Source organism: Synchiropus splendidus, chromosome 18 (genome assembly GCF_027744825.2).
Source record: "Synchiropus splendidus isolate RoL2022-P1 chromosome 18, RoL_Sspl_1.0, whole genome shotgun sequence".
Classification (NCBI taxonomy): Eukaryota; Metazoa; Chordata; class Actinopteri; order Syngnathiformes; family Callionymidae; genus Synchiropus; species Synchiropus splendidus.
In genome coordinates this window covers 9,918,158-10,062,336 of record NC_071351.1, presented here as the reverse complement: position 1 = coordinate 10,062,336, position 144,179 = coordinate 9,918,158, and the positions used below count along the sequence as shown (strand labels likewise).

The 144,179-nt window shown below is 44.9% G+C and overlaps 3 protein-coding genes across 8 annotated transcripts; 2 read left to right on the top strand and 1 right to left on the bottom strand.

Moving 5' to 3' along the window:
* The first annotated feature begins 5,126 nt into the window (after positions 1 to 5,126).
* edn3b (endothelin 3b) lies at positions 5,127 to 12,499 on the top strand. The gene is made up of 4 exons (XM_053849957.1): positions 5,127 to 5,417; positions 5,484 to 5,667; positions 8,925 to 9,086; positions 10,351 to 12,499. Exons 1-4 carry the CDS (start codon positions 5,348 to 5,350, stop codon positions 10,403 to 10,405), a joined length of 471 nt encoding a protein of 156 aa, XP_053705932.1. The 5' UTR covers positions 5,127 to 5,347; the 3' UTR covers positions 10,406 to 12,499.
* A 12,430-nt stretch (positions 12,500 to 24,929) lies between these two features.
* Positions 24,930 to 59,619, top strand: si:dkey-178k16.1 (band 4.1-like protein 1). 4 transcript variants are annotated; one of them, XM_053850634.1, is made up of 25 exons: positions 24,930 to 24,994; positions 25,411 to 25,660; positions 37,998 to 38,086; positions 38,203 to 38,352; positions 44,498 to 44,602; positions 45,128 to 45,170; positions 45,289 to 45,364; positions 45,466 to 45,684; positions 45,757 to 45,844; positions 45,904 to 46,056; positions 47,310 to 47,407; positions 48,855 to 49,030; positions 50,029 to 50,246; positions 50,485 to 50,523; positions 51,461 to 51,490; positions 51,596 to 51,748; positions 52,380 to 53,165; positions 54,267 to 54,317; positions 55,042 to 55,452; positions 56,007 to 56,201; positions 56,264 to 56,323; positions 56,398 to 56,478; positions 56,546 to 56,626; positions 58,125 to 58,241; positions 58,325 to 59,619. In XM_053850634.1, the coding sequence occupies exons 3-25, from the start codon at positions 38,015 to 38,017 to the stop codon at positions 58,328 to 58,330; spliced, it is 3,408 nt and encodes a 1,135-aa protein (XP_053706609.1). In that variant the 5' UTR covers positions 24,930 to 24,994; positions 25,411 to 25,660; positions 37,998 to 38,014; the 3' UTR covers positions 58,331 to 59,619. The 4 variants fall into 4 exon arrangements, with proteins under 4 accessions (XP_053706609.1, XP_053706608.1, XP_053706611.1 ...); XM_053850633.1 differs by having other exon boundaries at positions 38,200 to 38,352; XM_053850636.1 differs by lacking the exons at positions 51,461 to 51,490; positions 52,380 to 53,165 and having other exon boundaries at positions 38,200 to 38,352; positions 58,325 to 59,618.
* Positions 57,509 to 139,105, bottom strand: cntn3a.1 (contactin 3a, tandem duplicate 1). Of its 3 annotated transcripts, XR_008413036.1 has the most exons (27): positions 139,046 to 139,105; positions 127,314 to 127,762; positions 117,911 to 118,051; positions 104,206 to 104,338; positions 101,428 to 101,603; positions 96,311 to 96,406; positions 89,926 to 90,129; positions 89,572 to 89,674; positions 88,209 to 88,393; positions 85,396 to 85,535; positions 77,406 to 77,538; positions 76,851 to 77,001; positions 72,627 to 72,754; positions 69,727 to 69,902; positions 68,343 to 68,460; positions 68,092 to 68,250; positions 67,838 to 67,987; positions 65,284 to 65,354; positions 64,967 to 65,201; positions 64,621 to 64,736; positions 64,352 to 64,538; positions 62,844 to 62,956; positions 62,212 to 62,380; positions 61,572 to 61,724; positions 59,806 to 59,872; positions 59,429 to 59,581; positions 57,509 to 59,353 (listed from the first exon to the last, which is right to left on the bottom strand). XR_008413036.1 is itself a non-coding variant. In XM_053850638.1 (24 exons), exons 3-24 carry the CDS (start codon positions 118,047 to 118,049, stop codon positions 61,618 to 61,620), a joined length of 3,186 nt encoding a protein of 1,061 aa, XP_053706613.1. In that variant the 5' UTR covers positions 118,050 to 118,051; positions 127,314 to 127,762; positions 139,046 to 139,105; the 3' UTR covers positions 59,887 to 61,617. The 3 variants fall into 3 exon arrangements, 2 of the variants coding, with proteins under 2 accessions (XP_053706613.1, XP_053706612.1); XM_053850638.1 differs by lacking the exons at positions 57,509 to 59,353; positions 59,429 to 59,581; positions 59,806 to 59,872 and having other exon boundaries at positions 59,887 to 61,724; positions 77,406 to 77,535; XM_053850637.1 differs by lacking the exons at positions 57,509 to 59,353; positions 59,429 to 59,581; positions 59,806 to 59,872 and having other exon boundaries at positions 59,887 to 61,724; positions 139,046 to 139,104.
* Positions 139,106 to 144,179: the final 5,074 nt, after the last annotated feature.

Sequence of the window (144,179 nt, the reverse complement as noted above, 5' to 3'; positions counted from 1 at the left end):
AGCTACTGATACACCAGCACACAGGTCGTCTGGAGTAGTTAAAAGCACCCAGACCTGTGCCACGTGGCTCACTTCCATCCAGCGTTTATTCACAACTACATACCTTCTTTGACGTTTCTTCAAATTTAAGAGCAGGTGGTAGCACTAAAACACAAAGGCGGTGAAGATGACAGTTGTTGCCCCCCCTGCAGCAGCTTTCACAATGGATAGCGACAGAACACTCCATAAAGTGACACATCTAGTTATCATCTCGCCCTGAAAATTTCATCGCAATCCGTTCATCCTTTATTGAATTATTATTTTTACACGACGGACAAATTATCAATCTCATAACCTTCTTTGCCTCGGTAACTATGCTAGATTTATTTTTTCCTTAGTCGCACCATTTCCCCAAAAATTACATTTTATTTTTGAATTGTTTGTTTTCTTCACATGAATCTGCCGTTTATTAACTTTGTTTCGATTATAGAGATAGGGATGACTGTCCTTTTTTACTTGAATAAAACGGATATTTAAGGGTTCCTTCACCTGGTGATGCCACTCTAGATGCTGCCACAGGAAGGAGGGCGACGCCCGTAGATGGTGTTAGGTGCAGGTCTGTGGCAGGAGACAGCTCCCACATCTGCTCCACCAATGTGCTGAGGAGGGGTCCCCTAGTATTACTACGCGACAGGCATGTTAATATTGCGAAGGAAGGGGCGTCGTACTGCCCTGATTTGACCCCCAAATGTTTCGACAGGAGAATAGCTTGATCTTAAGGTCACCGGCCGCCAACTGAAGTCTCATGCACTGGACGTATTTGCTGCCTTATGTCGTTCAAACTGTGTTATCCTGTTCTATAAATCACACGCTCAAATATTTTGGAGAGATAAAGTTGTGTTTACAAGGGAAACACATTACTGCCGAGGAGAAATCAAATATTTTAGGAGCCATAAGCTACAGCGGGATTCCAGTTAGGCTGGTGGACGGGTCAAACAAACACCAGAAGGGCGAGCGTGAAATCAAATAAATACATTTGTCATCAATTTGATCGGAGGACGTGATACAGATGTCGTTTAGACTGTTGGGAATGTTGGCACTCTAGTCCTGACTCCCTAAAGAACATAAATGATCCTGCGCCACCGATCATTTGATCACATTAGAGGCTAAATCACACGTGACCAGTGATAGCCATCAGTCTCCAGCACTGTGGTCGGGACCAAGAAAATATGTTCTTCATTTCTCCGGAATTCTCTCTCTCTTTTCCCAGTGTGGGGAATATGCTAGAGCACTGGGAATTGCACTATGCCACGAGGAATTTGGGTCGGAACCAGACGGTGGTTACGGGTCAGATTGATTCAGATTTGCTGGATGAATTGGCGAAAAGAAATAGTTTGTGTTTGTGTTGTAAATGTTTTAGTTGTATAGCAGAGGAGGACTTCAGATGAACCATCCCTGAAAGTGTGGCGTACACAGAAGTTGCTCCATTTGAGGAAAAACTTACCAAAAACTTAAAATCGAGAAGAATTTATGCCCTGACGGAGGCGTCTAATACATACACACAGCTACGCCTGAGTTGGCCTTAGCTCCAGTGAGTGACAAACACTATCTTCTGGCCCTGACCCTTTTGTTACACATTTCAGCTCATCTTGGGGTGTAGTCTCCACTGACTGGTCCTGGTCTCTTGGGGTCCTGGTTGCCATGGTGCCACATTTTTTGGGTGAGAAGCTGTGAGCAGATGTTCTGGTCCACTCCTCTGATTGGCTTGCTTCTGCTGGTGGACTGGCTCGCCCCATCTCTGCCTGGCTCCATCATTCATCCTCCTGACCCATCGCTGTCCCAGAGGTTCCTTATCTTCCACATTCCTTCACTTGGGGGAAGGTAGATGTTTGTCCCCACAAAACCCAGGCTCAACTCAGGCTGTTTGGACCGGTTCTGGGTTGGATGTCTCCTGGGTTCCTCCTTGGTCCTGGTACCAGGTGGTGCCTGCCTTTCATAACTCACTCTTCCATCCACACATCTTTCCCACACTATCCTTATCATACATACCTCTCATACTGGATCAAACTGAGGTTACCTTACCCATCATCACTGCGTCTGTTGGATTCAATCTTTCATTAGACAAAGCATTATAAAACAATTTATTCAATTGCAGATACTTGATGAACATGATCATAACTAAAATATCATGATTCCCACACTGGGAAACTAAAGGCAGGGCTTCAATGTAAACTTGGCTTTATTCCTGAGGGTCTAAGCCCATATTTTACTTGCAGCTCTGTCCTATCACACCGACTAAAAACAACTATCAGTTGGCAGACAAGTTGAGTAATAAAAGACAAATAGGGAAAAATGTAAATATTATATGTTATATGTAAAATAATTCCGATTAATTCTTTGTGTGCTTACTCATGTTGTTTCATGTTCATTTGAAGTTTTATTGCTATGAATCTACACTGTACTACTGTAAAAAAAAAAAAAAAAATAAAAATATATATATATATATATATATACATATATATATATATATACATATATATATATATATATATATATATATATATATATATATAATTTTTTTTTTTCATCCACGGCAACTTTATAGTGGCCACCAGATGGCGCTGTCTGCTGAAAAATGTTTGGACTTGAACAACTAATTCAATCAAACCTCACATAATTTGTAAACCAAGAGCGCCATCTATTGGCGATTGCAATCTAGGATATAGTATTGTTGTTTCATCACCCTGCAATACTGTTTCATGACACTTTATCTATCCATCCCTACTGAACGTATTTAAAGCTGGGCGCCTGCCTTCCTTGTGCTCTTTTCCCAACATCATCTTGTATTTTTCTCTGTATCTGTTGGCGGGTCACGGGGGCAGCAGCTTCAACAGGGAGCCCCAAACGTCCTTCTCTCGAGCAGCATGTGCCAGCTCTTACTGGGGGGCTCCTGAGACGCTCACTGGCCAGTGAAGAGGTACTCTCCACCTGGTCAACAGGGGTCGACACTGGGGTTGGGTTTCAGTTCTATACTATACCTGTGTGTTCCCCCAGTTACAGCCAAGCCTGGTGGAGAAAACATTAAGGGGCTGAGCATTTTTACACTTCATCCTCCATCCAATCTCTGTGAACACGTGACACCTAACCAAACACACCTGGGTGCAATTACATTCTGCAGGTCCTCGCCCGTATTATCAGTCGCCCCATTCAGACCCTGGACCCCCCTTCTCCTCCGTCACCTGTACGTACCCCCAATAAACACCCCGTAATTAACTCATTAAGTGTCTCAAGATGAGAAACTGCTGGAAACTGGAGATTCATTTTGGAATTTCATTCCTCGCGGACACTGAATTTATGAACAAGACCATCCAAATAAGGAAATACAAACTAAAATAAAAGTCCCATGAACTCATTTTATTTGCTCAGTTATGTGAAGTGTTTTCCTGTGTTTCCATAAAGAATTTAAACCACAAAAAAAGGCATTTGGGCGACTGAAAAAAGCAAACAAGGTAAGACGCACATTTTTTTTGGTCACTTCAGATGATCCTGAAGACATTCATACATCAAAATTCCAAACTTTGCTCAGTACTGTTGGAAAGCAAAACTTGAGCTGCCCCTCTGTAAAACCTTCCATCACTGTAATGTCGCTGCAACTTATCAGGTCCTTGAGGAAGAACGTGTTGAGCAGGAGCGAGGGTTTCTTCAGGAATGTCGCGCCCATCGCCAGAGGCTCTGCTAAATGTGCCCTGTCTTACCTCAAAGAGAGCATTTCTCTTGCTTTGCTTTCCTCTCTTTGTTCTTGCTTTGTCAGTTAAAAGGCTGAGCGACTTCAGGAATGGTAAGAATTATGAGGCGGACTCGCTCTTACCATTTCTTTTTAACGATTCTCAGACCTAGATCAGTCATGCTGAGCAGATCTCTGACAGGTGTGTGTTCTTCAGCGATCCAAACTGATCTGCATTTGAGTGGAGATGTTTTATCTTAACCTGAAGATTCAAACTTGATCTGATGTTACCATGCTGGTCTTTAGCAAAGTATGGATTTGTGTGACCTGGGGAACTGGAAAGTCCAACATCAGGTGGGGTCACATTCTGTTGGACTGAAACTAAAAATGACTTTTTCCTGGATGATTTTTCTGAAAAGATGTCAGAGCTTGTCATCTGGACCAGGAGCCAGATATCGATACCCGATATCCCATGGTCATGTTCACTGACCTTCGGTTGGTTTGTGTCTCAGAGTTCGTATGACATTTGTTTCCACGCACCTCCGCTGTTTGTTCATGGTTTGTGTGTCTGCTGGAAGGCCACGTCAGCACTGGAGCAGCTCACTCTGTTTGACAGCTGCTTCGTCACGCGTCCTGCTTGTCGTCCCCAGGTGACGCTCGAACTTGGTCTGAGGTTCAACTTGACACACCCAGCATGAATATAATGATCTGAATTTGGCGTGCCATTTGAAGGGTAAGGTCTTTGTCACTTACGCAATCATTTATGTAAGTGATGGATTGTGAAACAGGAAGTCGAGAAGCAGGAGAAAAAAAATGTGAGTTCAACAAAAGGAGGAAGTGGACAGGAGCAGGTGAGTGTCGTGGGCGACTGTGAATGATGAGCCTCTGAACACGACCGTGGTCCTCTCCTCGGATGTCTCCAGGTTTGCCTCCTGGTTTCGTGCCACACAGCCTTTTGAAACCATTGAAGAAGAGAAACAACAGCCTGGGAATTCTTGTGAGTTATTCCTGGATTGAGCAGTCTTCATTGACCATCTTCCTCAATCGCCTGATTCCAGCTGCAACTTTGGCCGGAACACTGGTTCCAAAAAAACAAAAAAGTTTTCGGGAGCCAAAGCAGCCAGAGAAACTGTGAGCACACTCATATTTAAGAACAGCATATCTGCAGGAATTACCCCCTGGACTTCCTGATCTCACCAGACTGTTGTCAACCTCATTTATTTTCTCAACATCCATTTGTGTCCACGAAAAAAAAAGGTCCTGAATTTGAGTAAACAGAAGCCGAACGTGAGGTCACAGAGGGGTGTCGACAGGGGAGTGAACCTCCTCCTTTGTTTTTATGATTTCAATTTTGGGGAGGAGGGACCTGACAAAGCAGAACACCTTCCTTCACTCCTGAGAGCACTTGGCTGCGCGACTGCACCCTAGAGAGTCACAGAAAACCTCCCGCTCATGGAGCCATGATCAGGAAACAACCCATGCGGCACACTTCTCCTCAACCTTCTTTGGAAGCCTGGATCTTTTGAAATGAGCTTCAACTGGACACACGGCTTGGTGTCAACGGATGGATTAGCTCTGAAAGTTGCTGGTGGATTAATATGACTAGAGCCTTCTCATCTGTCTCTGGTGTTGGGAATATCTGACATGGCGAGGATTTTAACCATCCATGTGAGAATCATGCTGTTCCTCATCCTGGCTTTAGTTCTTCTGCAAGGTAAGCCTCGGCAGCCTCCTGAAGTGTCATGGTTGTATTTCTAACGGCTCTCTTGTGCCACTCAAGGGGTCTTGACATGTGATGCGTCAGTCATACCGTCAGTCAAACCTGGTGGGGGACACAGCCCTGCAAGAGCGGCGGGTTCTGACGCGACCAAGACCCGATCTAAGCGCTGCACCTGCTACTCCTACACGGACAAAGAGTGTGTGTATTACTGCCATTTGGATATCATCTGGATCAACACTCCTGAGTAAGAGCTTCTCCTCACACCACTTGTATTCTGACTCCCCTCAGACTCTGTCAGTCAGTGTGGCGACTCAAGCACTGTCTTAACTGTTTGAGGGGCTCAACTACCACCGTGCCCCGGGGCAGTGTTTTTTCTAGCATGTTGGTGCAAGACCAGAGGTCTTCTGAGCCGTGTCCTTTACACCTCTCACGTTGGAATTGACCCCGGCGGTGGTTTGAGCCGCGACGTTTTTCAAAATGAGTTGCAGCTCCACGCCACACATTGTCATTGTGCAAGCTGAAGGGCTGCCGCCGTGCAGGTCTGTCTGGTTGGTGATATATTCAGAGAAACTAGTCGATTGATGAATTATTATTAGCGTTAGGGCAGAAAAAAAGCCCAAGTCTATTCTGCTTCAAAACCCAAATATTAAAACTGCGTTCTGCACGTAGATACATCAGCAGAACATCATATTTTTTATGAGCAAAATGTTGAAATCAACAGTATTTTAACTGAACATTAACCGGAAGTCTGTGAAAACCTGGACTCCAGCTCCATCCACTTTTGACCTCCTAAATCTGTCAGTACTAGTCGTCTAGGTGCGTGTAAAGTCTCTAGACGTGGGCCGCAGCAGAGCCACACGCAAAATGGTGGTCACAAAATGAAGTTCATATGGGCTGCGAGAGTTTGACACGCAAAACAATCCCAAATGTTGTACACATTTAGCCGACAGTTGTGCTGCAACAAATAGAAGCAAATGAAGTGGCAATAATTGAAATGGGCGGTGATATATTAATGGATAAAAAACAAATAAAATATCTTCAGTTACAATGAAGTAACACATTTTATAACTGTTGTAACTTTATAAGCGTTCAAATTATTATTATTATTATTTTTTGGAGTGAGACCCAGAGGTGATGCAGTAGATGCAGTAGATGTATATAATAAAAACAAAAAAAAACAAACACACTCTCTTTAAGTGGAAACATGCATGAAATATATAGTTAGTAAAGAATGGCATGCAGGTGATATTAAAAATAATATTAAATATAAAAATGTCAAATACATTCTCACGCTCATAAATAAGCCATCGTAACCTCTATGGATTCAAAACAAAGTGGCTTGCACGCGTCAAACAACTTGTTGCTAAGTGGTTATGAGGACGTCCAAATGGACAGTGTTCATAAATATTCTTGAGAGGAAATAAATCTTGTCCCGAACTGTGATTTCCAACACCTTTCCTCTGTCAAGTGGTGCAACGCCTCGTCGTTCTCTTGCTAACTGCACGTTCAAGTCTCTGGCTGCAGTGTTGGAAAGCATTCTTTCTCACTCTGTCTTCTCGTGCCAACACCGCCGCCGGCCCTTTCAGGTAAACAGCACACCTTGTTATTGCCCAGCAAGTCGGGACAAATTGACATATTTTGAACGCTGTCAGCTCCAATACATCGTCGCCAGCCGCTCTGCACATACTGCACGTTGTATCTGAAAATATAGTTTACGAGCGCTGTCTGGTTCTGATCTGTATCGTCCAGCACACTGGAGAACCAGGTGCTGCCAGAGAACCAGAAGTTTATTTATCCGGGGAACACTGTAATTACAGCCGGATTAAATACAAATTGAGCCCCATAAAAGATGAACATGTGAGCTTCATGAAACTTCAAATGTAAAGTGAGATTGGCAGAACTCGAATTTGTTTGTTCAAGTGGAGTCGGGAGTGATCTGCACACCCTTGTCTGCTGCTTTCTAAGTTAGGCATCAAATTCCCGGGTGTGCCCCAGGGCTCCCTCCTCAAGCTCCTTATCCCATCACTTAGGTTTACAACAAAGTTGGCTGAAGTATTGCGGTTGTCCTGTGAAGTAACTACCTTGGTGAATGATTGTTAGTTAAGGCGTCAAAATCAAGTAACCTGCGGGTCTTGAACTCGAACCCTGTGAGATCATAAATGCCTTCAAGGATGTCTGTCATTATAACCGGTTACGATCAGTCCTTTCCAAAGTCCCATACTGCACTGCAGCAGTCAAAGCTCTAAAAAAAAAAAAAAGTTAAAATGAGTTGCAGAAATATAATCGTGAAGTAAGAGGGAAACACCTGGGCACACACATACGGAGGCAGACGGCCATTAAGCGCCATCAATTAACCTCTTGGAGTGTGGGAGGAAACCAGAGTGCCTGGAGGGAACACACACCAGCACAAAGAGAAAATGGGGAGAAAATCATGTCAGCACTGTAAAAATAAAGATCCCGGTGAAAGGGTCACCCTGCCTATAAAAACCAAGTTTTATGGCGTCTTAAAGTACACCCACCTATTTTCCCACCACACCCACTTTGGAGATGAACTCTGTGTACCCCCAAGCGGCATCTGGACACTTCAATTTGACGTGAAGGTTTGTGTGAGGGAAAAAACACGTGATAAAATCAGCCTCATGAGGCTGCTACGACCAAAGACGGACAGAGGCGAATCCAGGAGAGCTGTTTGATGCTGTGGTATGCTGAGAAGGAGCCATCAAAATCTTCAGTTCCTATGAGAGCCGATCTTTGTACTTTCATCCCACGCCATGTCCACAACTCCAGGCGTTACGTTGGCTCCTGGATCCATTCCCAGACGGGCACGGGCGGAACACGATGATGGGAAGAGCAGCACTTCACACCATCAAATAGAGACTCGGCTCCTCACTCTTTTCAAGCAAATGAGCAAGTCATGCTTTTGAGAACCACATTAGAACCCATAACCTGTTGAAGTCATCTCTCACAGAGGCCTTTTCTGTGCTCTACAGGAGCAAGGTGGGGAGTGGAATTAAACTACCACCGCTTCGACATAACCATCCCTGATTTAAAACTTGAGGTGCAGCAGTATGGTGTCTCTGCTGCACACACCTGGAAACTGAAAATCTGTTCCACAAATCTCATCTTAACACTTCTAAAATACAAGACTGGAGCCAAACCCACCGCTGAAAAAAGGAGTTGTCAAACCCACCAAATCAGAGGCAACTCTGTACAGAGCTCCATAAGCTGTTGCTTTTTATGGCCAAAAATCCTAAATCAGAAGCCAATGCCTGAGAAAAAGGCTTTAAATTTCTGTCTTTAAAGTGAAGTTACGCTGTAATTTACGATGTTACGCCTCTGAAATAAATTAAACATCCGAGCACACGTGTGGTGAAGCGACTTAGCGAGAAAAATAAGCATGATGGACTGAAACCCATGCTGGTGTTTAAATTCTCCCCAAAGAATGTGATGCGTTTGCACTTTTGGTATTTGTTGAATGACGGGCTCTTTGTTTTGACGCAGGCGCACCGTGCCATATGGAATGTCGAGCTACCAGGGACCTCAGCGGGTTCGGCGGGCTGCAGGAACCAGCGTGAGGAGTGAGCGCGCCAAAGAGAAAATTCCTCGCTGCGTTTGCGCCAACCAGGGCACCGACGCGGGGTGCAGCGAGTTTTGTCTGTCGAGGTGAGCATCAACCGCATCATGTACAAGCACTGACATTGCTACATAGTATTTGTTTTAAAGTTGGTAATTCAGAAAGAACAGTTGAGACAAAATCCAAATATCTCGATCTTTGGTGCGTGAAAACATTTGAGTAGTAAAAACAAGGCCAGATTTAGGTTCCTTATTTAAGCAGTTATGGGGTCTCATGTTGAAAACACTAGTGGATGCAGCTCCTGTTCTATGAGTCCCTTTGTTAACCCTGATGGTTCATCCCTCAAGGCACCGTCCTCGGCACCTGAGAAGTAGTATCATTCCCTCTCCCCTGAACTGGAGGCAAGTCCCCGCCCCCTACAAGACCATTATTCTGCTGCTTTATATCATCAATAAATATGTTGTAGCAGGAATTGGCTGGTGCCGTCAAACCATGGTCGTTTCAGACTTGCTTATTATGAGGAAGTCCAGGTTACATGTTGAGACGTAACAGCTTCTGCATTGTCTTCATGCTCTCCAAAGACAAATGCACTTACAGCCCCTGTGTTGGAGGAGCTTATTTTTGAGCACCATAGATTTTACCCAGCTGGGCTACCGTCTTCTGCCTTTAACTTTTTACGTGACCATATCCAGCCCAGCAAGTACATCCAGAAACTCCCCCCAAAAGCTGATGCAGAAAGAGAGGGAATTTGATGGCGTTGTGGTGGAAAGCCAGCGTCTCCGGAGTGAGGTGGTGAACCACAGACATGCTGTTTGCAGTTATATTCTATTCAGTACATAAACATTTTGTTCCCCCTGTGTTACGGTTGCTCTAGTTCGTAGACAGGGTTACATAAGAAAAGACTCTGGAGCTGTGGGTGGGGCTGGTCTCACCGGTTGGCCGACATATGAAAGTGGGCACAATGCTTGTCTCCAGTGAAGGACAAATGAAGGACAAAGGAGTCGCACCGAAGAGATTGCGGTCTGGGTGGAGTTTTCAATTTGAGCCAGGGCAGCTGCCTGAGCTGTTTGGGGGTGAGGGGGGGGTCTTACTTGTGCCTAAATTACAGTCTTTTAAAGAAACGTGAATCAGTGTTCAGCCCTTGTTCTTCGACATCTGTGTTTGAAGGCGCAAACGTGGTTTTTATTTTGTTGTTTTTACCGCAGGGGTGGTCATAATAGCATTGTGAAGCAGGAACGATGAATACCGTTTCCACAGGAAAATGACAAGACTGCTTTACTTGGATTCCAGAAGTGATTTAGCTCAACTCTGACAGTTTCTTTTTTTAACTGATCTTTTTTTAACTCTCCTCAGCCCTCAGCGCATCGTCCCCGCCAAGAGTCTCCACAGAGTCCCGGGTCCCGGATGACAGCCTGGCAGTGCCCCTTCATCTGCTCTCCTTCCGCAGGGAATTGGACTTTTCCCTCCTTTCCAGCCCTTCCACTCTCCTTTTGGCAACACTTGCTTTCACAGGTACTCTCATGTTTAAGGAAGGAACTTTGCCCACATTCCTTAGCATCATAACTCTCGGAGAAAAATTCCATATTGCCGAAAGCTTTCAAGAAGTCTTCAGCAAATTTGATACGGATCCCTGGAGGCCATTCCCCTTTCTTCTCCCATTCCAGAGAGCAGCACCAGGATGGCTTTCACTATCATCTCATCATACCCCCAGGTCTTTGTTCTGTCAGGGTCGATATCGTTTTATACTCTTGAGTTTGGACTGTTGTGGACAGCTCTTGAAACCAGGGACTTTGAAGATGGTGCAAGAGGGAGCTCTTCCGTTTGTGAAATGGGAACAGGCATGTTATTGTGTATGGCTTTAATATATTGAAAACCTCAGATGCTGATGCTGAAGATAACTCGTCCTTTAGAGCGCAGACAACCTGCTACTGTGTTGTGCAAATGGTTTATGTCCCTGTACTAACAGTAGTCAGTGCTGAATGGAACTGGGCAAACGGGATAAGCAAAATGCATCAGATAAACTCACTATTGGTGGAGTTTAAAGGGGTTGTTTTGCACCTTTTGGATGTGACTACCTTTCCAACACGCTCAACATAAACACACATGAGGCTTGTCTGTTTCAAATGCTGTTACAGGTGGACCATAATATTTGTTTTTGTCTGATCCGTTGCCCTCCAAAATGTGTAATAATCCTGGTTGCCATGTGACATGTTTTCAGCCCACTGTACTCTGCCTTGCAAAAGGTCGGAGTGATGTCCATGCTTCTGTCTCATAACTGGCCGACTGAAAAAAACTCTACTACAATTTATTAAAATCCTCATGTGTGTACCCCGATTTAGACAGTTCCTGACCCCAGGCAGAACACCCTATATGAGATGGATTACAGCGACAGAACATCAGTGACTTTCCTGTTACATTTCACTGCCGGAGGTAGCAAAACAACCCCCAAATCCGGACCAACGTTGGCAGCATATGCCGCGATGGACAAATCATAGCGGCTTGGCGTGATGTGGCGCCAGAAGCATAGCTAGCACACCAGCGACCCACCCCAGTGAGACGTCTTGTCATTTTGCACATGTCCCTTCTGTCATGTCAATGTGTTGGAAGCAGCAACTCAGAATATCATAGAGATACACACTGGAGGAACAGCTGACCATTTGTGGTTACCATTATATACATAATTCCAGATTTTTTTTGTTTTATTATCATGTATATAAACTGAATGCAGAATTCAATGTGTGTATGTTCTAAAAATAAAGTCTGATATTGTCCCCAAGATTATTGAGGATCAACTACAGACACCGAGGCAAGTTGGCTTCTCCTTTGTGTATAATTTAAACTATTTTAATTGACTTGGAGGTTACTGGATTAAATGTAATTGAAATAACTTGTGACCATGAACCATTGGCAGCCACTGACATTTTTTCTTTTTGGGTCGCGGGTGCTGGCTCTCAAGCCAGAAGTGAAGGCCATGAAAATCAGTCAAAATACATTTGGGCAGATTGTAGTGAAAGAGAAGGAAGGGGAAAAACATTTTCACACGACAAAGAACAATCTAGAGTCACTTCTTAAATTCAAAACAAAAGTTAAAACTTGTGACGATAATAGTCAGTGGCTCTGAAACCTTTTTCCTGCCTCTTCTTGATCTTGTTTTCACAACCTTCAAATGTGACCCTCTTTGAAAAACGACCCCAAGTTTGCATAGCTAAGCTAAACTGTTGGTTGGTCAAGCTGACGTCAGTCACTTGGGTCTCCAGAAGGATGGCTGGTGCAGAAGCCGGCCAGCAGAGGTGCCAGAAGAGGAGAGAAAAAAAAACAGAATAGTGCTGTGAAAACAAATCGCCCTGGCAGAGAGAGCAAGACTAACACCGGTCTAATCCTATAAGCTGTTATAAACACAACGTGGGTTTGCTGAAGTGTTCAGCAGTGCGAAATGAAACTCCTCCAAAGTCACTTCTGCAACACTTATCCAGTCAATCTCAGACGGCGAGGGAAGAGAAGGTGACTGGCTCGCCTGAGGCGCGGCAGATTAGCCGGATTCAGAGGCATGGCCACGACGCTCATGTTGACTTGTTGATCCAGGAAAACATTTGCACCTTTGAAATTGAGGAAGCCGTTTCTCCTATAAAGTGAGATTTGTGTTTAAAGGAATCACTTTCGAGAGGTGTTTGCTGCCTTGCGGTTCGCCTGACTGCTTCCAGATTCAGTGTGAGGTTAGGAAGCGTTTCAAGGCAACACACCCAGAATGTGTCGGGCTATAACCTTCCCTGTTGGCCCCGAAGCTGAATCACAATTTTTGTATTTATCAACGTGCGTTGCCAAGAATGCATCATTGCTTGATTAAAAGCATTCACTTGCTTAAACGGTTTCATAAAAGAACAGCGAGGAGCATTCAAGCTCATTTTGACACATTTCTCTGCTTGCTGGGGCTTGAAAATTGGTCATCAACAATTTTGGTGTTTACCGTGGATCTGTTCTCATTCTGCTTATTAAGTTATCAAGACTATTATGGAAGAATAACCTGGATTATGGCTACACAAAAGGTCACATTGCACACACGGTGTGTAACAGTTGAATTGTTCTATGCGCTGTTCCTGTTGAAAAGATGGATTATATAACGTAAAATAAATATTAATATAAGCATGACCGTGTGTGTCACCTCAATTATTTGACATATTTTGCAGAGCAACAAAGGTACGTACAAGGCAAGTACAGTATAGCGGTTAAAGCACCTCCTCATAATATCAAACTAAATAACAAGCCCATTTATTGCCTCACACTGACTACATATCACCATATCATCAGCAAACATCATCGTCCCCCAGAGACTCCTCCCACACCTCACTATCCTCATTCACATCCAGCATACTATTAGAATGTAATTTCACAAAGATAAACTGTTAAAGTGGATTGACGAACTTTTCCGTCCTGGACGGGATTAGCCAAATATAAGAATTGGTCACCAAGACAGCATAAAAAAAAACCCAAAATCTATTCTGTGATGTCATCTGTAGTTGCGACATTTAAGGGGTCTTCTATAATGAAGACGACTTAAGGGTTTTCGGGGGTCAAAACATTCCATAGATAGAATAATGGGAACTAAAACCTGGGTTGCTCAGGACAGACCATTACGTCAAACAACTTTTAGATGCCCCCCACTTTGATGGTGCTCTCAACTCAGTTTGACACTGTCTCCTTCCCAATGAATTGTCCTGATTGTCTGCTGCCCTGGGGTTCCTCAGCCAGACAAAGGTAGAAGCCCTCATACTTTCAGGATTACCATTCTTTGATGAGAGCATTTTAATCTTCTAATGCAGCGACCTGAGTAGCCTGGGGTTCTACTGTCTGTCGGGTGTGTCCAGTGCTTTGACTACGTGACTCTGTCCTTTGTTTGACAACTGGAAGAAACCAAGAATCCAACAATCTAATGGAGCTGAAGTTGTCACGTTTTCAGCTTGTTTAAAGCACTTTTATAGGATGTTTATGGCTTACTTTTTGTCCAGTACAAGCCACCGTCGATCACATATAAGCACATATAAGCGCTGATCTCGTACACGTGCAGATGGTGCGTTCATGACTATTGGAATTTTCTACACTGCTGAAAATAACCGGGGTTACAGTACAATGTCGAAGAAGAAAAAAGTAGCCACCTAAGCTGACGCCTATGTTTAAGCAATAAAATTGACCAGAAACAACAAAGCATCAAAAAATGAAAGATGGAAAAGAAAGGGATAGAAAGAGGAAGTAACAGTTGTTCAGCAAAAATCAATTTTAAAAGTACATAGAAAATATTGAACTAAGGAAACAAATTAAATTTGTATGTAAGGTAAGCTGTAATCCAATTAAATTGAAATGCATTGCATTTTGTTTTCAATAAACCACAATCGTAACAGATTTATTCAACTTCACTGTATATTGTTTTAAATAAACCACAGTCATAACAGATTATTAAACAATGTTTTTGTTTATAATCCTTCCACCATGGAAGTGCAATTTATGTTATCTAACAAAGACAACAAGCAGTCATAACAGAGTAATGATTGTATAATCTCTCTCTGAGTGGAAGGAACCCCACTGTTATTGTAGCGCCCCTCAGTTTTCCCAAGATAAGGGGTTATTAGACGTCAAACATATACACGCAGGAGCATTTTTGCTGATCTGACTTGTGTATTAAAGGCTATTCTGTTACGTTGTGGGAGATCAGATTGTAAAATGGGCTACCTACTGCACATAAACACGGTTCCCCTCCTGCGAGGGGAACGTGAGACCAGGCCGCCTCCTTCAAGGCCTAAGTCCATGTATCATCCTGGAATGTCACGCTAAGTCCACCTTAATCAAAGCAGCTCTGCAGAATGAACCTCAGCACAGAGGACCAATAATATTGTTCAGGGACTCCAGCCCTGTTCCCACAGTGAACAACTGGGGCGCAGACGTGCGACAGGCAGTTCACGGATTAGGGCTTGTTGATCCTGAGGTCCTGCTCCTGACAGGCAATTGATAATTGACCGTTGAAGAGAAAGTATGTTGTTGAATCCATGACCTCCAAAGAAAATTTCAACTTGTATCGCTCACCTTTCCAACAATAAGTAACGCCATGCAGCTTCGTTGCAAAGACTTGTGAAACAACAAGGCCTAAGGTTTCCTGAGTGAGCAGTGGAAGATGAACCAGTCTGACAAGAAGAAGAAGAATGAGAGCAGAGCGGCTTGCTGACAGGGTGTCTAGGTATATGGAAGTATGCTCAAGGTGCAAAATATTCTCATATTACTGTGGACACGCCGCAGGGGAAGCGTTGGTGGAGGAGGGAGATTTCCAGGAAGCAGCCGCCGCACGGTAAAAAAAAGCCGTATGTGTCGCCAGGCACGTGTGTGGTAGCTCAGTGACACTTGCCAGGTCTGGATGGGGAAAAAGTTTTCTTCTGTGGTCCAAACTGAAACAGAGCGGGTATAGTACAACACAGGTACAGACTGAAAACGTGCAAATACCAGCAGCACTCGGAGGCTCCAGATCTTCAGCAAAGTTAAACCAAGCTAAAACTGAAGTTGAAATAAATCGTCAAACTGTCGTGGGAGTTACTGATCCATACATCCAATAATCCATAAAAAAAATAATAAAATAATAACAAAAAAATCAACAATAATTGCTTCCAGAGCTGACGTCATGACTTCAGCCACGCACATTACACGCAGAGAGCTGCGCTACAATAATATTTACCTTTTACAATGGAAAATGTGGGATGACATCTGAAAACAAACCAGCTGATCTGTGACTGGACTTGAATGTGTGTTTGCTGCGATGCCATATTCCTGGTGAGTTTGAGGAATAGCTGTGGTGTAACTGTCTGCAGCGTGGCCTGTACTTCTGAAGGTCCAGGGTTGAAACACAGTGGGGAACTTTCTGTGGGATTTATCACCGATAAAAATGTGACGCTGGCAGCGTCAGAGAGGAAATTGAGTGCTTTTGAGTGAGTGAAAGTGGAAGAGCTTGGAGATCTGGACTCTCCTGCTGTCTTGGAAATACATCCTCACCTCTGAATTCCTGTGAGGGACAAGATCACCAGAGGAAAGCGTGCCAAGCCTGGACATGCTAGTGCACCGCTTCAGGTGCTGTCTGTAGGTTAACTGGTGTCCGGGAATCATTTCTGCTCAAACCTCAAATTTCTGCTGAACCAAACTTCCGCAACCGAACTTCACGCAATGAGCAGGACGTCCCGCCACTCTCTGCACACTGGTATCTTCTGTCTCAAGGTTCTGCGCTCCAGCAGTTGAACCATAAATCAGAGCTTCTGCCAGCATTCCTTCGTGACAGCTCATCCCAGAATTATTGACTGTAGATCAGTAAGTTGCTGAGAAATTATACATGTCCACAGATTCAAATTCTTCGTGGAATTTCATACACATTTGACCCCAGCTGGAAGGATTGACAAACAGGCACACACCGGTTCACTCCTGTGCGGAATGCGAATGTTCCCATCGGACCTCGTAATTAAGCTTGCGAGCACTGAAGCCTTGGATAACTTCCTTGGTACTGTTGCAGTAACTCTGCAAGACATGCACAGATCAGGCTCAGAGCACAGGGGTTGAATCGCTTGAACAAATTGAAAAAAAAAAAATGTTCTAGAGATCAGTCTGTGCAGATAGAAAGCAGGTAACACTTGGACCTTGGAATCGCGATGTACTGCGTTGAGTTAGTTTCTCAAGATCATTGTGAATTCTTTTCATCATAAACCTGTGAAATGTAAATGAAAGTCTTTTGTGATTTATGTCAGAGTGTAGGCGAAATGCGGTGTTTTTTGGAGTTATTTCTGGGTTGGAGTGATGCTGCCTCGCAGTTCCTAAATCATTTTGAAAAATGTTTGAAAAGTGAATATGACGACGGCGCTCACATGTCAGGCAAGCATGTGACCTGTGGCTGCTCTCTCATTGGTTCCCTTCAACAAGGATTTTGTTTCAACTAAACTATTGAACTGCAGCTGCTTTAACTCTCTGTTCGACCTCCTACCGTCAGGCCGAGGGTAAAAACCAGGACAAATAGACTCAGAGATAGCTTCTTCCCGAAAGCTATCTCAGTAGTGAACAAAAAACAACAAAACCAGATAAAACAGTCTACAAAATTCATTATTAGTGACCATACTGATCATCATGCAATAAGAAATAACTATGTACAATAACAAATCATTCAAGTTTACATCCAGATAAGTGCCACTTTGTGTTATTACGCTCTTTTTACTGCTGCTACTTGTGTATATATTATTTATTAGTTCCGACTTGTTGTTTTCTGCATGCTTGATTGTTTAGATATATTCTTTTTACATTGTTTGCCCCAAGGGGGTAGGGCTCAAATCTCGTTGTACACTGTACAAGGACAATAAAGGCTATTCTATTCTATTTTTTTTGTCACGATGAGGTCTCATCCATTATGTGCCTTTCACAATGCCACACAGGTACTTTTCAAGATGAGCTATTGGACTTGCAGGTGTCTGTTTTGGGAGATTTTATTTGGTTATTTTTAAAATTTCTTTCTCAATCTGCTGCCAAGCAGAGTAAGAGAAGATGAAACGATCCCCAATTTGGTTGAATGTTGAGTTCAGCAGCAGCTCCAGGGTGATGGGAGGGGCGGAGCTTGAGATCAGTATCTTCAGCAGAGGTCCGGGAAGCTCCTGTCGCACGTTTGCATCACGCTAAATCTCATTTATGCTGAAAAGCAAGGGGAAACTAAGTTGATCTCCTCTGGTAAAAACTTGTGAAACCTGTAAAAACAGAGCTGTTTTTCTCTCCTGATGAAGTTATGTTTCTGAATAGACTTGTCTCTCAAAGCAGCGTTTTATTAAAGGCCCGCGGGTGCCGGTGTGTTGCAGCGGTGCGTGTTGTGGCATCGCCACTGCAGCTATTAAGTGAGCACCTGAAGAAGAATTTGGTTGGAGTTTGGATTCCCATTTTGTTTCTCCTGCAGGCTTGAGTAATGCCTGGCTGTATCAGGTCAATCCCAGCAACATGACATTTCACGCTGTCGGCTTCACACTTACCAATACATGTCTGGAGCAGCGGCACCAGGCCAATGCACCAGTGGTGAGATACTGCCAGGTAAAATATTGGTGGTTACAGGTTATTTTGACTATATCAATGCCTAGTCTTCAAGAGTGCCTTGCTCATATGAGCAACTCACTGGTCTCTCTTCCAGCTTGTCTGCCCTGTATCCATCCATCCTGCATCCATCCTGTGTCCATCCATCCTGTTGGCGTCAGAGATATGCGACGGCTGTATTTCTGTTGGCTCCTGTCATTTGTCTTTCAAGCACCTGTTTGATTGATTGTCAGTGTAATTGTGCACGTCACAGTAAATCAACCTCTCGACATTGCGGTGAGCTAACTCAGTTTGTTCAGAGTAACAAAAATAAATGCGGCCATAAATTTCTCTCCATACAACACTTTCCCCTGTCAGTACACGCAGCTGCCTGTCACAAGGGGGAAACCGCGAAAACAAACAAATAAATAGATTAAAACTTGCGAAATACAAATTATATGGTGGGGCTTTAGATGGATGAGGCTTGACGTGGCTTTTCCGACTGAACCTTGTTGATATATAGGAATGAAGGAGGACTCAAGCGACACTGACTCTTCTGTCCGGACTGTTTTCCAGGTTTGCCAACTGAAATAAGTAAATGTTTGGCAGACATGTATGAAAAACAGATGCTGGAAATGAAGTGTTTGGTAGGGTTTGCTGTATTTTCTGATCGATTGTTCCAGAGTCAGGAGCCCTGCGAGAAAATAATGTGTCTCCGCCTGCGGATCTGAGGTTACTGGCTTATAAGGGGTACGTAGTCGGGGGCCAGGCTTCTCAGTTAGGACTCCGTATTGAGTCTAATTTTCAAGACTCAGTCACTGTTAAATCAAACAGTTGTATCGCTGTCCTTGGTGCTAATGCTGAGACAGTTCATCACGCATTAGGAGGCACTATTTTGTCAGCTGTAAGAGCAACACACAGATCCATGATCACATCCGTCGCACACCTGGATCTATTCTCCACTGGTTGTGAGCCGTTTTTGTCTACAGAATCCACTGTTAGAAGAAGAATCTGCCCAGAGGGGAGATGACGAGGAAACTATTGACTCCTCACTTTCACTCAGAATGTTTTGATTTCAACATCTGTTTCTGTCCGTCAGTCATTGTGAAGAACTTCATGGGTTGTTTAACATCTTTTTCTCGCCAGACACTGAACCAGGATTTCAAATTTGGCTTCTGAGAATTCTTCTGCAGGGAGAACTGCAGTGGAGCTCCATGACCTGCTCTGATTCATCACTATGAATGCCAGAGGCTGAGAGGCTCTGGTGCTGATGATGAGAAAATATATGTTATTTTCAAACTGCAATAGGATTTCAGTCATGCCTGTCTTCAGTTTAAACAATTTCCACATGGGCTGCTCAATCTTGAAATACTGGGGAAAACCATGTTGCTTATTGAAGTGGCGCCGTCCGAAATTTAACAACACAATATGGACGGATAAAAGACAAAAAAAAGGAAAAGAAGGAGTGTCATTTTTTTCCAGTTTGTTTTTTGGAGCATGGCATCAAAGCTCAATTACATTACAGATTCATATTCACAAATATTCATGATTTAAAATGCACATCACAGAAACAGAATATGTGCAGAATAGAAGAATGTGATGATGAAAATCATTTTAAATGACTTTGTTTTTGACATGTAATGACTCGTTCAGTTTTTTAATTTTAATATTTTGTGTTTCTCTTCTTCACAAGCTCTTACTCTTTTCATAATTCACTTTTTAGTCAATTTATTTTTGTTTCACAAGTACCAGTCCCATTGTTTCGATGTCTGTATATTAACTTAACTTTATTTATTATTATTATTTGGCAGATGATAATAACTGACAAGCAATTTACCCATGGCAGTAAAAGGAGAATCCTCTCATGAGAAACTGGTGAAACAGATTCTCTGGAAATATTTCAGACCAGCAGCTCCTGGGAGCAAACCACAGCAGGACAAGTTTCAAAACAAGTTTTATGAAACATTGTTGATGTTTTGTATGCATTTTGTCAGGTAATCCCCAGAATAAATAGTGACAGGGCTGTGGGGATGATTTTCCAAAACAGAGTGGCCTGGGAAATGTGTTGCGCACCCTGATGTCTCCAGCAAACTCCTGTCTCATTTTGTTTATAAACCATGGCATAGAACCTTCATTCCGTCATTCAGTCAAACCCCTCCCATTACCAGCCCCCACTTGTCTCTTCTCTATTTTCAAACAAATGTTGCATTTTTCTCGCCACACGTTAATTGAGTCATATCGCTCTTCATGCAGTGACTCACCTCTGTGAGTGTTTCATTGAAATGTTTATCAATACAGCTACAATTAGCCGCATGCCAGCCGTTCCCGTTGGTCTCCCGCGAGTGGAAATGTCTGCAGGGCTGCCAGATTCCATCATGAACGAGTGCAAGAGAAAACAAAGCTCTTCCTACAAATCACGCCGCTGATCACCGAGCTGACTGACAAACGTCACAGAGAAAAGCAAGACAAAAACAGACAACAAAACCTAAAGATTCTGATTCAATATTCAGAAAAAAAAGCAACTGGTTGAGGTCAGTTCTGAATGTAAATCTGTAACTCATGTATGGATTTGAATGCCTCATGAGAAATGTCAAAACAATAGTTTAGTCTGACATCTCTGTTCCCTGAGTCGGGATCAGTACTTGTGGTGTCCAGCCAGGTGGATGCAGCAAGAGCAACAAGAGTTCTGGAGAAAATGGCCTTTACGCCCACATGAGGTAAAAAAAAACCCCCTGCTCTAGTCTGAGTCTCTCAAAGACGATGACAGGCTTGTTGCCTGCCACTTTAAAAACGATGCTCCATTTGTCATTTTAGAAAAAAAAATGCTCGTTTCAAAAAGAAGAGCCAAAGAGTTTGTGTTCAATTCATAGGTCGTGTACTTCTAGACTGCTTCTCTGACGTGGAAGGACGAGCACAACTCTGTTGTTGTTGTGCGGAGACTGTTGTGGCTGAAGACTGGAGGTGGAGGGTCAGTCAGAAAACCAGCATTTTCACATGTATCTACTCCGCGACTGGGCATCGAAACGTTGCGCCTCCAGTGATCAAAGATTTTGATAGACTCTTCACTTGATGTACGCCACCTGATGCTTCCCAGAATGAGCTTCAAAAGATCATGTTTCAGAGGTAGCTTCAGGCCTCTGCTCTGGTGTCATGAACTTCAGGTGTAAATGGTGTATGTTACTGTCTCCCTAAACGTCTGTAGCTATGATGTCGAGCAAGTTCAACTTGTTGCACCAACATGGTGTCGCACATACAGCTTGTACCTCCACAGGAATGAGCTCAAAGGTGTGACTTTCAAAGTCTGCTGTAGGGAAGTGTGGAGGGTTGTTAAGTTTCATGATCCCGGCGTTCCACACCAGATATCCTGTCTGCAGGCTCCAGCTTGCTACACTGGTTCACAACAGTTCATTTTCCTATCCCGGCTTCTCACTCAGAGGTCAAGGGCAATGCTTACCCTCGTAACATTCAGTCACGTGTGCCGCCTGCGACGCGCAGTGCCACATGTGTTTGTGTTTAGTGCGAATGGTAGCAGAGATTCTTTGGCTCGGCCGTGCAGAGGTCCTGCTGAGTGGCGGCGTGTGATGCGAGTTCAAGTGATTCCAGAGGGAAAGTATGTTTCCAACTTGGTCCATTTGTCCGTTCTGATGAAAGGAATGCGAGCGCTGTGATCTCCGGACTGTATGTGTTATCAAACAGTGTCTGAGAGGCAGAGCATCACGCAGCTGAGAGGGAGCGGCCACATGGAAGCTGGTGGTGGATCACAAATCCTCACCAGACAGCTCTAATTTGCCGCCTCAGCGGGAGGTCCTGGCCTGACAAATGTCAGCCGCCGTGTCCCTGTCCCGACTCTGCAGGATTTGGAGACTCAGAGAGCGGGGACTCATTTGGCCTTCATTATCTGCCTCACCAGTGACTCTTTCTGGGAGACGGAGGGCCACATAAAACAAGAGGGAGTTAGAGATTTGCGCTGCATCCTTCAGTTACACATGAAGAATTCCTTCGCCACCAAGCTCTACAGATGTCCTCAATTGAAATCAGAATCCTGGTCTCCTGAACCACCACCACCTGTGAAAGTTGGGTGTCATTTCTGACTCCACGAATGATAACAATTATGAAATGTATCTGCCGTAACATTGAGCTTTCCAGCTGCTCAGCCTTTATCGTCCTATATTCTGGTGAGCTGGACTCGTAAATACTCGACCAGCTCTTGAACTTCCATCCGCCCACTGACCCACTTTCAGTCAACAGCTGTTCTTCTGCACTTCAGCCCTCTACCACTGAGGACGTGGCTGAAGAAGACAAACCATCCATTGAAGACCAAGACAGGCAATTACCTGCTCACTGTCTGATGTTAACCGACTAAGGATGGGTGTTCTGTTTCTGTGCACTCTTCTTATCCTTATTCTTTGAGCCTCGCAACCTTCACAACCTATTCCACCATCTCGATGTCTCCGAGAACCGGACAGGACTGAGTGAACAACCTCCTCTCGAGTTCCATCCCAACCTTCAGGACCAATGGATCCTGAAATCCAAGCTAAGATGATTATGGTCAGTCATGACAGGCTCCAACGGCAGAGCCAGAGCTCACTCACATTCATAAATCATCACTTCTTGTCTCCAGGCTATTGTTCGACTTTCATTCTTATATTTGTTTGCCAGCTGGAAATGATTTGCTTCTTGTCATTTTGGAAAACCATATCAAGACACAGAGCACATTCATCCAGCACTTCCTCTTGGAAATGCGAAGGACTGTAGTCGACGTGGGTCACTATGTTTTAGTGTTGGAATATAGCTGACTGTTTCCTCTCACCTGCTGAAAACACTCTAACTGTAGAGTGTTAATTTCCTCCTCATGAGCGGACATGACTTGGAGCGTGTTTGCATGGTTGACAGGTGATCTCCCGGGGGTCATGACCCCTTTGAAATGTTTAGGTCAGGACTTAGAAAATGAGTGAAAGATAGAAAAAAATCACATCTGATCATGATCATTCAGATGCTGTGTTATATGTGGCAGGTTCAAGCTGCACCTTTATACAAATAAAAAAGTAAATGGAGCCACAAACAATGAACAAAAGAAAAATGTCTTGATTTGAGTCACCGCTGGGGTAAAACACATGTGACACAATCCTTGGACTCAGCAAAATGTATATTTATTGACTCAGAAAAAGGAGGATCTGAACGTCTACAGATTCATAACTGACATTTCTAATGTCTGGCAGAGCTTAAACACTCTCCGGCTCAGAATATGAACATGAACTGGAGGGGACTGGTACTTTCAACAGCTTAACTGGTTGGTCCCATTTGACACAGGACAAAATATTAAAAGCAGACTGACAGTGATAGTGTCTTGTGTGTGTGTGATGTGAAAACAAATTTAATGAAAAAAAAAAAAACATTCATAATTCATCAGTAATGTGACATAACATAGGATCAGTGATATAGCTGTGACTCCGCATATGAGCTGAGAGAGAGTGTCGGTATCATCAGGTCGGAGACAGAGAGACAGAGGTGCTGAAAAACAGAAGGCGCTCCACTTCAAGCTGCTACTGGTATATCACTGCCCCCGTGTGGTGGAACCAGCAGCTGACGCTACATCTTCTGACACTCTCAGCATCAAAAGACGCCACTCACATCATGAACTCAGCCATGAATCAGCACCTTGAAGTGGCGCCCTGTGTGGTTTAAGATGCAGCATGCATCCTGGTCAGAGCAGCTGAAGCAGAGCCAGAGGAGCGTGACAGGCATGGATTTTCTCACACGCAGATTTGCATTAGAACACTTAAGAGGGCGTTCAACGCTCAGGCGGTGAGTCACCATCCACAGAGAATAACTCTACTGCACCAGGAAATGCATTTATTTATTCATAATGCATTTCTAAATTCACGAGATATCATTTAGATTTTTGCAAATATATATATTTTTGCACATCGGGAGGAACCAGCTGAGGTGGCTCGGGCATCTGATCCGGATTCCCCCTGGACGCCTCCCTGGGGAGATGTTCCGGGCATGTCCTACCGGGAGGAGACCCCGGGGAAGACCCAGGATTCGCTGGAGAGATGTCTCCATCCTGGCCTGGGAACGCCTCGGGATCCCCCGGGAAGAGCTGGAGGAGGTTTGTGCAGATCGGAAAGTTTGGGCTTCCTTGCTCCGAATGCTGCCTCCGCGACCCAACTCCTGATAAGTGGCAGAAGAAGGTGAAGGTATATATATTTAAATATTTGTTTATATCATACACATATTAACCAAACGGTAGAGGTGGCTCACGCAGTTTGGGTTCTGAGCTCCATATTGAGTTCAAAGGTCAGAAAATCTTTTTTTCATTCTACATTCATGACATATAGTTTTTGGTTAGTTAGACACATCCTTCGTTGTTTTCGGGTTGGCGTGCGGATTTGTTTTTTTGACGTGCTTGCGTGGGTTTCCTTGAGATCCTCAGCTTTCCTCCCACAAACTGACTGATGAGCTGCCAGTCAGGCAATAAGCAGCAGAAACATGAATGAATGTGCCATCATTTTTCTCTTTATTGTGCTGCACATGTTCTGGAGTGGATTTGTGTGGGGACAGACAAAAGACATTTTTTTTCCCCTTTGAACATACCACTCTCTTTTCAGGGGAAAATTCCGTTCCACCTGCTGAACCTGTTTCAGAAAATTTTTTTTTTCCGAAACAGGTTAATGCTTAACACGTAAAATAAACAAAAAGTAGAAGTGAGATAGAAATTAAAAAAATGAACTAATCCAATTGAACTCGCAGCCCAGTGCTCGATTTTTATTCTCCACTATATACTACTGTATTTTCAACGTTGAATCAATAATAGAGTTGCATGAGTGGGACAGCAGGTGGCAGTCGCGGTCAGGAACTTGCACGTACGACGTCGAAGAAACCGAGGAAGAACGTCACAGAGTGACCGAAGCTTGAACCACCTGCTCCTCGTCAGGTAATTAACATTTCTTCATTTTATTTCATTAATTCTTGTCGTTGTTTTAATAAATAAAGACAAACGATGATTTTGAGTGGAAAAATGAAACAGTTTATGAATGAACAAAGGTAAATAAGGGAAAAAACAAAGAAGAAATGGAGAGCAAAATGGCATCAATGACATTGAAAATTCAAAATAATACCCTTCATAATAGCGTTCTGAAGTAAAACGACATAAAACTACAGGCGGTTCTGAGGAAAAACAGTCCAAACACGACGCTCCCAAATGTGTCCTGCACCTTTAAGACAGCCGAAACACAAGGTGGCTCCAGAGTCATGTAGGAGTTTAAAAACCATCTTTTCTTTGAGGTTTAGAACGTCACACCGCTCGTTCGAATAAACCTGTGCTTTTCTTTCGTAAAACTTGCTTTTCAGACGTTTGACAGCCAGTGACCTGGAGGCGGGGTGAAGTAGGCGGTGAGGATGCTGCGTGTCACTCGCCTCGCGCCTCACGCACGACGCACGGAGTTTCCTCCAGCGTGAACGCCCCTCCACGCGCGTCCGTCCTCGCCGGCTCGCGCCTCTCCTCTCCCCGCCTGCAGGGCGACATCTCGGGCTGCGGAGGGACGGAGCTCCGCTCGCTCCTGGATGATCGGAGTCTGACGCTTGACACTCGGTTCTGCAGGTACGTGAAACCCGCGTCGCTGCTGGAGAGGGCACTGCATTGTCTTGGAGCCACTCCGACTGAGTGACAGGAATACAGCTGGTGCGAACACCGGCTCAGATTCGGGTTCGGGCCTCGCGGAGGCAGGTGCTTCAACGTTCCCTTCGTGGAGCTCAGATGAGGCGCCTCGTTTGTGGACCGTGGCAGTGGTGAGAAGGTCGGTTCTCAGCGTGGACCTGCAGGCCAGCAGCTGATGCTCCATCGGCAGCTAATTGGAGTGTGGTGTCGTGGGTGTGGCAGAGGGCAGGAATAAAGGCTTTCTGCGTGGTTTGGTTTGGATTCCGCTCTTTTACCAGCAACTTCCCTCACGGTGTTTTGTTGTCAAATTACATGTGCTTTCTGTTCACCCAAGTAAACACGAGATTGCTCACTATATCGACGGGGAAACTAGCTTTTGTCATGCCTTAAAAATACGCATGTGAGAGCTGTAACTCAAATCATAATCTTCATGGATTTTAATTTTAATCTATCGAGAGATGAATCACCTTCAGATGTTAATCTGCAGTAGAAGGCTCAGTTTTTCCGCCTCGAATTTACTGCGATCATTGATCATGTGTTGTTGAAATTGTGTCAAAGATGTTTGCTGCTGTCAGACTGTCTTGCATGATTTAAACATTATTATCAACACAATGGTGTGGACATTGCCCCTAAATATTTAGGGTCAACTGAATCAATGACTGTGAATCTACTGTTTCTATAATCCATCAATGCCTCACAATCCAAAACATGTTTAAACCGAAGACATTTCCATTTTGATCAGTTATTTTGGTCAATATTTCTAAACATAAACAAGCCACAAATGACTCAACTCAAGACCAAATTGAATCTAAACACATTTTATGTTAGACTGCCTATATTCCTCACACAGTGGGGACATTTTTCTTATTTCAACATAATAGCAACGTTAATCTAGGTCACACTTAAGGTTAAGGAACATGTATTACCATAAACTGACTACTTATTCATATATATTTTCAGCATAAAAGCTTGTAAAGTAGTGATATATTAGACCTGGTATATTGTACCTGAGTCACTCTAAACTATACCATAGTTACTGCTTAACAGGAAACAGTTAGCATGTGTTCCCCAATTGAAAGTGCTGCTGTTTACTAGTATGCTGAATGCCTTATCTGCACGTGTAATAACTGGGTAATTCATGAGTCTGCATGAGCAGTTTGAGTCGTGCACAATGAAGTAAATCCCGGGCGGAGAGCTGGCCAAGTCAGCTGGACCGCTACCAACTCGGGAATCGAATCCTCCCGCAGCATTACTGTCCAACTGATTTATTCATTTAGCGTCATTATTGACAGCGCCCCCTGTCCATTGTAGTCGCGTCAAGAAATAAGAGGCAGCTAACTATGATGACCTTGGAGTGACAGGACCCTGAGCTTTTCCTCACTCGGATTCAGATCCAAGGGGCTGGCAGAGATTCTGGGTCTCCACGGACCGAACTCATGTTTGCCTTGACCGACATGTTTGAGGTCTGAAGAAGGAGGCTTCCGCCCTCTTTTGTGTTTGAACAGGAAGAACTATTGAGCTAGCTGTCGTCCGTCACAGAGTGAGGTGGTCGTGGTTTAAAGCCGACGCATCAACAAGCTCCAACGTTGTTCATAATACAATTTGATTGAAGCTCTTATTCTCTTCAGACGGGGAATAAAAAAAGATTACAATTGAAGCATGACGCAGCAGGGAGGCTGACTGTCTCAAAAGTGTATGGTTTGTGAGGTGTTTCCGTTTAAGTAATGTGTTACGTCAGGGCAATGGCCCTAGTTATAAGCGCTGTCTGTCTTCCCGACTGCTTCAACTCACTCCAGTGTGGATGATGAAACCCTAACACAGCAGTGGTAAGTTTCAATGTCTCTCACTGTTCCTTGAAAAAACGTAGAATTAATTTCTGTGGTGAAAAAGATGCAGGGGAAATTGTGCACTTCATCTGAAATGTAGCACTGTTTTAGATTTCTGCAGATGTTATATTGAACACAACATTGACATGAATAATCACAGTTAACTGCTGATGTGCGTCCATTAATTCTTCAGACAGAAGTGCTGGTGTGTGGTTTGTGTTTCACTCTTAAAAGTGTGATAAACAAATACTCTGTGCTCTGTTCCTCTCACCTCCACCAGGTGCCTTGTTTCTCCCGCCAACTACCACAGACCAAGAGAACCTTGAGGAGAGACGCATCCCGCTTTTCTCTCATAAATATTGTTGTACTTTTCAGTGCAGTTTTTACTTATCAAAGGATGTATTTTCAGTGATTCATCATGTGGTTTTTACTGGTCTTCCCCAGAAGATCCTTCTGTTTCTTGAAAGACTCTTTTGGGATCATCTCCCATGATGCAACGCTTTAAACTCTTTAAACAGTAGGTTTAGTAAAATCAAGAAAGTTTGGACTCATTCTAAGCCCACACTTCTATAGACTTGTCTGGCAAGGTCAGATGCTTCAAATACTTGTCTGTAAAGATACATAGCATTTTCAAACATCAAGTGTCAGACCCTGGCTTGAGGTTTTCATATATGGCTCCTTGGTGTGTTGTGGATGTCCAGATCCCACAGTTCACCCCGGAGGCGATGTATCGAGTGCAGATTGAATTTTGCAGCCACGCCGCGGGCCACATTAACACCCTGACTCCGACTGTGTTGGGGAAGAGCAAAAATGGGGGCGCGCAAGATATTCCTCCATCTGTCAGTGCGAGCTGTCAAGCTTCCTCCACTCCTATTTTATCACTTCTTCCGCATGTGCCACTTGAAGCCGCCTCGGCATCGTGGCAGCACGTGAGGTCAGCGCTCCTTTGTCTGACTGCAAATTGGATCGGTGTTTGATATGGAGGAATAAACGCTGCAGGGAAAACGATCGAACATCTGCAAGGTTCTCGAGGTGCTGCTAATGTAATTACATGCTAGAGTCGGCCATTAAAGACGGGTTTTTGTCGCCTCAGTTTTGAGCTGCAGGTTCGATCAGAAGGTCGGTGTGGACGGTAACAGTGAGTTAAACAACAACACGTATGTTAGCATCTTCAGGCATAAATTCACAGTGCATCATTGTGTAATGTTCAAGACACAATTTCCCTCCGGTCCAATTCCGTGTCGTACTCGTATCGATTCGTCAGAGCTCAACGGAGCGAGGCGGCTGCCGAAGCCGTGCCTGAAAAACCTGTCTTTTAGGAAGTGACAGGAACTTCTCAAGCATTTTAAACGCCACACATTTTTGTAATATTACAGCCATTTGTTACTCAGCATGACATTTAATCTTCTGCTGTGCTCTGCTCTGACATCATAGGAGGGAGAGATGTGTGTTTGGGGAGACGTTGAAAGCAGGGAAAGTTTTAGTCATTATTAAAAGTGGGATTTAGAATCACATTGTGACCTGTGGTGGCACACACTTGAAAATCTAATTTAGCCGAGAGTCACAGTGTCTGATTCATTTGAATATAATAGCAGTTCTCGGATTGGAATTGGAACGTTACCTTTAAATTCTGTCATCCAGAGTCAGAAATTATTATGCGTTATCATCCAAATAAAAGCGTTGTTGATCAGGTTTGTGCAAAATTTTGAATTCAAGTCAGAATTTCGTGAGTCCTATAGATGTATTTGAGGATTCATTTTTTTTCCCCATCTTCTCTGAAGCTTTTATGATTCGCTGTTGTCGGCTCCTCTGTGACAGTTGCAGCAGAATACCACACAGTGATGGAGGAGGGGTTGGTTTACAGTAAATTGACGGTCCAGGAACGTGTTTGAACATTTATATTCATGATCCACTTTGGAAAGTCTGATGATACTTTCGATGATCGTGTTTTTCATTTCCACGATCAAACTTTTCTTCTACGCACTGACCCCCTGACAGCACAGAGCACTTGGTCGAACCAGCCTTTCCCTCCACATGAGCTGTCACACATCAGCGGCGTGTGGCGCTTCACCTCACCTCGCAGGTGTCCTGACCCCACACAGACAAAGGCCACCGGCTACTTCATCTTTTCTTTTTCCTCCTTAGTCTCCCTGAGAGCGGTTGTTTCTCTGTTGAAACTGCATGGTTTAGAAGCTGATGTTTGTCTAATTTTCATTTGACACTCCGTCTAAACAGAACAATGCCGGCAGGCGCCCCTTGCTTCTTGTCAATTTCCTGAAAAGGTTTTCACATTGCAATTACTTTAGACTGTTTTTCACAGCAAAGAAATGTCTCCTAAACTCTGAGTGCTACACTTGACGTGTGAAGGAGTGCTGTTTATCTTCCTGGGTCCATTACAGAAATGAGGCTGAGTATAAATATCTCATTTAATAGAGTTGACGGGGGCACTAGTGAGCCGTATACTGGATATACTTTATGTGTCCAGCTTGTTGCTGTTCAAGCACAAATTGACAATGAGAAAGAAATATCATCCTGAAGCTGAGATTAAAAAGGTGCTTCAGTCTCACCACAGCGCAGTATTGAAAGCTGCCAACCAGCAGCTTTTGGTGTTACTTCTCATCTGGAGTGCCGAGATGACCAGATGGGGCTATTTTGGAAAACAGAGCTGTCATGTTGTGGCTGGTCCCTCCAGATGTCAGAACTCAGTGGATCAGAGCGCAAAGGTCTGTGTTGGCAGGTGACCACGCTGACCCATTTCACTGCTTCAACTTTTGGAGCTGCTGCAGTGAATCCTCGAACACATTTGTTTGATAGAATTCCTGACCAATATTTGTAGCAATATATCTGAGACTCTTTTCAGGACAGAAGTACGAAGTCTTTAGCCTTCACTAACAACTGAAGTAGGTTAGAAAAGTGAGAAAAAATGATGTAAAACTGTAAGTGGCGCTATATCTCAGTCAACAATGCAGAAGAAGGGACATTGATTGTTGAGCTTAGTTGCTGTAGAGCACTTTTGAGAACACGCGCTCTGAAATTCACTTGTGTCCCTGTTGTATCGAACAGTTGCAAGGATGAATCAAGGTCCCCAGTGGCCCCTATGTGAGAATTGTTATGCTTTTTGACACCTAATCTGAGGTTCTCCTCCATCAAGGGATGTTTTCTATTTTATTTGGAGTCAAATTGGAGGTGTGACATGTAGGTTTGGTAAGCTTTGCTGACATAGCATTTTCAGCTCTGACTTCTTTGATGGTCCTGCGGCACTTGCCGAGTTTGACAAGTACCCTTGAATCAAGGGTGTGTTTTAGTTTTGTGTTTTTTTTGGGGGGAGGATGCGCACATAGAGTAGTGGAGCTTGACAAACCGTTGTTGTCAAGTAGAAGGCCTAACCTTTAGTGCTGTGGGAAGTTCTGCTCTGATGGTGGAGATCTTGATCTGCAGGTGTGAAGAACTTTAGCTCACGATAGTTGTTTAGCCGTTTGCTTTGGCAGAAGTTTCTTTCAGTGTTGTGTTTGACACTTGATGGTCAGGCGTTTATGGATCAGGTCTGTCTCTTCATGCTTTTCATTTTACGCCTTGCTGCAGCTTGGCTGCAGGAATAAAGCCATGGGCGAGAGCAGTGTCTGGCTGGAGATGTGCATTCGAAGCTAGAGAGAGAAGGCAGGATTCTTTAATTAAAAGGAGAGCCAAACAAAGTGCCTCGCTGGCTCCTGCTACGAGAAGCCATTTGATTTCTTCCTCTGAAATCTCTTCATTACTCCCCAACCAACAATCACATGAATCGCGTGTAAACTATGCTGTTTGCGTCCTGCCACTCTCCTCAGTCAGAGGCAGTTAGTGCCGACTGATAATTGTATATAAGATATTCATCTCTGGATTCAGACTGGCTGTTCAAGAGAGCTCATTATTGTGGATCTCTCCGCCTGCTGCGCTTTAATGAGAGCGGATTAACTTCTCGGTGACCCCCTTCTCTTCGCTTCCTATGCCGGTTTGGCTCGGCCATTTTGCAGAGCTGGGGTGTTGCCACACCTCTGCACCGTCGGGTGCACAGCTCTTCAGGAGCGGGAACTCGCGGCCTCATTGGTTTAAGAGCTGGATTGTTTGTCTCTGTTGGGATGTGACATGATTTGCAGCAGAATGAAGAAACCTGCTTCCGCCAGCGCTGAGTGGCCAAGTGTGTGACACTCCCTCTCGTTGCCCGACCCCCACATACCTGCCCGGCATGGTCAGGATTGATGGGCTTCCGAGCCATTAGCAAGCAGCCGCTGATTGTAAAACGGAGATGTGGAGGAGCCTCGGCATCAGGGGTCAATGAGAAATGTGCATTTGTTAATAAACTGGGCGGCTTCTCCTCTGAAGCACGGCCTTTGTAATACGTTTAACATGAGGAGTGGAGGACATTCTGACCTTCATTTCTGAGGCTATGGAAATCTCTGAATAAATGAATAGAAACGCCTGCATGCGTTTATGATCGGCGTCTGTTCCAGAGTAGATTCACAACTGTTTACAGTAGCCATGTGGCTCGCACGCACGCAAACACAGATAACTGCGGAAGATTTCAGTGACTCACTGACAAGGAGGCTGGATATTTGAGAATGATTAGGGAGCAGCTGGCTGTATTTTGTTGTGTTAATATTGCAAAACTGAATTAATGCTAAACTCTAGCATGACTTCACGTTGCTGCACTGAGACAGTGTGGAATTCAGTTGTCATTTTTTGGAGACATTTCAAAACGTCCTTTGGAGATAAACCGGTTGCTTCAGGTTTTTTAAAAGTTGACACGGATTGTCTATGTTTAATTCACATTTGATGCCGTCTACATCCGTAATATTTGAATGTATTCATATATTTTAAAAACGTTGACGTAGATGCACAAACTGTTTCTTTCTTTCATTTACATGCCATATTATATTATCGTTTTCTATGAATACATTTATTTCCTTATTCTTCCCTTTTCCTGCATATATTCTCTACATTTACTTTTTTTTGCACATTTAAATTCATAATAAAGAAGAAACACATTTGTATTCATTAACATATTATCATTTTATATCATTTACTAACAGTTTTCCAAAATAATCGCAAACCAAAATTGGATGAAGTAGGTCAAGACTTCTCAAGGATGTCAGATAAATTCTGCACCATATTTTCATAAAATGCAATCTCTATTTAATAAGCTCTTTACGTAGTTTACACTCCTTACACTCCTTGTTTTTTGTCAGCGTGTCAACACGTCAAACATTTCCGTACCATCCAACCAGGCCACGACCTGCCTGACTTCCGAATTAATCTTTGTATATTCATCAGTCTTCACTTTGAGGACAGTTTTTTTCCCGCCCCGTCTCATAATAACTACCTGTCTGGGCTGTGATGGCTCTTGTTTTGGCCGTCACCTCTGAGTGGGACGGCGCTCCACAAAAGCCCCTTGGAGTGATAAAAAGTGAAACTCCTTCAGCCCAAATCCGACTCATTCCTCATTCAAAGTCAGAATGTTCTTTGACTCTTCCTTCCAATTAACAGATGGCTCTGTTGGCGCTTGCTGTGCATCTCTGATATTCTTCAGACGAGTGAGTGGTCCCAATTTCCAGAGGAGTCGTTTGGACTCTGATTTATTCCGTGTCTTTGGAGAAACATCTCACCAAAGACCGAAGCAAGCAGATTGTAGCTGGCTGGCAAGGTTTCCTGTTGAAATGCTCTTGTGATGTTTTTGAGGCTAAAAAACTTTTTTTTTCACTGAATATTATGGATTCAAATTCATAAATGGTCTGTATTTGACTGGATTGTCAAAGACAGTGACACTTGGGGGCTTGTTTGAATGTGGGGCACAATTTTAGGCCCAGCACTTTTGAACATTGATGTGCTTGTGCTTGGCAGTGATGTCAGGAGACGCCCAAGGAGCTGTGCCCTTTTAAGGATGGGACTTTGCGGTCTTGTGCTCTACCATCTGGGCCAGGTGTGGGTGTGGTTTTCTATATGTCTAGGTTGTAGGTCTTCTTGGGCTCTACAGAATTTGATTGTTTGTGACAAATTTATATTAAATTTGCATGCTTTAAAATTCACTTCCTGCCCCCTAAAACCGGCAAAAAGAAAGGTCCCTCTGGCAACATTTTCAGGGAACACTAAAGCTTTGATTACAACACACATGATGGGGGAGGTTGAAATCTGGACTCAGTGGCGGCCGTCCGTGTGTGAAAGTGATGCCCCATGCTCTGCAATTTGAGCCGATGAATGCTGTCATCTGGGTCATTCCATCGACTCAGGTGGTGAGCCGATCTCATTCCTGGGCCACATCATGTGTGTAACACTGTGTAAATGGACTGCCGAGGTCAAACCAGACGCACCTTTCTTGTTGCAAAAACAGGTGTTCCGAGGTCAAGGTTCAAAGCTGAGGTGTTTTTAAAAGTCTCATCAGGGCTTGGTCCCACCATTAAATGGTGCTTCCAAAACATCAGTGAAGGGTCGTCCGAGGTCACCTCATGAGATACCTGCCATTCCATACATTATTTGCATGATGAGTTTCTTCAACTGTTTCTGCTGGTGGCTTTTATTTCTTCTTTTTCTCAGACTAAACATGACCTCAGTCATTTTTGTAAAACGAGAAAGCAGAGGTCAGCCATCTTCCAGAGAGTCCGGGTAGAGCCTCCTTTCATCTTATATAATATGTATATTAGAGCTTTGTTCCTCAGTTTCCTCTACATTCTGATATAGTTCCATCTAAAAGTCGTCTAAATTTAGGTGCGTCATAAAGCCTCCCTGTGATCTATTGTGTTGCTGCAAAGTTGCAGGAATAAATTATCATCACGGAGTGCAGAATGATGCACTCCCAGTTGGCTGAGTGGCCTGATTAAGAAGTGTGAAACTGGGTGATTTACCGTGTAAGTGCACGCCGTGAGTCTGTCATCCGTATTTGTAGTCAAAAGTTTTGCAGCGTACCGCACTGATGAAGGATGACCGCAGACTTATAGATCTGCGCACGACTGCTGCTATGAAGACAAATAAGCCGTGACTGGCGACAGCAAGCGATTCATCACAAATAGGAATCTGCCCCGAATGATCAGCCATCACGCCTCGTACCGTCTGGCAATCGTTCCCGGCGGCTCGTGGCAGACAGGGAGTGTTTTGAAGCATCACGCTGTCAACGTTTGACTTCTTTTGTCAGAGCGGAGTCGGTCTGTGGATGAGTTTCCACTTGAGCGGCGTAGAATTTACACGAGGAGATCCTCTCCTGTCGAGACGGTGATGCTTTGTAATGATCGGCGTCTGACGGGCGCCAAAGAGAGGTCATCTCTGTGGAGACTGATCGTCTTCAAACAGTGTCATTTAGAACTCCTGACTTACCTACTCGCATTATTCATTATCCAAATGGGCTCGACTCTGTTTCTGGGACTCCAGTTCTTCCTGAGAAAAGGCTGTAGCCGATGGCTTCCAGCAGAATTGCGTGGTAATAATTGTATAGTGGGTTGAAATCCTTATTCCAGCATGTCATCTGGTTTGAAGAGGACCTTTCTGTTTGAGGTTTAAAGTTCACAAGCCATTGCAACCGATCGTTTTTGATCAGAATAGTCACAAATTATCTCAATTACAAATGAGATGTCACTGAGTCCCAGAGATTCAGAAGTGATGGGGAGACCGTGAGGACATCATGATGAAAAATTGGTTCAGGAAATGGGTTCTAAATTTGCTTTATGACTCCAAACACTCAACACTTAGGAAGAAATATTGAAAGATGAGTGGTCGAGATGATAGATTTCTTGACATTAAAGTGACAGGCTGTGTTCTGTCAGTCTTCTTTTGGGGTAAATTGTGGGGTTTTAATCGGGTAGCAAAACGGATGCCGAAGATATTGTGTTTATATTTTTAATAAGATCATTGTCTGCTGTCCTTGTCATGAACTGTCGAGGCGGGGAGGAGGGGTGAACTCTGGTAGACTGTGGACGGTTTGAGTTTACTCCGCTCGTGTCACAAGCATTCCGGATGACAGAGTAGTTCCTGAGCGTGGCGCTTGGATACATCAGGTGGACCGGGACGGCCATTTCCTGACGGTACTTTATAATAGCCTTCGACTGGACGAGGGTCTGCTGCATATGCAAATGTGAATGAGCTGCAGAACTGAATGCCAGAGCCGATATTTGAAGCTCAACCCTGCTGAGAAATGCCAAAGCTCTGTCAAAGAGTGAATCTCTGCGTAATGAGACCAGCAAACCTCTGAGGTAATCTGAGCCACACAAAAAAAAACTTTCATTTTCATCTTTACAGCTGTGTATTGTCTTAAATCAGATTATCCCGGATCACAGTTGCCACACTTCTCTGCAGAGAATACAGAGACCTTTTGCTCTCATGTGACTCGTAATATGAATTATGATGTGCACGAGACAATTAGATTTTCTCTCCGTGGTGTGAAATTGTTTTGTGCGTGCTAATCCTGATTGTTTTATAACATTGGCAGCTCATTCTGCTGTTAAAAATGTCTGTAAAATAAGTATAAAAGAGTCGACGATGGTGAGGAGCAACTCTTGTCACCATGAAACATATTTGATGTATGTATATATGTAAGACAGACACGTGTATTTCTGTTCATCTGCAGGTATGATTAAGAGCTTTAGTTTGTATTTCTGTGTTCAAATGTAAATTATAGCTTCATGAAGGTGGGTGTTGTCTCATCTCTGCCTGCTGCGTCTTGACATCCTGTCAAAAGGTCCCACATCTGAGCCATGTTTTGATTTGATGCTGTTATTTTGAGACAGCTGGAGATGACACACAATATAGACCGAGGTGTTTCCTTCACAGAGATTTTAATTTGGTGCGTCGGAGTGTCATGGTTGAAACTTTCATGCTGTTTGTTTGATCTTCTGAACTCTGTTCTTGTTTTGTGCTGGAGCTCTGTTTGGTGCAGGTTCACACTGGTTGTGTGAATACAGTGGCTTGGGGGTTTTGCGCCCTCTTGTGTTTGTATTTTTCCGGTGAATGAAAGCTACTTCTGACATTTAATGTGTTCTATTCACTACGTTGATGTGGTCCTGATGTTGGACTCCAGTTTGTCCATCTTTACTTGACTCCTTGGTCGTCTCATCAATGTTTTTTTTTTAAATGTAGCCATTAGCCAGACTGCTATTTAAAATTTACTCCAGAAAGCGAATTGACCTCAACCTTTGAAAATCAGGTTGCTGTCCATTTAACTTTTACCTTTATGAAATGATTTACTTACCAAAAAACAACCTCATTTTGAATGTTTATTTTTGTGTCCGTAATACACACAGTTGCAGCGCCACCTTTCTACCGCATTATTGCAGATTTCCTTGTTAAACCTATGACTGCACCTGAGGGATTCACGGCCTATTGTTTCTCTACTCTCTGATGCTCTTTGAAGCTCATGAAGTGAAGCGCCTCTGACTGAGTTGAGTCGTTTGTGGCAGTCCGTTTGAAGACTTTTAGGTTAATCATCTCTCACATCTTCATCTCCATCATTTGGTGCTCGCAGATGACTAAGCTTGCGGAGGCCGGCGCTGGAGCTGAGCTGCTCTGATTGAATCACAGAGTGACCCAAATGAAAGAATGGATTGGCCCCTGAGATCTGGAGTGTGGATAATGAGAGCCCAGGGTTCCTGACTCTGATCTGTTAGGATTCTACTCAAGTGCTTTTGATTCTCTGATCCATTGTTCTGACAGCTGCCGTCTGACGGCCATACCGAGCTGCGGTACGTTCATGTAGCAACATCTGAATGAGAGCGCAGCCGTACAATAGTAGTACAGCCGATGACCTTGGAACGCCTCAGGCATTGATAGTTGGAGTAGATTCATGGCGAGCCAGACATTTGCAGGAGGAGGACTTAAACTGATAATGAACCTGAGAAGATGAAACACGTTTTAAATGCTCATATTCTTCTTACATAACACAGCACTCCACAAATAGAAGCGTTACAGTTCCATTGATCATCTCAATGTATGACCCAGATACATGAAGGAAAAGCATTTTCCAACCTGATGTTCTTTCTTAACCTGGTATAGCTGTCAATCACTGCTCTACATCAGCCTCCTAACAGCAGTGGGTCGATACCACTCTCTTTTTCTTTGATAACTCCTGCCTTTGGCTCTTATTTGCTTCCTCTGCCGGTACCCTCATCTCTCTCCGCCCTCTCTTTCTGCAAGGCTCTCCAGCTGATGTAATTTATGCGATCTCCTTTTACCAGTGCAAAGGCGCCTGTTCTTTGGGAGGCTGGACTGACCACCCATCCTCTTGCATCAGAGGTGGGGTGTCATGAGGCTGGGGTAGTCGCACAAGTGTCACGGTGATTCAGCCGCAGCCAGGTCTGATATGCTTTGTTCGCAGAGGAAGTGTTTCTCTAACACCCTGACGGAGTCATGCCATCAGCAGTCTGCTGACAGATTGAAGGTTTCACAGCAGTGGGCACTTTTTCTGTTAGAGTTGATGATGACCAAGTGTGTTTATGTGATTACAGGACTGCAATCCATCTCTATGACAACAGAGAAAGCTCCGGCTGGGGAGATGAAGAGCGCCATGGAGGGTGACGGCAGGAGAACCAATCAGGTGCGACGCTTTGACTTCTCAGCCACTGAATATGAATTGAATATTCAAGAATGTTGGACACTCTGATAAGGCGACAAACAAAGCATCTTAGAGATTGCTTGAATTTCTACTAGCAGATCCCAGATGACCAGGGCGACATGGACGACAGCTCAGAGAAGACCCCCAGCAAGGCCTCCAAGTCTCCGCAGAAGAGCAGCAAGAGGCCAAAGACTGTCCCAGTGAAAGTCATGCTGCTGGATGGGTCCGAATATGACACTGCAGTCGAGGTACTCTCATGTCAGCTATGATGATTTGGAGGTGCTTGATGGAATGAGAAGCTTAGTTTAGATGGAGTGGAATTGGACTGGACACTCTGGTTCTTCTTAAGTGAAGTGTGAACAACCAGTTTTGGAGATGATCCAAATAATCCCTGTCTTCATCACATCAGTGAGCTAATACAAAAAAAACAATGGAACCATTCAGATGAGCAGCAGTTGGATTTGTGTCCGTGATTCGCTGACCTCAGCAGGTTGGGAAATGTGTTTTGTCATTTGCAATTGAGACGATGGTTGTGTTTATGTGAATGGAAGGATTTAATGGCCTGTTACTGCTCGTAAAAGTTGCTGATAGCTTCGCCACAATTGCTCCTCTCGTCCACTATCTCCTGCACGAGGAAGACTCTTCTTGGAGCTACTGTAGCTGTACTGTATCTGAGCAGCCTGCCTCACTGTCATCCAGAATAAAAGCATGATTCCACTCTGCAGCACCAACACCTGGGTGGGATCATGCTCTCCTATATAGTGCTGCTGCTACTGAGTCAGGAAACACAGTTGAGCAGCTATTCATGCTGAGTACGGGAGAAACTGGTGGAGGGTGACGGAATGAACCTAGTGGGGGATGGTGGTCTATCTCAGCCTCTCGATGAATCAGGCCTGCAGCCTATTGTGTTTGTCGCTGGACAGGTGGAGTCGATACCCAGCTCAGTTGGTTCATTAAGATGCTGCTGGACCCCAAAGTGTGTGGTGACTTGGAAAATTCATGTGGATTTGTAAGGACTTATGGATCTCAAGAGGCAGCCAGTAGTTCACATTGAATTGAGCAATCAGAATCACTCTGCCTTTCCAAGCCAACTCAAAACCCAAAATAAATCAAATTCTCTCAAATATTTTGGGGCGCAAGTCATGGAGAGCTCATGAGGATGTTGCAAATGAGATCCAGCTGGAGCTCAAGGAAAAACAAAATAAAGTTGTCAGTCTTCTGCGTTGAGTCCGGCGTCCTTTCATCTGCGTGTCCCCTGAGACCGAAGATGCACTTCCTTCCTCCAGTGTTTGACATTTATTAGATTCCTAACCCCCAAGCCGTGAGCTTGTGCCAGAGCTAATGAGCTACAGTTGGAAATTGCCCCCCTGGGAGAAAGGTCAGCCTTCCTGGATGTCCCCGTGGCAAAGGTAGTGGCTGGGAATAACATGTTCAATTCATTTAAAAAACAAGACCTCGCTCTGTCTAGATATAATCCTCCAGGTTTTATTGTTTTTTCTATAGTGTGATGCACATCGATCGACATACCGCGATGGCCTCACTGTGGCACCAAGTGACCTGCTCTTTCCTTGTTATACCGCGCAGCAGACGGCGGTTCAATTCCTTGCTTTCTAGTTTATCACCTCGCATTAAGGAGCGCAGACTTGGTACAGGAAAGTCACCTGATGCTGTATAGAAGCTTGCTTTTCCTTGGAGGTTCTGCCTCTGGCTCCACACTTGGGCTTTGCCCACCAAAGATACTTGTTTTTGACACTTTTTTTTTGCTTAATTTTTGCAGAACATATCACACCAGCGAGTGATAAAAGACAAGTTTGATTAATTATTTGTTGTTTTGTGCAGCCTGGTAACACTAAGCAAATCTCATCTAAATAATAATAAAATGAATTGGCAAAAATAATAATCACCATTATTTTGATTCGTATAATCTCGATTATTCAACATTTTAAGATTTTACTGTCATTGAACTTACAAACTTTATTGAACAATGAAGTACAATAAAACAATGCGTAGAATATAAATAGTTTAATGTTGTTGTCATTGCCTTTTTTGTTTTGTTGTGTCCTCCTTTATTTACTGTTATAACTGTTTCACTGAAAAGAATAAAAATTGCTCATTATAAATAGTTATTTAGCAGTTATATTTAACCTTCCTCATGTAAAGACTTCTCTCTAGACACACCAATCTGTATGGTCTGGCTTCAGAGAACAGTGGAGACAGGAGACAATATTTCCAGCTGTGCAGGCACTTGCCTGGAATGCAAATGTTTTTCTGTGGTTCTGATGTTGTAAGCTGTGATTTCACAGTCTAAGCTTTTTTTTTAGTCATTTTTCATGCCGATTATCACATATTACCATTATCATAATGGTTATCCTAAAAAAAATTCAATTAATTCACCAGACCTTCGGCTCATAGCTATCTTTTCTTCAACTCTTTCAGGCTTTGCCTGTTGCTTTCTTGAGGTTAATACAGACATCGGTTGTTGAGGGGTTGGACCCCCGTGTTTGGTGAGAGTCGTATGTCCCATTGACTGGTTTGTTTTGGTTTTGGAAAAAGTGGGTTTGGAATTGGAAGCTGCAGCAGCAGATGAGTTTATACAGCATTTGTTCAAGGCTGAAACACAAGTGTTTCCATTTGTGGTTGCCGCTCCCCACTGGCAGTGAAGGTCTTACAAGATCCCATTAAAGCCGGCTACAAGTCCCGGCTGGATCCATCCATGATGGAGCGTGACGTGAGGCGGGAATCATCTCGTTGGCCACCCGACCCCACTCATGGCGGCTCCATTACGGCTTACTGCCTGTCACGTGACCTTGCATATGTTAGCTGAGCGCAACACTACATCCTCCTTCACCTCGACCCCTTTTCCCCTGCTGGAACGCGCCACATTGGTTCACTCACCTGCTGGATAGGAAATCTATAGAGTTGACAGATGGAGGCTCTCACGTTTGACTGGAGAGAAAATAGAACAGGAGGAGGAAGAGAAGGCGAAGGCGGGGGAGGAGAGAGATAGGGAGGATGTTGGGGTAACGGAGAGCTTCTCTAAAACCCGATGATGAATGCAGTGAAGTTGTTGTGTAATTGGAGTCATGATGACAAACAAACTGAGCAACAGGACCCTGGTATTGATGTTGGCTCCTCAGTCTAAATGTATCGATTGAAAACGCTGCATTTACATTGTCCACCGCTTAACCTGATGCATTGAAGCCATATCAGACTCGCCAATGGAAGCCTCGCAGGAATCAGGGTTTTTACGCCGCGTGGTGGGGTCCACGTCTCCTGTGTAGGGCAGCAAAAAGAATCAACTGCACTGGCAAGACCCTGCAGCTGAGACTCTCCAACTCTCCAAAAGTCTCAGTAGAAAAAGATGGAATGTCCATGGCAATGGAGGAATGAGACCCTGGCCCCGGGTTAGATGTTCACATAGCTCGAGGTAGGGATGAATGATATGTTGTTATCATATCTATATCATGATGTGAAAAATTAAAAGCAACCACGATATTAACATCACAGATATAATATAAAATATTTAATATAAAATCTTCCCCGGCTCGTCCGGCAATGCAAAGCAGAGGCGTCCGCGAATGGCGCTGCTGCCCCTGCCACTCAATTTGCAGCTACGACCAGCCAAACACAAACCTCCTTTCAAGTTTGCTGTTGGTTAACAGGTAAAACCAGTCAATGACAACCACCTAGGAATGAGCACAGCCAGACAGACACACCCATTCAGAGCGGAGAGTGTGAACATGAGTGCGTTGCGTAGCTTTAAAAAATGTAAAAACAAGGAAGCAGAGCAAGGTGTTGCTCACGCTTCGCAAAAATGGCGGTGAAGCAAAGTGGTGCCACAAACAGTTCTATCACCTGCAACAATTCCACCGCTCGCTCTACGCAGTGTATTGAGAGAAACAGCAGAATCTTCTCAAAAAATCTGGAGCCTCTCCACATAGCAGCCAGATGAGCAGCGGAACTCTCTCGTGAATCCATGCGCACTGAGGGCTTCTTGATTTAGGTTAAATCAAAGCAAGTTTACTTTATTAATTCGCCCCCTGGAGGCGACTCTTTCACACATCAAGGACTTAAAGCTCCGGAGACAAAATGAAGACGCCGCAACTGTTTAAAAGAATCAACAGCCGAGTCTGAATATCACGGCTTCTATGATAATTTCGGGACAGTGGATTACTGGAGGTGCAAATCCAATCAAATCAGCTGACGGAAGATGTTTTTTTATTGAACATGTTAATAGAAAGGCAGTTTTCCTGAAAGACTCATCACGGTGTGTAATGGGCCAAAGACGGAAGCCATTAACTTGGGAGAGGAAGGGAGCTGGTGTTTTACGACTGATTTAGTTTCACCGAGCTGTGGGCGGCCATTTTGTGCCACAGTCGCCCGAAATTGTTTTAGGAATTAAGGATTTATCTGCTCATTATGCCAAAGTTTGGAGGTTTTAGCTTTTAGATTTTTATTTTTATTTTTTTAAATTTTTTAAATGGTCTCTACTGAGATTATTGAAGTGGGGTTGACAGTTTTATTGATGTTTCATCTTCAGTCGTCCTTCATCTTACATGGCATCATGATATAAAAAAGCTCTATCTCTGGATTTGGCCTGCCCTTTTATGAAGGCCTCCTTCCACCAGATGGCGATATCTACGCTTTAAATTGGGCACAGCTGCTGGTTTCACCTGTACCTTCTTCTCTCGCTGCTCTCTCGTGGCACTGAATTTGAATGGAGTCATTTTCTCATCCCCCGTCTCATTATCGTGACACCAGCTATCCATGGATGGATTTTGTGAAACAACACCAAAACCACGGGCGCGCACAGATCCATTTGAAGCCGATCGAAGTGACTCAATATGTCATCAGGCTGCTGCGTCACCGAAGGACGCTCCCTGGTAATTGGTGGTGCGATTCCATTTGAAGTCGCAGTCAACACCGACGGCTCCTTCCGGTCAATATTTGATCATGTAAATCAGCCGTGTCACCTCTTGTGAAGGAGTGTCATTGAACATTGCATCAATTATTAACCCTGCTTTGCTTCTCACGTTCAGATGAGTGGCCTTTGTCGTGAGCAGGGAGGGAGAATCGAGGAGACTTCACACACACACACACACACACACACACACACACACACACACACACACACACACACACACACAGAGGAGGGACCTATTACTTCTGTTTCCATGGAAACAGCTGCTTGGCTGCTTTGTCACAGTTGGAGCTTGGTTTCTGGAGGAGATGAATGTAGTGTGTGTGTGTGTGTGTGTGTGTGTGTTAAAGTAGCATCTGCCAAAGCCGGCGAATCCCACCGAGGGCTCGGTTCCTGCCCTGAAGGGCTGCAGAGAAGATAGGTGCGGCCTGTCGCTTGGCCACTGATGCCAAATCTAATTTCTCCCCTTTTATGGACACACACGGAGATGCTCCGCCCACCCAAGTGGAAAGGAGGACAGAGTCAGACCTGGAAGAGCATCAGACGACACAGATGGAGTAGATTAGTGCCGCGACTGATCGGTGAATAATGGAGTTTACCGTCAGATCTAATGTTTGTTGAGAACAATGGAGCCATCGGAGGGATCAGGAACCGTCTGCTGATGAGAGGAAGTGTGATACACTGATGCCTTCTGGGACACTCTTGGCCCTTCAGTGACCCAGTTCTGGCCCTCTAGAGCTCAATTTAGAAACATATTTCAAAAATCTGCAAATGTTTTTTTCTCTATTAGTTATTTTAATTTTAACTGACACAAGTTTTTTCCTCTGAAAGGAATATTTCCCCTGTATAAACCTCATTAAAAGCAAAAAGAAATAACATATTTCTGTTATTGTTGCTCTTTTATTAATGATTGTTTTCCATATTTATCCCAATATTTGTAACGCATCGCTTGACGTTTCCTCTCTCGGCTGGCTCCAAAAGAATATATTAGCTGTTTTCCTCATGAAATTTTGTTCTTATCGTGACGCTCTCTGCGCTCAAATCAAAAGTTGGCTGTGAGAGACAAACTTTCTGGCAGTTCTCCACTCAAAACAGATATGAGCTCATTAAGATTCCTCTGCGTTTGGAGATGGAACATCATCATCAAATACATAACTCTTACTTCAAAGGAAAAGTGCTCTGCTCTTCGGAGCTGCTTAGTTCACCTAGTTGGAGGGCCGCCTTTGGTTCTTCTTTGGGCTGAGAGGAAGCTCACGTTGAGAAAAAGCAGACACACTTTGTGTACTTTAGTTTAAAGTAATTTCTACAGAGAGAAAGTCACATTCATTTTTTGCATCGCAGAGTTAATGTTGCGGAACTGTGCGAGTGTTTTACATTTTCTCCTCTTCAGTGTGTGACAAACATGTTTCTGGCAGCCCTCCGCAGTGTCACCTCCCTGTGTTGTTGTACACTGATGCGTGTGTGTGTTGCAGAAATTTGCCAAAGGCCAAACGCTGCTGGACATGGTGTGTGGCCATCTGAACCTGCTGGAGAGAGACTACTTTGGCCTGAGCTTCGTGGACACAGACACTTCCAAGGTTGGTGACTGACATGCACACACACACACGCATACATTTATATCTCTATCCTTGTGGCTACTGCTCATTGCCGTAACCCTTTCCCAGCCTCTCGCCCTAAACCTAACCATCCACAACAAATGGCTAACCATAACCAGGACTCTGAACCAAACTGAAACCTAAATAATGTTCATCCTCAAACTGAAAGGCTTAACCTTGTGAGGTCCAGCCAGATGGTCGCAACAAAGGCATACGGGCAGAGACCTGAAGTTACTTAAATTCAGACACAATACATGTCTTAAGACAGAGGACATGCATGTTATTCACACATAAGGCCGGTGAATAACCTGTGATCAAGTTGCCCTTTTAAACATCATGACGGCGCTAATGTAACTCTCATACTGTTAACCTTTTCCAGCATGATGACAATGTGAGATCTTTGAAAAACCATGACGGCAGCAGAGCCACCGGGGTCTGCTCTCAACGATACGAAAGGAAAGGACGAGCTCTGCTTTGTTAAACGTGGCAATGTTTTTGTCGTTTCAGAACTGGTTGGATCCGTCCAAAGAGATCAAGAAGCAAATTCGAGGTGAGTGCTGCAGAGGCTTTGTCAGGACCTTTTTGGAGGGTCACACAATGAGCCTCAGAAAAATCATGCGCCAAAAAACTTTTGTATTCAACCGTCTCAATTTATTGTTCTACAACAGTGGGCTCCTGGACTTTTGGGTTTTCGGTCAAGTTCTACCCACCGGACCCTTCTGTTCTCATAGAGGACATCACCAGGTAGGTGTGGAAAAACATGACCACCTCTCTAGTAGGCAGGAAGTCTGACCTGCTGCAGGTGCTGACTTCTCATATGCGCTTTCCACTGTTCTCGTCTTCAGGTACTACCTGTGCCTACAGTTGAGGGATGACATCCTGTCGGGCCGGCTGCCCTGCTCATTCGTCACCCACGCCCTCCTGGGCTCCTACACGGTCCAGGCTGAATTAGGAGATTACGAGCCAGAGGACCATGGGCCAGATTACGTTAGTGATTTCCAATTTGCTCCCAACCAGACGCGCGAGCTGGAGGAGCGGGTGATGGAGCTGCACCGAAACTACAGGTCAGACGAACCACAATAAACCGAAATGTCACGGCGATCGCGGGTTATTAAAGCCGGGTGTTTGTCCTGCAGGGGCATGAGTCCGGCTGAGGCCGAGGTGAACTTCCTGGAGAATGCCAAGAAGCTGTCCATGTACGGAGTGGACCTGCACCAGGCGAAGGTAGGCAGCTGCCTAGTCAGAATGTTGAGTCCAAACTCCGTCTGAACCCTCTCCCGCAGGACTCGGAGGGAATCGACATCATGCTCGGAGTCAGCGCCAACGGTCTCCTCATCTACCGGGATCGTCTGAGGATCAACCGCTTTGCCTGGCCCAAGATCCTCAAGATCTCCTACAAGAGGAGCAACTTCTACATCAAGATCCGTCCAGGCGAGGTACATGCTGTTACACCGTGGCTTTCCTGGCTTCCACTGTCATTGTCATGATATTCCCTGACTTTTCTGAAGGCAACTCATAGATTGATCAGTGTGGGACAGTAGGATGTGAAATGCATTTAGAAAAGTAAACACAGAAGACCTTTCATAAATATTTGAGTAAACAGGTATTTTTTGAAAATCTTGATCAAATATTTCATCAAATTTAACTTCATCAGCAGCAGAAAGTGAAAGAATGCATTCATAATATATAACAAGAGAAATGAGCAAAGTCATATGAAAATCAATCAAAAATGATGATAATTCTCGAGCACCACCCCGCTCTAAATATGGAAGGGACAGATCAAAAGATTTTTATTTTTAATTTTTAGTTTGAAGCTTAAATATTACTGTCATAAAAATACAAAGGTCCAATGAAGTGAATTCATCCCAGAAAGATCATTTAAGGTAGCTGTTTCTGGAGGGAGGTTGTGGGGGCAGCAGCTGGGGTAAAGAGGCCCAGTAGCCTCCTTAAGCTATTTTTGGAAACAATAACAAGTTTCAAAGCTGATATTGACTCACAAGGGACTTTAAAGCTAGAAGATATGATGTGAAACCTTCTCTTAAATGTGAGGAGGACGTCCAGTGTTGTTCATCAGCTGACTCCGTCCTCACAGACGGTGTAAGCAGTGACGCCAGTGAACGTGCTGGATAAAACTTGGCAGCGTTCCCGTCGCCCAGGGTGCTACCCCGGAGATTACAGTGATTCTGTAACGTTCCCCCCACGTCCTCTTTAAAAACGCCCAATGAGCCCATCATGAGGATGAAATCTTTCATCAATGTGTTTTTCTTCCTCCGCGCGATGCAATTCCGCCCACTAAAACGATTATAATGTGCCTCTTTCCTCCCGCTTCTCCTTCAGGCTGTGTTTCTTACTGACACTGACGTCTTCATCGCAGAAGCCTGGGTCATTCTAGTCTTTTGTTCTGCTGATTCACTCTGTTTCAACTGGCCTGTCAATTTGTGTTGAAGCTTTGTCCGCCGCAAGTGTCACGGCGAGCATTTGTAGCGAAGCGCGGTCCCTCAGAGGAGCCCGAGACGTGGCTCAGATGCTGAGCATTCTAGAAATAAGGGTTACTGAATCCAACAAAGGACAAAATTAGCTGAGTTTTCTTGGAAAAAAAAGTTCATTGACGCATGCTGTGGGAGTGTATTGAGTGTGTTCCTTCACCTCTCCCTCACTCGCCCCTTCACTTCCCCCCTCACCTCACCAGTACGAACAGTTTGAAAGCACCATTGGCTTCAAGCTGCCCAACCACCGGGCCTCGAAGCGGCTGTGGAAGGTTTGCATTGAGCACCACACCTTCTTCAGGTAGGACCTCCCTCGCTGCACCGTCTTCACTCTTCTCAACTCTTCTCCCCGTTCTTGCATGTCAACTAACCACGACTTGTACTTTCTACTTTCTTACTTCTATACTGTGTTCACTATTGCTGCTCTTGGTACTGCTATGTGGTATTGCTACTACACCACCCCCTCCGTATTTCAACCTCTTGTGGTACTAAAATAAAGCTCCACATACTGTATGAATTATTGATCCAAAATAAATATTTGACCGTATTTTTTAAACTATTTCTGCACTTCTATATTCACTATTGAAGCACCATGAAATTGTGCTAACCAGCACCACCTGCTGACCTTGGCAAGTTAGGACATTGTTTCATGAACTTTCAGCACTAGTTTGACTGAGCAAAAATATTCCTGCTGCAAAACGTATATTAAGAAGTGCTGCTACATCCTTTAGAACAGCGCCCCCTGTGAGCACTGTCTAGGTTGCTTCTCCTGTGTGATGGGTTGATGAGGCTTCATGACACAGTATTGAGGGGGAGATCAAGTTTCATGAAACAGGATTTGGAAGAACTAATTCAATGAAAGCTCACGTGAATTCTAAACCAAGACCGCCATCTAGTGGCGTCTGAGCACTAGGTCTCATGTTGCCACTATACAAGTGCTTTTGTTGCCACTAATACCGCTGCTGTATCTTCTCGAACATCTACTACCTCAATACGACAAACGCCATTGTTGCCCTGACGTTACTTCAAATTCCAAACCAAATATTTAGAAAGGTTGCAACTGACTGCATGTACTGCAGTCAGAGAAGTTTAGCACAACTAAAGGGCACCTAATCCTCCTACTGCAACTACTGCCTCTGCTCCAGTTACTGTAGCCTCTTTTGCCCTGAAAATACTGCCTTTTTTACTGCAATTTGTAGTACTACTGCAAAAATAAATTGGCTAGTGTATTGATCCCACATCTGCTCTTAGCACTTCTTCATCGCCATGATATCAGTTTGTTCCATAAGCATTTATTTTATCAACAAGGCCCTTGTTGCTGGAAACATTTGAAACTAATTTGGCCCAAAAACAAAAGTAGATGATGATGGTGAGGAGCGTCGCTCAGATCAGTGCACCGGGACGAACATGAGTCCCAATTAGCTGCTGCTAACTGTATGATTAATAGAAACATGGACGCATGGATTCATTCATTTCTGCCTGATTTATTTCAATTTAACGCACCGCTGGGGATATTGATGTCATTTGTCAGCAGGAAAAATGACACCAGCTTCATTCATGGTCCGTTTTATTTTGTGACACCAATATGAAGATGTGAACTTCCCACTCCTTGTGTATTTTTGGGGTTAAGATTTCACCAAAGGGTGATGACACAGAGGACGTGATCCTCGAGTCTGTTTCTGCCAAAGGTTAACCAGCTTCTTGGTCCCACTCTGTCTAAAGTGCATTCTGCTCCTCCACTCCGGCAGGTTGGTTTCTCCAGAGCCTCCCCCCAAGGGCTTCCTGGTGATCGGTTCCAAGTTCCGCTACAGTGGGCGGACGCAGGCCCAGACCAGACAGGCCAGTGCTCTGATCGACAGGCCGGCCCCGCTGTTTGATCGCTCCGTCAGCAAGCGCTACCTCTTTCCACGAAGCATCGACGGAGGTGAGGACGCCAGCGAGCGTGACTTTGCCACTTGCAGTTTAGTTACTGCAGCTTATGAACCTCTCCTCTGAGAAATACTTTTCTTGAACACAAGTTGTGAGTGACTGTAACGGGTCAGGGATTATAATGCTACTCCTGTATTCCCAGATCTCACAGTACAACTTTGCCCATCTAGAAAACCAAGTTCAGAATATTCCTGCTGACTAACCTGCACTACTGTTGCTGTAGTTTACAACTGAAACAGTACAACTGCATCTCCTCAAGCTCTAAAACATGTGACTCAACAACCCCAAGTATTAGAACTAGTAATGATACAGCTACTTGTGATTTGAAAGTGATGCCAATGAATGTTTGTACTGCTACTGGAGTACCTCATCTTGTGACAATTTATAACTGCAGTATGTTTCCACTGTCATTTCTACTAATACTCCACAAACTAATCACAGGCTGCACTGATACTTGTGTACTTCAGCTAATGCCTGGTAATTCTTCAACTGGGCCTCTCAAAAACAGAGAGGATATTATTGATATGTTTTGTGCTACCATCTGTACTGTTTTTCCAAATAGTACTGCCAGTACAGCTACGGCTGGTGTACTACTACTAACTTGTACCACTGTTATCTCTGCCATTGCTACCACTCAGGGTTGATGGAGTTTCGTGGAACAGTGTTCTGATTTCAAGAGGCCACAGTCTGCTGTAAAATTGGACAACTAATTCAATGAAACCTCAGATCATTTCTAAACCAAGAGCGACATCTAGTGGCCTCAGAAAACAACTAATAACATAACTGGTCTTGCTTCAAGTGTTACTTCGTAGTAGTACCATATGTACTAATACTTCAAGTGACTTATAGGCCCAAGTCAAGTTGTGCTGCTTGTTAGAGAAAGTAAATGACAAAAAAGTTTCTTGTACGTGAAAGTACTAGTGAAGAAAATGGCTAAACCGCGCCACGACTGGTAAAGTCTGAATCCAACTCTCCCTCCGCTGTTTGAATCAGCGTCCACACTGGGCGACAGCACCGACCAGCTGTCTCAGCGGAGCTCCAGTGAGCGGACACAGTTCATGTCCAGGGAGGACCTGGACCAGGAGGGCAGCCTGGATCTGGATCACAGCCACTGCCAGGACCAGGAACAAGACCAGTTCACTGACCAGGAGCTGGAGATGCCGGAGGACGGCTGCAACATGTCGACGCCAAACAAGACGTTGGAGATCAAGGTAGGGGACGAGGGTGGAGGCGCTGATGGATCTTGGCTTTTGTCAAGGTCTCGTGAAGTCCAATCGACTGGACCGCTAACCTTCATGATATTAACTGAAGCTCATCTCTCCTGTTTTAATTTGCTTTGTAATCTTCCTGCTGCTTCCTCCTCCCTTCCTTCTAACCTCTAACCTGAACCCCTCTGTCGTTTCTTTTGATCTAACTCCTCGCTTGAACCTCCGACGTCTCGCGCTGCAGGGCGAGGAGGCAGACTCGCGTCTAGACTCAAAAGCAGAGGTATTTTAGCCAGCAGCACTCGTCTGTCTGTGGTTTGGTGGCGGGTGGAGGTCTGTGTTTGCACGTCCGTCTCTGCAAGGGAATGCTCCATATTTGGTCGTGATGTCAGCGAAGGTGCATGCTTCATGACAAACTGAAACTCAAAACACGCCCCCGGAAGCACTGGAGCAGCTGTCGATTCCGAGATCACTGCAGTAGACGTCAGACTTGATGATATTTAAATTGACAAAAACCAGTATACCTTTTGAAGAATTCAGATTTTTACCCTGGGAAATTCAAAATGGAGGCAGTTTTTCATGTATGAGTCAAAGTATAGAGCTGGAATAAACAACAATAAAATCAAATTTCAAATCAAATAAAATCTGGATGCCCAAAAGCACTAAACTTGTCGAATTATTGACATATAGATCATGTATTTTCTTAAATGTAATCATTAAAAATGAAGCCAATGACAAATAGAGATGATAATAATTCATAATAATAAAAATAATGGGATGAAGTGGTTGGACTTGGAGCCCATCCACGGCGGGACAGAAGAATCCCAGCCACTTGCCTTCAGTCATGCATGAAAACCTGTTGGTGTAAGGACAAAATGTTCCAAGTCAAAGAGGTAATTTGCTGCCTATTATCCATGTAGCGTTTCCCAAAAGAGCAATTCATGTCTGGACCTGGCGCCCAGGGGTATTAGGATTTTCACATGAACATTGTTAACTCCTGAGCTAAATTATTCCTTGGCTTCAATTGAAAAGCGTTTCCTGAAGCAGAACGCTAAGGGTTTTAAAACTCTAATTCCGCTCGTGTCTGTCTGCCCGCCCGCCTGCTTTCCTCTCTCACCTTCAGCACTTTAATTCCTTTTCTCTTTGACCTTTCTGCCTGGCTGAAAAAAAAATCCCTTCATTCATTGTTGTTTCACCTCGGCCGTCTAAATCTGGACCAGGATCTGACCCCTCCGCGGCCCAAACAAGAGGTACTTTCTGCTCTTGGCATGCGTCTCCTGCCGAGACGGTCGAGAGAAGGTCCAGCCCAGGAGACGTTGACTGTCCCTTTTTTCTGCTCTTTTCACTGTGTTCAGCAATTCCTGGACAAGCCGGACGATGTCCTGCAGAAGCACCAGGCCAGCATCAATGAGCTGAAACGTGCCCTCAAGCAGCCCAACAGCAAAACCCAGAGAGACAAGCGGGTTTCCTCTGCGACTCCTCCGAGCGGAACCCCGGAGCGGAAAGCGGTAAGACTCTGGATTGCAGTTTTTTGTGTATTTGGCTGTGTTCAAGGGTGTTTTACTAGCGGCGACAGCTGGTGTGTTTTCCAAAGCTCTTGTGTGTCGTTGAGTCTCTGAGATGAAGTTAGGGCTGTCAATAGATTAATCTTCTTTAATCGCACAGCTGAGTTAACCCACGATTAATCGCAAATTAATCGCACTCATCTGTTACAAGGGTAACTTGAAGTAAGATTTTAGACTTTTTACAGAGTGAGTGATTTGCGATTAATCGTGAGTTAACTGTGCTTTAGCGTGATTAAACAAGATTAAAAATGTCGTTCTATTGACATCCAGAGCTGAGATGATGATAATGACCTTTCACAGTTTGTCACCCGAGGCCCTGGCGAGCTGGGCCCATCTGCACTGTAGCAGCTAAGCCTAACCTGAAGTGGAGGCCACATGGTGCCACCAGTGTGCCTTGCTGGTTCTCTGTGTTTTTCAAAGTCACTCTTCAGCACTGCAGGCAGACAGATGCCTATGTTCTGCTTCACTAGCGCACCCGTCGGCGGGTGTCTGACATGAGTTTCCCAAAGTTGTTGGCTAGTTGGCGGGTTTGTGTAGCTAGGCTAATGCTACTGTTTACTCTATGTCAACATAGGCCACTGCTGACGCCAAATTGATTGAAGGAGCGCTGGATACATTGTTGCTTGAGGAGCAGAATGCACGCCTCTGTTTGGAAGCTCAAACGTGTCCGACAGCAACCGGAAGAGGAGCAGGAGGTGATGTGGTCGCGACCCGCAAACATCAGGGTTCTGTTTTAGGCCATTCAGTCTATGAGAACGGGTTTGAGTCCCCGAGTGACGCACGGAGAGACTGTGAGAGCCACGGACAGACAGACTGGGTGCATCTGTCCAACGGTAAGGCAGAGAGGACGGCGCCGGACACCCGGACCCCAGAGTCGTGGAAAGCCCGAGACTTGTGTCCTGCGGCGTCAAAAGACACACGCTCAGAAGTCACCAGAATAGTTCCCCTGAAGCCGCAGAGATCCAAGAAATCTTTGAACAAAGAGGGTAAAGACGCCACGATCCCCGAGCGGCAGTCTGATCCCTGCGACTTTGCAGCAGCCGGTTACGAACAGATGAAGAAATCCTGTGAGGCTCGGAGGAGTTTAGATGGGAACGCGGCGCTACAAGCCACGGTGGGCGTGCCCAACAATCTCAGCGAAGCTTCCATCCCGTCCCTCCAGCAACAGCAGGAGCTCAGAGATTCCACAGGACAGCGGGCGCCGGGGCATTTTCCCCACAACTCTCTGCCGAAATGTCCCAAAGCTCCACCTCGATCCCTCCCCCTGACAACGCAGTGGACCCGAGACAAGCAAAGCAAGGTGGACGTCAGTCACATCCACCACAGGATCCCCGAACCAGACGCCAAACGGAAGCAAGCGGTAAAGCACCTGCTCCCTAAATCCTGTTTGTCAGTCATGGGACAGTCCAACATTGCACGACGAGACATCATGCACATCTTGTTTTTAACCATTTAAAAACAAATGTACACTCACACATACTTCAGATCTCATGTGGCTGTGAATGAGAAAGCAAAAGTTCCTGCGCATCGCATCATTGACCAACCTAATTCCATGGCCCAGTGAGCTTTTTGCTTTCCCTCGTTCCCTTCAGCAAAGCTTGACATCTGCTTGGCCATTTTCCGAACCCTCTGGGCCTTTTCGGCAAAGGTCCTTGAAGTTAGCGTCTGGTCTCTCTTTCCTCGAAACAGCCATCGGGGGTGGGCTTCTATCACGCGGGGGCCCGGGAACTTTCCTGCATTTCCACCTGTGTTTTTGGGCTCAAAATGGCAGCGAAGGGTCCTTCAGCCAAATGTGCTGGTTTTGGCATCTCTGCAGTTGCAGACGCTGCGGAGATGCCAAACCCTCTCAGGCATTTCAGCTGTGCGGAGTGTGAGCCCGTCTTGTGTGAGCGGGCTTGAGTTTTGGTTCCGACCATGCACTACACGACTGAAGCTGGGATCAGTGACCATTGAAACATCTGGTCTGTATCCCGAGCAAATACCAGGCACAAATGAAGCCACTTGTAGTGGAACGCAGAAAGAAGAGAGAAGAAATTGGGCATCTCTCGCTGCTCTGTTGGCATTGACAAGATCCAACGTCGTTTCAGTGCCTCCCAACCCGTGAAGTCGTGAAGCGTGTGGAAGGCCTGGGAATGATACTCTTCAGTGCATGCACTTCTCCGTATTTCAATGGCTGACTGTGATTTCTTTCCTCGGGGAGTCTGACCTGGGCGCTAAGTGATGGATGACTGAGGTCTTTTCATTTGGAAAGGATAATGACTGACACCCACAGCGGAGGCGGGCGGCATGAACGCATCGAGCGGGAGCTTAAATGTGAAGAGGAATCATTGTTATCATGCGTGGGTGGTCTGGTGTGTCTGACTTCCCTCAAGGCTGCCGGGTGGACAGATCATAACTGATGTGTGTGATTTGCTGAGACCATGAGGCTGGCATTAACGGTTGTTCTGTGTTTGTGTCACAGGACACGCCCCCCACTCCTGCGATCCACGAGGAGCACCACAGTGAAGCCTCAGTGAGTCTCCAGTCCATTTGTTGTCGTGTTTCCTACTGTTCTGCACACTAGGAATATATACTTTAAATATGTTTCTAAAGTCCTTATGAGGTAAAGATCCTTTACCCCCATTAATGCAGCCCAAATGTGGGCGGAGCAAGACTTAAAAGTACGTATTTTCCATCTTTCATTACAAATTAAATTGTTGATGTAGCTCAATGTAGTTGTTTTTAAAAGCATGAAGATCTAAAGTATCATGTACAGAGGGTATTCCCCCCCCCCCCCCCCCCCCGTTTCATGTGTCAACCTTCTTCTTCTTCCAAAGTTCTTCATGTTAAATGAATTTACGCTCAGTATTTCTTGTCCCTAAAAATACATGAATGAAATAGTGAGAAAATGCCTCAGAATTAACCACGTTATTATCCATACTTTGGTTACAAACGTTTTTACGCTTAAAAAGATCTTCCGGTGTTTAGGATCCATTTTAGCAGCCACATTTAAGTGAATGTGAGACTCTTGTCTTGGGGTCTGACAACTGCTCGCAACAGTCACTGTGTAGAATGGATCATTGCCTACACCTGCTCCAGTGGCCCAAAAGTCAAGCCAGAGCTTGCAGTACCTGGAGGCCTAGAGGGTAAATGTCCTGCTAAAGTGGATGGGTAACATGATCATGGACCTACAGTACTACTGTGATGGAAGCTGATGTGTATCACAACCTTGTAAACAGATGACATGCGTTCTGTTGAAGGAGCCGTGGGAGAAACGTTTAGGCTCCGTCTCTGAAGACGACCAGGACCATGAGATCCTGTACCTGAAGGAGACCCACCTGGGCATCGAGCGTAAATGCTCCAGCATCACAGTGAGCTCCACGTCCAGCCTGGAGGCCGAGGTGGACTTCACCGTCCTCACCGACCTGCACACCGGCATGGAGGAGTTCTCCCGCGGGATGTCAGAGCTGGGCGAGCGAGATCTGTCCCCAGACCGCGGCCTCTGCATGGGAATTGACTTCCTCCAGCAACAGCCAGCGCCTGCCTCTGAAACACCCCCACCTCTGGTAGCGGCCCCTCCATCCCGAGGCGTCACCGGCAACAGCCCTCCGACCAGAAACATTCCACCTGAAGAAGTCCGGCCTGAGGTCAAGCGTCCGGATGCTCAGGTAGGCAATGTTTTCTTCTACGCCGACACCCTGCTGTCTGCTATTTTTAGCAGCAGCAGCAGCTAAAAATAGCCACCCAGACGTGTTTGAAATTGAGGTCAGTCGAACACCAGCCTCCCAAAAGCTTGAAGTTTGCCTGAGGCAATCCAAGATGGCGCTCAAGATGTTGACAAGGCAGGAGTGTACTTTTCCTTTGCTGTATCTGAAGTAGCTGTAAAGAAGTTGTCGCAGAGATGTAAGAACACGAGGTCTACTCATCTTTTTTTATAGGAGAACTGAACCTCCAGATTAACAGTGAAGCCCCAGGAACAGTATAGCAATATATATATATATATATAAAATGTATGTATATATATATATATGTATATGTATATATATATATATATATATATGGCTAATGTGCTGCTGGCACATTTAACAATAAGTCGTCTTAATATGGTCACCTAAAGTAAACAAGAGAAGCAGCAATGTCATGATAGTGGAGGCGGCTGAAAGGTGTCACGGTGGACGTTGGTTGGCTCCATGTCAGGTGAAAGCAGAGTCTGTCCCTGCAGCCCATCGTGCCCAAGAAGCCGAAGCGCTCCGTGCCTGTGTCCTCATCGGTGGACAGAGGAGAGCACAAAGAGGGCAGCCGCATCTCCACTCAGGATGTCATCATCACGCCCGCCGTGAGGAAGACGGACGTCCGGACGGAGACTCAGCCCAACGGGTCGGAGGTCACCACCACCATCGTGGAGTTCACGGATCAGGTCAGCAGCAATGCTGAATGAGTGAAGTTGCACTTTACTGACGCCAACTTGGACTGTTTCAGGATCACGGCATCATGAGTCGGAGCGAAGTGTCTTTCTCTACACGCCAGAGCGTCTCTCCAGTAAGTAGCTGCACGTCCTGACCACCAGGTGCATGATGTGGTGAGGCTGATCCTCCAACTGTGCTTCTCTGCAGGTGCACATGGCCAGGGAGTCCTCTGGGTCTCCCATTCTTGTCACGGAAAACGTTACCTCTGCAACCACACATGTATCCAAGGTGAGCATGGGGCCATGAGTGAACTGGGCTCTGTGAGCTGGACCTCACAACAGGTGTGTGTTTGCAGACTGTGAAAGGGGGCTACTCAGAGACCAGGATTGAGAAGAGGATCATCATCACAGGGGACGACGACGTGGACCAGGAGCAGGTGAGAACAGCCAGCCTTTTCTCGGAGACCTTGAGCAGTGTTTAGTCAGGAGGGTGGAGGGTATGGAGAGCAGGTGTGATGCCTGAAGTGGACGTTTGTCGACCCAGCCCTGATGCTATGGTGTTGTTCGGTCATGACTATACTGGTGCTGTGAAGATGTGCAACTGTTGGACAGGAGTGTAGGACAGTCAGTGCTTCAGCAGAGCTGTGGTGTGGTGGACTGAGCCTGCTGGTGACAGTTACTCAGTCCAGCCTTTTAGTCTTCTGTCACTTGTGCGTTGACTGGAGGAGTGTGAAACAGACATTAGACCCAGTCGTGCTGATATTATGGTCTGAGTGCAGTGTAGAATCAGTTTGTGTCACTCACCAGCCTGCGTCATCCCTGGTCACCTGACCCCTGTTGGGACGATGTAGGTATGTTTGGTGGAGACTTGAATCGTCTTATCCAGAACAATGTTGAGAAGCTAGAGTCTTGTTGTAGTTGAGTGTAGTATGGTCTCTCCGATGTGTGGCGGGAGAGTGTGAGTCAGCAGAGGCTTCAAGGTGTTGATGTGGACTTTGGTAGTGCTGTGTGCCTAAGTTCCTCCAGTGTTGACCCTGACAATAGTGAAAGTAACTGCAGGACACCTGTTGTACTGTAAGCCACTGCTGTGGAGAGTTGAAAGGACGAGGTTCATGGACAACAAGGTTACAGAGTCTTTTATTTGATGGAGTCCTGGCATGTTATGTGGTGCGGAAAGGCAACTAAGGGTTTTGCATCAGGGGTCACCAAAGTGTTCCAGAGAGGGCCACAGTCGGTGCAGGTTTTTGTTCCAACCAACAAGCTCACACAGTTTAACCAACCAGGTCATCTGTCGTCAGCTGCTGCTAGTCTCAGCTGACACCTGATTGGTCAAACTGTGTGAGCTTGTTGGTTGGGACAAAAACCCGCACCGACTGCGGCCCTCTCTGGAACACTTTGGTGACCCCTGGTTTACATTATGGCAACCACTGCAGGTAACTGGTGAACTCCCACACTTCTGATGAGCTGGTTCCATCCTGGAAGAGAAGTTCAACAGTTACCTGCTCTGGTTGCCATATTGCAACCCCTGGTCGTGTGGTGACCTACATGGGGTGACAGTAGAGGAGAGAGGAGCCATGAGAGCGATATGGTGGAGGGTGTGAAACTGTTCCAGAGCTCCATGTGCTTTAGTCTAGAAGTGTTTGGAAGAGGTTCTTCAGTGTGACCTGAGCTGGGGACAGTCTTGCCAGAGCAACTTTGCCTGTGTGCTGCTCCTCACATGGTGAACCTATGAGACAGAAGGTTAGTGGCAGACATCTAGGTAGAGAAAACTCTCTGGGGATACTGTCCCCCGACATGTGTGACTCCACCGCCCTCCACCAAGGTCATGTGACTCCACGCTACTACACTGTAATTACCATCTCAGTCCAGGAACAGATGAAGCAACCTCCAGTGTAATGACACATGCACATCTCCACCCTCTGCCTCTCCCTCCAGGCTCTGGCCATAGCCATTCAGGAAGCCCGGCAGCAGCACCCAGACATGCTGGTGACCAAGGCTGTCGTTGTCAGGGAAACAGAATCATCGTCCGAAGAGCGACGAGGTGCATCCCAGGTACATGGCTCAGAGCTACACCTCTCTCTCAGCAGCCTTCCACTCATGTAGAGGACCTGACCGCATCTGCTCTTCCTCCACAGTCCTGACTCTCCAAAGCAACAGTGACCCCCGCTGGACTGGAGGAAGATTTGGAACGCCACGCAGCAAGAGCTCCCACACCCCTGGACAGAGGGACTGGCTCAGACTCAAGGACTCCTCTCTGATCTGCTTTGTTTGGAACTGCACTTGTGATTTGATTTGTTATGGAAGCGCTCTCCACAAACCAGCTGGAGAAGCGCCTCCAAACACCAACCTCCTGTACAACATCTCAAACACTCGGTTTAACTAACTCCTTAATATGACGACTCAGTAGCACCACCATCTCACAAAAACTGGAAATGACACACAACTAAAGGAAACTGGAACAAAAGCTTTTAGCCTCTAGTCAGAAACACAAGTGACTCCTTGGAAATGAATGTCATATAGAATAAAGATCTGCCTGTGGTGAAGACACAACGACAGTTTGTCATCGCAAAGTCCACAAGAGCACAGCACCAACTGAACCTAAACTCTCATACATTTCAACAGTCGCACACTTGGTTACAGCACCTCATGCAAAGCTGCATACGTGTCCAAAGAATGACACACCTCCATTTACGCTGTAACACAAACGCAACTGTCGACAAGCTTCAGTACCTTCTCAGAGCCGGATGGCCTCACTTCCTGATCAATGTGAGCCAAGAACTGCGACTACCATTCTTTCACTGCTTCTCAAACACAACATTGAAACATGAGAAGCCTGTGCACTGAACAAAAGTTAGTGTGAAGTTAAGCTTTAAGCCTTGAAAGTACAATGTATCTAATGTCTGGTAACCTGAACAACAAACCAGAAGGCCTTCTTTTTACTTGCTTCCCTCACACAGAACTCAAGCCACACTTCCTGGTGTTAGAAAGAGAGGGCCACTGACTCACTGTTCCAACCGAGCTCAGCCAGAACGACGCCACATACCTTCCACTTCCTTGGCTGACCGGAGCGACGCTGGTTGCCTGGGTGCATTTCCAACAAGAATCCCAATAGAGGCTAGACTTTACATGTTTGTGGTGACATGTGCCGTTTCTTATTTCAGTTCCTAATGGGTGACAAGAAAGTCTTGTACTGTTTGGTAGCTAGTGAAATTGTTAGTGAAATGGACTGCAGGGAGCACCTGTGCAAGCGCTTGCGCTGCTCATCCAAGGTCACGTCTGCTCGTGACGCGCGGCCCCGGACCACTCCCTCTTCCTGCGCGGCCTCCAGCTGCTGCCCCCTGTTGCTGTGTCTTTGCTGTACATTGTACTTGCTTTCTTCTGAAGTGAATAAACTGGAAAGAGATGCCTCCTCTGTCAGCCTGTTAGTTCACTTCATCACTAAGCTACGCATCATCTCTCCAGCCACTAGGTGCCCCCCATGCAGACCCCAGTCCATTGCTGAAACACCAGTGTGATGTACCCAAAACAACTCAAAGATACACTGCAAAAAGTCTAAGACGCGATATTTCCCGACTACATGAGCTCAAAACTACAAGGTGATTTTCGATGCACTTACCCAGCGTCACCACGATTCACCTCTGTGTCAGGTCATCGCTGCGGCGGTTCGGGGGTCAAAACGGGACCTAAACAACACCAGGCATGTGGTCACCGTGTTATGAGCCGGACAGAGTCATGATGACTAGATAACAAGAGGAAAAGGTTTCTTTATTCAAAGCAGCTGGATCCATTCAGACGTCCGAAGCAACATCAGGTAGTTTCTCATGCCGAACAGCAGAGGGCGGTCTTCTGCCGTCCAAGAACCATTAGAAAAGTCACTCGAACAGAAGAGGAGGAAAAGGCATGATTGAATTCAGAGGTCAGAATAAGACGAGGAGGACAGAAAATATCACTGATCCATTCTCTAAAAGTATGAGGGAGCCACAGCCATGGAGGAGGAACAAGAAAAGGGGTCTCTACACCACTGGCTGCCACACATCTGGGGCGGCTGCTTCACAATAAAGCTCACTCTTGGAACTTCCTTTTTCAAGCCAAACTGGGTCTGGGCTTTCACAAAGCACAAACTCAAAGGGGGAGAGACGCTCCTCTCTATTCAGATTCAACACAAGTTCGGTAGTCAGTTCCAGCATGGAAGAGAGAGAAAGGAGAGCGTACAACCTGGTCGGCATCACCTTGATGTAGATATACAGACCAGAAGAGTTAAGGCTCATTCAGGACCTGAGGATTCACTCACTCACTCACTTCATTTTGCGACAAGGGGTGAACATGGGAACAAAGTAAGACACTGATGGGTCAACGCAAGTCTGGAGGAGAGTCTGTAGGCTCTGATCTTTCATCAGGGAACCTTCCTTCCTTCCTTCCTTTGGTTCCAGGGAAGAGCAATCGACCAGCCAGACTTGTCTTAGTCAGTGAGAAGCACTTGACACTCACTGAAGGAGGATTTATTTCTGGGCTCTGTTTTACTGAGTTAACCTCAAAATAGCTCCGGTCTGGACCTAGTTGGGGGGAAATTCAAAACACACTGTTGCTCACATGACAGGATCCTGTTGGGTGGGTTCAAGTATCTTTAATGTCTTGCTCAAGAGCGAGGGAAGTGTGGGATCAGTGGCCTGTACCTGTGGCGAAGAGAGCGCCGAGCTAAAAGCCAAAGTTGGTGCACACTGCACGCCGCTTTGTGGAGCTCATCTTCACAGCTCAGTTGGTGTCAAAAAAGGGCAAAGGTTAAAGCCCAAAGTAAATACACTTTTGATCATGCTGGTGCGCCACGTTCTAGGACCTTGCTCCTCTTGGAGACTCTGCCGTGTTCCAAGGCATGATTCAGAGAGAGGAGGGAATTCAGCTGTTAACTCATGGAAAACAGAGCTCAGAGTCAGTCATTCTAGATGAAGCTGCGAGTCACATGGAACATTCCTTCATCTCTGCAGTGAGCACCACTCACTTCCACAAGTTCTTCACCGTCAAACGGACTCCGTGGTTGACGTAAAGCTAATCCAATCCTCCGACAAGTGCTCCTCTGGCACAGAGTTCAAAGATAAGATCCAGCCCAGCTGAGGGCCGCGGGGCCACTCGGACCCCCGTCACGCCTCGCAGGTGAAAACTAGACCACAACTGAGGAAAATGTATTGAAAAGACCAGTGGCTTTGTCCTTGCAGACGCTTCAAAGGATCCGCCTGAAAGAGCTCGCGCTTTCCAATCCCACTCGTTTTCGACTCCGTCGTGAGGAGGCGGAGGGAGAAGAGTATTAGCAGAGAGAAGAGGAGCGACAGTGGGGAAGTGAGAGCAGCAGGCGAGAGAAGCGGCGCCGGGCCTCAGTGTGTCTTTAACCTGCTGTTTCTCCTCTGGGTCGCAGAGTCCCGTTCCCTCACGTTGGTCATAGCACGGCCCTGGATGTGAGGAGGAGGAGGAGGAGGACGGCCGCCCCGCGGAGCACAGGGGGCGAGGAGGATAACCCGGACGCTGCCCCCATCGCCATCGAGCCTGAAACGATGAAACAGTTTTAGACTCTGGCCGATAGATGGCAGTGTTGCTCTGTGCTCCCACTAGCAACCAGCCGCTCCCAAAGTTCCTCATAAAATTGCTATAATTCATCTGGCGCTTTTTGGACAAGGATCTACTGGCAGCTTTTCTGGAATCTCTAATCCAATTAGCCTGCGAGAGAATTCCTCCGTCTGCACCCATGTGCCGACAACTGTCAGGAGGAAGGTCTCGCCGTTTACCTCCATGTTTCTGAGGAACACAGAAGCTGTTGAAGCCTCGTGACAACTCATGAGGACGACAAAGACAGTGGAAAGATGAAAGTTCTTCCTTCTCCACGGTGACAGCACAACTGGGCTCAACAATCCGAGTGTGTCTTCTGGACCAGAATCAAGTATCACTAGTGCTTGTTTATGAACTTGGGTGTCATGACTACAAATGAGTCGTGAGTCACCCTCTGCGACGTTAGACTCCACTGCCGTCCACTCACCGGCGACTCTGGGGATGGTGATCTGCCGGCTGCTGAGTCCCTCCCCGCCCTCGCTGAAGGGTTTGATCTGGATCACATAGTCCTGGTTGACAGGCAGAGACAACTCCAAAGAGGTGGTGTTGGTCTCCACCACGCTGGGCTGGCTGTGCTTGTCCTGGCTGTACATCACCTGTGAGGAGAGCGGGCCGAGCAGTTCTTAACAGGGAACACACAGCACTGCATGGCGACTGGTCCATTACAAATGAGCTGATGTTGACGGTGAATTGTAATGAGCTCTCATCGAAGAGGTGATTTCAATACACTTCTATCTCTAAATACTGTGGTTAAAAAAGGCAAAGTCGTACTGGCCCATGTAGGAGAGATCTACCCCTGGGGTCGGGTTCAACCAACAGGCAGTCTACGGGGGTTAAAAGAGCAGAGCCAAAAGGCAAAGCCTCCAAAACGAGAAGATCAGCGATAAAAAGTCCCAACAAGATGGATGTACTCTCCCTTAGACTTGGAGGGAGGAGCTCAGTCATCTAGGAGAGACTAGTAGAGGAACTTGGGGTGAGGGAAGCCTAGCCTACTTGGCTTCAGGAGCTGCCCCCATGACCCGACTACTTCAGGTCGTCACGGGCGGCTGGATGTTTCACCTTGTATCCCGTGACTTCAGACTCATTCTCCAGGGCGTGCACTTGGTCCCAGCGCAGGATGACTTTGGAGTTGGAGGTGTCCCACATGATTTTGCCCGGGGCCTGGCTGGGTGCTGAGAGAAGAGAGGGACATAAGGAAGGAACAACAGTCACCACACTGTTGGGAACAGCGCCGCACAGAGAACATTCATCAGCTTTCGGTGCCACGTGTTGGACGCCAGCAGGGAATGTTTGAGTAGGAGTGTGGTGTTGCCGTGTGTTTGGCGAGTGGGACAGCTGAGAAGACACGGAGAGAGGTGAGATGATGTCTGAGAATTTCATGTGCTGGCGCCTCGGGAGCAGGCATAAATAAAACAGACAATTCTCCAGAAACTCTCAATACAGTTTCATGACGTTTTGACAGCGAGACATCCGCACTTGACCGCAACTTTCCACAACCGTAGACAAGTCTATCACAGGCACGAGTGAGGAACACACTCATGTCAGGTGAGAAACTTGGGGTTTCAATATTCTACAGCTCCTTCTGGAATGACTGCAGTTTTACACTGATAATCTGACCTTGATATTGGAGCTCGCGCCAGTCGTACAAGAGTGACACGTCTTTTTAGTGAACCACCAGGCTCAGAGGTGAAGGACAGCAACAAAGAAGAACATGACCAGAGATGAAGACAGATGGGAGAGGATGACCTTGATCACAAGTACGATCTGCATTCTCACCGTACGTTCACACCGAACGCGACTTGACAATAGCAGTCACCTGACTCTGGCTTCGACACTGGCTTCCAGCCACCAAAGCAACACCCCCTTGACTCAACTCCCCAGCCAGTGGAGAGTCAGAAGGACATTACAGGGACTTTTTTTTAAATGTACAGTAACTTGAGAGTCAAAGTCGCTTTGGTCGCATCCACTCGGTTGAGTCTTGCGAGAACGGTCGCCAAGTCGCAGGAACCCACAGGCAGCTTTGGGAGTGATCAAACAGACTGTCTGAAGTGACTTAGTTGTAAACCAAATATTTCTCTTCCAAAACTGACTTTAAACAGCCAGGACCAGCAAATTCATCCACAGTAGGCTGCACTCACAGAGGTGGATTACTCTTCTACACTTCATGAAACACCTCTGAACTTTGGTCTAACAGGTGTGGAGCCACTGGTCAGCGGACTCTGCACAACAGAAAGACAGTCCGCATGGTGCCGGAGCCTGTTAGCGGCTGCACCTGCGTCCTCCAGCTCTTCCCCCCACAGTCAGTGAAGGCAGCAATGAGGAGGCTGACCCACACTTGATGGAAAGCCAGCAAAAGTACCTCCACTTTGAGCAGGAAGAGCCGACCAACATGGATTCATGTGATGGGGAGAAATATCAGTTGGACCTTTGGTCCAGATCTAAACTCATTACTCAACAAAACCCATGTTGTGCAGAAGCATGGACAAGCATGGATACAACAGGCCACTCAGAAAACCCTGCAGAGGGAGGAGAGAGCAGCAGTGTGGTGAAAGAGAGCTTGTCCTTACGTGGCTTCTTGGTGGTGACATTGACTGTGTTGCTCTGTGGTCCCACTCCGGCGCTGTTGTAGGCCCGCAGGGTCATGTGGTACGTGCTGCTGCCCTCCAGATCTCTGAGGAGCAGGGAGGATTTGTTCCCCACCGTCCGCACCACGCTGGCCGTCTCCTGGTTCTGCTTGGCGCCCCAGTACAGCAGCTAGAAACACGAATGCAACAGGGTGTTAAAGAAGAGAAAGTCTGGCTCCGGAAACCGCAGAGCAAGCTGTTGTTGGGCTGACCTCGTATCCCAAGACGCGTCTGCGGTTGTTGCTCCAGGCGAGCGGCTTCCAGGTGACCTCCACCTCAGATGCTGACACGCTCCATGCCCTCAGCCTCCCGGGAGCTCTGCTGGGCTCTGGGAGCCAACCAGAGAGGAGAAGACTTCAGTCTGTTACACCCACATGTGCCCGAGCGGCTTCCCATCTGCTCTCAGCTCCCCGTGAGGAGGAGAGAGACCAGCACGGGAACCCGCCGCCAATTTATTTCCAACACAGTGCTAGAGTTTTAGCAAGTTTTCAGTGGAAACTTTGGTATGCTATACAGTGTTTCCACATGAGACTTGACCACCAGATGATGGACACGCACCTTCCTCTGCAGAGTAGATGGTGGTGATGGGGCTGAAGGGTCCTTCTCCCTTGTTGTTGTACACGCCCACCTTGATCTGGTAGGGGGTGTACGGAGGGATGCTGTCGTTCTTGAAGACGTATCTGGACGCCTCCGGGGACGTGACGGCGGCCTGCATCCAGCCCTGAGCCCCTAGCGGGCGGAACGCCACCACGTAGCCGAATCCTGGACCGCTCTGGAGCTCCTCGGGAACCGGCTGAGAAATGACTCACATCAATGACTCAGCGGACTTTAGCGGTAAGACATTTACCGGAGCGAGCGTGACCGACTCAGCTTACCTCCCAAGTGATGACAAGCTCGGACCTCCCCCCTCCTCCACCGTTCACCCTGGAAGTCGTCACCCTGGGAACTGAAAGGACATCATGAAGAAATGGCTGACTGGTCACATTATAGACAAAAACTGAGTTTATTTACCACTCCACTAGAACATTTTTATACCATCAGGACTGACTGCAAGGAGTTCAAATTCACTGCATATTTAGGTGTGTTTTTGTATTGAAAAATACAATTTAATGGATCTAGTTTTCAGGCCTGGTGGATTCCCATATACAGGAAGTGGACCACTGGAGGCCACGACTGAATCAAACTGGTCGGTGCTTGTCCAGTGACTCAGAAGAAGAGTCCTGAACTTTCAACGCGAGCAGACGTCGCGCACCTATTGTCTTCGCAAGATCATTTCAATCTGGCGGTGATGGGAAAAGTAATGAGGTTGAGATGTGTGGGAGAATCATTATTACATTATGACCGGCGACGTATTGAAACGGTGAGTGTTGCAGACCAAAATCAGAATCTCATCTCGGATTCTTTTGCAGCCGCAGAGTAAAGCTTTGTCTCTTTGAGCCTCAAACATCCAGGAAACACCAGGAGAAGGCGAAACGTTCTTTTCCCAGACAGTGGAATGGTGAACCGGAGCACTTCCATTTGAATCATTTCAGGCTCAACATTGTGCTGCGTGGTTGGATAAAAGCAGTGCTGAACGGCAAACTACAAACATGGCTCCGTTTGTTTGATGTGTGGACTGAAGAATGACACGGTGGCTTGTCCTTGACGGCAATGAAGTCCAGACTGACAATGAGCTGCTCTTGTTATTTCATAACCCAAGGTGACGCGATAAACAGGTTTAAATGCGGCGCGTGATTAAAGAATTCACATTCCAGCTGAAGGCTGCGTTATTTTATGTGACATAAACACACTACACTGTCATTTCTGGGGAGTAACCTGTTGTTTTCTGAGGCACCTCATGACTTCATTCGGTTTATATGATGACATCACTTATACTTGGATATTTTTTAAATCGACAGTTTACTACTGTGTTCATGTTTTTCACGTTCATTTTTATTTTTTTAAATTATATTACTAGTATGAATACTTTATTTAGTGTCAGCGTATTTTTAAACAGAAAATTTCTTTTCACACACATTTAACTCGTTCAAAGATCTGTACTTTAACTCCCAAATATTCACACTTGTAATCATACATTGTCTCGATCTTAATGGAATTTTCAGCATTTAGACAAGATTATCAAACAATATTGTTGTTCTTCAACTTTTGAAACATTCTAAAAACCACATTCCCTTCTTTTTAGCACAAAAATCATACAAAGTCTCTCTTTGGAAGGTCATAATTTCAACACTAAAAATGTTCTGAGCCACTTGCAGAGAGCAACAAACTGCTTCCGACCGACTGAGGGATTGAAGCTTTATGTAAGCCGCCCATGAAACACAGACACCTGGGTTTCTTCATTCACCCTCCTGAATTTAAAAGGCGGGAAGACAAACTGACAGCAGGACAGCCAGACACCGGCGTCTGGAAAATAACTGCATAAATGGCAGCGAAGAGGCGGCTATTCTGTTCAGACTCAAATTTTCCAACATCGATGGCTGCATGAATCGAACACTGTGGCACTTCAAAAATTCCAGTCGAACAAAGTGGAATTCAATACAGAAAAACGTCACGTCGCTTCTATTGTACTGCAGAAAAGGAGAGGAAACTGGAGTTTCTGTTTGGTTCAAACTTTAGCAGCCAAAGATTTGATCGTATTTGAAATATCATTGATAGGCATATTCAAATAGGACCTCAGAACCCGCTCACACAACTCGGTCCAAACCAAGACCTTTGCCATCACCAGCCATTCCAGTTGAAGGCCAAAAATAAAGAACATATTTTGCTGATCAAGCAAGCAAAAGGCTCACATCGGGGGCACACGCCTCGGTGAGGAAGACCTGTATTCCGGTGTAGGCTTTCTCATAAAGCTACCGTCTGCAATTCATCATAGACATTCAACCTCTTTTGAGGCTGGATCACAGCCTATTTTTTGGAGTTCCATCTGGTAGAGATTCTTTGAAAGGAATCCCAACAGTCTGGGCCTCTGATCAGTGACTGTCACACACCTGCTTATTAAAGAAGGAACAGGTGAGTCAAGTCTGCCGTGACACGCTTCGGTGGTTGACTCGCATCACTACTGACTGGTCACAGCTGCTTTCCTACATCAGTGAATGGCTGGACCGTCGCTCCCAGTTCCGCCGAAAAAGAAGACTAGCGGGGCAAGGATTAACATTTCCTCTTATTTCCACATTTGGCAGTCATGGTTTATTCTAAGATTTAGAATCTAAATCCCTCTCTAATCCAAAATGGCTGCCCTGCGGTGCCTCAGCCTGGCATGCTCATATTTGTTGTGGATCTGGTTCATTCATGTGCTGCTTGTCTGAGCAAATGAGGGACGAAGAGAAACACAGTCGACTGCTGTCGTGTCGTGATGCGTCCGGCTTTACATTCCATTTTGGAACGCGTGGTGCGAGCGAGCGGGGGGGGGATCGGGGGGGGGGTACGTACGCATGTCTTTGGTGCGGGCTTTCTTGGACGGCTTGCTGGGCTCGCCCGTGCCGACGCTGTTGGCTGCCAGCACTCTGAACTCGTACTCCACCCAGGGACTCAAGCCGATGACAGTGGCTGACAGCTGCTTCCCCCCGAGCAGCTCCGGAACTGAAGCGCATCACAAGAGGAACCGTTTCATCAGCAGCGGAAGGCCAGACAGATTTCCAAAGCCAACACAGCCCCCCACTTATTTCAGGCCAGATCACACCCACCGGTGGTGATGGCCTGCCAGCCCAGGGAGAAGGGGGTCCGGGCTTGGATGGTGAAACCCAGGATGGGGCTGTGGTTGTCAGAGCCAGGCCGCCAGGACACAGAGGCGTTGGTCTCAGTCATCTCGGTCACTTGACAGTCCACCGGGGGATCGGGAGGACCTGCAACATTTAAAGATCAAAGGTCAGGCTCAAATGTGGATCGAGCCTGCCTGCACTCTTCACCTCCTCTTCACCTCAGCCAGGTTCCTCACCTCTGACCACCACGTCGGTGGCGATAGAAACGCTGTCCACTTTGGTCTGCACGGCACAGGTGTATTTCCCAGCATGCCTCAGCTGGATATTCCGGATCATGATGTCCCCGGCGGAACGCTGTCGTGGCAGACAAACAGTGAAATTAGAGAAACTCTGCCGCAACAAAGAAAATACAGAAGAAGCGAGTGCACTCTGAATCACGATTCTTTTTCAGGGATCAGGCTGCAAAAGGCCAAGGACTCGCCCGATGACTGAATGCTGCTTTTCACAAAGCGGACGGCTTTGAAAAAGACTTATTTAATTCACCGCGCTTCAATTTGATCCAAAGACAATGACTGAATGCCGAAGACATGAACTCGAAAGCAAAAGTGATTCTGGATTCAGCAGCACCGATGAGCGTAGACACACCTGTCAGGGGGTTTAATGTATGAATACAGCGAAGACGCCGACATCACTTCTTATCCAGAGGATTTTAAATTGATACAGAGGGGCTCAGACGCTACGTCACTCCTTTATTAGTCCTCACATAAACTCATCTCACCCAAGTTTATCAAACACGGCGTACGACCAATTCAACTTCCATAAATCGGGGCGAAAGCTGCAGTAAGAACTGCTGCATCCCGCCGTCTTCATCACTCCACGGATGCCTTAACACAGTGCTGAATGGACAACAGCTTTTTTAACATTAGGGGTTCCTAAAGTAGCCTGAATAGAAAGCTTGAGGGAAGAAGAAAAAAAAGAAATCAAAACACATGAAATAAAGACAAAAATTGTGCTATGTTAACAACGTGAGCAAAGCTAAAATGAAGCCGGGACTAGTATGAAACATGACTTGTGCCTAGTTTTGTACCCACTTATTTCATCAGCAGGATCGGATTTCATGTTATGCCTCTATAGACTTGGGCCACGTGACTCTAGCAGTCGATTCTTAAAAGGAAAATGGACTCTAAAGTCCATTTTCAAGTTCCAAACCCGGATCCTAGATTCCCTCCACCATCATGAGTCAACGATGAATCCCATCTACAGCCTTCAGTTTGACATTCCACCTTGATATTTCACTTTCATGGAGTATTTTAGACGGTGATTTGACTGTTTTTTAAAGGGGCCCAACTGTGTGTTTACCTGTAGGAACCAAACCTCTTTTGCTCATGGTGCGGCTTTGCATCAATTTCATATTTGCCATGTTTACAAAATGGCCACCTCACTGAAACCATTGTGAACGGACCTCAAAAATGGCCAAAGCCTTGACTCTGATCCAGTTTGAACTGACTGAAAATATCAACCACACTGAATAAAACAGAGGCTGCAAGCTCCTCCTCCTGCTCCGGATCATCGACCCGCACACTCCTGGCTCACGCTAATGATGTGAGGCTGTCAACTCACCCCTCCCACCTTCTCGAAATACGCCCCGATGCTCCCGAACTGGATGACCTGCTCGTTGAAGAACCAGGTGAACTTCAGCTCCAGGGTGGGGTCATGAGAGACCTGACAGGGAAGCACGATGCTCTCCCCAACCGTCACGTCCAGATGACCAGCAGGACTGGTGATAGCTGTCGACTCTGCAAACATCACAAGGAAAGAAAAGAAAAGAAAAACGGCTGTTTGATGTATCGCCCAGACGAGATAAACCACATTGGAAACTCTCCCTCAGCCAATTACGTGCATTTCTTTTGCTGTGATTTCCAGCATCACAACAGCGAAGCAAGTAAAACAAACAAAGGAAAAACGCGGCCATTACCGTCGGCCATCCGTGTCTATAATTTCGGCTGTTGTGCTGACACAAAGCGTTGTCCTATTTCATCCCCAGCATGCAGCACATCAACATAATCTTTGGTCCGTCTCGCCCCGGTGTCTTATTCAACAACAGTGCGGCGCAGAGAACTGCAGCAGGGCGAGGGGGCCACGCTGCAGCCCACTGTGAATAATGCAGGCATGTCATAAACATCTAATGGACAGGCGGGCCGCAGCAGCACGTCGGAGGGAGTAAAGGTCTATATTCGGCCGTGTCATAACAAGCCCTGCTTGTTCTTTTTTTTCAGCGGGAGCACGGCTGTGTAGGTGTGGGATGGGAAAGTGTGGCGCAGAATAATGATAGCAGCGCCGTCGCCAACGTTCCTTGTGCGGCAGGAAGGAAAGTCCCAAAAGGTCCGTTTCAGCTGTTCAATTCCGTGCCGTACGATTTTCCTTTTTGGGATTAATTGCGCCACACAGTTTATCATAAACACACCGGTGCTGTGATTTATTACGGGCATCCACACTGGGTCCCAGGAGGAAGCACAGAGCCGTGTTTGGGTCACAATTGTGAGCTAAAATTAGGAGAAACTAAAACCTTACACCTAAAAAACAAACCAAAAGACGGATGTTAGTGATGAAACAGAGCTGCTTTTATGACTGGAAACTGCTGGTTGCCAAGTGAACTGGGAAACAGGCTCTTCTTCAGGTGCTGAAGTGATCGTCCTTCTCGGCCCGTAACGTTAATTTTCATTCATTTTCAGTCACAGAAAATGAATAAATGCTCTAAAAAAATGGCAAAAATAATGCTCTGGAATTCAACCCTGTCATGAAGTGGAACACGATTAACATCCTGAGACTGTCATTCAAAATACTACATTTTACTACAAGATGCTTGGACCAAGACGACATATTTCGGGACACGACCCGCACCATTCCACGCATTTCACTGAAGCCGGAAGGAATGTTAGCTCACGTGTTCTACTGCAACTACCAACATGTGTAGTAAGAAGGAAAATTTGGAAATTTTGGTGGCTGTATCATGTGGAACTTTTATGTTCTGTTTTAGTTTTCCTTCATTATTATCCCGTCATAAAACACCCCAGACCATTATACGGTCCACAAGCATGTTGCGTCCCATGTTTTCTGATCGATGTGATATTTCTTGGTCATTTTATCTCATGTTTCTGCGTGAGATTGCTGGCATGGAAGTCACATTTTTATTCTCGATGTGTGAGGTCTCTGACAGATTCCTGGTTCAGAGCTGAAACCCAACATTTCACAGTCGGTAGGTCAAAATCTCAAAGGGAAGACGAAACATAAATGAAAGCATTTATTCAAAACGGAAGGAGCCTGGGTTGAAATAACCATTGAAAGTTTTCACCAGCCCTTCTAACCAACTATGGTAACTGGAGACGTGGATGACGACACCTCACTGTGGAGAGATTAAACATCATCGCAAACATTAGAAAGATGAGAAAACTGGGGAGCGGTGCGCCTTTAAGACTGATTATATTCTACAGTTTATCTCCCCCCACTGAACAACAATATAAATATGGATATCCAGCGTACGTATTCATATGAAAGGTAATGGATTCCTGCAGTTGCACAATAATCAAACGCATCCTTTGGGGGTGAGATGGGGTGAGATAGAGGAAGGGACCGTTCCTAAGTGAACTGATTTGCAATTCACAAAAGAAGCGACAACAAAAGGGATTTTAATCGTGAGCAGTTGTTGACTCGGCTTTTTAATAAAGTCCCTGCAAATACGTTCAAAACTGCTGAAATATGTTTACTCAGGCAGCTGACCATCGAAAGATTCCACCGCACACATCGTCGTGAAGAACTCATTGGAAAACCTGGACTTCACTCGACTCTGTTGTTTTGTTATTGTTACCTTGTATGGAGGAAGAAGACAGCAGAGGCCAGGGTGCTTTAAATGACTTTTCTCATTTGGAATTGTTTCACAGCGAGAGTGGAGGCATAGGGGCCCCTGACTTTGACTCTAGAGGTTTTCAGGTGAATGACTCGCAACAGCTGAGCTCCCGCAGCAAAGCAGGACTTTGCCTTTTAAGGTGGACTGTTATGTCGGACTGTGAAAAATGAACAATAGGCTCAGTCGTTGTCACACTACCACTCATCTTCTCCCACCTCCCACTTTCAGAGACACCCACATTGGGAAAATGTGTTGACTGTAGTAGAAAAGTACTGAATTGGCTTGTGCAAAATAAGCTTTAGGTGAAGGAAGAATGTGTTTAGAAACAGGAATGAAGAAGGTACTTGAGTCTTTGGACTCCACATAACATCCTATTGTGTTGTGGAAGGCATGGTTTCCATTGCTGCATGTTGAGTGACCAACCAGCGCTGCTTAGAATAAAACTCTGTTCCGAGACTGAGTCAGCTTTCAAGACCAACATCCTCCTAATTCCAATTCAAGTGTCACCAACTGTCTGCACTGAATGACAAACAAACAAACAAAACAAATCCTCCCACTGTGTGAGACAATCTCGGCCTCAGACTGCAAGAAGTTGAACAAGATTTGGATTTCCTACCTTTTACCAAGAGCGTTCCTGCGCTGCTGGCGACCCCAAACTGGTTCCTGGCCACACAAGTGTAGAGGCCGGCGTCCGTCTTGCTAACGTTGGAGATCCTCAAGCTTCCACTGTCCAGCACCGTCACTCTGGGGATGACAAAAGCGCCAATTCCATTGACATGGAAATGGATCATCAGTCCAAGGTGAGTCATTTCCTTGCATCACTGAGTCATCATCATAAAGGGTTGAATTCTCAAGATGTTCGTCCTGTTTACTCATCTTTGTCGCAGAGAATTAGCAGATTAGCTCACATGCCAAGTCCCGCGCTGCTCTATTCCAGTGGAATTTAAAGTGCGAAAAAAAAAAAAAATCAGTTTTGTTTAACTTCGACTGACGGATGGTGGAGAGCAGTTTCGACCGTCCTTGAGTGGAGAGTGTGCCGAACAAAGCAGAGAGCTGTTTCCAAGTGTTTGTATTTACAAAAGTGAAGGACAAAATTAAAAAAAAAAAAAAAAAAACGGAGACACAAAGGTCGAAGTGAAATCACGAACCTGTGACACATTATTTATTTCAAGAGCAGCTCGGCGTATTAATGCAGATAAGAAAATCCCAGGGACAAATGGAACACCTTTCCCCAATAAAAAAAAGCCTCCATTGAAGTGAAACTAAATGAAATCCCATGACTTTTCACACTTCGCCTTTTTAGTCAGCCACAGGAGATTGAATAAAAGGCGAAGACCGATCCCCCAAGGGCAGATCAGACCTTCCAAAATCTTCAAAAATGACCCTCATCAAGGAAAGAAAAAAGGAGAGAAGAACTCAAATACATTATCTCCATCTATTGAGGCGTTCCCCACGGAGGCGTGGTGGACTCCCGCAACAGAACCCAGGGGTTCCTTTGTAATAGACTATAAGAGAGAGTTATGGATATGAGATGTTGCGAGGATAAGACCTGCCATTAAACGGTGCAGTCGCACTTCCTCCTCTGCTTCAAAGGGACGGCGCGGGATGAAGGTGTCGGAAGAATCGCCCGTCTGAAAAGCGTTTCCTCTCAAAGGTCGCCCCGAAGCAATTAAGGTATTGAGGAAATTTGTGGGGAACATAAAAGCTTGATATACTAAAGAGGCACTTTGTGTTAACCCTGTTGGCTGCTGTAAAAGTGAGCTACTGTCGGAGGACTAAAAGCTTCGTCTATCTCTCTTGCTTAAAAGGAAGTGAATGAAAAACATTATTCTGAAACACTTAGGACGGATCGGCCAATTAACCGGCCTTACAACTGGAAGCTCCCACTTTCCAAAGCTCCAATGCGGCGAGATTTGGACGAGCCGTTTATATTAAAGTGAGGTATCATTTTAGCGTAACAGACTGCCGCAATCTACAGGTAATATCCCTGAGAGCTGCCTCCTGTGTTCCTGCTGCCCGTGGTCAGCGCTGAAATTGAATTAAGCAAAGCACTTCAGTGCTCACCTCAAGGCTCCCGATGAAAGAGTTCTGAGGAAATCTCCTTTGAAAAAAGAAGAGAAAAATGATGCAAAAGTCGTGCCGCGATCTCATTAATTAATCAGATGTTCTTGGATCGCAGCCTTGAAAGCTTTATCCCTGTAAGATTAGCTGGAATTATGGGGGTTTCAGTGGAGCCGGTAGGATGGATTAGAGTTGCACCCCTGCTGGAGGAGGAGGGTAACAAGCCAGGGAGGAGGGAAACTCCACTGGAGAAAGCAACTTGCTTTTCTGAGCACCGTCGTTTAATCCGCCGCAAACTTCACCAACATCTTAAAGGGAATCCATCGATCGGTTGTGAGATTCAAAACATAAATAAATGAAATATTCAGTTCGGTCTTGAAGCTGGACGAGGGGAAGGAAACAAGTGTGGGGCATCAGTATTCACAGAGCGATCCCAGCCGCAGCTCGCCTGCCACGCCTCCTGCATGAGTGCGCTGAGAGACGTGTAAACCTGCCGCCTCCCTGTGGCGGCAGGGTCGTACGCCCCAGTTATGGACGGTGGAGGACCCAGCTGGGCCCAGAGAACAATTAATCCCAGATCAAATGAGAAATCTGGAGCCAGACTCCAGCGCTGCATGGGCCTGCATAGTTTCTGGGCCTCCTGCTGCTGAGCAAATAAATATTATCAGGAAGCACACCAGACTGATTTAGGAAAAAGAAAAAACACTTGATGGACTCAGAAACTCCACGTCATATTGACAGACCTATCAAAATAAAACAGCACCACATTTAGATTCAACTAGCGACAGCTCGACCACCTTCTTTCCATCTTATCCTCAACAGTCAGCTCCATTTCTGCAGTTTCTCCAAAACACTTTGAAGACTTTCTCACTTCAGGCGTCGGAAATTTTCACCTGACATTGACCACAGCCATCTTGAGCCCTTGAGCTCCAGCTGGGGTTCAGTGATGTCATCAGCTGTCTGCGATGTCACTCACAGAAACAGTGTCTTCATACCAGAGAGTGGAGTGGCATAAATCATTATTGTTATATTGGAAGTTGGTTAATATTGTTTCAAAAATATACTGCCAAGAATTGGGTGAAAACTTACTGATGAGATTAATCATAATTTGGTTAAAAATAAGATGAAGAATAAGACCAAGACAAAGGTGAAGACAAAGACAGAGAAGCCCAAAGACTGGCCTTTGTTTTTTCATGTTCAAGGACATCAAGCCCTGACCTTCTTACATCATTGAAAAGTATCAAACTATCACCTTTTGAGAAGCAAAGACGGCCTCACACAGTTCCCACCCTGGATCTGCTCCTCACACCGCATAGATTCACACACCTCCTGGCTCATGTCAAATTAACATCCGCAGCTATTCTGGGGACCAGGGCTTCACCTCCAGCTGACGCACACACCATGTCAAGTGAAAACAACATCCGCCTCGTACACCACAAAACAGTCCTGCACGCCATCGCAACTTTTAACCTGGACCTACAGTGACGTCTCTCTTCAGCTCTCCCCTTGTCCGTGCTGAGATCCCTTCGGATAGAAGCTGGACTCTGCTTTTGTCTCCTTGCTCAAGGCTCACCTGCTCCCTCACACATCCCACCAAGTGGAAATGTTGCCACAGCAACCATAACCTCTGCCTTTAACATGAAGTTGAGTCTTCCACCCAAACAAACTGCAGCTGTCTCCACACAGACTGCGACTGGGTCTATTTAGTTGGACTCCTGGACCCAAAAAAGTAAAAAGGCGCTTCATCTGTACACATTGTTTTCCTGTTACTCTCCCTCAGTCTGGCTCTTGAGCAGTGATTTTCCGACGGGTTTGCCCGTCCTCCTCCACAGATTAGCATCTTTTCTTCCCTCTATATTTCCTCACAGAGCGAGGGGTGGCATCGATCCGCACTTAACCTGATTCCTAATAAAACAAGGTGTCGAGGCGGCTTCCCCGGTGACTGGAATCAGCCGCTGAAGAAGGCCTGCCATTGATCAACTCTTTCGGGGATTGCGCCCATTTCTTCCACGTCTCACTGCGTGTCTTGATCTACGTCTGCCTTGTGTTCTAATGACCCTGTGGGCCGCGTGTGTGCGGCTAATGAGCTGATGGATCAGCAAATGGATCCGAGTACAGCAGCGCAGGAGCAGCCAATTACTTTAAGTAAACAGAGAAGCCGAGGGAAAGTACAAGAGTGGAACTGCAGACAGCAGCAGAAGTACGGCGAAGCTGCTGGGGCGGCGGAGCCGGAATTGATTTGTGTCGCGCAACTTTTGTCATTAATGAGGCTGATGAAGTCGGTGAGTCACAAAAGTTCAAGATAATTCATTCAGAAGAAGAATGTGAAGAATTGACAAAGAAACAAAAAAAAATAAAAATAAAAAAAAAGTGCCTGGATGGCTGACCACGCACTGCTCCTCCAGCATCCCTCTCATCCACACAGTTCTTGCTTCCACTAACTTTCCTGGCTCCAGCATCTCCTCCGAACTCTCACTGCGAATCACCATTTCATCCGCAGACATCACGGCCCCTGGAGTTGCTTTACTGAACACTTTTATTGAGGTCAAATAGATCATGCTTATGACTGCGATTTGGACACTGCTGTCATGAATATAATGTGTCTGGCTCATGTTAAAAGTAATTGTCCTACACTGTTGCTGTTTTTTTTCCCTCGCTTGTTTGAATACATTTGTTTGGCTTGTTGAGAGACAATATATCTCATTCAGATACTTGTATAAAGCAAACAAATGCTACCATGAAGGGACTCTGTTTATGCCATGCGCTGCCCAACACAAACCTGTGACTTTCTCTCAGAGCTTCCTTCCCCTTCCTCCATGAAATGACCCCCCGTGGAGACATCCTGGGCTTGCATTCAATCAGCACATCTCCACTCTGTCGGGCCAGAGTCTGAGGTTTCAGCAGGTTCTGGGAGAAGTCCGGGGCGATCGCTGGAGGAGAGAAGAGAGCAGAAGATATGTGACGTTCCTCAGAAGCAGGTCACTCTTTCAGTATTTCTGATGACTCGGTCACGTGCGCACACAAAGACTGAATTTATTTCGTAGGATAATTTGAAATTGGTTTTCCAAGTCGCTCTAATTTCCCTTGAAGGTGGTTATGAATAAGGCATGAGGCCGGACAGGGTGAGCGAGCACGAGCCGAGCAGATCCAGCGCCTCTGCAGATCAGGACTTAATCACTCGGCCTGTGTTTTGTTAGTGCAGCAGAAAGCTCTGAGTAAACACGAAGGCCTGCCACACCTGAGGAACCAGGTCACAGAAAGAAAGATGACACACACACGCACACATGCAGTTTGGCTCCGAGGGAAGCGGGTTCCATCCACGGGCTGTTCTTACCGACGACTCGGAGCTCGGCGTTGGTGTAGACTCTGCCGTGTTTGTTCTCAGCCACGCACTGGTACATGCCCATGTCAGCCAAATTCAGGCTGCTGATGGTCAACACTCCGTTACTCATCTGAACTCTGTCCTGCTGAGGAGACAACAGCATCAGATGAGTCACCGCAGAATGAATGAAGCAGGTCATCCAGAGTTTAGTCAGAGCACAGAAGTGAAGAAAAGAGAGGGCTGCCCTCCATCACCGCAGCTACCGCAATGGACCTTCAATGAAGCGGCGGAGTATCACGACCTGACGCTAGATGTGAAATAAAAGTTAGCGAAAACGTTCCTTATGTTTTGCGAGGCCCTGTGAAAGTCGCTAACACAGACTACGGAGACCGACTCTGAGGAACTTAATTAGGGCCTCATATGGATATTCAACTACTGCAGTGCCGACCATTTTCATGCTGATAAATGGCCTGAGCTAACTCCAGCTTTAGCCACACGTTTCCCTGCTCCTCCGGGAGCGTGATAATTGAAACCTTGCTAATTATCTGTGTTCTTTATACGCCTGTGGCGACAAGATCTTCCCCACTCCCTCTCCACCTCCGCCTCTACCGTTGCCTTACACATGATCAAATGCAGGTTAACATAATACACCGCAGGGGAGCAATGTAGGATGAAGCTGCAGCAGATGTGCTTTATTTTGCGGCATGGTTGTGAGTCAGGTGGCTCCCATCAATGGGGTAGGTAGTGGGCTACACCTCGGAAAGGTCACCTAGTGCTCGTGAACAGGCAGCACCCACAGACCTAAGGAGAATCATCTGTAAGCTGCGCATGGTCTTCTGACAAGAGGACACCCTTGCTTTCACAGGTGGAGTCAAGGTTTGGAACTGGGCTATACTTGCTGTGAGGTTTGACACGGTCCAAAATGATGCGTGTGATTCAGGTTCTGTGCCTTCTGTGGCCTGTTCAACACAAACAGAGGAGCCCCTGTCGTACACAAGCCAAGCCTGTAGGTGGAGTTGTAAAGCTCAACAACGATGAAGGCATCTGCATAAGGACACTTGAGAGTTGGACATCCAAGAACATCAATGAAGATGGAAATAGAGTCGTCTGTGTGGAGCGATGAGGACAAGCTGTGATTATGACTCGCACTTGACTCCGAATGGACAATGACGTAGCCAAGGACGAGTGGTGCTTGTGTTTTTCTGCGCTTTGTGTGCAGATCTGGAGTGTATTGCCTCATTTATGGCAACACTGGTTGAATAAAATTCAAGAGTTTGATTCTGGTCTGAGAAAATACAAGTTTGGTAAAAATATTGAGATAGTGTTTCTCGTGATTCTCTCCGTTTCGTCTGCAGCACATCCAACAGCATGTTGTCTTTACCGTCCGCTGCTCATGTAGTCAAAGAGCAACTGAATATTTTGTGATATTTCCACCAAATCTCATCCATCTACGACCTGGTTTCAAACAGTTGCAGATTTAAAACGTTACTTTCGTGTACAAATGGCCAAAGCAAGATCAAACAACTCTGTCTTGGTACAAACAAAACAAAGATGAAAATCCTCAACCTGCCAACTGAGTATTTACATGAAATCATGCCGACGTTTCCTCGACGTAACTGTTAATAATGGAGGCTTGACTGAGCAACAGTCTGCGCTAGTCACACGGCCCTTCACACTGAATTGACTGGGGAATACAAGGCTGGCATACAACCCACAATACTGTTCCTGAACATCAAGCCAAGACAGCATGGTGCCATGGCCGTGTGCAAGCCTGGTGTGGCCGGAGTCACACGGCCATGTTGAGCAACGTCATATTGTGGCTGCTGAACTTCACCATCTCCACCCCTCAGACTTCACTGCCTTCCTTCCAGAGCAATGAGTTCTTATGGTGAAAACTGTTACCCATCACATTACCACACCACTTTTGAAGAAATAAAGGAATAGCTAATATCTAAATCAGCCAAACCCCTCAGGTTAAAAAGACGAATCATAACCGACACATCCATATCTTCATGTGAACTGCAGCTCTGCATTATAGCTTTACACATTTCCTGAGACAAGTGGAAGTATTTGAAACACACTGACGGGAGAAGCATAAATTGGCACCTTCGAAAGTGCTATTTTTCAGAGGGAAATTTTTCTGGAGGAGAAAATAAATCCATTTATTACGAATAGAAACTCAGCGGAGAGAAAGCGATACAGTAACCTGAACAAAGTTACACTCTCAACCCTCCTTTGTGACCTTTACTTTGGTCACGCTGCTTTCAGCTCCCTTTTTATAAGAGTGTCAATTTGAGTGTGGCAGCAGCCATTGTTCTTGCCCTTGATCTTTTCCATTGAGTGCAGCCAGACCTTTTAATGTCACTGACAAAGTAGTCCAGAGGGTCCTGCTGCCGTTCTGTCTGTCGTCTGGAATCATACCAGCGCTGCCACTTGAAAAGACAGGAACCGTCCCTTAAAATCAGTCAGTGACGCAGCGGAGAAGCTCAGGCTCGGAAGCTGAGCCGCATTATGGCCTGACCCGGTGCTGCAGCCTCAGCCGGAGGGTGAGGAGGGATGCAGCGCTGCAAATACAAGACACTTATTTCTGTGCCAGAACGGAGTGCTTATGCATTATCAAGTGAAAAAAAACAAGGTCGGGCACCGAGTGAGGACACAAAGATAAAGAGGCTTGAGTAACGCTGAATAGATGATAGCCAGGCCAGTCCTGAGGGACGAGGCGGGTGGCGAGGTGAGCGATGGACGAGAAGAAAGACATCTGTGTAAGTGCGTGTGCGGCTTCCACGAAGCTCTATTCTGCACCGAATACCCCATTAAAAGCCCTCAGAGACTCCGATGGCTTGATCACCATCTCTTTAGCGCTGAAGATAAATGGTGCCATTCGTCGGTTTCATGACCATCGTTCATTATTCTTGACTCTTCTCTGATGCCAGCACTCTTTCCAGTCGGGCAGGGACTCTGTGTCATCACATTCGTGTTCAGATCCATTTGAGAGATTTTCGTGACACTTCCAGCTTGACTTCAGATGAAGGCTAGAATGATTCAAAAATCCACTACAAGGTTCTAATCCTGAAAAAGCTTCAGCTTTAATCGATGTGCATCTTTCACTTTTTCCATTTGGAGAATATTTCATATTTTTGCTGCCATCTTGTTTCCAGGGGAGTTTAATGTATCTCTGTGAGACAGTGTGGGTGCAGGGTCTCAGGTGGCGATGTGGGCTACATCAAGGAAGCCGGCGGGTCAGAGTTGGCCCCCGGGCCATAAGTTGGATATCATGGTGACAGATGATGATGGGCACCTCGAGGGCATGCTGGTTTTCTGTCTACATTTGGCTACATGACTTTCTAGTCAGGTGAATAGTCACCTGAAGACAGACTGAAGTCCCTCCGCGTGCAGACCTTTGTTTCGATGAGAAGAACTGATGGCCACAGTCGATCAACGATAACATGAGATAGCTGCCTGAAAACACTGGTAAACTTTGAGCCGAACACCTTCTATATTGGGGAATAAATCTCAGGGTGTGACCTCACGATTAAAAAATAAAACTGAGCCACAGGCCAGTTCAGTTCTTCAAATGTCTCATGGAAACACTGCAGCCTTGAACCTGCCGAGGTGTTTACCCCCGCAGTTCAGCTCAGGATAAACCTATCAAAGCCCTGGATTTGCTTTCATTTCTCGTTCAGTTAAACAGATAACGTGAGTTTATGGAATCATTATCCAGTCCACAGAAATTTGGGGGGTTCATTGGGGCTCCTCTTCAGGGGACACATTTGTGCAGGGACTTCTGAGAGCTTGCTCCACTGGTTTGACATTTTCCTGTGACAGTCCCTCCTCTGAGCCAATTAATTCCAAGAGAAGGGTCCAAAAACTCGGAGGGAAATGAACTACAGACGGATGGTAAAGTGGCCCCCGCGAAGACGTGACCACAGACGGAGGACTGACCACTCTAATGAGGAATAACAAATGGGCCCTATGGCCTTCCCTCCCCGGCTTCTCCCTCTCTCCGCCGCTGACCTTTGGGTTTGGAAATTGATTTACTGTTGCCGCTGTTGATGGTGGCATTTTGAAAACGGTGCCGCCCCCTCTCATTAATTTGGCCACATGTTCGCTGGCTCTGTTAGCTTGGCTGCCCGCCAGCGACTTTTTACAGTCTTATTTACGAATCAATCGGGGAGATGCACCGGTGAAGACATCGCGGCGTCCTGGTGCTTACTGATGTGCAGGAAACAAAGGGAGTGACCTTTGCCAGCGCTGCAGCACTAACACCGCAGCTGGGAAGTCATAAATGATGGGAGGCAGATCTGCATCACAATGACTCATTTACACTACTGTATTAATGCCAGGCCTTGTTTGAGAAGGTGCAGCAGCAGAAGTTTGCGTGTGTGAGGCACCGACATGAGAGATCAGGGACACCCCATAAAATCAACGAAGAGGCTGATGTAAGACCCTCCAAAGTGTCAAAGACAATTATGATGTTTCTCAAAAGGGCCAAAACAAAATGCCAAATTGGGTTTCAGAGGCAAACCCTGCTGCTGCTTGGCATGTACGAGAGCCAGTTAAATTAGTTTGGGCCCCTCATGAGGACGGCTTCGTGCCTCGGAACAGCATGGAATTTGGTGGCATCATTCCGCAGCGATTCAGAGGCAACTTGTGAGGCATTTCTTACCGAAGTTACTGGAAGTTACTAAACCAAGGATTTCACCGATAAGATGGATCAAGCAGCCGCCGCGTCTTGACTAAATGAAAATTAAGAAAAAACTCGTCGCAACTACATAAACAGATGTTGATGTTTATAGAATTATAGAAAACACATCTTCAGCACTTTGTTCATTAGCTACAACTGAACCCCAAAATAAAAGTCCGTTCTACAAAGCACACCATCCCATTTGGACTTTCTTCTGGTTTTTCAACAACTCTCTGGAGCTTGAAATATTTTAAAGCCTTTTAAAACAAACTATCAAATACAATAAGGTATTTTAGTTTTTCCTCTAAAAATAAGGGTGTTTTGGGGTGTTTCAGGTGGGGTCAGCTGGGAGGAAACCGAGGTGTCACCCCAGGACCAGATGGAGAGTTGATACCTTTTCAGTGGCCTGGGAGCCTCATGAGACATGAGAAAGTCAAAAGAAGCCACATACTATACAGCAGAACTAATAAAACATCAGCAATTCCCTTTACAAGAGGGTGACTTTCACTTTCTGATGCTGCTTTCCTTCCCTTCTCCTGTAGCTGAAGATCCATCATTCATCTACTTCTCAACCTCAACAAACCAGAATTTACAGTTATTAAGATCAAGCAAATTGTCATGGCAAACGGGATAAAACAAAAAACAATGGAAGTCATTTTGTAAATTAGAAAGCTCAGGATGGAACGCATTAAGATATCAGGAGGAGGGAAGTCATCTGACTGAGGCTCAGTGTAGAGACTCAGATGACCAAAGACAGTGTGTCCATGGATCAAAGGATGCAAAAGTACACATATACTCAACTGTAGTTTTTTGGTCTTATCATCCTTCAGAATCAGAGAGTACATATCAGCACAATGTGGATTGGTTGATCGGGTTTCTCTCACTCCGCGAGAGCAACGCATCATCATGATAAAATAGCCAGATAAGAGCTGCTGGTTGAGACTGCAAATGGCATCACATCAGCTCTTCCACACGCTGACAAACACGGCGATTTCAAAGTGGTAACACAGGCCTGGAACAACAGACAACTTCAAAGCCAAACTAATGCAACAGCACTTAGCATCTAATATAATCTGATTACCTTTTATCTTTTGCGTGCTTAACTCTGAAATAACGGTTCCAGGAACACGAAACACTGATAACAACGGTGATATTTGCTTCAAGGCGAGCCTGAACCACCAGGCTTTGAGGAATCGCCAAACACAGTGGGCCTTTCTTCCCCACCTGCTGGCAGGAAAATGAGAGAAAAATCTAACCCTGTGAGGATAAACAGAATAAAACGGACGGATGACAGAGTCACCACGTTCTTCTGACCTTCTGGTCTCAGAGGCATGGAGCTGAATATGTTCTGAAACAGCTGACCAAGGCGTCTAGTTAGAATTCATCTGCAGCAAGCACTCGGCGATGACAACAACAACAACAACAGCAGCCAGCTCTAAATCATCATCTAAGTCAAGAGCCACTGCTCTTCTGGCCGGATAGGAAATACATTCTTCAAGGTTTGAGACTGGTACGACACAAAAACATCGCCATTCTCCAGATGCATGAAGAAAAGAAGTTAAAACGGGTATGTGAGGAATACTTATTCACAAGAACTTGTGAGGTGTGTGATTCACTGCCACATTCACCAGCGGCACGAATGAAGGATTCTTTGAAGTTGTCTTTCTTCCTGCTCCACTGCAGAGCTGCTGAGATTCCCCAGACTTGTATCCATCACACGCAGGAGGATTATCTCCAAAAACAACGGCTTTAATATATTGCAAGATTCTCCCCTCCAGGCCCGAAATACTGCGCGTATAAGAAGGACGTTTCTCAGCCTCAACATTGTGACATACCATACTGTATGTTGGAAGACGGATTTCAGAAGCAGGCGTGGGAAAATCCACGTCCCCTACAGCCAGGCAGTAATCTGCATCTTGATCAGAAATGTAAGTGTGTCTTCACATGGCAGGAATACATGAGCTGGAGATGAATGAAGTGAACAAAAAAAAAAAAAAACTTATGTAAATGAATCATTAGGGAAAAAAAGTGGAATACTGTGTCGAGAATAAGAAAATAAATAAAATAAATTTGTTTTCTAGTATGAATAATAAATTTTTTTAAATAATTGTAACAAATTTTGGTGAACTAATTTTTTTGTTTTATCTATTCAAAAACTAGAATTCTATCGGTGAAAAAATATATTATAATATAGTGGACTTATGGGATGTACATTTGGTGAAAATATCTGTAGTGAAGCAGAAAATAAGAATTTAGAATGAAGAATGGGAATTTATAGTCACTCTGACTATAATTTAAAAATGGGAAAATATATTTTTTATGAAATATTTACATATAAGAAGGTGTCATTTCCAAATAGAGACAAGATTTAAAAAAAATGAAACAATACTGACAAATAATAATAAAAAACGCATTGAAAAACTACCAAAAAATATATTATATGTAAAAAAAAAAAAATCAAACGGCAACAATGACAAATATCTGACATCAAAAATATTATAAAAATACACATTTTCAGACATAAACCCACTTCTTGAGAATCAGATCATTCACAAGAAAAGCAGGCAGCAGTTAAATGATATTCCCAGCAGCTGATTGATGATTTTGGACATATGAATGTGACTCATCTAACCTTCAATGTGGGAGAAGGCGTGAAGGCATCAATGAAGCTTGATGTCTGTCGGCCATGTTTCCCTGAACAATAAAGAGTAGCCAGCAAATCAATCAATGAGGCTGATGGACAAAGGCCGTCGGTAAACGCTGGGTTGGCAGTTTCATTAAACAACCACAGAATGGCATCCAATATTTCATCACTCTGACAGGAATCTGGCAATATTTTGAGGGAAAAAAAACAATAATTTAGAGGACGATCAGCAGCGATCATCTGTTCCGTCCACTGATGCTTCCTGTTCCAGAGCTAGAGTTTCGGTTAATCCTTTATTCTCAAAAGTTTAACCATGTTAAATTCAGGCTTTAAATAGAACCACATTAGATAACTGCGTTTTCTGGTCTTCTTAATTCACTTTCTGGCACTCTATCACCCACACTTCTTCCCCCCCAGCACGTCTTACACTTGAGCTAAAGCACTAATATTAGTGTTTAGAACTGAACGCAGAGTCACTTCGGGGCCAAAGTCCGGGGCCTCACATTATGAGGGCCATCGATCCGCCTGAAGCTGAACCATTGAAGGAAGCTCATAGACCTGCCAGCTATTGATTTTCCAAGTGTTTGACCTTCCGTCCACAATTTCCAATGAACATCCCGGGAAGGTAAACAAGCGGCTCGGCAGGCGAGTGACGGCTGGGCGTCAGCTCCTACCTCCATGGAGTCCAGAGGCTCGCCGTTCTTCAGCCAGCGGAAGGAGGGCTTGGGTTTGGCGCTGGCCTTGCACTCCCACGTCAGCGGGTCGTCGATGGTTTTCTGGACGTCCTGAGGCTTCTCTGTCAGGTGGGGCGCAGCTGTGGGGGTCAGAGGATTGTCAGTTAACAGAGGAGCGGGAGAGAAATGCACCGCCGCTGGAGGAGAAATCGAAGAACCGAGCAAGCAAGCGATTAGTTCATTACGCGAACGTCCAAGTGCACAAATCATAAATCCACTTCCAATTAACACAGAGTTGACCTCAGCCTGAGAAATACATAAACATAAAGGAGGACACACACAGCAGCCGGGATCAATGGTGAATATTAAACACCTGCCGCCGTATTGCTGCTGACGTATGAGCGCAGATCCAGAGTATATTTCAGTGACAATGAAATGGTGTTGGATTTGGTCAGGAGTGAAAATCCTGTCTGAGAGTCACTGCGGAGAAAACGCCTCTTTGTTTACGATGCTGGTCCGGCCGACACATTCCGAGAAGATTTACGGAGCTGGAAGGGCGCGCACGTAAAGGGGAATAAAAAAGTCTTGGTTCCTGCCACGGTCAGTGTTCTGGCCCTGAAATGCAGAGTTACACCATCTACCAGATGAAATAAAGCTCGGAAAATGTTTTCTGAACTGCGCCGCTAAAACCAGCTAAAATAATGTCTACAACGAGATTCTAAGATATTAAAATTAAAAGTGTTGTCTGTTGTACTTGTCCAGGACATGGCTCCAAAACAGTCTCAGACCAAGTGGGGGCCCTCAGAAAGTGTAAATTCAGCCTCAGCAGGATGTTTCTGTTTAGAGGGAAGTTTCTAAAGTTTGTTTTGTTTGGTGCCCAGAGGATGGCTGTTTTCTTCATGGCGACGTCATGAACCAACTGAGGGCCAAAACTGAGTCACCAACTCATGCAGCTCATTTCCATTCACTGTGCAACAGTTCAAGAGGAATCTTTTAGAATCTCCAGAATACAAACATGGAGAGAAAAATCATGTGAATGAACAAGTCAGAAACTTAACACATTGGATTTCACTGCTTGTGTGGTAGAGTCGATTGTTGAAGTACATTATGGAAGTGCAGCATGACTATTAAAACTAAACTGGTGAGGAGCAATCCAGTGAAACCTCTCACAGTCAAAACGGCTGCTTTTAAACGACACAAATGTGTCGCCGTGATTCCAAAGGTTGAGTCTGTCACTGCAGTTATGATCACAGTAAACTTGGTCCTATTAGATGACACACTTCACTGAGTTATGAGGCTTCCACACAAAGTCAACGTGAAGTCCCATTCAGGCGCCGTCGCCCGCTAAAGCACCATCTAATTTCATAAATCTCCAGGAACTACGGAAGGACAATTAAGTGGGGAATTGAAAGAGAGGCTGCCTTATTGTCCTCCCTCCAACAATAGTTAGACGTGGCAAACACCGCATCCCGGTATCGATTCTTCTATTCTCTGTAGAGCTGATGGATGTCCCGGCAGCTCCTGTCTATGGGAGTTTAAAATGAGATTACAGATTTTTATCACTTGGAAGGCACCCAGCGCGCCTGGCTTTCAGAAGAGGCCGGACCTAAATCTCACAAGGAGACCAGGCTTTCCACACGGCGCACTTGGTGAACAATAGAGCAAAGAGAAAGCAACAAGTTGCCGATGGATGTTTGTTTATTTAGAAGACATTTCACTCCCACACCATCCAGCGCAATGCATCATGACTCTCATCCCGTGGCACATCCTGATGCCGGAGGCATGGAGTCACATGACATAAAGATGGAGGTTTGGGTTAGGTCAGCCATGGGATGGTGCTCCTTTCACACTGTATTTAACACTGTGTCAATTGCTATGGCGTCTCTCAATGTCTCTGTCTTTTGACTTTTGTAGTGTCCAGGGCTTTTTAGTGCTGTGTTGACCTTATGTGTTGGGATTGCTATACTTCCTGTTACACAATAAGGCAATAAGCCTCATCTACCCGTCACTATTAACTAGATGGGCAGATCACTGTCCATATTAATATAAAACGCCTTGTAAAACTCCTGCAAATATTTTCGTTCTTATTTCGTAGTATTGCATTTACTCCCTCAAACATTGCTTACTTTATTTGAATAAACTAAAAACTGCTGTGTTTGCAGATATTGTTATTCAATTAAAACAAAATTCAAAAATGGAACGTGTTTATTTTTTTTAACGTTACACCCCTACACACCACTGCACTTATTTTATACTATATACTATTCTTTTTTAATTTTATTTTTTAATTCTGACCACCTTGTTTGTAAAGCTGGACAATGCATGCTTTTCAAAAACATTATCAATCCCGAGAGGCTCTTGCGCTTCATATTACTCTGGTAAATTTAGCTTCCCACCTCACCCCAGCACCTGAAAAATCTTTATTATCATATCAAAGGCATCCTGTTTGTGGAGGAAATAAAAGTCCTGCTTGATGATTTCTCTCCTTGCCTGGTGGGCTGACGCCGTCGTGAATAAACAGCAAATTAATGAGGAGAGAAACCATAAAAATGCTTCATCAAGGAGCATGAAGAGCATTTTCAGGATATGGCCCATAAGCTCCGTGTTGGGGATAAGAACAGGGAATAAATCGAGTGTGATAGTTGGACTGCCGGCATGATTAAGCAGCTGATAACACCCTCTCCTAATAAATCCATTTGTCAACTCCACAAAACGTGTTGCGGACGCAACAATTATTTTGGACTCTAAAAGCTTTTCATCAAACTACGGTTAAAGACGCAGAAATGAGGGGGAAGGAAACCACTTTTACCCACCGTAGAAAGACAGCTTTCCTTTGACGGAGTTTCGTCCTCTGCTGTTCTCCGCCAGACATTCATAGACCCCGGCGTCCTCCTGCTGGAAGTACGGGATTTCTAAGACACCGCTGGCCTTATTCAAGTCCACCTTCCTGGTCGGAGCGACTCCGTCCACTCGTCTCCAGCTGATGGTTGGCACCGGACTACAGGCAGGAGAGCGACGACAAGGGTCACGACCAAAAAACTGAATGTTATTCAGGTACAAAACATTCAATCATTCGGGGTCATCTGGGGTTGTGCTGTGTTGAGCTCCTCTTTATTCATTTAGAAAAGACATTTGAGTCAACACTAACCAGTAACAAACTGGAACAGCTTACTTAACAATGAACATGATACCTGGTAATTCATTAATATTAATATGAAGAACATAATTTATGATTTATAATTCACCAGCATAAAAATATGCAATATGCAAAAAACCTTTTTTGTTGAATATTTCCATTTTAAATTAATTTACAAATATTAACAAATATAATTTTTATATTTCACTTATCAGCAACAGGAAAACTTATTCTTCTTATAATTATTTAACTTATTTTATTATTATTTTTATTGATTAATCTCACCATGCATCTCTTTGGACTGTCTCCATATTGTTTTTAAAGACAGAGATCAATTAAAAATAAAAAATAAGGTCAACTTAAGTTAGGAAAAAAAAGCATTTAAATATCTATTAATTAATGAATTCATAAATTCCATTTAATATATATGTATTTATATATATACATATCTAATTACGCTTCACCCCTGAATATTTCATCTAATTCTTAACTGGGATGAGATCACAATCATTTCTCGGCTCAGTCACAACTTAGATTTTCATAAGCTCAGTGTTCAAGTCCTTTCATATCACATAAACCTCACTGTGTGCTGAAGAATCTCTGAAGCTTGATCAACTGACTTTCAGCTACGAGTCTGTTTAATGATCCCACCACAGAGTCCAAAGCCCTCGTGAACATGAGCAGCAATCTGGAGAAAAGCCTTTCAACTTTTCTAAAAGAGCGACTGCACGTGTCACAGAAATCCTCCAGATGCTTCCTGGTTCCACTCTCATCCCATTTTGGACACTAAAATGGGGCGAACAGATCCAGTCCTCAAGACCGTTGCGGATTATTGCTCCACTTGATTTACCGGCTGGTGTCATCACTCCATCTGTGGGGAGTCTGGCTCCACTATTTTAAAAGGCGCGTAATTAAATCACAGTGCCGCGCTTTAACAGACTGTTCCTGCGAAGGAATGCTTTCGTGAAACCCTCCGCAGTTACCGCAGAGTTGCACCAGGAACGCACGTGGCTGCCCTAATGACAAGCAGAGGGACTCACTTTCCAAGTGCAAAACATTCCAGCGTTACAGTCGAGCTCTTCGCGACCGGAACAATCTCTGGGAACTGCACTTCGATCTTCGGCTCGTATTCGCCCATCACACCTGGAGTCCGAAACAGAAGCAGAATGTCCATGTCACTCTGGTCTGGCTTGGGGTGGGAGAAGGTTAGGACAGAAATAAAAACCAAGTTTGGAGTCTCACGGGGCAAACGCAGAACATAAATCACTCGGTGGCCATAAGGGGGGAAATGACAAGAGCGAAGTTCAGGCTGTTGCTAGTAGAACTCTTTCATGACAAATTCAGGAAGCTTGTTCGGGGCAAATTGAAAAACCTTCATAATACGGTGGACATACCGTCCAGCCGCAGCACCAGCGGTGTCGGGGGTCCCTGGATGCTGCTCTTGGTGACCGTGTTGGTGACGACACAAGTGTAGTTGCCCACGTCGGACGGCTCCACTTTGGCAATGTAGAGGTTCCCCGTCTTCTGGGACACGAAACGCCGCGTGTCCTGGACGACAAACGACGGGTACTGGTTGAAGATCCATGTAAAGGTGAGTTCTGCGAACAGAGAGAGAGGAAGCTGAGAAATCCGACCCTGAATCCAAAACATTTATCATGGTTATTTCATGTCTTTGACAGCTGAGACACAGAGGGGCGCTCCCAGCTTCACCTACTATCCAGTGAGTCAGAGACTGGAGCTCCTTCTTAACAAGCAGGAAACAAACAGTCTCAATGAAAGGGTGGCACTCTGACTCCCTCTGCTCTGTGACATAATCCTGCGGTAACTTTGTGGTCCCAGCGTCCAGCTGAAATGCCCTATGCGTCATGTGTAGCTCATCCATCAATAATTCCTTCCTTTGGAATGGTGCAACCAACAGGACGCAACAAAGTGAAACTGCAAATAAGAGGGTTCTAATTGCTGACTTTTAAAAATTGATGATCAGGAAACAGGAAGCGGAAGGCGGATGGCCAGGGATGGAAAACTGCGATAATGAATGGCGGTGAGTGGCAGATTTTCATTGCAGTTCCATTTAGCCCCAGTATAATGAACAGGCCGCATCAATTCCACCTTAATGACGTGAGAGAAGGAAGGAGAAATGGAACATGACAGGCCAAGGACGTCCAGAATAGAGAGTGGGTTTATGCTCTTACTGTGGGAAACATGCCGTCAAAGTTCCGCGAGCGCGTTCCCTTGGCTGTTAAAATGGTTCGCCACAAGCTTCCCACGAGCTTTGTTTGCCGACAAACATCCATCTTGGGTCAGAACAAGTGATTTCAGCCTTCGGTGGATCTAAATGCCCACATCCATTAGTGAAAAAGGGTCAGATGCATTAGGTCTCAGTTTAGCCATTGAAGGCGAAGGATGACACATTCAAAGGAAATGGAACAAAAAAAAAAAAACAGTTTTCCATGTGTCCCGCCAACATCAAGCTACTTCCTGTGGCTGCGGAGAGAACTTTGACACGTCGTTAAAATGAGATAATGGGCCTTGTGCATCATTCAGGAGGAATCGAAAGCCTTTGAAATGAGGCGGATCCGTGTCGAGGGCTCCAGTGTGCTGATCATGAATGAGATTTGTGCCGACGTGTCTCAGTCTGCGCTGGCGACACGACACTTTCATGAGTTCGTCATGCAAGGATTTACGTTTACGTTGCGAGTCAGGGTTGTAAAAAGTGAAACAGTGAGCAGCAAATAAATATGAGTCCAAGAAGTCGTGAAGACGAGGCGTCCCTAGTTTAGAAGGAGCCGAGTTTATTCGTCTCACAAGCCTTTTGGTCATGAGCGACAAAACAAGATGGAGGACAGCAGGTCAGTGTATTGGCAAGAACCTGGTGATACGATACGCATCCCGATACAGTACAGTATAAATACAGAAATATTTTTTCACAAGAGCCATTACTTTAAGAACTAACAAAAACATTATTTGCATTTAAACTATGGAATGAATCATAGGACACATCAAAGGACATGTACCTCTAAACATGAAGTTCAGAACATTTCACACTACGTGTTTACGGCAATTTACCTACATCTACTATTTATATTCATGTTATTGTATTTTTGTCAACACGCATATATGTGCGTTTGCTGAGGCAACTAATGCATAAAGTAGTCGGTGACTGACTATCAACATAATCATTGGTTGCAGCCCTAGTTTTCTGCACAGCTCTTGAGCAAGTCTTTGTACCCATTGAATGCTAGGGGGGATGGTGCAATTGCTTCAGATTCTACCATGGTACAGGTTAGCTCATGCTGAAGAGCAGTCCACTAAAGGAGCTGGAGGAGGTCGGGAGTCTTCATGCAACTCAAAAACACTGACATATACAGGCGATTCTATTGTTAGTAGGAGCAGATAAAGTACCGCAATATATCAGTGTATTTATCCTTTATTACACCCAGAAGTTCTTGTCTCAGGTGGTCTGGACTCCGAAGACTAAAAGTGCCCTTTGCTTTCATAAAAGCTGAGGTGGCTCACACTGGACATGCCCTCAGGGTGGAAGCCCTAGGTCAGATCCACAGCTCATCATGTCTCAAAAGTTCCTTTCTAAGAATTTGTGCAATTCTGACATGATCGATTTGGAATACTCTACTTGAATGCATGTTGAAAGTCACAGCTAAAAATGGAGCTTAAAGCACCAGTCCCCTCACATTCCCTCCAAGCAAGGCGATGAGGAAACCTAAGCAAACACTTTGACACCGATACTTTTTAGATGATTCATGGTTGAGCCCATCACAGCGTCCTCAGCTTCTCCATCAATGGGAGTGATCTATCACGACAGCTGCCAAAATATATTGGCGTAAAATGGATCATTCCGTCCGCCGCGCGAGGTCTCCGGTTCACAGCAGCGATCCATCAACACAAGTAGGAATGAAAGTCTGTTGGTATGAATAAATGAGGTCGTCGTTTCTGCTCTTGCCTGCTTTTATTGGGTGTGAAAGGAAAACGGCAGGGAGGGGGCATCGACCCACTTCCCATGCAGCTGACCGGCATGAGCAATTTTTCATTCTTGGACGTTGCTGATCGGACGCTGACGTTGACTTTCTGATCTATGAAGCAATAGAATTGTGTCAGAAAATATTACTGCTGATTTTGAGAGTTTTTCTTAGTGCAAGGCCTGAGTTTTATCAAGCACCATTTTGTCCCAGTACGAGCCAAAAACACAAAAACTTGAGAGGCATCTTCTCTTCAGGAATAAAAATGAAGAATTATTCTGACCGCGCTGATCTCCTGAGCTCATTAAAGCTTGACACCAAACAGCATGTAAACAAACGCCACACAGGAGGTCATAAAAACACCCACCTGCTTTCATAGAACTGCGATGTAAACATCGACGCATAGACCTTCGCTCCCTTCAGGAGCCAAAGTCTTTCATCGTGATCTAATACCTTCAAGAATCCAGTGTCCACGCAGGATGTTATTTAATCGGGATCAATATGACACACTGTAATCGCTGTTTAATGGCATCGATCTGAAATGGCCTTTACAACAGCAACGCTCCCTTAAATGTCCAGAAATTAAATTCAGACTTGATTGTGCTTAATCAGAAAGAAAAAAGACACCACGTATGGCTTTTCCTCCTCTGCACAGTCAAATATCGATCCCTATACGAGAGACATCAATATCGCAGACGGATGGGAGATTTAGCGCCGCAGACTTGGGCTAATAGTGTGGCAAAGCGTGGCACGGGGACCACGGGAAAGTCGGCACAGTTTTCCACCGACTCTCTTTATTGAGTGTTAAACACGAAGCGTATTTTTAAACGCTTCTTTTGACGTCAAGTTCCCATCAGAAGAAAGAGACTGTGCCGCATCAATTATTGAGGGAGGATAATATTTGGGAGAAAGACGTCAGACGAGATGAACAGGAATTATTTAAGAGAAAGTGTCCATTAAAAGAAAACATCAAGACCCAGTTATTGTGCCACAAATGATTCCACTTCCCAGATAAATATTTCCTCCCACGCAGCGAGGCGACACATATGCAGGGGCTCGTTTTAAATTTGGCAAAGCGACGAGAAGACTGCTGATGCTGGAGCCATCTGTGCGCGAGAGTGGGCTTTACTACAGGGATTTTTTTATTTTTAACTGGGGGTGCGGCGACACAGCCTTGCAATGAGACGGTTGTAGGTTTGAAACCAGCTACAAGTGACCTGTCCACAAAGTCCCCTGCCTCCTGCCCTCGGGCCACTGTGACCCTAATAGGGAGCAACAGGGGGCTGCATCAAAATGAAGATGTCTTTTTTTGGAAAATACATTTGAGGGCTCAATATTTTCTTTTATATTAATATTTTCTCCATCTCTGACTGCAGTTTAGTTTGAATGGTTTCCAGAAAGGCAGTCGATATCACTCATATTCCCTTCTGAAGCTTGGACATGTTCGCTGGTTGGCCTGACGCGGAAGGATCTCCACACACCTCTCAGAGGTGAGTCAGTCAGCGTCCACTCATTTCCTCTGCAGTCAATGTTTTCTCGCAGCGGAAGCAATCTCAGTCCTCCCGACCGAAAACTTTGGGCCAGCATTAGCAGGAACAAAGAGGAGAGAAGGGTGACGGAAGCCAGACATGATTTAGAACTCGCACATTTCCATTTCCTGAATTCCATCGGCGCAGCTGCAGACTGGTTGAAGTTGAGGCAAATTATTGGATGGTGTTATTTTGGTATATGTGAGCAGAATCTAAAAGCCAAATGATGATACTATCATCACTATCATTATTGTTCTCTAGAAAAAGTTTTTATCAAAGTGATCAATCAACAAACATTAACATTGACTGCAAGTTTCCAGATGTATTTCTCCATGCTGATGTCAGCATGAAAGTTGACAACCAGACAACCAATAAGTTAAACAAGGTTCCACATTACTTTAAAAACTTGAAAAAAATGCAATCTTTATAGCTAAATATCTTTACAGTCATATCAAGATATGACAGTATAAATCTTTATCCTCATATATTATGAGATTTATTTGTACATTTATGGATATTCCTTTATAAAACATGTTTGAGTCCCTTGCTTTCTTTTTCATGTCACGTTTGTGCAACAAAACTCTACAATACATATCAAAATTTGAAAACGCTTCTCAGTCCACAAGACAGGGTTCTTAGTTTAGGTGTCAAACCTAAATAAAACTGCATTTTAGGCAATATGTCTTTTTAATTGTAAAGTAAATCACTTACAAGTAGGCAGTTAACCAGGAGGAAAAGCCAGGCGGCATAGTAGTGACGATTCATGTGTGTCTCAGAATGTGTTAGGAGACAGAATTCAGGCAGCGCAGTGCCTCTCCTGCCCCAGTGTGGGTCGTTATTAGCGGTGAATCTTGATCACGGTGGCAGCGTGCGGCTGCGAGGAAGACAGAGCACCTTCAGATAGAGACTCTAATTACTCATCCTGGCAAGACCTCAGCAACAGATCGTCTCTGCAGTCTGCATGCCAAAGATTCTCCGCTGCCACCAAATTAACTATCGGGATTGAATGTCCCGGAGTGAGAATGACCCAGCAAACAATAACAATGACCCGACGTGAGTCAAAAATCCACAGCACTATGCAACTTGCTTCTATCAGTCCCATTGGGTGGGAAAAGGTTTCCCCAATTTTGAATAAACTGGGAGCAAACAAACACACGCAATCACTTCTGTGGGTGACACTTGGTCACTGGATCCCGACAAGTCCTTCAGTAAGTCGCGTCAAAAAGTAGATCAAACTGCAAGGGGTGGTGGAGAGGCAGAATTGTAGCCCTACATCAACTGAAGAAGCATGTTAAAAACACCGCAAAACACACTTGGACGTCATCTTCTCTGCGTCCATCAGAGACTAGGCTGTCATTTCAGTGAGTCAGATGACGTGAAGCATTTTGAAGCTACGCCCCAAATAACCCCACAGCAGAGAAAACAGTGTTTAGTAAGCTGAAACGTCTGACTGGACAGTTTCACTCCTACAGAGTGAGCACATCAGCTTCACTTAATGACAGTGTCAAGTTCTTCAAAGGAAAAAAACTGACGTATTCACAGTTTCACTGGCGTATTAAATATCACTAACTTTGCATTTCACACATATTATATACCGAACAGGTGACGCCCCTGAGTATATTTTTATCATAAGGCTGTAGAAATATTTTTTTAAAGTCTTTAACCAAGATAAAAAAATATGATATTCAACGTGACACCGACAAACTTTACACCTCAGAAATAACACAATTAAGCAAAGCAAGATGATGAAATTGAACATGACCTGTTTTACATATTTATAATAAGAGTTTTCTGCCTTGGCCTTCCATTATTCAGTTTCCATGCCATTTGAAGAGGAAGTCCAGGCATTTTCAGTGGCAGGTGAGAGCAGCCTGGTGGTCTCCCTTCTCTGCTGCCGCATGGCTCTGAGGGAGACAACACTCCATAACCAGCATTTTAACCAAAATGAAATCATTTTGGCTCCAAATAAACATGCTTCAGTACCGCTCTCTAATTCACCATCCATCATTTTAAAGCTCCTTTTATTAATCACTTGAAATTTTTAATAGGTCAATTGTTCAGAGTGATTGTACTTTAGACGCCCGCCTTGATGTACGATCCAGGGCTCGACCTGTGAATTAAGTGGGCTAATGAGCGTCTCTGTCGAGGAGTGACAAGTTAGTGCTGGCTGCGGCAGGAAGTCATGTTGTCATTACTTTACAAAGGACTTGGCTGACACCCAACAGCAGATTTCTGTGGAGGACCACGGCTCCATCATAACACTGAAGAGGTCTTACCTCCAGAATGTGCGGGCGGTCCGCACAGCAACACCACTCCTTGACCTTCTCGGACCCTCACCGGACTCCTTTGCTGAGTCTTGAAGTTCTCCAAGTCTGTTCACACGACACAAAAAGGACAGGATGAGACAGCGGCCGTGGGCACACGGAGCAACCAAAGCCGAACACGGATGAGCTTATTAAACATGGAGTTAAACGCTTGGCTGCGCGGTAGTTGAATATTTTCATGAAACACGGACAATGTTTGCATAAATGCCAGCTAGAAAGTCCTGAACGCTTGTGACTGGAACAGAAGCAATTCTTCAAGTATAAGTCACACATGAGTGAGTTTAATTGGAAGAGCGTACTGTTATCACTTCCGGTGTTTCATCCACTGCGCACAGGCCCGCCACAATTAAAGGACAAAAAGGGAAATGTCATTTGTATGTGGGCCCATGACTTGTTGACAACCAGCTGAGAGAAAGCAAACAGCGACACTTCCCCTCCCTCCCCGCGCTTCGAGGAGATACGGCTGCCGAATATGCAGTTGCCATATCATAATATTGCGAGGATTGAATTTTTTAAAAAATGGAGGAAGAATGGAAAACTGACACCTCCTGTGTACAAGCGCAGCAGGATGAGTCTGTGCATTATATATACAGTTCATGATCCCTGCAGACACTGATATAATGGATGCAGCGTTACATTATTACCATTGCAAATATGCATTTGTTCCTCGCACCATTGTTATTCCCAATACATGGTACATTCACGATGAATTATAAAGTAAGTGGTTTTAAATGTAGTTTACACAATGCTGGAGGCCATAAACCCGCCGATCATGTTGCATTAATGAAGGTATAATACGGAGAATAGAAATGATGAACGTTGAAAATGGAGAGCTTTTTTCTATTCCTCACTTGTCCCAGCAATGCTGGGACTTTAAAATAATTTGCATCAACTTTATTCTTGTTGAATATGAGGCTCTCCACTGCACGTGACCTATCAAATATCAGGAATATGAATGTAAATCAACAACACAGCGGCCAAAATATAGCATGATCCCTGAGCCATCCCATGGTTTGAGTCATAGTTCACTGTGAAGGGCGATGAATGATACAATTGCGATATGACACGCATCCCGATACCGGATTGGAATACTGTAAGTTCAGCAATACAGTATATTGCAATAAGAGCAATAATCTTGCATGAAAACAGGCTTATTGTTTGACGTCAGTCCAGTAAGGCAAAAATAAAATGTCACAAATGTAGTAGCATATCCAAGTATCTATGTATTAAATATCAATATACACAACTATAGCACCTGGATTATCCATACATGAAAGTTGGCACTTGCTCAGGGACATCGCAGAGAAGGGGGGCGCTAAAGATTGAGAGAGGTTTGTCCTGCCTCTCATTGATTTCCAACAAACAATAATCCAGAAGTTGGACTTTAAATTCAAGAAAACTTTGCCCACTAATTTCATTACTCAGACGCAGCACAAGGAATTCTGATGCAGCTGAACGCACCGATGGCCGTGCTCTTTCTCTTCAGTCATGATGTGGAAGATTTGAAACAAGCTCTTCTCAAAACCAACAGCTCCTAAAAAGCCCTTTCAATATATTCCTATTTTAATCAAAGCATCGGAGCCTGACGCATATTCAGTGCACTTACGGACATTAAAGGAGAGTCGTTGAAACAGATGTGTTGTCTTTCGTTCTTTTCTCTCCAGCGGGTGAGGTGGTATCAGGAGTGCTTCTGAAAGCACAGATTATAAACTAGCATTTTTTTCCTGCAAAGTTTCACCGCTCCCTTCCCCGCTCTGGGTCGTCATGCTCGGGATGCAAATGCTTCTGACAAACTGTGTTCATATCTGGGAAAATATTGGAGTTGCTCAACACACTGTGGGGGTGAAGCGCTCCTTATCAAAACTCCTTTGGAGGACGGCGGCGTGAAAATGAACACGGTAAAAGCCAACAATGCCTGACAGGCCGAGCTGCTCTGCACCCGGGGATCGTCTTATCAAGCCTATCAGGGCTGGGCTCCACCATGTGCGCCGCCACGTCAGGGTTCAGGCTATTTTCGGTACCTTCAGAGCCATGAAATTGGATGTGAATTAGCATTTTTTTGGGGGGCTGCTATTCCAATGTGACCCATTGTAATGAATGAGAGGCGAGCGCTGAGAGGAGAAATTAAGCCCTTCTGCTGGAGGGTGAACTGGAGGACGGCCCACCGGATTTCTTAAAACAAAGTGGAACGTTCTCTGCAACAATTGTTTTGACACGTTCAACCAAGTACTGAACTCCTTCAGTGTCATAATGAGACAGGCTTTTTCAGGGTTGTCAACAAAACAGAGTTTGCTGAGCAGCATAGGTGTGTCCGATAATAGTGATACGCTCAAATACAGCGATACTGTCTTGATATTTGCAGTCGGCAATATCGACATTTAATACACAGACACTCCTCCTAACCTTTTAATTCTGTACACTAGAGTTACTTTGTTGATAAAGGGAGTCATTCATTCCCTTGGTGAAACGCAAGATTTCACTGGAAATCGCAACAATAAACTTGTTTTCATGCACATAATATTAATGTAAAACCCTCAAAACAGGGCTCTTATTCACAAATATAGCAACATATTGCTGAACTCAGAGTATCACAGTACTGCATCATATCACCACTCCTGTATTGGGATACATATAGTATCGCACTTTACCTTGCTGCTGCAAAAAAACTAAAAACTAATTCAGTGAAACCTCACATCATTTTTAAACAGAGAGCACCAGCTCGTAGCCTCTGAAAATGGGGGCACCGTTTCATCCACCCTGGAATACACTTTCACAATGCTACTCATCACTATGGGCCAAAACAGAGCCATGACTTGTAAAACGACTCATTCGACAACTTTGAAGTAGTGTTGTCGTACTCAAGATCAGCCTTGGTCCGAAGACTACTTTTTTAGTGTCTGGGTATCGTCTCAAATGCATTTTTATTATTTTATTTGTTGCCGTCTCAGGATTTCTATTCAAGCCTGCTCAAAACCAACAAAAAAAATAAAGAAAAAAAACTGTCATTATTGGTAAAAGAAAGACTCTGGCTTTTTGTTGAGTTTTGTTATGCTTTTACCTTTGAACTCCCAGACTGATCCACAAAAGGGCCACAGTGGGTGTCAGCTACCGTTGCAACCAACCTGGAGAATACCCAAACACCAGTGACATCAGGTGTCTGAAGACTGTTGTTGACATCTGACTGGTCAACCAATGTGTACCTGCACCTGCTGTGGCTCCTCTGTGGATCAGTTTCAGACTCCTTTTTTGTACTGCTTTAGTCCTGCTCAGTCTGGACCTCCATATATCTTGTTCTCTGTCGCGATACTCTCTCGATACTAACCAGAAGCCTCTTGAATTATTACTTTTTAGGTGCAATATATTGATTTAAAACAGTAATTGAGAGCAAAAAGAAGCCACCAGTCGGCTGATATAATCCCAACTAAGTTGGGCGGTCGGCACCAGGACGAGCGAGTCGCAGGGTGATGGAGAAAAACAGCAGTGTCACAGTATTGCGTCCCTAATCAGGACGGGAGTGAAAACACACCTCATCTCCATTGCTGCGAGTGCAATCTGTTGTGCAACACTAATCAGTGAAAATCCGACTTTGGAAATAAACTAGGGAGATTAGGAAAGCCGATCTGGCTCGATCAACAGAGCAGATAATTCCCCCAACTGATAAACAAAACCTTTTAAAAAATCAAGTCGATATTGTCAACAGGAGGAAGAATCTTTCCACTTGTTGGGATTTAATCCCGGCAGATGGTGAGAAGTGCTGTTGCGTCACTCGTCGTTCAGTGGATTAAAAGTGAGGACCGGTTGAATTATGCAGCACAAATGAGCTGAATACAGACAGCTGTTCAATATGTATTTTTAAATTGACAAATTGAAGCAAAGTATACTTGGTTCACCCCAAATTGATTGCACAAATGTTTTTCAGATCTAAAAAACTAAAATATTCATGACAAAGAGTTTTGTAGAACCACACAATTGCACATCATTTCATGTCATTTCCATCTGAAGAATATATTTCTCTCATGTTTCCTCAATCTGTATGCTGATTAAAACAAATTTCTGAACCAACAACCTCCTCTTTAGTCGCATTGAACAATTCTGTGACGGAAAATCGGTCTATGGATGTTAAATTTTGTTAAAAATTCTGCCAAAATTGAACTTAAAAAAGGGGATGGACGACAGCAGGTCACAGCAACTAGTGGTCAAATCCTGCACCTCCCCTGTCAAACTGCTCGGTGCCTTCATCATGACCCGCTCCTTCACAGCGGACACGTTATTTGTGATGAACAAAAAGCAATAAATAAAGAGCACTATGAAGCCAGCAGCCGCCGACCACAGCTGATCCCAGGTCAGGACATGCTGGCAGGTGCAGCCCATCACAGTGTAAGACGGCTCTGGAAAACTCTCCGTACGTGACGGACAGCCCACGAGACAGTTGTGATTCGTATTAATGCGGAAGATTTAATAGCCCTCTGTAAGATAGAAGCGCCACAGGGAGCCAGGATGCAGTGCGGCGCTTCGGTCCCTGCCAGGGAACGTCGCGAGGCAGCGAAAGAGACATCAGAATTCAATCTTCCAGCGCCATCTGTTCACTGATATCACGGCTGTCATTTGATAGGGGCTGCCCATCACCAGTCCAAGTTCACCTTGCCATCAGAAGGGCCTTAACCCAGTCTCTTAAAACATGATAGATGAAAGTTGGACCGCCTCAGCCAGATGGACTGTCAAACCTCTCGCACAACTTCCGAGTTCTAGGCTGAAATGCCTTTGTTGAGACAAAAATCATTCGCAAATAATCTGTATTTTCCCAGTCCAAATATACCATCTTTCAGGCTTTCTCTCTCATCGCTGTGCCTTTTGTGTTGTGGCTGCCATACAACAACATTCCCAGAGAATCCCTGAGGGTCATTACAATTTCAGCAAAACACAACATCTGCTGCCTCATGAAACTTGGAGTCGCCGACAAATAAAGCCTGAGCGTAACAAAGATTTGGGGCGCTCCACTTGCAGAGGCAATAATTGAACATGGTGGGTGTGTAGCACCGTGTTCGTCGAGTGAGAGACGGAGGACTTACATGCAATGTGAAGACTGGCCTCTCGGCTGAGGATGGTGCCGAGCGAGTTCCATGCCAAGCACTGATAGACGCCAACGTCCTCTGCTTTGTTCAGATGGCTGATGTGCAAGTTTCCTCCCACCAGAGAAAAACGTGAGCCTGGTCTGGTCTGGATGAACGAGTCGTTGAGTTTCCATCTGGAAAAAGAGACATGGCAGCACAGTAGCAAGGCTCAAAACCAGTCAGGTGTCTTTTTTTTGAAATTGTTTGCGAGATAAAACAGCAGTTTTCAGTGATAAACCTGATGTAAAAACAGGGTCAGGTGGAATGTACGGACCATGAAGAGCCTCTTGTCGAGGGAGCCACTTGTTAGTCAATGTAGTTTGCTTATGTACCTTGGAATTTTTGTGTGTTTTCAGTCAGTGACTCTTGGGACAAGGGTGGTCCAACGCTCTAGTGTATACCAGCTGCAGGTACCCAGGACAGTTCACCAGTCAATTGTAGCATTAAGAAACCGCTCAAAAGCACTCAACGGCCCAAAGGTTTAGACACAGCCCAAGTCACAGGCTTGTGAAGTGAGTGCCTAATGTAGCCCCCAGGCTTTGAGTTTGACCCCCAATTCCGATCACAAAACTATTGCACGTTTGTGAGAGCGGGCTGGAATCTAAAGGCGCAGTGTAAGGTGACCTCAAGCTGGATGCAGGCGACTTCTATGAACTCCAATTCCTTAAATATGAAGGACAATCCACCAGCCTTTTGTTGCCTAGTATCTGCAGCAGAGCCGAGAAATAAAGCAGAATAGAAAGTGGCTTCTTATTCACAGCAGCAGTGATTGAGCCAACAGGAGCAGGACAGGGAACGAGGGAACATATGCAGCAGAGCGGTGCTCACTGGCAGTTTGGCTGATTGGATTGATTTAGTGATTTGGTGTTGCGGCTGAAACGGGTCCAGCAGCTCCAGATGAGACAAATCAAGAGGGCCGTGGTGACAACCTGGAACGCTTTCTCTTCGGGCCAGTGGTCATCGGTTCGCTTGAGACAAATTAATTTGTCCTTGGCACCATCCAAACAAAGTACGAGAGGCAGAGGAAGGAGTGACACCGCTGCCGCCGAGACTCTTCAGCATGTGGAACAACTAATATTTATCTTCTTGAATGAGCGACAGGATTAAGATGATTCCATTAAGCTTTTGGATTTGTGTTTTTTTTTACCTCTACCATGGAGGTGACGTTTCCTCAGTGTTTGTGTAATGTGTGGTTGAGTTCCAGACAGCACTGAAGGAGTCATTCACATGTATGAAAACAACAGCGCCCCTCAAGACACACATTTCTGCCCTGTGTCTCCACAGTGAATCACTCACTGAGATGTACCATGAGTCAACTGAAACTTCAAGACCTCACAGATGAGACCCCACCAAAGCAAAGTGAGTGACGTGATGTTTGCGGAGTTGTCAAAGAACATCCCTGCTAACATTGATATTTGCTTGACTTGAAACACCCACCAGGTCACTCAAGGTTCTGAGAAACTCACTTCATACAGTCAAGTGGACTCATATTAAAGCAGAACTGTGGACCACGAAAAAAGCCTGCAGTTGAATCATCGTTCATCGTCGGCCACAGTTGGAGGCGCTGTGAAGAATTAACTTGAAATGAATCAGAATTAGCTCGCCACATTTCAACTTAAACATAGGAGCTCAACCATCCAGGCGACTTAATGAGCTTTCCAGCTGACGATATTAAGAAGATTGCGGCCGCTCCTGTGTAATTTGCCACCATTAGTCCAGAGGCTGGAATATCTGCCAGCCACATATGCTGATTTCATGACAAATCATTTTAATCTTTGACACGTAACAGACCAGCCTTGGCAATTAGTTTGACATCACAAGAGCCGCGTGACTCACTTTGTCACCGTCGCTTTAGAAACAGGACTGGTGGGCTTTTGCCCTGTGAAACTATTGTCACGTCACCCCTGAAATAGGATCCATTACCAGATAATAAATTCATTCTAATAGTTTCCCATTCATGTGTTAACTATGCTTGGATTCATAAGCTTCATTTCATCCTACACAACAGAGAAATTTGATCAATAAATGACAGGAAAGTCAGCATAACTTGAGTTATAGTTCTGACTTGACTCCCGCTTCTCTGAGAACTGATGTTCAAACTCCATACCACCGTCTAAAAAGGTCTTGGGCGACTTGGTGGTGCAATTACCGAGAAGAACCGTTGAGTTGATCAGAGTCTATCAATGGTTTAGCATTCAAAAGGAAAATACGAAATAAGCACCGTGGATGTCACATTGAAACACTCTCCACAGTGTAAACAAAAAAGCTCTTCACCGTCACTCGACCTCTTTCATGACAGATGTCACAGTTTGATGCACGACTCTCTTGAGTCACTTGATCTTTTCCACGCGCCGTCACTATGGTGACAGGAAGCTCTCAAAGTAAATTCTGCAGCCGATCAATGTCATCGTGTCGATGCAGATGTACAGTAGGCAAATAAACGCAGGAAGTTAATTCATCACTGTCACATTTCCTGTGACTCACTTTCCTGCACTTGTACAAGTCCTGGCAGCCGATGCACGGCAGAGAAATCTAAAGAGAAAACTGAACCCTGGTGGGGTTACAGCTTAAAAATAACATCCTTAAAATCATGAGCAGCTGTCGGTTTTTCACTCTGATATTCCTCATAGTTAGTGTGTCCTCTGAACTCAGACGGCACTTACTTTCAGTCAGCACAGTACAGTTCATTTGGAATACATTTTAGAAATGAGCAGAAATGCGGGCAGCGGGATTTACCTGTACTGAGGTGGCGGATGTCCCTGGGCCTCACAGCTGAAGACCACCTCTCTGCGGTTCTCTCCCGGTTGAAGAGGAAACACTACACTGCCAGGCTGTTTGGTGAACACCGGCCTCAACAGGGGTCCACTACCTGGGTGAAGAAACAAGGAGAGGTATCAGCTTTGTTGTCGCACCGAGCCAGACCCATCCCTGTGTGCTGGCAACAAAACAAAGGATTTGTTTTGAGGGCAGGAAAAGATTGGAGCTAAAATACCGAGCGCCATGTGTAGGTCTCTTGTATGATGCGTGTCGGAGGAGATTTCAAACTGAAGTACTCGCTCCATATGAGGCCAGAGACAACGAAACTGAGCATAACAGTTATCTGTTGTGGTGGTTAAAGCCTGAATCGTTTCTAATTAATAATACTTTTCTGCTACTCACTAAATTTTTAATGCACTTTATAATCTTTCAATAGATTCCAATGCAACTTTAACCCCTTTACAGCTACTGTACAAGGTTTATGTTGAGTTTAAGACTCCAGCATTGTTAAAAAATATGCTGAGAAATGCAAGATACTTAATATCTAGTAGTTATTCAACATAACTGCAACAAACAGATGATAAAAAACTTTAATGTCACCCACCTATTTATATCAGTAAACGTTTATTATTCACGTTTATGTTTAATAGAGGGCAGCCTGGTGGTGTCTCTCTCATTGACAGTCACAGCATGGGTTTGAGTGAGGCCTAAGAAGCACTAGAAAACGTCACATGTATTACTAGCGACGACATTGATCGGCTGCAGAATATATTTTTTGATAGTCATACCTCTCAAAAAAGTCTTTAAGAATTGACTGTCATCACACCGACTGTTCAGGAATAAAAAAAAGCGTGGTTTATTCCTTCCAGAATGAACACAAGTGTCAATATTACTGAAAAGGTCTTGAGTATGGTTCAGAATTATGAGTTTCAATGGAGAAATGACAATAATACGAGATGTTAAATTTGCCAGTAACCCCTTACTGGCTGCATTTCAAATGACCGTTGCACCTCCAAGTTTTGTCCAACCCATAAATCATCACTACGGTAGCCCTTTTGTTGCAGGACTGCAGCGACAGAGCACAGTCTCACTTGCCCCGACTTGACCTCAGCTGTGGGGATGCATTGTGCACACAGAAGACACCTGTACATTTGTCGTGTTTCCAACAGTGAAAGTTGGTTTGTATATAAACATAAAGCTTTGGAAATCCCTCTGTGATCCCACAATGGAAGCGACAAGTGGCAGGTGGCGTGCGACGACCTCTCTCTAGTTCATCACAAAGGTACAAGGAGAGCTTGTGAGACTATTGTGCCGCAGCTCCGATAGCACAGGAATTATTTAGATTTGTGTGGATGCATTTACATTTCAGTAGAAAGACCATGTCGGAAGAGAAACTCATTTGTATGAAAAGAAGGTAACATTATCACGTCTCCAGAGCCCAGGAGAACATGTTTATCCTCAAGACTCTAAATAACTCGGAGAGGGTGGAGATGTTTGACAAGAGACCTTGTGCTCCGCGTGTTCATCTCTACAAGGACGAACCACCTTGAAAAGTTACTCTGAATAAAGAGGCGGCGTAATTACCACCTTTGTTAGGTGAAGCTTATCTGCAGGGAGGAAGATGGATTTCTGGACAACTTTTCTCATCCTGCTGAAATGTTTTAGGAACCTGACCAAGCAAAGGTCAGCTTTATGTTCAATTTGCTTCACGAGACAGAAAACCACCTTCAAGCCACTGACTTCAGTGAAAACTCACTTCAATCACTGAAGGGGTTCAGGAGAGTCAGCTTCTCAAAAATAAAACAAATATATACATATTATTTCTGGCATTTTTCTGGCACTTTTCCTTCTTCAGTATTTTCACATTTGAGCAACGACAGTGAGACTTATGGAAGGTGTGAATGGATTTTCATTACAGTGTGTCCCGCAGCACTAAACGCTTTCACTGACTTCTTCACACCCAGCTCAGTTCAGTGACAAAAAAAAAAATACAGATCACGAAAGTCACTCATCTTTCACGTGACACTATTGTTTATTGTTAAGGCTACTTAACACTAGAGATTTGAGGACTTCAGCATGCAGCATTTAAGACTTGACTCAGGTGAATGTACACGCTGAAGGAGTGGACATAAACGTCTCTATAAATTTGGCCCATGCAGATATGAACAGAGTGTCCGTCGTCTTTCCTCCTATCAACATGGGAAACCGAAATTTGATGACTTCAAACCAGAATTTAAGAGATACTCAATGACCTGAAAATGAACAGGGCTTCACCACTTCAACTGTTCATCATAGCCGTGTGTCATCAGGAATCTGGCGATACAATACGTATTTCAATATTGGTGTGACTGTACAATATATTGTGACTTGTTTAGCCACTATTTTCAGGTCTTTGTGCTCTTCAGTCCAGCAGAGGAATGAATGGTTGCCTGCATAAGCAAAATAAATACTGAGTCCAGAAGGACAATGTTAGTCGTACTATTTGATGTATCACAAATGGAGCAGCAAATCCAAGAATTCATTCATTAAATGTCAATATCATGGACTTAAAATTAAGTACCACAGTATATGAGTGCGTCGATATTTTCTTTCACCCTACCATTCATATTCAGGGGTGAACACATGAGGCCTTGACGTTACCGCAAAACCCTTCTCTTCAGCCAACAAACGGAACCGTCTCTGTGAAGACGCTGTTCCTGCTGGCTGTAAGTGACACACTCGGGACTTCGAGTGGCTGAATGAGCTTCGATCGGCGCTTCACAAAGGTCCACTTTCTTGGCCGGTTTGGACAACTCTGGCAGGAGAACAGAAGTCATCGTGGAGATGTAATCTCTCCATCTGGTTCAGTGTCAGCCCCGTGGTCTGGAACCAGATGGACGAGTCTGTGTAACGTCAAGTGCTGCACGCATGAATAAAGCCTTTATTATAACTCAATTTGTTTCTGATGTGGGCTTCAATTTATTATTTTAAGAAGCAGAGCTGCACTCTTCAGAAGACCCTGAGGTGAGCCGCAGCTCCACAACAGTATTCCATTATTGGTGGATTTGTTCCCTTTCTTTAGCTCTGGCTGGGTCAGAATGACCTGAACTTTTTACAGCACAACCTTTGGCAAGCGCCTGAGTAATGATGGAGCTGGAGCGGTGGCTCCAGTCCCCAGCCGATGATGGATTTTAAAATTCAGCGTGAAAATGTCTCATTGTTAATTGATGGCATAAACCCTCTGGAAGCATGAGAGTCCTGCAGACCAAATTCTATTTTGGGCGTTTGAATGTAACGGAGAAACTCTCATTGATGTATGACAAGGACTCTCACTAGGCCAGAGCTCCATTTAAACCCGAGCTGTTTACCATCTATAGAAGCGGCCAGCTCGGGCACACCGGCTTGAAAAACGGTGAGTTGGAAATAGCTAATTATTCATGAGTCAAACACTCCACAAAAGGAGAATTTGAAGAGCAGATAAATTGGCAGTGAACTTTCTACGAGCTAGAAAAGCACTCAGAGAAGTTTTGAACCCCAAAATTATTTTTGCACTTAAAGCATCATTGACAGCAATGACCTCAAGACAACAGCCGGGGGCAGAAGACTTGCAGAACTCACGCACGTAAGACACCCAGCAGGAGCAAAGAAGAGGTGTAAACGTAACGCTGACAATGATACGGCCATGCTTCTTTCACTGCTCTAGTCCAGGTCACTTGTTTATGTCGATATTATAGACTGCAAGAAATAGGAGCTCCAGCATTACGTGATGATCCCAACCACCCCGATAGATTCACAGGGATAGTCGCAATAATAAATTGTGTTGCCTTGTGTTTTATCCACCGTCATAGTTGGCCGTGTACACTGTCTCTGACCTAAAGAAAAAAACCACTTAATCCCTCAGGAATTTGGACAGAGTCCATGTTTAAAAGAATAGAAAAAAAGCCCTGAGGTATCAATGTAAATATCAATGTAAAAATGTACACTGGTTTAAAAGGGTTTAATACGAGAGATAGTAATAAAACATATGGATTGCTCCTCTTGCAAGGCTCAGGTGACTAGTTTTTTAAAAATCATCTTCAGTTTTGAGCCAGCGCCGAGAAGCAAATGGCTGACTGTCAATTCCGGCACTGGAAGGCCAATGCTGATAATGTGCGTCGGTTTCCAAAGGTTCCCCAGACAACGCCAAACTCAGCATTGCATAAGTGGAAGTCAGAGGGAGCAGTTTGGGGAATAAAACCTAATCTCCAATTCAATTCTCAGAGACACCAAATGAATTCCTCCAGCTTACCTCAGCATGAATAAACAGCCACACAGGGAGTCAGCTGTGGGGGAGGTTTTGGTCGGTTCTGAGGTCCCAAATCCATTCGCTCTGGGTTTTATGCATCACATAAAAAAAAGCCAATCTTGCTCCTAAAAGCATCTTCCCTTCTGTCCGGGCCGATAAGGAGCACCTTTAAGGTCTCTCTTTCAGGGGCAGCTGTGCGTGGACATATTAGAGATGCTCCCGATGAAATCATTGGGAAATACAGGATATTGTTTCAGTATCATGGCAAATAACAATCTGAAATGAATCTTCCATCGCAATAATTTGAAGGTTAACGCCAACAAACTGAGTGGCAGATGTCCTCCCACATTCTGCAATAAAACCAATTGGACGCACAGGTGTCATCCAGAAGTGAGTAAATAGAACATAATGACTGCCCTTTCAAAAGTGTTGTTACATGTTCGGTACAGGTTGTTCTCAAATTGTATTTATTATTATGTTTAAAAATAGTCAATAGGGAAAATAAAATAAAACACATGTATTTAATGGCAACTTATAAGGACCAAGAGATTTGGTCCAATTCAATTTAGCCATTTACCTTCTTCTAGAGACATATAAGATATATGCCTCTAGAAGCATCACTGTATTTCAAATAGAAGCCCTGGTTCTGGAGCAGGCGGGGACACACATGAGCGAGGCAGGGTCATCATCTTTGATCAGTGGCATTAAGAGACGGGGATGAATCCAGGATTCCTGGTCACTAACGTCTCCATTGACCGAGTAAAACACAGTGTTGCGACTAACCACGATTAAGTTCTGTTAAAAAAAAAGGTCATTTAAAGGTCATTTCAACACCAATCCATCCAGTGTTTCAGTCTTTTTTTTTGTCTTGTCATTTGTCTTGTTTTTTTGTGTTACATTTTAACATGCAAAGTGCCGCACAAGTCTAGACTGAGCGTACAAGAAGACAACACAAAAATAAAGCCATCCAATCAGAGATAAGATAATTACTTTCATAGAGAAGGGTAATTAATTTAATGAGGTACCGTCATCAGCGCCGACATGTTCATGAGACGATAAGAAGACACCCGGATGAATAGCGATTAAAGAGAGTGGAGTGAATGCGACAGAGTCTTGCAGCCGCACCTGAAGTTGGTACGGAGACAAATGTAGCCAATGTTCCAGCTCATCAAAGCCAGTAACATGCAATAACAAGGGCACCAGAGTTTATATTCAGTGCAGGTTTCACCTGGGAAATTGACTAGGTCCAACGCCACTGCAGCAAATTATGGCTAGTTTTTGGTTGTGGGGCTAAATATTGAACGTCTCCATGCACAGGTACAGATTCCCTCGGAAAACAAATGCCATTAATCATTTCACTCCACTGTACTGTAGTTGCTTTCACCTGAACATCCAGGTTGTTTATTGGCTGTGGAAGCTAATGGAAGTGTTCATCATTCTTTTATTGGAGCCATGGTGTGTTGTTTCACTTAAACTCAGCCATCAGTGAGAGTCTGTGGGGAAATGGGGAAATGTACAGAGGAGAAAGAAAAATGGGCGTTGGGGTGGCGCTGCTGACATGATGTGGCGTTTGGAAATAATGATCCACACTGCAGGTGGCCACTAGCTGAAACTAGATATGAATGGATGCCGACCTTCATCATCCTCCCGAGTCACACCAATGCTCTTCATCTCCTCATGCAGCACGTCCCTGAACACAACCCACCTCACAGCATGTCTAACTTGGAACCTTAATGTCCAACATGCTTCATCCACCTTGTGTTTAAAGAGAAACATGGACCTGATAAGTGTTTGCTCGAACTGGAGGTAAGGAAAAGTCAACATTTGAAGACGTCTATTAAAGAAACATGGATCCCAAAATATCACTAATGCGACGGGACGTCCAGACGAGAATTCATAAATACTACAGCTACTCGCCGTGCATGTCATGAATTCAGTACGCATTAGGTGTGGTAGAGTGGTCGAGTCTGGGTCCTGATGTGCTTTCCTCTTCTGTGTCAGAACTTCCCTCGTCCTCCTCCTCCTCAGTCATTTTTTTCCAAGAACATCATCACTGAGGAGGGTTTCTTTTTCCCCAGGGAGGAAATCCTGGCAGACCTATAAACTACTCTGCCATCTTTATAACAGAGATTTATTTGACAAAAGAAGTGTTTCTTCTTAATAAATGAATAAAAACATGAGCATCACATTACTACTGCAGTCCAAGTCCAGTCTCACGTCTTGTCACAGGTGGCCCTTGATTCAAGTTTGACATGGTGTAAATCCAGCTGACACAGTAACCAATATCTCCTCAGTAATAGACTCAGCTGACGCCGAGATGGTGCGCTTAACAAGATGACTCACTCCTTAAATAAACAATGGCGATGTGAAATCATGTCTGAGCTGCTTTCAGATTTAAAGGCTGTAAAACTACTGTTGACCTCCACTCGTCCAAATTTTCAAATCGGGATGCATTACTTATGTTGCAGGAGCAGACAGCACCTGTTAGAACTAAGTGCTAGCGGGGGGGCGGAGTTGGTCATTGAACATGTAGGACGTGTTTTTCTATTGCTCTAGGAATCGTGACCCAATTCAAATTAAAAACGCACATTTTTTTTTTAAACTTGCATGAAAATTGCGACAAGAACTCTTTAGACTCTCTGTAATACCTTGGAGAAAGAAAATTGACGGCAATGTCATCCACACGCCAGAAATGGGAACAACAAAAAGCAGGTCGCAGCAAACCCACGGAGGCCAACACTGAGAGCTTGCTTAGCATTGAACTTCTGCAGTCAATGATGGACTAGTTGAAAGCAGATATCTTCGGAAAAACTGAATCCTCGCTGAGTAGTATTCGTTCTGAGATTGCAGCAGTGCGCCAAGAAGTGATGGAATCTATCGAGCCATTATACGAGAAGATTGGAAAATACGGACAGACTATCCTGGATCTCGAGCAAGCGGCTACAGATCATGGCGACTGCATCGTGGAGCTGGAAGCGACTGTCAACAAGCTGACTGCCCAAGTAAAAGTGGACGACAAGTGCGAGGACATGGAAGGACGCTCACGGAGGAATAATATCCGACTGGTGGGCTTGGCCTCTCTACTGACACCGGGAGGGGCGTCCTATATAAGTGCACAGTTTAAATCGAGGAAAATACGTGCCATGTAAATGTAAAGAAAGGACATTTGGATTTGAACTATCCAGATCTCTTTCCTCTTCTCTTTATGTTGCACGTCCGTTATTACCTCAGAAAAATATACACAAGCCAAAATATCGCTCGACTGACCTTGAAAACTTTTTCTGCGGAGAAATGGGTGAAGGACGATCAGCCAGAACAATCCAGAGGCAGGTTTCACTGGACATGAGGCAGTTCAGGACCCAAACAAAACACCAGATCAAACTCACTACTCTTTAATGATTACACTCACTATACTTGGTCCTCGATGGTGGCGAGATTTGTCATAAAACTTTGTTCACTGTGGAGACACAGGGTAGGTTCCCGGAGCCTTTATTGTTATTAATTAAACCAGGATTCAGTTTAATAAATCACACAGTTCCTCTGCAGCACACAGAGAAACTGTGGATACATACTTCAACTTTCACCCCACATGTTTGGTCTTCGCCAATTACCCCTACTGGAGACAGGCAACCGTCTCTTCAGATGGGGTATTCACCGGGAAGGATAAACAGAATTAATAAAGGACCATGCATCTATAATTAAACCCCTGTGAATGCAAACATATCTAAAATTAATGATTTTGTTCCTGTACCATGGAAAAAAAAAATCAGCAAGATACGCCTGGGAATAACCCTCCCTCCCCCCCACCACCACCGGCCCTCCCCACAATCAACACACACACACACACAACATCAAAGTGGCAGTAAAGCCCTTGCTTAAGGATTCCTAAAAGGCTGGACTGGATGAATCAATAGTGAGAGTCAATATTAGAAAACGCAACAGTCTCCAGGAGGCACAAACGGAGAGCAACGCACAGATGCTATTGTCGGCCAGGAGAAGAAATGAGGCTCCACCAAATGAAGAGCAAAGCCATGGGGAAAAGAAGAGGATTCATCTCTTCAGCGTGGCCTGCTGAGCCTGGAACTGAAAAGTCCACACCGGTCTCCAGCTTTGGGCCGCAGACGGGTCACACAGGGGTTTATTTGGATTCTCTCTGCTTACGATAATCACGTCCAATAAAGCTCACTGATGATCGTTTGTTATGATGAACGTCATCAATTATTGATTTGCAGGCTATTTTTTTATTCCCTCCATCCACGAAAAATACATGGAAATGCTTTCATGTCCCAGTTGTCCTGCCAAGATGCGTTTTGCCTAGACTAAAAGCGCCAACTTCCGTTTGAGGCAAGTTTTCGCTCCGTTCAGAACTAGACAGGCAACTTTGCTCTGGGAGGCGGAGTGTCTAAGTCAGTCCTGCAGTGGGCGGGTGTCCTCTGCCTCGCACCCTGGGAGACTGGGATCGAGCCCATTCATGGAATAAGAGTCGTCGTGGTGAATTAATAGGGCAAATCAATATGAAAACAACCAGCTCAGTGTTTAATAATAATTTTAACATTGAGCTTTAAAATGCTCACATTAAAAATATTTGAAAATAAAAGTACAAATCATGATAACCATAGCAAAGAAATGAAGTAAATTACAACGCTAAGGCTTTGCATTTGAGCTTTTGTTTGCTCTTCTTTGACTCCGAGTCAAATGTGAGTTGCAATGACAGCTAGCTTTGCTAATATAGGATATTGCACTCTACCGTGTTCCGTAGCACCTGTATTTTGTTTATTTCATTCTTCCATTGAACTGCTCCTTTAGACCCAACCTGGGTTTTTCTTCACCCGCTATTGTTTGATCAGTTCCATTCCTGTTTGAAATATCACTGACCGCACTGAGCTCAGTCAGACAACAGGGGGCAGTAGTGCTAAGGCGCACCGAAAGGCATACATACAGGAAATGCCAGAGAAGCGATTCAACTTAACAGCGAAACCTTCAAACCTTCATAAATCAGGATAAAACTGCAGGACACGTCCAGAATCTTGCCATGTTTAATTTGGTTTTCCCCTAGAGGTTCACTGCAATAATTTGTTTTTTTTTTCTTAAATGAACAAATGAACACAGAAAGAGCCCTCGGAAAAGCGGTTGGCAATTAATTCTAGTCAGCAAGCTCCAGTGGTGGAAAACAATGAAAGACAAAATGTACGTACATTTCCGTAAAAACAATGAGGAGCTCTGAAATACGAGACGTCCTTGTTCACTGACAGCCAGTTTGCCTCTTCTCGTGCTCGGCTCAAATGTCAACAAGTGTTGCGTCGAATTTCCGACAAGACCGATGAAACGAGGCGAATTAAATCTCTCCAACCAAACTGAACCTCGGAGGCAGCAGAGGAGCCCAATTCCAAAATCACATTCATTGATTGCTGGCGAGGGCAATCTAACAATCCTCTCCTGGAGGATTTGTTTGTTTTCTCCACGCTCAGCCGATAAATCGGAGCTCGCCGGCGCCAGTGAGAGTCGCTTATGCGGCCGCACTGGTGCCGATTGTTCTTAGTGGGACTCTCTGGCATTCTGGATGAATTCTGGATAGTGTCATGAAGCTGGATCAGCATCATCGGCTGGTCCTGTCACGTGATCATCTGGGCAAGCCATTCTTGGATGGTCAGAGAATAGGAAATTTGCCGGGGTTTATGTGGCTCTGCTGAATTAGCTTTCCTCTTGCCCTCTCTCACAGAAATTTAAAGATCATCTCGTAGTGTCAGAACGCCGCAGCACCACAACATCTTTGTCAACACAAACAAGTGTTCTGACTTTGCATCTTGGAGCCAGAATTTCTCTTAACTCAGAGTCAAACCAAACATTTCAACAACGGGTGGAAACAACCGGCCAACAGCCCCAACAATGGTCACAAATGTTCTTCAGTGGTGGCCACCTTTGTCCATTGTTCCATCCCTCCTGCACATGTGCCCAGCACTGGCAGCAGCGCTCAGCACTGTCATCCTCACGGGAGGAGCAACTAGCCAGGAAGCTATTAGAATCACCAACAACAGTGTGTGAAGGTGTGTTTGCTCGATGTGATTTATTGTTGCGGTCAGTCAGAGACAGGACGGTGAGTCGGTGTCCAGGTTAAGAAAGTTATTTCAAACTCAGCCACCAAGTAATTTCATATGGCTATTTATGTGTTTAGTTCAAAACTAATTCACCCTCACTGCATGTTGGAACATGAACCATGATGCCTGAAGTTTACCTGTGACACTACAGACCCCTGAACTCAAGTCTATATTTAAGTGCTGAACAGTCAATGATCACAACTCGATGAACTAAGTCGAGCTGCTCCACACTGCGTGAAGTTCATCTCCATCCGACTGAAGCCCACATCCAGCCCAGTGCAGCCTTGCGACGCCCTCACCCCTCCACCTTCTCACTTATTCATTCTTCCTTCCACATAAACACACACGGTGAACGTTCCTGCCTCTGGCTAGTCTCTCACTCACATCCTGAGGGAGGAATGGAGCAGGGAGCTGGTTAACTCCCAGTGAACTCACGGCGGGAATGACTCCCCCTTGACATCATCGCTCTCCCACCCAGCCAACGATGTGAAAACCTAACAAGCAGCACCTACCTAACGCGATCACACCCAGGCCTCCCTCTCTCCAGGACTGCGCTCCAGAATACTAAAATACCATTCATGTCTTTCTCCGAATGAGCTCCTGTGAGCAGAGCATATGTAATGGAACTCTGCTCTGAATATTAATGCTTGGTTACTCTTTGCCAACTGGGACAGCGAGACTGAGCAGTGAAGCTGCGGCTCTGCAACGCTTTTCAAACACGTGTGTGCACGCTCAGGTGTGCTTCTGCTGACTTGGTTTTCTTTGATCAGACTTCCATACACGGCAACGTGGAAGTATGTACAACAGTAAAGAGAGAAAATATGGACGAGACCGTCGGAGAAACTTTGCATTTGTTTTGAGTGTTTTTATATATACATCTTGGAGGTGAACCTGCTGGATGTACAGGTAGAGGTCCTGGGCTGGTGTGGTTACACGTGGTCTGCGGTTGTGAGGCTGGTTGGATGTACCGCCACATTCTCTGAAGCGCCTTCGGAGACGGATTATGGTGGAGAAATGAACATTCAATTCATGAGCAACAGATCTGGTTGACATTCCTGCTGTCAGCATGACAATTGCACGCTCCCTCAATGCTTGCAACATCTGTGGCATTTTGCCATGAGACAAAACACATTTCAGAGTGGCCTGTTATTGTGGACAGTCTAAGGCCCACCTGTGCACTAATCATGATGTCAGATCAGCATCTTGATGTGGCGCATCTGTGAGGCGGGATGGATGATCTGAGATACATATATATACATATATATATATATATATATATTATTTTTGCAGATATAAAATGTAAATAGGATTTCTTTTATTTTCATTTTATATTCATTAAAAAAAGTATATAGTTGTTTTTTTCAGCATCTTTCATTTATCTTGACAGGACAATAAATGATGCAAAAATGAGCATTGCTCATTAAAATAATTTTATTTAATGTTCAATATCTCAATTAAAATAAAGAATGAACAATTTAGCATAAATACAGTATAAATAATAAAGGTAACATTGAGAATTTGAAAGGTAGGTAAGCTATTTGCATTTCTCACGAGGGCTGCATACATACAAGCAAAGGGCCACATTTGGCCCCCCGACCGCTGTTGACACATGACTAGTCCAACGCAATACTATTTTGCATTTTACAGTATGGAGGCATATGGCCCTTTCCTGCATTAATTCCTCCGTGACTGCAGGGGGCGACAGAGAGTGAGATGTACACATCACCGGGAAGAAGAAGCTGGAAGAAGATGGTCTACATCGACAGAGTATTATCAGGTCAATAAAAAGTCGGCAAGCAAAATCAGACTTCTTGGGCGCCAAAACATCTGACGCTGTTGCTGTTCACTACTGATTTTCAGAGGCCACCAGATGGCACTGTCTGAATTATTTGTTCATGTATATATATAAATATTTCAATGACACCTCGCATCATTTCTAACCAAGAACGCCATCTAGTGGCCTCTGAAAACTAGAACACTGTTTCATCCACCCTGCAATAAAGTTTCATGATACCTCATCTACCTGTCACTACTGTATGCCTCCTTTATGATGTACAACCTGCAGTTACTTTTTCCGCTCTTTTTACACTGTAGCCCACTTCATCTGGGAACTGAGCAGCGGTGGACTATAAAATATAACTGTCTGTACGACTATCAGGACTGAGACAAGACACGGGCTCAACATAGCTTGTTCAGTTAGGGAGCAGCATTTCAGGCCCTGGAATTGACTGGACGGGCCAGTTTGGCCCTTGGGCCAGGAGTTTGACACCTGTGGCAGACCATGACAACACAAGGTGCTGCTAATCTCTTCAGGAGCAGAAGCAGCTGCTCAGATTATCTTGACCACCACCACTGTTACCGGTTTAATTCCCACGGCAGGGCTAGATCAGGATAGAGCTCTCCAGGACCAAGGTAAGGTGCTGAGGCGGAGAAAACAAATCGGGTCTCAAAGCAGCCGAAAATTCAGCGAGAACACTCCGCAATGGCCAATTACTGCTGTAAAGGATTTGAGGCAGCTGGTACTGCTTGGAATAAATAATCAGTGACAAGTAAAGCACATTAGGAATTAGCGCCTTAAATTGTGTTGAGAAGAAAACGCTTCATCTTCTGTCAGTTTAACAAACCGTCTAAGTAGGACAGAAGAACTGTGGTGATCCCAAAGTGACTCAGGGTCCCCCGAGGTACGGCATTCTTCTGCTGCGCGTCGGATTGAACGGTGAGCGCTTCCAGTTGCCATGTAGGCCAATTTACCACGGAAAAGACACACACACAGGCCCAAACAAAAACAAATTGTGACACTGGTCTGTACACACAAACTCATACACATTGTGCATGAGGGGGGGGAAACATGAAAGACTAGTCATTCTTCAAGACACCGCTGCAAAGAGCGTCTTCATCTGCCGCGCCGCATCAGACGCCCAGATCTCCAGTTTGACCCTGAGCATTTGCAAAGGGAGGTAAATCAGGTCTCTCATTAAAAGCAAGATCAATGACAAGATTTCTCTCCTCCACCAGCACAATCTCAATTAGCCAACCATTGAGGGGCTCCTTAAAATGAATGAGTGCACGTTTAATTGCGGCATAGGAGCTTTTTCTCTCGGAGATAAAACAAAGAACAGACTCCGTTTTTTTTCCCTGGCAGGTCCTGCTGAGTGGCGTAATGAAAGAGAGTGCAACAGTAACAATGCTGATTGTGTCAGCGCCTTGGGATTTCACTGAATCAACTTTCATATGAATGTGTTGTGTGTGTGTGTGTGTCCCATGGTTTGGAAGTGTGGGGACCGCCTCCACACTCTATAGAGAGCCGCTCAGGAGCAAATCTTACCTGACACCAGCTCCACCAGCGACAGCAGCAATATTAGTTTCCATAACAAATCCATAGTAATGATCTCGGGTCGAAACCAGTTTACATCCAGTGGTGAGCGCGCAGACGTCTGGCTTCGCCTCCTGTGGCCCCTTCGCATTTCTGAAGAAGAAGAAGAGGAAGGCACTGTCAGGAATGCAGATTAGCAGCGTGCGGATTGCTGTAACCCCGTGGCATGGCTGCAGAATCATACACATCAACGGATATGATGATGGCAGATGAAGTGTTTCTGCTCGGTTCACATGATGAGCTTCAAATACGGGAATGAGTTTAACCCAGACATGAGGGTCCGAAAGCATGCTGAGCAAAGAGTGGCCCTCAGTTCAAGAGTGACACTGTGGTTAGTTATTGTTTGAATTGCTCAGTTAAATGACAAAAAATTACTTTTTGTCATTTAACTCCCTTACTCCTGCACACCAGGACAAGAACCCGAGATAATTCACATGAGGTACAGAAAAAATGGTAGCTTGTCTAACACATACTTCTCCTAAGGTTGGTAGTAGAAGGAATACAAATGAGTTCCACGATAGGTTCCTTTCACTGCGTTGCATCCCACATGGAGTGACAGCAAAATCCATGTGCAGTGTTAAATTCCTGATCATTCAATGGCATGATCATGATTTACAGAAAAACACACAGAAAGCTTCCACCAAAAAAAGTCCCTTTTCCAGGCCATCTTCAATATCAAGCATCATCATGCGAACAAGACCAGAATAAAAGGATTTCTGTCGCTGGAACCAGAACCTGCTGAGATACTGGAATCGTCTGGCCATTTCAGACACACGGAATAAAGCAGTGTTCCGAAGCTCTTCACACCGGCTGAGAGATGATGCATTTCTGACATAAAAGGCCGACTGTACAACCATTGGAGAGACGATGGATTTTCTCAAGGATGCGTCTGTAACTTAGCTATGATTACAGAAGAGGTTCTCCCTGCAAAAGTAATGTTTTCTTCCAGCCGAGGTAGATTCGTATGCGGCTTTCCCTGAGCTGAATACAAATCTAATAATAATTAGCAGGTGAAGTGCAAAGGCATCTTAAATATGCAGATATGTACACAGCATCTCAGTACATGTTTACACGTCCGCCCACAACGTTCTCACACCTGGACCACACAACCAGTGACGCATCCTGCAACACGTCCTCATGCAGCTCTGAGTGGCTGACCATGCTGTAACAGAAATGTTAATATATCTTCTCAGTTCGACCCTGCTGAATAAATTGTTTACTACATTTAATCAATTAGAAAATTCTCATATTTCGGCTGCTTAAAAAAGTTCAACATCCAATATATAGGTTTTTTATGAGTAGTATTAAATAGGACAGAAATCAAATTGAGGTGTGAGTTATAAAAAAAAATAATGTTTTTAATTTGTATTTTTTCCATAATTAAAAATGCAAAGCTGTTTTAAAAAAAATATTAATTCAGTGCTGGGAATAAACATTATTTAAGTCTCAGAAAAACAAACTCCAAATCACAGGAACGACTGCCACCATCTGATCCTCAGTCGCTGCAATTGTCGGCGAACGTTCGACATGTGGTTACACAAAATAAACTGCCTCAGAAGCAACCCGGGCCGACACAGCCACGACTATTAAGATATGCCATTCAGGGGCGCCGGACCGACCCTGAGCAGCATCCTCTTGATCTCCATTACTCAGCAGGGCCTGAGACATGAAACATCAGACGGAGGTTTTGTTCAAACAAAGGAACACTTGAAGGCGGTGGTACAGTGAGGCTGGCGCGGAGTCTGGCGGAGTCAGTGACTTCAGTTCGGCTCGGATTAATTACCCCTTTGACCTTAAGTAGTAGAGACAAGACTAATGACTCGCTTTCATCCCAAATTGATTCCCTCATTTGTTTGCAGCATGAGAGACAAGTGATAAGCAAGCCTTTCAGAAACCTTGCCTTTCATGTCTGCAGCTCTTTAATGTCTAAATCTGGAACACGATCCTGAATTGACTCTCGAACCTCAACCAGGTGAACAGAGGCGAGCCGAATGCTCATCAGGAACTACAGATTCAATCTGAATTACTTGATGTCCACATCCACATTCCCATTCCCAAAATGTCTCCACTGCTCGGTCCACTTGGATGGATGCGTGAAACGCCCAAATGCCACATTAGCATACTCTTCCGTTTCTGGATGGGTAAATAATGAAGCATCATTTGATTGACAAGGTGATCATGGCAGAGTTTGGATTGGAGCCTTGTCAGTTTCCTCCCCCAGTTTAGATTGAGCAAACGTGTTGAGAAAAATTCATTGATTTCGACCCAGCTGCAACAACTAATCACCATCATGAATTATTCAGTGATAACCTAAGTGAATGCTTTTCTTTTGTACAGCAGAGCTGATGAACAAATGCGGAAGAATCTGGAGGCCATTATATGACAACAGAACACTGAGGGTCCGTGATACTCGGGTCCTGTGATCCAACGTCTAGACGATCGTGTTGCTGCCGACATGACTGGACAGGCACATCTTTAAAACACTCCGCAAAAGGTTGATCTTTGAGAACATACTGTAGCAATCCCCATCTGAATAAAGAGAACTGGAACAGTAGCGGTAGTCGCAAGTCCACCTGCACTAAACACAGAACTGGTGGTGATGGCCCAGTTTGGAAGATGATTCGGTCAATGTCCATTCCAAAAGAAAAGGAGTCGGAGAATAATTTAAGTCAGTTTTGTGCTGCTGTATCACATTTATTTATCGTGAAACTCACTGAAAACCATGCTGCTACGGTCAGAGAGAGACCACCAGGCTGCTCAGTCCTGCCACACCAGCTAAATGCCGGGACACTGCTCTGAAACACTGGCAGAAAACTGAAGTCCAGGACTGAAAGTTAGAGTTGAAAGTTTCAATTCATTATCTCAGTCTGCTCATTCATGTCATTGTATCATCCTTACCATATTATATATTGGAAAATTTCAGTCGTGCTTGTCAAAAAGTTTCAAGTTCCCTGCTCAAAGATAGGTGAACAGAAAATCAGCAATTCACAGATAAATGGTTTGCTTTTTTAACATTTAATCTCCCACCAACCAGGCCAACACCCATGTCTTGAATAAACCAGGAGACTTGACCTGAGAGAAAGACGGCATTCCTGTTTTCGATTTTTGTTTTGAAAGAGTTGAAAGTGACCACCACCACCTAGTTTGACATCTTCTGGAAAGCCAGTGATTCTAACTCATTCTTGAAAACCAGCAAGTGCTGAACAGAGCACATTAGTTCCGGAATAGACTGGCTTATTTCGACAATGTAACAGTCTGAAAATTGAAAAATAAAGAGGTTGTCTGGAGTGGATGAACTCTAGACATCAGTCATGAGGAGGACACTGCAATGGTCTGCTGCGGTGAAGAAGGAGCTGAGCTCTCAATTTTCCGGTTGATTGATGTTCCTACTCTCAAAAGCCTCAGCCTGAACTGCTTTTCTCCAGAGAGTGGCTGGACCTGGGTGAGAAACTTGATCATCCAATGTGCCTTCATACTGTGAGACACCACTTCAGGTGACTCAGACATTGTGTCTCTCCATTCTCTGGAGAGAATCATTCCATCCATGACTGACTGGGAGGAAGTCCTGGAGCATCCCTGGTGACCTGAGACGGCCTGAAGTCAGAGTCTCTTTACTTTGGCTGCTGAACACAAGAGCAAAGGTGCTTTATGGAAGGAAGCCGATGAACTTCACACCCGACCTCTGGCTGAGGAACACATTGGTCAGGAACAGCTGGAACTGCTTCCCCAGTGACCCAGCAACAGAGAAGCACATGATACGCTTCTGTCAAGAGAAAGCCGGACAGCGAGCGTCATCTTTATCTCATGTGATTTACAGAAGTGCTCAGAGGAAAATGTCAGATATGTGAAGACAAAGCACTCATCCAAATTCCAGTGTTGTCAACGTGAAGCCTCTCTTCCTCTGGCTTTGACAGCAGCAGCTGCACTTGATAAACCGAACATTTTGGTTCAGTCAGCAGCTGAAGTTGTCAGTGGTGACGGCCGATTCAACTGTCTCCACTTCAACAGCTTCTCTGCTGCCATTTATTTTTCAGAGCGCCAAAAGCGCATTAATAGCAGGGTACTCCTGATCTGGTGGGTTGAAGAGTCGGGGCGAGGATGAAATTCACGCTGCAGCACCCCACACACTCTGGCACGTACTCCCCTCAGCTCTGAATCATGAATGAGAGCAGACTCCCACACGCTGCAAGAGTGAGACGAGACCAGGAGAAATGGCGTACTATGCTGCATCTTTAATCACCTGAGCTGTGACTTCACTTGATCTGCAGAAACCAGCTCGATCAGTGTTTTCCTCATCTCACAGCTGCGAGTGCCTGCAGTCATTTCAAATTCATTCTGTTCGGCCGCTTCACTTGACGCTAGTAGTAGTGGAAGGCTTCCTCATAATCATTGCATGCTTTAATGCGCCTCGCACGTGGATCAAATACCTGTCAGGCAGCTCGAGAGAGAGGGTGGAAAAGTTCATCTTGTGATGGAGCTACTCATGATAAACACAGGAGCCGCACAGGAAGAGCACGACCTCCAAAACTAGCTGGTTTCTATCTTTATAAATCACTCAAAGATTTGTCTGTCATTTTTTTTGTATGAATGTATAATCCATTACAACAAAGCCTCACTGCAGAAATATGAACAGGTGGTCAGGTCACCAATCCATCCATAGACATCCACTCACACAAACTCAAGAGCGCCACCATACAGAAGAACTGTCAGTGGTCAATTCGTGCCTCGCTTCAAATACTTAGGACATTTGGAAATCCACCTAAGACTCAGGTACAAGTCCAATTCAAGCCCCAGCTAACGGATTTCATGCGCTCAGTGAGAGCTTTGAAGACAAGAAGCAAATGTCAAATTGAAAAAAGATCAACAGATTGTCTGCAAAGATTCAAGCGCTGCAGTTCAAATTTGTGAAAAAGCGGAGATTAGAAATATCAGCAATTAGCGTCTGGAAAATTCCTCTGCAGGTGAAAGGAAACTTGAACAATCGGAAAGAAGAGAAGCAGACAATCTCCTGCAGGATGAGTCAGTCGTGAAGGAGAACAAAATAAGGTTACACTAATATGAATTTTTACTCAAAAGCTGAAGTTTTGTTCACGTCTAGCCGCAAATCAGGCTAGACGAGATAAGATAAGGAGAGACACCCTGCATGAGAAAAGTGTCCCCTATGGAGCCCTTTCTTTCTTCATTCGTAGATTCTTGAGACACAAACTACTCTCTCATCACTTCCACCCAAATGTCAGCGCAATTACATGAGCTCAAATGATCATTTCCTGCCCAGCACTGCAGAGCTCACAAGCCCCACCCACTCCTCACGCTCTTCCCACCCGCAGCATCTGGCAGGTAAACACAGCGTTTGCACAATTCCCTTCATCTGGAGTATTGATACGTCTTGTTCTGTCATTTCACCTTGTTATTGGTTCGACATGGATGCGTCACGTGCCAGTCAATATCCTATTTCACAATGTTGAAGAAGCAGACCACGGCCTGAAGAGAAGTCTTCGGGTAGAAGAGGTGGTTTTTGAATCATGTGTAATTTTGTATCAAAGTCATGAGCAGCTTTCCGTGTTTATGTGACAAGTCCGAATGGTGACATGTATTTAATAACAGTACAGACTCAAGCTTTGCTCGCTTCAAACTGTGCAGGTCATGATCTACCCACAGAAGGTGAGCAACAAAAACAGACCCAGCCACTGTACAGAGCTCACACCGCTGATCCATGCTTCCGTTCCACACCTCTCACCCTCCATCAGCAGTGCAGGGGTGGGTTGTCCATCACCGCCTGACACTGAACACAAGCAAGCCTTCACACACAAAACTCAGCCCCAGAAGATAGGTGAAATGACTTTCAGTAGCATTGAATACTACTGGGTGGGCTTCAGCTAAATATGGTGTGTCATAATTCTGGGTTGCATTATCTGTCAGATATGTGTTCACAGTCATGCAGCCCCCAAAAAATGTGACTGCAGGTCAGATTAATGATGCATCAAGCTTCATGCTGCTGACAAGGCTGGATGCGACATTCTTTTTACTTCGCTCACGGCCATCAAATGCACATACAACTATCGGAAACCAGTCTAAAGTAGTCACATGTCCAGGTTTTGAGACGCAAGCCGTCTTCACGGCTGCGAGTTCTTTCTCAGTATCGTGGCGCATGAGAAGAATCCGAAATACCAGGCTTAACTGTGGTCATGTGCTTTGACCGAAAGACAAACTACACTCCAGAGGAAGTACAAATCTCAGCTTTCCAACTTCTCAGTTCTTCTACAACCCAGGTTCTTCAAGGACTCCAGCCAAGATTCTCTCGTAGCCCACCAATATGCTGCAAACTTTCTTGAACGCAACTCTTGCTCGCCAACAGGACTCTTCTCCCTCGCCCACAACACTGCGCAGCAGGAGCTGTGGAAGTGCCACTGCTCTCCGCAGCCAAGACTCCACCTCAAAGGATGGCACAAGAAGAAGAGAGTAATGGTGTTTTGATCCGAGCACACAAGCCGTCGGCATGACATTACCAATGCCAGCTGCTTTATTTCTCCAGACAGTGGCAGTACACAAGTGCGCTTCTCACCATCTCTCCCTTGATGAGGGCTCCGGATAATATGCAGACGGGAAAAAGAACTCTCCGCTTGCAGGCTTGAAACAGACCCAGCTAGTTCCATGCTAGCAAAATGAACTCGCCATTTTCTCGCATTATTTTCTCACTGTCGCAATTGTAAAAATACCTACAAGAAAAGACAAATATGCCTTTCCATTGAGGACAGTGCTGAAAGACCATCATACTTCATGATTCTTCAGTCCAGCAGATCATTTCTCTCATCTTAAAACACAAACAGACGAGAATATGATCTATAATCCAGATGTTAATCTGGAGCTTTAATCGATCCGTTTATGGTGCAACTTGGTGTGTGATAGCCCTCTATTCAAGCCAAAACAGTTCATGTAAATAAGCACTTTTCAAAGCCTTTATCAGGCATATGAATTCAGAGATATTCCACCGCAGGGGTGGAATTTATCCTCAGTGAAAATGGCAGTATTCATTTCATCGACGCACAGTTCTTTGTCTAGTTGGTGGGTTGTACACATTCAAAGCATCTGCGTGCCAGACTCAGGGATTGTAGACACTGTAAAAGTGTGGGCACCATTGTGCTTGGTTGAGCAGCCATGAGTGTGTTGTGTGGCAGAAGCAGCTCAGAATCTTGAATGTTCTACTGAAGCACTTGTTGAGATCATTTAAAATCCTTCCACAAGTCGTAGCTATGGCGGCCACTAGCTAGCTTAAAGATTCCATTATTTCCTCTTAAATATATTGGGACCTGGTGCAACAGTTTTCCAGAGTAGATCCATCCGACTCCAACTCCTCTCTACTCTCGACTCCCTCGTCCTCTGCAACATTGTACCTGTGCTTACATGACTGTAGTGAGAAAATGCTCATTTTAAGGCTGAAAATACTTAAAAACTTGTGAACGCCACTTGAATACAGGTCAGCCTGAGGGCGACTTTCCTCAAAATGATTGGCAAATACAGTGTCTACTTATGTTTATTATTTATTATCAGTTTGTTTCAGGACTTTATCCTCTTTTTTTGGGGGGTATTTCATGTCTCTTGAAATTCAAAGAATGATTCATATTGAAATATAAAGTAATAAAACACCATGAAACTATTTTTCCTTGTCCAATGCTCTTGATTTTTTTTTTCTACACAGTTTGGTGAAGCGATAAAAGGGGTAACAATGCCTCCTGCCTTTAAACTCTGAGAGCAACCGGTGAGCATTAAGAGACACAGGGCCCTGCAGCATTGATCAGCTCTGCTCTTCCACTTCACATGCAGACAGGCTCCACTCGGCTGGGTTACGGTGAACTTGTTCCGCCCTCCGCCTTCCTCCCCATCCTGAGACACTGACAGCAACAGAAACGTGTCCGGCCATAAGGACACTTCCCCAAGGAGACGCGTAGTAGCTTTCAAAACCACAGCCACTTTGGTAAACGGCACGAGCGGTGCCTCTTACGCCACAAAAGAAGCGCGAGGTGAAAGGGAATGAAACCTTCTGCTGGTGAGCAGACACGCCTGGGAACATCCAGATGGCTCGTCTTGAAAACAGAAAAACAACAGTGAGATATCAGCGCGCGGCAGCTGAAGGGCGACGTGTAAAAATGTTGTCACAGGCTGCAGACAATTCTCAAACGCACCCATTTCTGGGCCAAGTCCAATTTGCTCAATAAAAGAATCATAATACGCCAGGCGGGCTCCGGCGCAGACATATGGACACAGGGTTTCATGAGAATAGCTGCTTCCAACCCAGGCAGCCTCTTTAAGGGCTCGGCTGTGAGAAGCAATCCCGCTGCAAGTGCAATCACGGGACGCCGCCGCCGCCGATGATGATGGGTCTGGACTCAAATCCTGCGCTGATCAGTGACGACCGACGGCTTCTGCCAGAGGTTCGTCTGTCACGGTAATTAGCATCCTAATCAGCAGCCTCTTGACTAGCGTTAAGTCTGGTCTTTTCATTGTAATTCTCGGCTCATTTTGGCAGAGTTGTCCCAACATGACTGCGTCTGGCCCCGTCAGCATCACACAGCCAACTCATCAGTGCGGCTTTTTTCTTCTGTTATGTTAATGTTTGCAGAATACAAGATGAGACGCTCCGGTTTCTTTTAAGGAACAGCAACAGAGTTGGACAGCAGCAACGTAACATTCAGACCGGAAATGTACTTTCATCGCATCCATGCTTTTTTAAGTTGGTGCAATGTTGAATATCCTGATCAATAAAGCAACTTTTTTTTTAAGCAAAGTTAGTTCACAAATTACTCATACTAAAGCGGCAAATTCGCACCACCAGTGAACCACTCAGCAAGCTGTTTATTGTTGGAGGGTTTTTGGGTAAATAAGAATTCAAAAATGTCTTTTAGAGTTTCCCATCTAGACACCTGTCATTGACCACATCTATGAGCCTCACTCACCCTGCTCACTAAGGGAGACCCTACAAGAGCCACAATGCAACACAACACTTCACATCATTGGGACCCACAAACCCCTCCACCAAAAAGAGTCAAAGCAAAGAATCAAGTATCAACTTACAATGGCAACCATCTTCAAAATAAAAATAAATATAAAAACATTTGGAATTAGCCAGTAAAAAAATTTTATGCACAATTTGCCACAAAAATGTTTGTCATGACGACTAACACACGACTTTTATATTTTAAGTTACTTGGAATGAACATCATTTGATTTATTTGTCTACATAATGATGCTGTTTTTTCGATTTAAAATAACACTATGTTTGATCATCACATGATTATAATAGTGATGAAGTTGAATAGTGACATTTGAGTGCAACTTTCTAATACGAAGCTTCACCGACCTGTTTTTGGAGGATGTTCAGCCCTTCTCGGTGATCCATGTTACACCGCGCATCTCAGCCCTGACGCGCCCGCAGCAGCGCACTCGACGGCGGACAAGTTTCTTCAGGTGTCGCTGCCTTGGAATCACCAACTCGGGAGGGAATCGGCTCAGACGTGCGTGTTTACTTTCTCCATCCCTCGTCTCGGGAGCTGCTTGTCGGCTCGACGCGCCGGAACATTCAACGAGACAGTCCCGCAGAAGTGGAGTCTGCGCCGCCGAGAAGCCAGCACCCCTCGCGGGGATCCTCCCGGAGCTCTGCGGGTGTCGAGGAGTCAGGGTTCGGGTGCAAGTCCGCTCGCTCTCCGGTGTCGTGTGGAACAACGTCCAGCTCCAGAAACTGAGGAGTACTGTTGCTGCCTGCTCGCTGTTGACACGTGCTCGTGTGTGCGTGTGTTTGTGCGCGTGTGCCTGTCAGAGAAAAAAACACACACACACACACACAGAAATGAATTGGAACAAAATCCCATCAAAGTCAACATTGTTTACATTCACAAACCGACTGAATACAATCTCGCGTAAATATAATTATTACGAAACCGGACACACCCCGTTTTGACCGTTATTCCACTGGAAATTCATTCACTTTCATCCACCTTTCTCTCATTGTGGCTGGCGGTTGGGTGGGGTCCGTCCCGGCTGCAGGGGGCGAGAGTGAGGGACACCCTGGAGGGGTCGCTACTCCACACAGACAACCACTCACTCACACACTGAAAAAGATGCTGACATGAAATGAACACATTTTGCCACGAGTATAATTGGGTTAATGACAACCATGCTGTGAAATGATTTCAGTTTTCAGTAAAATTGTTTTGTATTATATTATTTATTGTTTAATAACTAGTTGTAGTCCACTATAATTCACTTATCGATTAGTCGCCAACTGACCATCAAGACAACCATGACTCCAACCACATTTGAGTCAATAGAACGTTTTGAAAACAGCACTAAACACGCTCAAGTGTTAACTTTTTATGTCGTCATTGCTTGGAAAATTGCTCGTTCTTTATCATTGATTTATGAGTCATAGGAATCATTTAGAACAAGTGGACATGCAGATAAATTGCTGGTTGATTTTCTTGTGTTTCAAACTTGAGGCTGGAGGGCAGAACCTGGACCAGTATTCCATTTTGTGGCCCATAGCTGCTAGTTTTGAGTGCAGTTAACCAGCGTTAAGTACACTGCAGACGTAGGAATCTGGCCTGGTAGCGCCCCCAGAAGAGCCGGAGGCCGCTACTTGGGTCAACAGGAAACTATTCTGATAAACAAAGCAAGCAACGATTGGGGCTCCTGAGATACCGATGCTAACATGAACACAATGCGCCAAGGAGAACTCGGCGATATCCAAAACACAGAGATTTCCGGCGAGGAAGGCTGCAGTACTGCATGAATTATTAAGCGCTCAATGCCAGAGGGAAATTTTCTGTTCTTCTACTTTGCTGACGAAAAACAAACAAAATTTTACCTTGCAAACTGAATTCCACTCTGCCTTTCACCAGCACAACTACTTCAGCGGCAATGAGCTTTTCATTGTCATGGCAGATAAAAGTCACTCAAATACAGGAATTACATTTGTCCTCTGGCTGCAAATCAGATGCTAAAAAATGAAGACTGTGTCAAGGCAAGGCAAAGGAAGACAAACATTTTTTCGGGGCCAGGGAAGGAGGAGCAGATTACTTTCTGCAGCGGTGTCACTCTGCTTCCCCGTCTTCCTGATGCATGGCCGCAAATAAAGCAGTGTCCTTAATCACAAGCACATTCACCATGACCCGAGGAATCGCAGTAAATCCTCCCATGACTTAAAGATGCTTTACACTGCAGCGCTTCTTTAAGTTCCGGGCACAGATGGTGGCCTGGATGTGGATGGACTCAGTGAGGAGGAAGCACTGATATCTCCGCGCGATGTCTCTCAGTTTTAGTCAAATAAAGCCCAGTCTCGGCTCAATCACCTGCTCAGCAATGCGGAAAACAGGCTGAAGCTTATCCTTGGGGCAAAGGGACACGAAGCCGAGTGAGTCTTAGATTACCGAACCAAGAACACGTTACATCGGGCAAGATGAGCGCAGAACTGGGAACTGAACTGTCAGTATTCTGAGAGGAGAAGAGGAAGTTAGGTTTGTCTATGAGACACTCACCGCGAGTGATGGGCTTATGAGGCTTCACGAAACAGTGTCTTCAATTTCAGAGCCCACAAGAGGGCACACTCTGCTCTAAAATCTCTGGATTTGAACAACCACTTCTATGAAACCGAACACCAAGAGCAGCATCTACCGAGAACTGAAAATGAGGACAGTTTCATGAAGCCTCATCAGCCCATCGCTACCTACGGTGTAGATACGATGAAAGCCGAGACAATCTACGGCAGACTGGAACAGCTCTAGATCAGGGTGAGGAGTTACTTCATCCTTGGTGACATATCAATGAAGTTTCTAGCGTTCTTTCTTTTGCTTTGTTCAAGAAACAAGGGAAGTGTTGCGAGGGAAAGTGCTAATGTCGCAAAGCTAAGCCAAGGGGGGCACAAAAGTCGGGCACAGGGGCCATTTGCATTTAACCAGAACTCACCAGGAAGTTTGAAACAATTTTAAAGTCTAAGAAAGTTTGTTCAAAACAAAAAGAGTGAAGTGAAAGGTGCCGAAGCGAAGCCAGTGCTAAAGCTTGTGCCTTTTTCTCATCTGTACGTGAAGAAACAAAGTTTCTAAATTGGCGTTACAGTATGTGAACACGATGCCTCGTGGTAGATGAGATACATGTTTCTTTATTTGTTTCAGAATCAAGACATTTCGTCTGGCTACGTGACTTTCAGGAAACTTTCTGGCTTTGGTGGAGTTCACCTGAACGTTTTCTTGTTCAGTTTTATCCGGGATACACTCCATAGCACAGCTGCCACCTGGTGTACAAGTGACCTCATTGCATTCAACTATATTTTAAAAGGCATACATAGACATATTTTATTCTTCCCACAATAGATAAAGGAATGGTGTCTAAGTACTTTAAAAACAGTTTTATTTGCGTTCATTAAGTTCTGGTGCATTATCGTAGTTCAAAGAATCCCAGAGAGAATATAGTTATATAGTATAATACGCATATTGTAGAGAGGAATGTAGCAAGAAAAGTCGATAGGCTTCCTAAAAACAAATGCAAACATCAGTGTTAACTCATGTTCACATGTTTCTCCTTCAGTTTGGAGCAGAAAGACAAGCACATTTAACTTTATAAAGCAAAGATGCGTGACAGTAGGAGCAGGGAGTGACGAAAGTACAATAAAATGAAGTTAAAAAACACATCACTATTGCACAGCTCAGCTCAAGACGCGGCACCTGACAGGTAGCTGCCTGAGAGTTGTCAGGAAGTTCAATATCCCCAAAGTCACAGGGAGAGCAATATGCACATTAGCAAGGTAAGGAGTGGATCATAACGCTGGAACATCCTGGTGTACGGTCCTCATGTGAAAAGTCAGGACGGCTTTCTGCTGAGAGCAGGACTTTGAATGAAGCGAATTGCCATTTTAAATGAGAAATCAAAGAACATAAAAGGGCAGTAATGGGAGGGAAGGGACCTGCTGGAGAGTTGAACCGACACCACGCCTGCATTCCTCTGAATGTGTTTATCAATTAAACTCAGGATGTTTATATTAAGGGAGACATTACTGCAATACGTTTAATTCTCCAAACCACTGACTGTGGGCAGGAAGTGCAGATGATGCTTGACCATCAACAGCCACCGGTTGCTCCTGATTTGAAGAAGTGGAGAAGCAGCTTAAACCAAAAAAAAAAAAAAAATTATTCCCTTCCTTAAATAGAAAACTGTTCAATTAAAATTTTCAATTGAAAATAAATATTAATTTCTTTTTATTCTTCTCCTACTAAACACATTTTTTCCAGACATATTATTATAGTTATGTTGAAGGTTAACAGAATTAATGAATATAATATTCTAAAAAGACATTTCCTTGCCGTTTCATTCAACCATATTTCCGAGCCACGTCTGGCTTCTCTCAATGCTGCAGTTTCATGAACCACTTGCTGGGAATAGGGGGAAAATTGGTGAGATTAAGTTGTGTCCCAATCTCTGTCATTATTTAAAATATCTTTGAACTTATCAGGAACAAGACGCTGCTCTCCTCCACACTCAACCTGTCATTCTGTCGTAACCAGTTTGGAGCTAGTGACTGATCGTCGGAATATCCTCGTCCACGCTTTGCATGAAACACGGTCACTGAAACTTTGACCCATGTATTGTTGCTGTCCTTCCTGCAGTACATTGTAATGACATTTTTCCAGGAGAATAATATGTAATAATGTCTTTGTCAACCCTATTAAGACACATAACTGGAGGGTTTGAACTTGGTGAGACCAAATGCTTTTTACCCAGAAGAAAGAATCAAATCTGAATTATTTAGATGTATGCAGATTCAGGCAAAGTCAAGATGTAAGTCCTCTGGTTTCCTCCCTCAGTTTAATAACCTGCATCAGATGGACTCTGTCGACTTTTATTGGCACATGTAGGAGTGAGTTTTCAGCGTTCCCTGCAGCAAGTGGCTCCAAATTACAAGGGTTTCGACCGGCTGCCCCGAAACTTTGCTAAAAAAAATCTATGAAATTTGTGTTATTATAATTTGACTAACAGGAAATGAAACAACCTGAAGGCATTTCACAATTAAATTCTTATGGCAACAACATTGAAAGTTGGAGAAACACTTGAATCTACTTTACAATGCTGGAAGAGCAGGACCTTGATATGAGGTCGAGCTGCCCACGGGCCAAACAGTCGAAGTGGAAGATATCTGAGAGAGAATCAAAAGATGGAGGTTTTCTCTCTCTCTCCAGCAGCCTCCACATGCTGCACACTAATCACCATCTTGCCAAAGCATTTAACCCCCAGCCAATTTGTCTCACACACACTTAGAAAAGCCGAGTTCTTGAACCATGAAATGGAAGGAGTTGTCCCTCTGACAGGGCGTTAAAAGCCCGGCTGCGTCGTGATTAATCAGCGTTTTAAATGTCATGAGGTAACGCCTGCCAATATGAAACACTTGCTTTTGACGTAGAAATGAAACCTTTTTTCCGAAAATCCGTGGAAAAAAAGAATGCGGTTATGTAAATGTTTCTGAGCAGAGCTGTTTTAGAAGACAGGTTTGCAGTGAATAACTTAAGTCTGGTTCGCAGCGAACCTTTCTGAGCTGTTGCAAAGGAGAGGTTAAGGTCAGGAGACAAAGAGCTTCCTGTTTTATACAAGCTCACGCCGATAATTCTGCTGACTCATGACAAACAGGAATCAGGTCTGGCAGAGCGGGTTGGTCTCTCAACGCTTGCGTGAGTTGAACCGTGACTTCGAAAGGCAAAGGATAAGAGACGGGCCGAGATCATCTCTGGCGGTAGCCACCTCTCAAAATGTTAACTGTGAGAGTCACTGCCGACCAACAGCTGAAGATGGACTGGACCGACTGTGGGAAAATAATTAACCAGCAGCCAGGAAAAAAAAAAAAAAAAATCAATGTTTATACCCAACAATACCCATAAAAATGACAAGCGGCAGAGAGAAGATGACTGAGACCTTTTTTCCCTTTGGCTCCAACAACCCATCTTCATCATGCTCGAGCCACACTGTCTAACATGCCCCTGTCTCTCCTCCAAACTCCTCCGTCAAACCTGGTCATTCAGACCCACTTTAATTTGAACTGAACCCAGATTTGTTATCAACTTTTTGTTTTAATGTTACTCCTAGGTACTGACCACTGTGCACACAAGAGCGTGTCAGAATTCTTAGACTTTCTTTATTGTCATTGAACAAAAGCATATCACTATATTATGGCAACGAAATTTTGATCTGAAGCCTCCGGTTTCCAAAAACCAAAACCATATGTCCAAATTAAAGAAACATCAGATAAATACCAACAAAAAATAAATAAAATAAAAAATAATTATATACTAAATATAAACAAATAAACAGTATTGCAGCTATTGTCCAAAGTTCAGCAACCTGACAGCACCAGGAACAAAACTGTTCCTGAATCTGGTGCTTCTGCATCGGATGCATCAACTTTTTGTTTTAATTTTAGGTACTGACCACTGCGCACACAAGAGCGTGTCAGAATTCTTAGACTTTCTTTATTGTCATTGAACAAAAACATATCACTATATTATGGCAACGAAATTTCGATCTGAAGCCTCCGGTTTCCAAAAACCAAAACCATATGTCCAAATTAAATAAATATCAGACAAATACCAACAAAAAATAACAAAGAAATAAACAGTATTGCAGCTATTGTCCAACGTTCAGCAACCTGACAGCACCAGGAACAAAACTGTTCCTGAATCCGGTGGTTCTGCATCGGATGCATCAACTTTTTGTTTTAATTTTAGGTACTGACCACTGCGCACACAAGAGCGTGTCAGAATTCTCCCTGAATCTATAGCTATCTAGACCGATCACCGACAGTCATTGGGGAGTGTAAGCCACTTCTCCAAATGAGCCGTCAATAATGAACCTCATGTGTGGGCTGCCAAGATTCTACACCCTGCTTCAAATTTCCTCACGATGCCTTCCTCCTGGCATCATCAGACACACGATGACACCCATGACACCGCTGAAGGACATCAAACACACTTAAAACCAAACCGCCTCCGTGGGTTTTCAGGGACTGAAATATTCAGGGTCTGAAGCCACAACAAAAGTTAGAAACAAGCAGTGCAACGAGGCGCGCTGGCGACTCTTTTCATCACGACTTTACTTCTTTAAAATCAGAATTCTGTCATTACCGTAATACTGAGGGCCACTTTATCACTGTGAATTTTCTGGTCTTTGTCATTCAACTTGGGGTACTGAAAGGTGGATTTAGTTCTCACCGTGTGCCTCTGACAACTTAAACCTAGTTAGCTTTATCCTTGCTCTGTGAAGCCGAAAAGCCCCGCAGGTTGGCTCGCTGCCCTTGATTCCATTTAAAGTACAATATAGTCAGATGCTGTGCTGGAGCCGGAGACGGCGAAACACAGGGGACTGCTGTTCCACTGCGGAGAGAAAGCATGCTTAAGCTTCATATTCTTTGTCTCCAATCCACAAGCCGTTGTTAGCATGTCTCCCCTCAGTGATGAATAATGCACGGCGAGGCTCCCTGAGTTACCCAAAACCCAGTCTCTCTTATCCCCATTTGAAAGCATTGATTTGTGAGCTGTGGCGAGCATCTGGAGAGGCTCAAAGGCGGTTCTTGCGTGTGCGGTAGGAGGATAAATGAACAACTGCAAAGGCCACCATCAAGCGCGCGGGGCACTCCGCGGTTCACCCTGCGACTCGACAACGACGCTGCTGTTATCAAGCAATTAGCAATTCAACTGGACCTAATCTATGGCGAAAGTGCGTTGGCTTGGCTGTGATCCACTTCAAACCGCAGAGGATCCTCACATGCTGCAGGTGGAGGCGCACGCTTTGTATTTGCGATTGACACAAGGAGAGTTGTGTGGAACAGCTGCTCTGCCGCTTCCACTTTTCAAGTGAAGCTGTTCAGCCAAGAGAAATGATTAGACACAACATCCCCGGTGCTGGCGGCGTTGATTCGGGATGGATCCATGCGCCGCCAAACCTTTCACCAGCAGGAGCAAATACATTATCGATTCACATGACGCCAACTTTTGACTTCGAGGTGCCTCCGCTGAAATGTAAAAGTCGCAACAAGCGTTCTGTGGTCGTTCATTAGTTCTTCGGAATTTGCGGAATCCAAGGACTTTTCCGTGGACAACGTTTCTCCCACACTCAATAGCCTCAGATTAAATCATGAATGACATTGTGGTGACCAAAAGGGATTTAATTGGGATTCAAATAAACCGCTCCAGTTTGATAAGCAGCCAGACTTGGATAAGCTGGGCAAGGAAATCAGCGCCCGGCGATGAGTGGAGGCGGCCAGCACAATAAGTAAGTTGATGGGGATTTGATCATGGTTCGGGACCAGCCACTCGTGCGTGCTGAGACAAATGCTCAGAAACTGTAGGCCATTTACTCTTGCATCTGGAGTCTTACCGCGGGAATCAGAAAAATGATGAGTGGCCTGGAGAAACGCCCCGTAGAATCCAACTGGAGGAGACATTTTTCACTGTGTTCCAAGAGAAATCAATATTTAATCTTCAGCCATATTGAGCAACGCCAAAAAAGGCCAGAGACACTAAACATTCATAATGAGTGGCTGTCAATGGAACACTAAGCTTTTGGTAATAAACCGGGGAGACGATCACAGACTTGAATGCCAAGTTTGTGGTCGCACCCAGTGACCTCTGCGGCGGGAATTGAGCGGTGACAGCCAGTGGAAAGACGGCGCTTCCAGACGGCGTGGAGCCACACCCGGACTTGTCGTCTGGGTGAAGGTGACCGCTGCACTAGACAGAACAATACGACAGCGCGGATGCTAATCAAGATGCTAATTCACGTCTGTGTCGCGTCGCCTGTTTGTGTGTGTCTTTTCAGTTTCCAGACCGAAGGAAGCGTCCCGTGCTTGTTCTAATAGGCTTTGCTCCAGTGAGTGCGCGGCTTACAGGTGTAAAGCAAACACACACACATTCGAGTCGCAATCTCTCTGTCACACTCTACTTTGTATGCTGCTTATTTTTGTCTCCAGGGAGAGTTTCTTCTGCCATTATTTACTGGGGAAAACATTTTAAGTCACCAGAGAAAAGTAAATCACACATTAGTTTAAGTGGCTAGACTTCATCCCTTCATTATTTCTACTAGTAATTGAGTAATAAAAGGAAGGCATTACTAGCCAGAGCCGGCACCACGGGAGGGATACACAGGTATAAACACACTGTGGCCCCCAACCACTCTATATTTAATACAATACTTTGGTCTGTTGAGGTAAACAAATTCTTTCTAAATTGTTTAAAATCCCGTTTTATTGTTTGGGGACCACGCCCACTCCCCGCCTTTAAACTTGTTCTGGAGCCGCCACTGTTATTAAAACTTGGATCAGGTGAGATGACATCTCACTCTAAGAAAATGGGTTTGTTCAGCGGTCGAAATATGAGGCAAGAAATGTCCAGTAAGTTTTCAAAAAACATATAACCTCCTCACAACCCCATCCCCGGACTGCAAACAAGTTTCCATAAGCACAAAACTTTGCTTTGCTCTTTTGACTCTTCCCAAAAAAATCCCTAGTATTTGGAATCCCAAACCTTTGCTTAGCTATAGAGCCAGTCGATGAAAACTTTTCCGAGTGCAGTGATAAAGCCAGGCCAGTATTGCCCCCTCACCTCCTATTCCCAACTCGTGCCTAATATTTCCAACAACAGCAGCAGCCCACAGAAAGTGAAACCACCAGGGTAGTAATCGTTTCATTTGTTTCCTGCTGAGCACTGTAAAAAATGTTCCGCACAGCTAGCAGTTTGTGTGCAACAGGGACGAGATCCAGAACCTCTTTATTAAAGATCTTTTCTCGTTGATACCTTCTCCTTCTCTGCATCCGAAGGATAAAATCTACTGTCCAGGGGTGGAGCCTCAATGCAGTAGTAGGTTTCACTGGACGACACGGTTCCTCAGGAACTATGTGCCCTGAGAATGAAAAGTTCGTCTACTGCTGAGGCAGAATCTACATTTACCCTCATTGATTTGAGGCTTCTATAATTTGGTCATATCCCCATGTTCAGTAGTGTCTGAGTAATGTGATGCCCCGGTGATCAGCACACCGCCTCCACTGGGGTAATTGATGTTGACAGTCCTTCATCTCAACCTCTAGCGGGTGAGTCAGTCCTGAACAGTGTCTCTTAGCCGTTCAGGAAGTCACGAGATTTTAATTGGATTTACAAATATGTTTGGTCTCCTGATGGCACATGAAGAGCGCGACAACAAGCAAAGTCTTACAACCAAGTTGAAAGAAAGAAAAATTAAGCACATTTGATGCGTGTCTTTTATAGTGAACATTTGTGAAAAGCACTTTTATTGGAGCTAAAAGCCGCTAAAGTCTTCATGGTTCGCATTACTGAGGGAAACAGACTGCCATATTTGTCGGAATGGTTCACTGGGGAAGAAAATTTAATCCAAGTCATTGTCTCAACTCAAGTCAACTCTGAGCTTTGATTCACCCAATGATGGGAGTCCTATGAGGCCAGCGTGAGAGTTCTGCCTTGGATGAGATGAACTCATCACTTCCCTAAACCTTTAAGGGGAAGCGACAAGTGCACCTCACTTAAGGAGGAGAAAATTCCCAGTAACACAGAGCACATATTTATGATTCATATTCTCAAAATGTATTTTTGGCGAGGAGCTTCTTTGCATTTTATTTGGGTGTCAGGAAGACAACTAATGAATTTCACGACCCCACACATGCAGGCGCAGACTCCCAACATGACTCCGCAGGCTTCAGGCCAGAATGATTTGGTGAGTTGAGGACTTTATTTTTAATCTTGACATTAAAGCCGAGGCACATGAAAGCCAGGCCTCCCACTGAGACTGCAGCAATCCTTTCTCGTGTGTGTCACACACCTCTTGGACTCGACAACAAAGCAGACACATGATCCAAGAACACCACGCCAGCGCTCCTCGGCAGGAGCTTCCATCCCTGACAACAGGTACATCTGTTCCAGACGAGCATCCTCTCGGCACCGTCACATGACGCTTTGTCACAAGGATTACAGGCTCGTGGGTTTGTTTGCTTACCAGGGATTATGCTGCTTTTTATTCAGCTTCTATGCATTTTCTATAGTGTGTTTTACTGGTGCATCACTGTTTGAGTAGTTCTTGGGAAGCATTTCTACCACACCGTTTCTCACTAAAATATTTGTCTATAATCTTTATCTTCACAATAATATTTCAGACTGGAGTGCAAAAACCATGTTTGACCAACAGGAGCTATTTCAATTTACAGGATTTGCGTAACGAATCAAGAGAAGGGACGTGGAGCGGAACCCAAACGGAAGTGGGGAAAGCCACAGCGAGGCAGGAGCAAATTAGAAATAATATTTAATAATTAAACACACAACGGAAAACGGCACCGAACTGGGAGAAACAGAGCAAACACAGAATGAAAAAACAGAGTAACCAAAACTAACAAAGTCCAAACCGAAAGCGTCACCGAACCGGGAGTTAAATGAGCTAGCTAGCATGAGAGACCGAAACAATGAGAACCGGGAGTTAAATGAGCTAGCTAGCATGAGAAAACAAGAAGCCGAACAGAGAGGGAGAGACACGCGAACCAGCTAGCTAGCATGAGAGACTGAAACAATGAGAACCGGGAGTTAAATGAGCTAGCTAGCATGAGAAAACAAGAAGCCGAACAGAGAGGGAGAGACACGTGAACCAGCTAGCTAGCATGAGAGACTGAAACAATGAGAACCGGGAGTTAAATGAGCTAGCTAGCATGAGAAAACAAGAAGCCGAACAGAGAGAGAGAGACACGTGAACCAGCTAGCTAGCATGAGAGACTGAAACAATGAGAACCGGGAGTTAAATGAGCTAGCTAGCATGAGAAAACAAGAAGCCGAACAGAGAGGGAGAGACACGTGAACCAGCTAGCTAGCATGAGAGACTGAAACAATGAGAACCGGGAGTTAAATGAGCTAGCTAGCATGAGAAAACAAGAAGCCGAACAGAGAGAGAGAGACACGTGAACCAGCTAGCTAGCATGAGAGACTGAAACAATGAGAACCGGGAGTTAAATGAGCTAGCTAGCATGAGAAAACAAGAAGCCAGACAGAGAGGGAGAGACACGCGACTCACCACGGGGGAATGAGAAGTCCAAAATCCCAAGAAAGGGAAACAACAGGTGAGTCCAAGGAACTGGAAGTGACGATCCTGGGGAACAGAGAGAAGGTGACGATCTGGCACCTGTTGCTAGAGTCCAGGTGCTTAAGTACTCAGTTGATTAGGGGTTAATCGGCTCCAGCCGTGTGCCAAAGGAACAGAGGGAAAAAAGCAAAACATGGCTCAGGGACACTGAGCCAGGAAGCGGAGTCATGACAATTTGTGTGCAGCCGCGAGTACTTTGACTATATAATGTATTCTGACTTGTATCACTCATGCCCTGCCTACTGTACTTCAACAGTGACTGTCAACAACAACTCTTTTTCAAGAGGAAATAATTGTATTTAGTCCATCCTGAAAACCAAATGAATTTACTTGTGTTTTTCCATTACAGCTATGAGAAGTGCAACATTAATGTTCAGACTACCTTTTATTATGGACCTTAGCTGTGACATTAAAATATACTTGGAGTGATGAAGTCCTGTGTAAATGATTGTTTTCTGGCCTGTCAGCGACCACTCCTTCTTTAAACAACAAGCACACAGCAGAGGAAGAATTTCCTGGTCTTGTTTGGTGGAAACTGGCAAGATTTCCGCTCTCCACGTTTTAAAAAAAGATCTGAGTGAGAGACGGACAGAAGGCTCGCAGTTGGCCGTGGCATCACCCAGCCAAGGTTTACGAAGGTCAAAGTCACCACATGCTTCCAAACTCAACCCACTGATCCAACACTCTGCATCACATTCTAAACCCCTGAAACAGAAAAAAGAAACAGTAGACAGCCACACCAGATCTCACTATTAAAATCAGACCCAGCGCCTCCTTTCACGAGGAACATGACAAATTCTCCAAGGACCTAACGTGTTCGTAGTTAAAGACACTTTCAGCAGAGCAGCTTTGTCATACTGAATATCCCCAACCGACTCCCGACACCAGGTCTTTAATGCGGATTAATGCTGCATGCGCATTAAACAGCTTAAGATATAATGAACTGTATTAATCAATAAAAGCCTGGCTTGATGTGTACAGCATTTTGAGGTAGAACATTGCTGTTATTCTCATCCATTCCTTGTGCTTTTTCCTGAGTGACTGACACCAGATTCAGATGAAGACATTTGCTGTTGCTGTGTGAATAAATCATCAGCAACATGAAGGTGATCCGCCTCCGCACAGGAAAAGCCAGCACACGAAACATGGAAATTCAGTTTGGAGTTTCATTCACGTCATAGGCTTGACACAGACCAAATGACAAGTCAAACACAAGGACTCGGGGGGGGTAAAGGTGGCCTACCTGGTCATACAGTTTGGCTATAGTAGATGGCTGAAAATGTATTTGAGACTAATTCATAGTGAAACATTGGCTAGATGAAGGATAGGAACGTAGAGATACGGCTGTGTTTTTAGTCGCCTTGAGAAGCCGGTGGGGAAAGTGAAAGCGCTTTGGTTGCTGGTTAAAGTGCCATACAAGTAAGAGCCGTTCACCATTTTCACTTTAGATAGATAGTTGCATACTGGATGGCATTAGTTTGCCAAAAAAAAGGTCATAAAAAAAAGAAAAAAAAACACAAATCAACAAAAAAAAAATCAACTAATATGCACGATTAACATTAAAAAGAAATAAAAGTGTAATTTTACCATCTTTCATCTGCTCCACCTTTTTTCATCCAAAGCTAATTTCCACAATCACAGCGTCTGCGGTGGGTTGGTGATTGTGATTCTTTCTCAATCAGGGGCGATGCACTTAAGAGGCGTTTAAAAAGGCCGTGCAAGCCTCTGTGATTGAGCCTGAGTGAAGTGGTTAAAGCACAGCACAAAAGGCTCGAGCACTGAAACCTTTGTTGTGAGCTGCACACGCGTTAGATGCCATAGATTCATGAGTAAAAATCAACATTCAACTGTTGATTCAAAGATAAAAATCTCATCAGTCTCTCGTGACCTCCTTCTTCTCGTGCTCCACAAAGACAACACGGTACAAAGTGGACCAGCTAATGCACGGCACACACCTACTGACTAGGCTGTGGAATTCAGTGGAGTGCAGAGTGGGACTAAGAGTGGGTCAGCTCATACATGCCACTCAGAGGGCCCCCCCCGCGGGCTACAACATGTATCTAAAGGTAGAGTGTTCTTGAGGAGCATCGTAATGAGGTTTGTCACCGCTGATGATTCTGCTCGAGCAGAGAACAAGAGGGTGGCGCAGTGACTTTGGACTCAATGGAGCAGAAGAATGGCTGAGAGATGGCGGCGGAGGGACGGAGGTTTATGAGGTGGGTTGTCATGTGGAGCCGACCATTTCTGCCCGAGAAAGGCAGTGGGGAGAAGGTGGCGACGTCGCTGCTGATGTCCCCATTACGTCAACATCAGGCAAGGACTTCCAGGTGTGTAATGAACCAGATGTTGTGAGTGGTTCTGACACACTGCCGGATATAATTGACCAACAATTTATTTTAAGTCCCTCTCCTGGGCTCATAAGCAGCATTTACGCTCGTACGTCATTCCTAAGTTGCGAGCGGTGGATACCATTTCTCTTCATTTGTCAAACTAGCGAGAGCCGCACGACACACTTGGAGACTGTGTTGGGTCAGAATCAAATTGGATTAATAGGCTTCCAGTGCAGATTTGGTCACGACATTGCTGAAGGTCACGATGCGGGGAAGACAAATGGCTGAAAATTGATTTCTGATTTGTTGTTTCTTTCCTCTTTAACAACACAATCTGACCTCATTCAGTCGAACTACACCAAACCTCGGGGAGGAGGCACCCTCAGGGCCTTGTTTTGGGGTCAGCAGAGTAACACAAAAACAAAATTTCTTCTGACCTACTAGCAAATTCTATGACTGTTACTTGCATTTATCAATGTATCCAGGTCTATATGGCGTGACATCGCTGGATTTGGGTAAAAATATTTCTATATTTTGTTAAATAATTCCATGTTATATATTATTTTTGTTTTGTTCAATCTCTGTCTTTCAGCAGGCCGATTTTTTGGGAGCGCAGGTGACACATCTCACCAAGTACTAAAGTGAAAGTACATGTATCTTACCCAATTATTACAATTACCCAAGTAAAAGTAACATATTTATGTTACAGGAGAACTAAAGGTGTAAGAAAATATTGATCAGCTCAAACATTGCAATACTTTTTTTTGTTGAAATATCGCAATGATTGTGTGATAGTTATATTTCATGTATTTATTTTAAGCCGGCTATATTGATATTTAATATATAGATGATTTTATTATGCTGCTGCATTTCATACTGGCATTTTCTTTTTGTACGCTGGAGATGTTTTGTGGATTAAGGGAACGATTCACTCCTCTGTCGGAGTGTGACTGAAAGTCTTAACTGGACTGACATCATAATAATAAACTCATTTTCATGCAAATTTTACTGCGTTACTTATTCCCCCTTGAAATGATGGCTCTCATTACAATATATTGTTGAGCTTACAATATCATAATGTATCATACCTCAACTCCTGTATTGGGATTGGTATTGTATTGCCAATAAAGTACTTTTACTCTCTTGTTACAGCACAGTAAACCACCAACTTTGAACCATGTCGATGTATTTAAGTTCACCATTTGAACGTGTGTTAAATAAACGTAAACACAGCTCAGAGTCACTGACACGTCACACGGCCATAACAGCTCCATCCTGTTTCAAAATACTCAAATACTCAGGTGAGCTTCAGAGCGTTCAGCTCTACATTCCACTTGCACACAGACGTTTGTGCCACTGCTCAGTGAAAGGAGCTGGGCGTCCAGGGAGCATGATTTCCATGCGAGGAACATCTGATGATTTTTAATTAACATTCATCTATTCTTTGTCACAGCAGCCGGTCGTGCTGGCGGGAGAAGGATGAGATGCAACGGCAGAGCAGTTGTGTGGGAATCAAAAGAAGCTCCTTTTTCTGAATAACATTGCCGAGCCATTCTTCACCAGCAGAGACATCATCACTGGCTCTTTCTGTGTCAGACAGGGGTCAACGGCGCCGCTAAGCCGCCGCACACTAGACACGTTTCTTTACTGCGTGTTTCCGTGGGAACGAGCGGTTCATTTTTCGGCAATTTCACTCCTTTGTTTGCTCCGGACGCTGATGTTTGTCCCCCATGTGCATCACTGAGCCTCGGTCACCCATGACCTGCTGTTGCCATGCTTCCCTTCTTCTCTTCCGATGAGTGCTTTTTGTGACGTCAAGAAACCTTTGTGAGACTTTGTTCACCTGTGGCTTGCTGAGCAGTGTGGGAAAAAATATGAATATGGATTGGGGTTTAGAGTAGGGGCTATAGAGACGCTCAAATACCATGACACTTAATTGTGAAAGTATTGTTTTGATATTTTAAGTCCACTATATATCAATATAATTCATGAATAAAGAAGTGGGCACGCTGCTGTATTTTTGATGTGTGGTTTATAATACTGACTCTGCCCTTCAGTACACACTTTTTGGTTGTGGGAGTGGGTCTTTCCTCTGTCAGACCGAGAACTGACGGTAATAACAGCAGTAAAGCATTTATATAGCACTTTCACAAAGTGCTTTAGAGGCAAAACAGCAAAGAATGGTTTTACTTGCTCGACCACAAAGATGTACAGCTCAGCCTTCAGTGAGCTAGAGCTAAGGAAATGAAGGATATTACACAAATGCGAGCCTATGAACATGAGTTCTTACCAGCGATTTAAAGGAGGTGGTACACGTTGTGTTTGGGATCTTCTCTGACACACTGTTCCAGGTTGGAGGAGCCCTGACAGATTGAAGTCTGGACTTAAGACCTGAAGATCAGAGTGTGGGCTGCCTCGTAGGGGGTCAGCAGTTCTACGATGTAGACAGGAGCAAGGCCAAGACTGGCTTTAAAAGTTAGAAAATAAATATTTAAGTAGATACACAATTGCGAATTCCGAACCAGCAGGGGGCGAGAGAGAGATTCCTTGCTCTCGAGCGCATGAAGCGCATTGTATAGCCAAGCACGTGCCAGTACACAACATAGTTCAGCCATCCTCTATGATGAATTTAAAAAGCATTTTGCTGCAGGGGAGTGAGCAGAATATATCCAGTTGTCTGCAGGTCACCATACCATCAGTTTTGGAGGACTGTGGCAGGACAATAAAGCCACAAG

Excerpts from the sequence above, each read along its gene's own strand:
- edn3b (XM_053849957.1), top strand. The coding sequence starts at position 5,348 with ATGGCGAGGATTTTAACCATCCATGTGAGAATCATGCTGTTCCTCATC. Across the intron at positions 5,418-5,483 it reads GGCTTTAGTTCTTCTGCAAG|GGGTCTTGACATGTGATGCG; the intron begins GTAAGCCTCGGC and ends GTGCCACTCAAG. Across the intron at positions 5,668-8,924 it reads ATCTGGATCAACACTCCTGA|GCGCACCGTGCCATATGGAA; the intron begins GTAAGAGCTTCT and ends GTTTTGACGCAG.
- si:dkey-178k16.1 (XM_053850633.1), top strand. The coding sequence starts at position 38,015 with ATGACAACAGAGAAAGCTCCGGCTGGGGAGATGAAGAGCGCCATGGAG. Across the intron at positions 46,057-47,309 it reads TCAAGATCCGTCCAGGCGAG|TACGAACAGTTTGAAAGCAC; the intron begins GTACATGCTGTT and ends TCACCTCACCAG. Across the intron at positions 47,408-48,854 it reads GAGCACCACACCTTCTTCAG|GTTGGTTTCTCCAGAGCCTC; the intron begins GTAGGACCTCCC and ends CCACTCCGGCAG.
- cntn3a.1 (XM_053850637.1), bottom strand. The coding sequence starts at position 118,049 with ATGCGAAGGGGCCACAGGAGGCGAAGCCAGACGTCTGCGCGCTCACCA. Across the intron at positions 77,002-77,405 it reads CGCCGAGCTCCGAGTCGTCG|CGATCGCCCCGGACTTCTCC; the intron begins GTAAGAACAGCC and ends TCTCTCCTCCAG. Across the intron at positions 72,755-76,850 it reads GCTCTGAGAGAAAGTCACAG|AGTGACGGTGCTGGACAGTG; the intron begins GTTTGTGTTGGG and ends TGTCATCCCCAG.